Source organism: Amblyraja radiata, chromosome 8 (genome assembly GCF_010909765.2).
Source record: "Amblyraja radiata isolate CabotCenter1 chromosome 8, sAmbRad1.1.pri, whole genome shotgun sequence".
NCBI lineage: Eukaryota > Metazoa > Chordata > Chondrichthyes > Rajiformes > Rajidae > Amblyraja > Amblyraja radiata.
In genome coordinates this window covers 55,503,788-55,647,966 of record NC_045963.1, presented here as the reverse complement: position 1 = coordinate 55,647,966, position 144,179 = coordinate 55,503,788, and the positions used below count along the sequence as shown (strand labels likewise).

Here is a 144,179-nt window from a genome sequence, read left to right as displayed (position 1 = left end):
TTCAGCTGGAGCCAAATTGGAGCAATTTATTATTTACCTAACTTCACAAGTGAGAGAGAAAACCATCTGGATCCTATACGAGCTAGAAAGCATTAGAATCACTTTTTCCTTTTTAATGATAATCCACGGTTTACCACTTTGTCACCGTGCTCGAGGCGCTGTTTCTCTGATTTACTTTTTGTGAGAATAGAAAAGACAAAGACAACATCATAAAGAAGCAACTCAGAGCTTCCGGACTTCCCAGTGGCAACTTAGAAACCAATCTCTAACAGAAAGTCTTGGCTAACATGAGACATAAAGAAACCTTGGTAGATAAAACCTTGTCAATGGCTATCGGATTCTCGGACAATTTCTGCAGAATGTAACTTGACACTATATTAACATTGATGTACATAGCAACAGGCAAAGAAGCCAACCAGATGAAGCTATAAATCAAGGCCATATACCTTTCTACGTTTCTCTATAATTAACCGACCTCTCAGGCCTGTTCCACCATTTAGTATGATCATGTCTGATCTGAATTTGGCCTCAGCTCTGTCCCCTTCCATGGTCTCCAAACTCCTTGACTTCACTTTTTCCAAAACCATTTCATAGACTCATAAGTTCATAAGTTGTAGGAGCAGAATTAGGCCTGCTCCGCCATTCAATCATGGTTGATCTACCATTCCTTCTCAACCCCATTCAACTGCCTTCTCCCCATTACCCCTGACACCCGTACTACTCATGTCACCAAAAAGGACAACAGCTTCAGGCAAGTGGGACACAATCATCTGCAAATCACTCTTCATCCTGACTTGGAAATATATTGCTATTCCTCACTGTCGTATGTAAGTTTGGGTATAAATCCAGGAACTCTCTGCCCAAATAATACTGTGGGAGTGTCTTCACCAGGGGGACTGCAGTGGTTCAAGTCAAGTCGTCGAGTTTCTTGTCATATTCACAAGTACGGAGAGGTACAGGTACAATGAAAATCTGTGTTGCAGCAGCATTACAGGTACATAAACCCAGGCAGCACACAAAACATAAACTATGTATAGGTTATAGAAGACAGTGAAGAAAAAATAACTGCAAAAACAAGACATTAATGCAAAACACAACTAGTCCATGGTAGTGCAAGAGGTGGTCCACCCTTTTCATTGTTGAGGTAGGATGAGGTTTGTGCAGTTGAAGAGCCTGATGGTTTCAGGAAAATAATTGTTCCCATGAACCTGGTAACGTAGGACTTCAGGACTGTACCTCCTGTCCGATGTAGCAAGAAGAGGGCATGGTATGGATGATGGGGACCTTTAATGATAGATGCCGTCTACTTGAGGCAGCACCTCATGGATGCTTTTAATGGAGGGGAGTGCTGAACCCATAATGGATAGGGGTGGGTTCACTCTCTCTGCAGACCTTTGGATTCCAAAACGTTGAAAATGCCATAACCTGTCATGATGCAACCAGCCAGGATATTTTCTGCAATGTATCTCTAGAACTTTATTAGATTATTCAGTGACATGCCTAATCTCTTTAACCTTCTTAGAAAGTAGAGTGCTTCAAGAAGGTTACTCAGCATCATCTTTTCAAGCGGTAAATTCTGGCTTTTCCAGACACACCTTCTTCTGTCAGCGATGAATTAAAAAATAAATATCCATTGACAGGAGCTGCCAATATGACTTAGCTATATTTCAGGATTTTTTTTCAGACATGTAAAAGTTGCTGATATAAAACATAAATGAAAATGAAAAATGGATTTAAATGAAATATTTGACAGCATTGATTTTCACGAGGTGATTCCCAACAGATTCTTCAGTGGTTCAGTCGATGAGAGTAATATTTATGCTGAATATTAAAAAACAATTTCCACTGGCAGAAGTTTTATTATGTGGCCAAAACAAGTTTAAGGTCATCGGCAGGAAAACCAGAGTGGCGATGAGGTGCATTTCAATTTACGCAGCGAGCTGTTAAGTGAAATTCGCTGCTTGCTTGCATGATTGGAACAGATTGAGAGTTTAAGAGGAACTGTGTAAGTCAAGAAATAAGAACTTTTCTAGGGTTAAAAGGCAAATGTTGGAGCTATTTAATGATTTCTTTCAGAGTGGCCTGAAGAAGGGTTCCGACGCGAAATGTCACCTATTCCTTTTCTCCATAGATGCTGCCTGGCCCGCTGAGTTACTCCAACATTTGGGCCGATTTTCAGTATCAAACAGCATCTGCAGTTCCTTCCTACACATGTGTAGACGCAAGTGCATTCAGAAGACCCAGTGATTAGTGTTCATTTATATCTTTCTCGTTGATATTTCTGAAAAATTCTTCCCATACAAGTATACATGAGCTTGGTTTTCTTTTTTTTACTAGAAATAACTGAGAAAAACATTTCAAAATTCATTAGACTGTTTATTCTTTTCGTTCCTTATACAGTTAGATTTACCTGTTACCAATATATTTCACAATATTAACTGTGCGTTTTGCTTTTAGAATGTTCTTTCACAGTATGGATGGCGAGCAGATACACCAAGCGCATCTTTTTAAGGACATGTAATGGAATATGAGTGGCAGTGAAGAGATCCAGGGGTGGGCAGGGAATAGCAAATGAATGGGAATTACTGCAATACCAAATGTGTGGGTGACAATATACTGTATGTCATGGAATGAAGAAGTAATGTTATTTAGTTGCAACCTATTACAGAAATCGAAGTTGATGCACTTACACAATGTTTTGTTTACTGACTTAAGGGCTTGTCCCACTTGCCGATTTTTTCGGCGACTGCCGGCATAATTGACTGACGTATCAGGTCACTGAAAAATTTGCGACATGATGCGGCGGTGATGCAGTGGCGTGATGACGTATTGACGTGCGGTGTTTTTTCAAGTGTCCCAACATTTTTTTTGTCACCGCTCGATTTTGAAATGTTCAAAATCTTTTGGCGACACTGATATGACGCCGGTAGTCGCCGAAAGAATCGCCAAGTGGGACAGGCCCTTTAATGGTCCTTGTTTTGATTAACAATGATCAAACAAAAGCCCTAAAAAAAAACAAGAAATTCAACTCTTAACCATAGTTTATTGTAGAATTGTAGCTTTCAAAAGCACCTTCATTATCCCTAACCCTAACACAAACTCATTCCTAATCAGAGCAAAACCAATCTCAGTTCTCAATTATTCAGCATGACTGTTCTTTCATCTGTTAAACAAACTGATTTGTTTGTCAACTGCAGAATTCTGCAATGTCGTTTGGGGGCGCTGCTAGTCGGCTGCCATGCCAGCAATGTGTTTGTTATTTCAACTTTGGTATATCTGAGTGTTTGTTTTAGTGTCTCTTGGTGTGTCTTATGTGGGTGTGATGGGGAGGAAAAGGGAGAAACCGTTTTTCAGTCACTTCCTCGACGGAGAGGTGACTTTTTCCATGTCACTTCTCCGCCTCCCCTCTCATGGCCTTTGGGTTGGGGCGGCCTTTCCCGGAGTCGGGCCCAGAGCTTCAGCAGCGGGTGCAGCGTGGACTTTTCCATCACGCAGTGGGGGCGAACCCTTCCGGGGGTCGCCAGAGAGGAGTGTTCCGATCGCTGGCCTGGTGACTTTGACATCATGGGCCTGTGGTATGCGGAGCATCTAGCTGCGTGCGTGGCGTGGACTTACCAAACGGAGTCTGGGATTACTTGCCGGGGATCGCCGGAAAAGAGCTCCAACCACCGGCCCTCAACTTATAGCATCCTGTAGCTGCGGACTCCGATAGGAAAGTGGCACTCCAAGCCACGGAGTGTGTTCGACCGTCCTGACGTCGGAGCTTCAATCATCCCAACGAGAGGGCCTGTACATCCGTCCGGCCGTAGCGGTGACTACGGAGGGTTTATGGCCCCGAACACGGATGAACGAGGAGGACTGACTGAACTTTGTTACCTTTCACCACAGTGAAGAATGCTGTGGCGGATGTTTGCGTTGGATTGTATTGTGCATTGTGTGTTGTTTTTTTCAACTGTATCGCTGCATGGCAAATTCATTTCACTGTACCTTAGTTGGTGCATGTGACGAATAAATTTGACCTTGACTGACATTGATGTAAATCCAGTCTAGGTGCATAAAGGTATATGGAATTGGACTGAAGGACCAAAAATGTGGGCCAGATCAAAGTAGCAGTTAACAGTGAGGCTAATAATCTCAGATGGTGATGAAGAGGGGCAATTGCTCTACTTCCGGCAAACTGACGCTTACCCCTTACTTTGAGGTTTTCCTGTAAACCAAGCAACCCATAAGTACCTTAAAGCTAGTCTCTTGTCTCTTGATGGACGAGCCGTTAACTCCCCATGGATATTTAGCTCAAACTTGATAATCAATTAGTCTGCTTCTGATTTATTTTTATCCTGTTAAATTGGCCAGACAAAAAAATTAATGGGATAACACCAAGTCTGTCACTCCTGAGGAACTTCTGACTGCCAAAATCTTGCAAAAATAGCATGGCAAGCAGGCTTGACCTGCAAGAGAATGCAAACTTGTAAGATGCTATAAAAACTGGACTTTAATGAGTAGCTGATTGCAGAACCATTTACATATTTGTTTCTTGAAATCTGTGGCATCCATTAAGTAACCCTGAGGAGCTATAATTCGAGACAACCCTACTGAAGTTTAATCCAAAACACAGTCATTGTTATTAAACATAAATCTTATCCTTTGTTCAAGTCTGGTCCCAGGAGCAAATGTAAAAGCCAGATTGTTTGCAGGCAAATAATTCACGGGTAATTAACTCTACCCTGGATCTAAATTTTAACACGATTCCAACTTGCTTCGCTCCACATTCCCAACACTGGGCTCTACACGTGACCTATGTTTCCTGACCTCTAGTCAGCTCCTTGTGCACCTTGTTCACATTCTGGAGACAGTGCCAGACTGAAGCAGCCTGTGACCTTTGACAGTATCTTTGTATGTGTACATTCCCCATAGGATTTTTGCTGTTGTTTGCAAACTTGCAGAGACTTACAGCCAATTCTTGATATTAACCTGTGCAGAGGTAGAAATAAACAGTAAGTATAACTGATTTTTCCGAGCCCAGACCATCACACAAACCAACCTCCCTTCTATCGACCCCATTTACACGTCACGCTGCCTCAGCAAGGCCAGCAGCATAATCAAGAAAGAGTCGCAGCCAGGCCACTCCCACTTATCCCCTCTCGCATCAGGCAAAAGTTACAGAAGTGTGAAAACACACACCACCAGATTCAGGGACAGTTTTTTTCCCAACTGTTGTCAGGCAACTGAATCGTCCTACCATAACCAGAGAGCACTGAACTACTGTTTACCTCTTTGATGACCCTCGGACTATCCTTGATCACAATTTGCTGTCTTTACCTTGCACCGAACGTTATTCCCTTATCATGTATCTATACACGGTAAATGGATCGATTGTAATCATGTCTTGTCTTTCTGCTGACTGGTTAGCAAGCAACAAAAGCTTTTCACTGTACCTCGGAACACGTGATAATAAACTAAACTGAACTGAGCATTTTTCACCATTACACTGAACATTCATAACTTAAAACCTATGCTGTTGACTTCCTCTAGGGCACATTCTGTGAGCAACCCCAGCCACTGACTCCAGGGTGGTAAAGAAGGTATATGTTATTCTTGTTTTTATCAGCTGAGATATTGAGTATGAGTCAGTAAGTCATGATGCAATTTTATAAACAGTTGATTAGGCTGCATTTGGAATATTGTGTGCAGTTCTGGTTATCCCATTATAGGAAGAATGGTGAGGCTTTGAGAGGGTGCAGAAGAGGTTTACCAGGATGTTGCCTGGATTAGAGGGTAATAAGAAAGGGGTGGACAGACTTGGATTGTTTTCTCCAGAGCTGCAGAAGAGTTGGAGTGCCTAAATTTCTATGGCCCTCTGTAGGTAGAAGTTCCTAGACTCCTGATCATTGTCATGTTATCATATTTCCCATCATATCCTTTTGATGTACAAAAGTATGTTCAGCGTATTAAGTCTATGTCAGCCCTCGTAACATTCCCGTCAAACTAATTTCTCCACTGAATCGATTCTGTTTTACATTCCCATCAAGTCTCCCCTGATTTTCCTCCATGCATGGGTAATTTACAATGGCTAATTCGCCCATCAACCTGGAAGTCTTTGGAATGTGTGAGGAAACCAGACCACCTGAGGGAAACCCACAAGGTTACAGGAAGAACATGCAAACTCCACCAGGGTACCACTCAGTTAGATTTGAACCTGTGTCTCTGGAGCTGCAAAGTAGAATCTCCATTGACTGCACCACCATGTCATTAACACTTCACCCACACCATCATCTCTTTCTGTAGCTTATTTAACCTTTCCATATTATTGTTGATTTAATAATGATTGAAATCTATTACCGATGCAAAGGCAATTCAGAGGGAGAAAGAGATCCATGGGTCAAAGAGAATAGTGATGAAGAAGAAATACATTTTCTCAGACATTTTCTTTACCAGAGTTATTTCTAGTTCAGGTAACATTGCGTGCAAATATTACAGTTCTCTATGATTATTTGTGCAGCACGCAATGTTACATGGACAATGTCTAATAGAAGATTTGAAAAGGACAAAACAAAATGTTCTGTTGTTTTTACATTAGTTGGTTATAGAAGCAGGAATTGGAAAATAAATCTGAGGATTATAAATTTCTCAGCCTCCTACAAAGTCTAAGTGGGTGCAGTGGCATTTTGATAGATAGATAATTATTTTTATTGGATACATTTAGGCAATTAAGAGGATTGAAGGAAGCTGGAGGAGGGGGCAGTATTTGTGGATTATACTGCTAAATCAGTTCTAAATGCTATAAAGTAGCAATGTTACAAAATTTTGAGATTTTAAAAATCAAGTCTGTAATTTATCCCATCAGATAAAGCATAAAAATAAGTTTAACTTGACACCTAATTCACTTTCATATCTCAAGTATTAAAAAAGTTATGGCCATTTTCATACTCGGAAATTAGCATCTTGTTCCCTATTGATTTTCTATGGGCATAACAAAAAAGCTGTGATCGTGAACAGTCAAAAGCCCATAACTTTCTTAAAAATTAAGAGAACTGAATGAAATTTTCAGTTATCATAGAGTGAAGCATTCTGAAACAAATATAAAATAATCTTACTTGGATGACCTGAAATTAAAGCATATAATTAGTTAGTTACCTAATTGTAGCTAATTTTAGACTTCAATTACTAGATCTAAACATCTATCCATTTCTTAATAAATGATTAACATTTTTAAATAGCCTAAATGTCCAAATAATATTCACAAATAATTCACAATAAAACATGATTTTTAAATCTCATTTACATTAATTTATAGACCAAATGGAAGGAATTTAGTGCTCAATTGCTGTAAATAAATGCCCATTTAAATCAGCTTTCCAGTGGGTCCCTGTGGAACGCGCTGGTTTAGAACGTTCACATTGCGGTAGATTTGTGCCCCCAAATGCCCAGAAAAATACTGCGGGATATAATGGGCCCAAAATGAGCTTCTCGCAATATTAAACTTTGTATAAAGGGATCTTTAGAAGCCCTTTTTAATGTAAAAATAAGCTACATACCTTCTGTGGTTTGCTCTATGGGACCCTGCGGTTGCTGGCGGTCGCGGGTTTAGAGATTGATTTTTAAACTACTATAACTATTATACGAGGCCTTTAAAACTAATAATAGCTTTTGCGACGGGGTCTTCCAGCGATTTTTCGTTAATAATTAACTAGGCTGAACATCTTCGATTTGAACAGCCTAGAGAAAATCGCGTTTTAAACCCGCCCCCTCTAAACGGCACCAAAATCGCGCACACCCGCAGCGACAGATTTTCAACGACGCTTCAGTTAGGCTTTGCAACATACCTATATAAAGGAGGCCAGGGTGATTAGTTTTGCAGTGGTCTTGCAATTACTGCTTCCATAACCAACTAATGTAAAAGCAACAGAACACTTTGTTTTATTTCGAAGTCACGTGAGTGACTACGTGAAGAGCTCGCCAGCCGCATGTGCGTCAATACGTCGACGCATGGCGCGCGAGGTAAGTTAATTTTGTTTTCAGCGGGCCGCTGCGGGCTCCGATCGGGAGCAGGTACAGCGGGCCTGAAGTAGCTGACGGGCGTAGCCTGTGCGACTGCCGCCATTGGAGCTCCGAAAGGGAGCAGGCGGCCGAATTTGGAAGCCGCCGTGGAGGCTCCATAGGAGCTCGGATTCGATATTGCGGCTGCCGGCATTGGAGCTCCGAACGGGAGCAGGCGGCCGGATTTGAGGCCAACGTGGAAGCTCCATTAAGAGTTGGGGCTGCCGGCGCGGCTAGGCTAGCGATCGCTGCTAAGATTAGCAGCAGGCGATAGTTTAAATATAGCCGCGGCTAGGTTAACGATCGCTGTTAAAGATAACAGCAGCCGGTGCTTTTGAAAATTAGGCGCGGCCAGGGCAGCGAACGCTAGATAAGCTCAGCTGCCATAGCACCTACCAATTTTTAAACATAGATGCTGCCGGCCGAGGCAGCATACGCTGTAGACCAGCATTCAGTGTGTGCTCTATTTTTAGGGCAGTTATAAATAGAGCTGGCAGTTTTTAATAGCGGTTGCTGTTCGGTCACGTTTGTGACTATCGCAGATAGGATACAAGGGACATTTATTATCATACACCATATGGTGTAGTAAATTTTGACTTGCCATTACGGCACAGAATAGGGCTCCACTGGAGCAGGCGGCTGTTCAGAGTAATGCTCCGAAAGGGAGTCAGCTAAAGGCCTGAGGAGGCAACGCCTGGTTCAGGGTTGCGTTCTATTTAGAAACATAGAAAATAGGTGCAGGAGCAGGCCATTCGGATGACTGATTATCCAAGCTGATCATTACTCCCCTAAGAACTCCAATGAGGCTCCAGAAAGGAGCTCCTGGCTTGGGAAGCCTTTTTTCAGTTGTGCCTATTAGACACCTGTGGAGCAATACCTGGTTCAGGGTTGCGTCATGATTTCCGCTCAGTAGAGGGGGCTGTTGGAGTTTCTTTCATAAGAGACCCCAACCATGTGGATTTCGATAAAGCAGTCGAATCTTTGATCTAATGGGGCTATGCTTCCGTTTAATCATATGAACTAACTATGTTCCGTGTACCGGAGGCATTACAGATGGCTCCAGTAATTTGCCTGTGACAACACCTGGCAGGGTTGCAGTATTTCTCCCACTCTGTCTAGGGGAGTATCGGAAAGAGGTGACTCCAATAATAATGCCGGCTCATCCAAGTCATATGGGGGCCAGAGGCCTGTGGAAGCAATACCTGGTGCAGGGTTGCACTCTATTTCCTCCCTGAAATACTCCGTTGAGGCTCCAGAAGGGAGCTAAGACTCTGAGTCACTAGCAGGTGCAACCTGTCTGGCAAGTATAATAAATAATGATGATTTATACTGACAGAGCACCGATCTGCACAGCTAGTCCCGATTCGGCTCCTAGAGGGAGCAGCTTGGCAACACCGAGTCAGGGCAAAGTTAAAGCCAAGTCTGTGAGACAAGTCCTGTCGGATGATTTGGGTCAAGGGGATTCTGTCCCCACATCTATGGCAGATGTGATTGGCCGTTTGTCTCAATTGGAACATCTGATGAATCAGATGGTGGCACGAAATATGCTCCGTGTTACGGAGGCATGCACAGGCAGTTCGAGTCATACACCTGTGGCAACGCCTGGTTCAGGGTTGCACTATTTCTCCCACTCTGGGGGAGTGTCAGAGATCAGTATGGAGCTGACTCCGAACATGAGTATGTGCCTGAATCCCATGCTTTAATGCATGATGTATGAGAGTCGCATAAGGAAGAGCTGCCCAGTCAGGCAGTGAGACTGCCCACTGAGCTGTGAATCATGTCCCCTCTATGAATGCAACATGGATATCAGCCCCAACCCTTGCAAATTTGTTGCAACATACAGAAATCGAAGTTGATGCACTCACACAATGTTTTGTTTACTGACTTAATGGTCCCTGATTTGATTAACAATGATCAAACAAATGCCCTAAAAAACCCAATTCAACTCTTAACCATAGGTTATTGTGGAACTGTAGCTTTCAAAAGCACCTTCATTATCCCCATACCTAATACAAACTCATTCCCAATTAGAGCAAAACCGATCCCAGCTCCCAATTATTCAGCAGAGACCAAAACCCCCTCAACCTGAGGAGTTTGAGCCGAGAAGAACCAAATATGGTGGGGATGGATGGGGTGGTGAGTACATCCACATAATTGAATAAAGGATCCTGCTGTGCAGTGGGACAGGTTTCCAATGAATCTAAAATGAGGCATGAGCATTCTGAGATTGATTCTACCCAGTACATGGAACAGTACACACAGGTACAGGCCCTTTACACCACAATATCTGTGCTGTCCATGATGCTACTTTAAACTGCACATCTGCCTGCACATCCCTCCATTCCATGCCTGTTCATGTATCTGCCACTTAAATGGTGCTATCATATCTGCAGTAGAATGGAGTTCATGGAGGTTGGTTAAGAAAACCACCTCCATCGTGCCGGTGCCAAAACACTCCACTGCGGCGAGCCTCAACGACTTCTGCCCAGTTGCACTTACTCCCATCATCACTAAGCGCTTCGAGAGGCTGGTCCTGGCACACCTCAAAGGCTGACTACCCCCCACACCGGACCCCTATCAGTTCACCTACTGCAAGAACAAGAGTATGGAGAATGCCATCTCCACGGCACTTCACTCCGCCCTCTCCCACCTCGACAACAGAGATACCTACGTGAGAATGCTGTTCATCGACTTTAGCTCAGCATTTAACACCATTACCACCTCCAAACTGATCACCAAACTCATCGACCTGGGCATCGGCCCCTCCCTCTGCAACTGAATACTGGACTTTCTAACCAACAGACCCCCAGTCCGTTAGGTTAGACAACCACACCTCTTCAACCCTCACCCTGAACACTGGCATTCCACAGGGCTGTGTGCTGAGCCCTCTCCTCTACTCCCTCTTCAACTATGACTGCACACCTGTACATGGTACTAACACCATCATCAAGTATGTAGATGATACAACAGTGATTGGCCTCATCATCAACAACGGTGAGTCGGGCTATAGGGAGGAGGTCCAGCTCCTAGCAGCATGGTGCGCTGACAACAACCTGGCCCTTAACACCAAGAAGACCAAGGAGCTCATTGTGGACTACAGAAGGTCTAGGGGTGGCATGCACACCCCCATCCATATTAACGGGACGGAGGTGGAGCATGTTTCCAGCTTCAGGTTTCTGGCGGTCAACATCTCTGATGACCTCTCTTGGACCCACAGAACCTCAACACTGATCAAGAAGGCTCACCAGCGTCTCTTCTTCCTGAGGAGACTAAAGAAGGTCCATCTGCCTCCTCAGATTCTGGTGAACTTCTACCGCTGCGCCATCGAGAGCATCCTTACTAACTATCCAGTATGGTATGGCAACTGCTCTGTCTCCGACCGGAAAGCACTGCAGAGGGTGGGAAAACTGCCCAACGCATCTCCGGTTCCTCACTCCCCTCCATTGAGTTTGTCCAGAGCAAGCAATGTCTGCGAAGGGCGCCCAACATCGTCAAGGACTGCTCTCACCCCAACCACAGACTGTTTACCCTCCTCCCATCTGGGAGGCGCTACAGGTCTCTCCGTTGCCGGACCAGCAGGTTCAGGAACAGCTTCGTCCCTGCGGCTGTTACCCTACTTAACTCTGCACCTTGGTGATTGCTAGTCATCCCCCCCACCGGACACTCCTTCCCTCAGTGACTGATCTCCCCCCCCCCCCCCCCCCAAAATTGCACTACTGCTACTGTATATACATATATATACTTTACTGTTCCATTATTCTATGTTCGCACTTCTGGGTGAGATGCTAACTGCACTTTGTTGTCTCTGTACTTGTACACTGCACAATGACAATAAAGTTTTGAATCTTTGAATCTGAATCTGGTAGAAGGAATGGGTGACGTTTCGGGTCGAGACTCTTCATCTCGAAACACAACACCAGCTCACAAACTGTCTATCGTGGACTGGGCGCAGTGGAAGTATTAGACAATAGACAATAGACAATAGGTGCAGGAGTAGGCCATTCGGCCCTTAGAGCCAGCACCGCCATTCACTGTGATCATGGCTGATCATCCACAATCAGTACCCCGTTCATGCCTTCTCCCCATATTCCTTGACTCTGCTATCTTTAAGAGCTCTATCTAACTCTCTCTTGAAAGCATCCAGAGAATTGGCCTCCACTGCCATCTGAGGCAGAGAATTCGACAGATTGGGGGCCTTATCACCCACAATTCCAGGTGGGAGAGAAACCGCGCTATACTAACAGCACAACTGAGCCGCCCCACAGTTGGGCTCGCACCGGGTGGGGTGTTCGTGGAGCCCCGAGTGGGCTGGTCCTTAATGCAGCAGCTTCTCGGCTCAGACCCACCACTGAACATCTCCCTGCAGACTGGCAATGTGAGATTTGTGGCGCCAATCTCTTATTCAGTGAGCTGTGGAGATGTGGTTGCACCTGTTCACGGCTGAGTCTTTGGTCTATAGTGGAGTCAAGACTTATGATGAACATAAGTGAAGCTGAAGCCAAGATTATATCAAGATTATCACCTCCTCCAACCTCATCTATTGCATCCGCTGCTCTAGATGTCAGCTGATCTACATTGGTGAGACCAAGCGTAGGCTTGGCGATCGTTTCGCCAAAAACCTCCGCTCGGTCCGCATTAACCAATCTGATCTCCCTGTGGCTCAGCACTTCAACTCCCCCTCCCATTTCGAATCCGACCTTTCTGTCCTGGGCCTCCTCCATGGCCAGAGTGAGCACCACCGGAAATTGGAGGAGCAGCACCTCATATTCTGCTTGGGTAGTCTGCACCCCAGCGGCTTGAACATTAACTTCTCCAATTTCCGGTAGCCCTTGCTGTCTCCTCCCCTTCTCAGCTCTCCCTCAGTTCTCTGGCTCTCCTCTTCCATTCTTCTTCCCGACCCCTCCCCCCACCCTACATCAGTCTGAAGAAGGGTTTCGGCCCGAAACGTTGCCTATTTCCTTCGCTCCATAGATGCTGCCTCACCCGCTGAGTTTCTCCAGCACTTTTGTCTACCTTGGATTTTCCAACATCTGCAGTTCCTTTTTGAACATTTCTTCAAGATTATCACTGCTATTGGGAAGAAGGTACAGTGGCTTGAGAACCTTTTTCTCCAGCTTCAGGAGCAGCTTCTCCTGATCAGCAATCAGACTCTTGAACCATGCGGCACAACAGTAACCACAACCTTATGCTAAAGCTTTATGCTTTGGGGTTAGTTTGCTCTTAATTTCAGGAGAATTTGATCTTCATTCATTCCCTTCCTTCCTTGCACTGGCAGTGAATTCTCCAAGTACCCAGCCCTCTTTGCACCTCATTCGCCTCCAGTCCTCTGCTTCATGTGGACCAACCAGGAGATTGGGGGCTGCCTGAACCATCAGAACCCAGATCATTACAGTAAGCCCACAGCACTGATTTTCCAGGAGGTAAGTAAATAGTCAGATGAAACGTGAACTGCTTTAATTTATTTCTGTTCCCCAGTCCTTTGACCAGAGAAATGACAGGAAACAACCAGCTGCTTGAGTTACGGAGAGTTGCTGAGTCTCCATTAGAAGGACACCCACAGCCAACCCCCTCTCCCTATACACCCATCACCAGATGGCCTTTGCCATTGTTCTACAGTCTTTGTTATGCATTGGATGGAAGGAAATAAAAAAAGGTAAAAGTGGGAGAAAGAAAAAGCAAGAGGAAAGGAAAGGAAGAGAAATAGGAAAAGAGAAAGAAATATAGAGAGAACAAGAAAAAAAAGGAAAGAACATTAAGTGCTGGAGTAACTTAACAGGTCAGGCAGCATCCCTGGAGAACATGGATGGGCAATGTTTTGGGTTGAGAAGGGCGGAGCTTGGATGTGGCTTGCAACAGCGTGGAGCATTGGCGGAGGACATAGACAACATCGCCTGGCCAGGCTGACCTCTGCAACTCCGACCAAGTGCTGCCGCCAGGATATTATGACAAAATTCGGACTTGAAGGGTACATGATGGAGCCTAAAACTTGTGTAGTGAGAGTGGTTTACTACCTTACATTCCTATACTTAATATGATTGTGCCAAATGTATAGTAAGATTATCACTGAACTGTATGCAAAATAAGAATATCTCGATACTTTGGTAGATCTGCATGATTTGTTGAGTTACCCACGCACTTTGTGTTCTTTTGTGTATCAACCAGCATTTGTAGTTCTTCGGTTCTACAAGAAAAAAAGTATAATGTTTAGAAGGACATGAGTCAAATGAGAGCAAATGGGACAAGTTTAGATGGGCACTTTGGTTGGCATGTATGCGTTGGGTCGAAGGACTTGTCTCCCTGATGCATGACTCTCTGCCTAAAAAGGAATAAAGGATAGAAAATGTTCATCGTATTTGAATGCCAGGGAAGTTTGGTAAAGTGTGGGCACGCACTTCTGCTCTGTAAGCTCCTCAATGTTCTCTCTTTGTTAAATGTCCTCGTACCCTTGAGAGCACTTGGCAGGGCAGAAGAGGCCTCAGTTTAATGTGTCATCAGTAAAGCATCACTTCAGATGGTGAAGTACTGCACTGCAGTGTCAACCTGGGTTGGTGCTCAGATCCCTGGAGGGGAATAGTGAAGCCATAAACTTGAGCCTCAACAGGTGCAAGGGTCACCCACTGGGCCATGTTTTTGCCTCTCTGTGAAGGTGTATTTGCACGCTTCACGTTTACTTTGTTGGTTTCCAAATACTGTATCTTTGTTTCCTTGAAATTTTTTTCTTTCTCCATGTTTATTTATTTCTGTTTCTTCCTCTTTCTTTCTCTCTGTTTCTCGATGTATCCCAATCTCTCTTTTTCCCTTTTACCTAATGCATGAGAAAGCGTGGATTTAACCATTGGCATGGGTCTTTGTGGTGTGGGGGGAGGTGACATTGATTATCCCTTCTGTCTAGCCACGCAGAACACGGGGAGAACATACAAACTCCATACAGACAGCACCCGTAGTCAGGGTCCTACTCGGGTCTCTAGTGCTGCAAGGCAGTAGCTCTACCGCTGTGATGCCATGCCGCCCCTACACTTACCCTACGCATATAGTACAGGACAGTTCGGGTATCACTGGGATAGGATGCGTGAAATGGCGTGTTAGCAGGTCTTGCTGTAACTTGAAACCTGTACAAAAGGAAGACTTGCATTTATATAGCATGACCATGGGAGATGATGAAGTGCACTGCAGCCATTGAGGTGGAATCACTGTTGTAATTACTGGCAAGTTCCACAGAGCTGAGCATTTAAAAGGTGACTGCAGTTACCCAGGGGCAACCAGCACAAGGTAACACTATATGGCCAACCACGCCTTGAAGAAGAGTTGGAACAGATACCGTTACAGCATTCTGCTGGCACATATCATCCTGGCAGCCTTCTTTAGGGTGTCACCTTATATAATTTTACATATTCTCAGCTCTGGTCCTCTGGGCACATGGGGAGTTGCAGAAAATCAGCTACCTTCTGCCAATTGTCCTGACAAAGCATCCTTTGAAGTCAATTTGTGACAACAAACCATAGACACAGCAAATGGCTTCCCACTGGGTTGTAAATTTCGATGATTATGGATCACTACGTTAGCCCCAGAAGACAACAACACCTCAAATAAAAAGGTGCTTCTAACCGAGAAGAACCCCGCCAGCCTAGGGCCACCCCGGACAGGGACGGGACACCTGGGAGGGGACGGGGACGGGGACGGGGAAGGGGACGGTCCAGCAGCAACTCAACAGCGCCCGGAGTGCCGGAGACCCGGGACCGACCCTGACCATGGACGAAATGCAGGCCTGCACACAACACAACACCACAGCTGCCGAGAATGATTATATGACCTGGGCATGCGCAGTCGGAATACTGAACTCGCTTATTGGAATCAGCACAGTCATTTCTTTCTTTTCAACTTTCTCACTTGTGCCTTTGGAAACATTGTACTGTTTAGAAATGGTCAAACTTTAAACCCTGTTCCTTCAGATCTTTAGGAATAGAAGCTTAATTCAGATCATTCACTATGTTTTTTTCAAAAAGTAATGTATTTCATTCTATAGATCCAAAATAGACAAGAATGCTTGCCAGGAATTAAGGTGATAGTATTTTTAGATATTGTTAAATTTATTTTTTTACAGTGCTGTTTTAATCTTTTTATGCAGTATAATATAGATAAATGTGAGGTTATCCACTTTGGCGGCCAAAACAAGGGGGCAGATTATTATCTCAATGGGGTTAGGTTAGGTAAGGGGGAGGTGCAGAGAGACCTGGGCGTCCTTGTACACCGGTCACTGAAAGTTGGCTTCCAGGTACAGCAGGCAGTGAAGAAAGCTAATGGAATGTTGGCCTTCATAACAAGAGGATTTCAGTAGCAAAGTAAAGAGGTTCTTCTGCAGTTGTATAGGACTCTGGTGAGACCGCATCTGGAATATTGTGTGCAGTTTTGGTCTCCTAATTTGAGGAAGGACATCCTTGTGATTGAGGCAGTGCAGCCATGATCACAATGAATGCTGGCTCGAAGGGCCGAATGGCCTCCTCCTGCACCTATTTTCTATGTTTCTATCTTTAATTGCAATTTTCATAATTTTACAGTTTGAATAATTTTCAATAGTTTTCCAATATTTCTGGTTGTCTAGCTAGCTGTCAAAGTGTTTTCAATAGGGCCTTCACCCACACATCAAAGAAGTCCCTTTCAATCTTAATAGTATGATAATGCGTCAAAATTCACCTCATCACTGTCTTAAATGGACAGTTCCCTTATTTTTAAACAATGGTTCCCAGTTTAGATTCTTCCCCCCCCCCTCCAATGGAAAACATCCTCACCATACCCACCTTATCAAAAGTCCTCCCGTGCTTACATGCTTTGATCAAGTCCTCTGTCACGACTCTACACTCTGGTGGATTGCCAGCTGTTAAATCTGGATCTAAGAAGAGTGTTCATTGGAGCCAAGCCTTTCGGCAGTCCACTTGTCATTGTGTGCATACTTGGCGAGAGGTGTTTATAACATCCCCAGAATGTAGTCCTGGCCCTCCAGCACTAAATGTAGGCAGCGATCAATCACCAACAACAAGTGTCCTGGTTTGCGTTTGTGTTGCGCCATTGTTTGACATGCATGGGTTCTGAGCTGCCTTTGACCTGTCCAGCAAGGCCCATTGATAGGTTGAAGCCTAATGGGGAAGGTGCCAGATTTGTGACTAAGGACTTGGTGATAAATGGAGGGGGGGGGGGGGGGGGGGGGGGGGGGGGGGGGGGGGGAGGAGGGGATGTTTGGATAAAGAATGGAACTCTTTCTGCCAAAGAGCAGCCAACATGTGGCCCAGTTTTGTCTTTAAATCTGCGGTTGTCGACTTTTGTTAGCAAAGATATGAAGGGATTTTGGGGTGGGGATAGGATCATGTCATGAACAGGCCTGAGGAGCTGAATGGGCCATTCCTCCAATTACCTATCATTTTCCTTTCCTGCTGTGCTCACTAATGTACTAAGCCTGTCACATAATAAAATTTAAGAGCATTTTTTCAAAACAGAAATGATCTCCATCTGTTTTCATTCCCATCTGTTCTTTAAATTTTCACTTCCAAACCATTGTGCAACAAGGCAAAGGAATTCGTAAGGAAGGAAACAGTACATTGTACAAGTCACCGCTACAGTGAGGAACAGGTGCATGGAAACACCATCATCTCGGGGCCCCAGTGACATTACTCTTATGTCATCACTCTTTCATCATTGCTGGGTCTAGATCCTGGGACTCACTCCCCACATCATTGTGGGAGTACCTTCACCAGAGGTCTGCAGCAGTTCAAGGGCAGCAGGGGATGGATATTGAATGCGGGGCTTGCTTATGGCACAAAGGTCTTGTGGTATATGGAACAAAATCTGTACTTCAAGCAAGAGTACGGATATTGAATGGTATTAAAGAAAAGCTGAAAAAAAAAGCTTGCAGAAAGGGAGGGGTGGGGAGAAAAAAAGGATTGTCCATGAGAGGATGTAGAACAAGAGAGTCCAGTTAACACAAATGCTGTCAGTGCAGTTGAAGAGTCGGTGATGAAAGCTTGTTTATCATCGCTGATCTATTTTCTGTTTGTCTCACAAAGGTACTCCCTCTTCTCTTCATCACTCCCCACTACAACTTAAAACTTGCACGTTTCCTGCACTCAAGGTCGGTCACTAAGTTAAAAAGTCTGTAGATGTTGCTGACCTAGGTGCATCTCCAGCAATATCTGCTTTTATTTCAGATTTCTAGCCCAGTACTTGCAATTTGTTTGTTTTTTTGCTTTTTAAATGTAGACATCAGCATGGGTGAAAATTGAAGCCAACCCTGATTTAAAACACAGCCAAGGTTGTTGGAGTGAGGATTTTTGGTTAATGAACTAACATTGGAGAATTCAATGTTCATACAGTTGGGTTATAAGCTGCCCAATGAAACCTATAAATTTTTGTTACTCAATCTATCTGAATAATCACCAAGATGCCTAGCCTCTGATGATTCTGTCTTCCCAAATTTATATTAAGATGTTTGCTTCACAAGGGAGTCAAGTGTTATGGGAATTACGTCCATGTTGAGATCATCCATGAACTTATGGATCAGCCAAGGGCCTGATCTCAAGTCCTGTTCCAGTCCGTACTGCTTTTGGTCCCTTACTGCACCTCCGTTCCTTCTTTTTAAAATGCACCTTAGGCAACACTCAAGGGTGAGCAGTCAGTCGTCCACGGTAAATCTGTGATGTACCATATTTGTTGTTGAAATTCAGCTGAAATCAATGAAACCAGAGTCAATTTTACTTGAAATCAATCAAACTGAATTTCTCAAGAGGAGTACATTGTGCCCAGTTACTATATTTCACAACTAAATAAGAGGAGTAAACTCTAATCTAGCTCTGCGTGAGACCTTATTTAATCATTCTTTACGAGATTTTGAGCTGTTTTGTTCTCCAGGCATTGTGTAAAGGCAAGTTGTGTTGTTCAGGCAGCATCTTTGGATGGAATGTGCCTGTTACTCCAGCACTTTGTTTTATTTGAAATTCTAATTCTACATGCCTTTGTGCGTCCAAGTTGTTGTTGTTGACTGCTAGACTGATGTGGAACTAAGTTGCCTAACGCAACCCTGACAGCGATCGCTGAATGTGTTGGTGTCAGATTAGGAGGTGAAAAATTGTAGATCGTCATGCGGGAAAAGTAGACACAAGCCTCTTTGTAAATAACGTGCCTGTCCCACTTGGGCATCATTTGCGCGTCATTTACGCGACAGGCCGGCAGTGAATGTCGCGCGAAAATCGTCTAGCAGTACGACGGTCGCACGCCAAGTAGCGCCAGTCTCCGTGGCGAGAATTTTCCCAGTGAAAATTTTTTAAAACACGGCGCACTTTATAGCCGGGTGATCACGTGGTGCGGCGCTCAAATAGCGTGCCGACGGTTACGGACATTGACACATAATAAATTAGTATAGGCAATGTTCGTGCGTCACCGTGCGTAACCATGCATCATCGTGCATAACCATGCATCACCATGCGCTACACGTACGCCATCAGTACGTCAGCGTACATCAGCGTGCGCAAGGGATACGTCACGCAGGTGGCGCGCGAGGATTTTGAACATTTCAAAAATTGTAGATCCTCATGCGGGAAAAGTAGACACAAGCCTCTCTGTAAATAAAGTAAATTTCAAAATCCTGGGGCGATAGGAAAGCACCGCGCGTTACCGCACATCACTGCATACGCCACCACGTCTCACCACATGCCATGCGCATGTCACAATGCGCCAACCAATTTTTTTGATGTCGCGTAAATGACGGGCAAATGTCGCCCAAGTGGGACAAGCCCTTAAACATAGTTGGGAATCAAGTATTAAAAGTCAGACACATAAAGGGCTTCAATTGTGCTTCAAGTTGATGACAGCTCCCAGCTCAGGGTGGAAGGATCGCTGACAAGAGTCAGATTGAATAGCGAAATAATTACAGGTTGGGCTTGGATTGATTGTGGCTGGGTTGGGTGTTAATTTTGTACAGAAGCTAATCCCTTGGCTAATGTCAGGAACAGGAAGATCATAGGAAAATATAATACTTCTTGGAACAGTCAAGGTGTGTTTATTGAGGGTGGTCAGATGTTAGCTGTTTATATAAAATTCATCAGTGTCCTGAGTGGTTTGTATCCATTGCTATTGAACATTCACAACTCTTTCCAATGTTTCTGTGTTTTAGCCAGTGGGGCAGCTGAGAATTTGCATGATACAGAGAATGGTTTGCAATTCGTTAATGAGATACTTAAAACCAAACTGTACCTTTTTCGGTAAAATATAAAGTGCTGTCTGGTTCCTTCAGTCTGAAGAAGGATCTCGACCTAAAATATCTCCTGTCTATTCCTTCCACAGATCCTGCTTGACCTGCTGAGATACTCCAGCATGTTGTGTTTTACTCAAGATTCCAGCATTTACAGTTCCTTGTGCCTTTCTTGTATCTATTTGGACTGTTAATATGTCCTGGCCATCAGGGCAATAACTTTACTACTGATGACCATCATCCACAAAGGTTCCATGTATAAACCCACGGCTCTCCTGTGGAATTTCTCCTGGTGCCCGGTTGGATGGTTATGATGGTGAAATATCTTGAGCCTCCAACATAGCAGCTGAATGTTATCCACAACCAAGATCCCCTACTGAACCTTTACACTGTTTCCCATATCAGATGTAACACATCATGAGTAATTCCTGATTTTTGATGTTTCAACTTTATGATTTGTGAATTTTTTTGCTTAACGTTACTAGTAACTTGTTTGCCATTTGTATTGGTTTATTATTATCACGTGTACCAAGATACAGTGAAACACATTGTTTGCATGCCCTCCAATCAAGTCATAGTAAACATAAGTCTAATCAAGCTATACACAAGTACAACAGGTAGTGTACAATTAAAAATACCAGAATGTAAAATGTAGTGTTACAGTGTAATGGTGTTACAGTAGCAGAAAAAGTGCAATTCAATGACAGGTGTGTAAGACTGCCACTCTATAAAAGGGCTATAAAACCCCGGATGCCTGGATGTGAGTCAGTCACTCTGCAAGATCGCGAGGGAGAGGCTACGACTGTCATTCTAAGCTGTGAATCAACTGAACTGTAAGTCTGCAATCTACTTGCAATAAATGATTTGTTAGCCCTTAATGACAATGCCATGAGTTGTTTGTCCCACTGCCCTGCCTGTGCTTGAAACTGCAATGCTTTATGAGGTCCGACTGTGTTTGGAAGGAATAAATGCTTTATTAGGTCCGACTGTGTTTGGAAGGAATAAATGCTTTATTAGGTCCGACAGTGTTTAGTCCAAAAGTCCCGCTCATTTCGTGACTTCCGCTTAGTGGACAGGTCGCGCTGATTGCGTAATTTCCGGTGAGTGCAGAGGTCATGCTGATTGCGTTTTTCCCAGTAAGTGCAAAAGGTCACGCTGATTGCGGAAGTGTCGCTGACTGCGGAAGTCCCACAGTGGAGAGGCGGCGCTCAGCCGTGTGAGTAGATTCAAGAAAGTTTACTTTCATATATATGGTGTGTGAGTCAGTGTGTGTGAGTGTGTGTGAGTGTGTGTGAGTGTGTGTGAGTGAGTGTGTGAGTGTGAGTCTGTGAGTGTATGTGTGTGTGTGTGTGTGTGAGTGTGTGAGTGTGAGTGTATGTGTGAGTGAGTGTGTGTGTGAGTGTGTGTGTGAGTGTGTGAGTGTGAGTGTATGTGTATGTGTGAGTGTATGTGTGAGTGTATGTGTGAGTGTGTGGATGTATGTGTGTGAGTATGAGTGTGAGTCTGTGTGTGAATCTGTGTGTGAGTGAGTGTGCGAGTGAGTGTGTGAATGTGTGTGTGTGTGTATGTGAGTGTATGTGTGTGCATGAGTGAGTGTGTATGTGTGTGAGTGTATGTGTGTGTCTGAGGTGGAAGATGTGTGTGTGTGTGTGTGTGTGATTGTGTGTGTATGTGTGTATATTGGAATTGGTGGAGAGGTGGAATATTGTGTTGGGGGAACAGCCCTCACGTGTGAAGCTGGGACCCAACGGGTCCCACTTAGTCTAGTTCCTTCTATGCAGAGATGCTACCTGTCCCGCTGAGTTACTCCAGCATTTTGTGTCTATCTGAATGAGAGTTGATTTATCACTCAGGAAGCTCAATACCATCCAGGCCAAAACAGCTCACTTCATCGACATCCCATCTACCCATCCAGCTCACTTCATTCTCATCCTATCCACCTCCCTTAACACTCACTCCCTCCACAACTGACGTACAGTGGTCGCAGTGAGTTCCATTCACTAAATGCACTGATGCTTGCTTGTTTACCCAGGCTACCTCATCGGTATCTCCAAATCTACGATGTCCACACGACCATGAAAGACAACGCCCCAGATACCTGGAATGCCACCTCCCAGTTTTCCTCATACATTACTGACGTGGGAATATGTCACTGATCCTTCATTGTCACTGGGTCTAAATCCTCAAACTGCTTCTTAAACAGCATGCTGGGAGCATCTTCAAGAACGCAGCTAACCACCATCTTCTCATGGGTAATTAATGATGGGCAATGGTGGTGTTGGAAACAAACCTGCAAAATCTTGCAAAATGAAAAATAAAAAGTATTTTGCGTGACTTCAGCAGACCTAGACACTGTCAGTCTTAGTTTTTTAGTCCGAATCCCTTTCAACAGTACGCTTAAGGTTGTCAAACTCGCTAGTATCAAATATCGGCTCTAACAAATGTGGCCTGAATTTTTCAGGGAGATTTAAAAAATATCAGGTTTTGCATTACTTAGGTTTTTCCTCTTTTTGCCTTCTGTTCAAATATTTCTTTAGTCACTCTTTAATTCTTATGGTGATTGAATTCATCCTCTCAAGTTCCCCTCTGGCATTACACCAGGGAGTGTACTTCGCTGACTGCATAATGTTTCCAACATTCTGAAAGAGATGGCACATGCATCAGAGAAAGGCACGTCTTTCTTTCCATTTCCCATCCCCATGGTTATTTCCAGAGCCTTAATATCGATTGGTTGAGGGAGTGCTCTAATTATTTATTCTCAGGTCAACAGAAATGTAATCACCATTATAATTTGTCTCTGCAGAAATCAGCCAAACTAGAATATACATTTATTGGGCCTATGATTATCTAACTACCCTTAATGATTCTGGTAACTTGACTCTTTCCCGGTTTTGTATGTCTACATTTGTGCATTTTCATTTGTACCGTGGATAATTGGCCACTTTAAAGCTTGCCAGAATCGCCGATCTTTGGAATCTTGGACTTGAGAACCTGAATTGCACTCTACATCCTCAAAGTTTCATTATTCGGTGTCAAAGAAGATGGACACACAAATTGACCAAAAGCCCAGCTGCAAGTACCCTGTACCACATTTTTATAATTCTAAACCCTCACTAGCCAAACTCACTGAATCTCTTTCCTGTTAAACATTTAGCCTAATAAAGGGTATGACTCATGTCGGGAAGCTGAACGTTAAATGTAACTTTGGTAATCCAGTGCTTTTAGCAATGATTCTTATATTCCTGAGTTATGTCGAGTGCCTTCACTCATCATAGATGTGTTTGCATGACATCTGTTATTTGGAGAATATTGCAAAACTCTCCTTAAGCATCAAAGTTATTTTAAAGTTGCAGTTGCAGTGATCTCAGGAGAATAAGTATTTTAACAAGCTGTGCTTCTGATTAGTTTCAGACTAACAGTTATGGACATGGTAGCGTTTATGGTAGCAGAGTGGTTATGTTACTGGCAGTTTGGGAATTTAAATCCATGATTAAATAAATCTGCAATTAAGATCAGGAAAAGTAACCTTGAAACTGCTGGATTGTCAATACAGGATATTCTGCATATCATTCAGAATATCCTTGCTCACCCACTCTGGTTTTGATCTTACTCCAGTGCCTCCAAGTGCATGTGTTGTAACCCTCCGCAGTTCACGGTCAATTGGGATGGGCAAGAAATTGTGTGATGTCCACATCCAGTGAACGCGTAAATCACAGAAATATTAAACTCACATGTATGTGGAAATATTACCTCTTGGCAATGCTTTTTCCTTTTTTTATTATATGGGCATCACTTTGAATTACAGCATTTATTGCCCTTCCAAATTACCCTTGAGAAGATGGCGATGAGCTGCCTTTTTAAATTGCTGCAGTCCTTTCATGAAGGTGCTTCCACATTGCTGTTGGGTGTGGATTTCCATGGTATGGATCAACTGATGGTGAAGGACTTGCAAAATATTGCGAAGTGAGGATGATGGCAGTAGTGTTCCTGGGATTGGACTGTTCTTGTACTTTTCTGGTAGTAACGGTGTGTGAGGTGCTATCAAAGAGCTCTAGGCCATTGGATTTCAAAGTTTGAGGGGGGTTGCTAAGATCCTTTAGTGGGTTGTGGCATGTTAGAGATTGGGTTGCTATCTGCACTCACTTAAATAATCTGCAAAGATAGAGCTTATTGCTATTGACCCATGAGGTGAAATATTTGTTTGAAGTGTTCTCCTGTGGAAAGAAAAAGTCTGAGAAGCATTGGCTTGAACAAGTAACTCTTGCATTTTGTGGATGATGCGCATTTGAACCAAAGTTGTCTGAGGAATTAATAGTTAGGGTGGTTGACTGGGTACCAATCAACTGGCTACTTTATTTTGGATGGTGTCAAGATGCTTGAAGTTGTTTGACTGCTCTTAACCAGTCAGATGGAGAATATTTCATTATGGTTTAGATATATACCTTGAAGATGGTGAAAAGTCCTTGAGGTGTCATGATGTTAGTCACTTTGCAGGAAACCTCATCTCTGGCTTGCTTTAGTTGGCATGGTATTTCTACAGCTGGTTCAGATGGATTCCTGGTCAGTGGTGATCCTTGGGATGTGGATTGTTAAAGATTTTGTAATGGCCATGTGACTGAACATTAATGGAAGATGATTAGACTCTCTCTTATTTTAGGTAGTCTTTGTCTGGACTTTTACAGCACAATGTCACTTGCCACTTACCTACACAAGCTTGAGTCTTATCCAGATCTTGCTGAGGAGATACATATGGAATTGAACATTGTGCAATAATTACCAATCATTTTCACCTCTGATCTCATGATGGATAATAAAAGCGATGTAAAGGCTTGTGTCAAGGATTGAGAAAAGTGAACAAAGAGCCCACGACTGGACTTTTTTATTCTAATTATATTTTTGCATGAATGTTTTTTTTCAATCTTCTTTTCAAACTTTTATTTGTGATTTATGTCTTAATTTGTTTTTGTATGTTTGCGTCTATATGCTTCATATGATGTTGTAAGCAAGATTTTCATTTTACCTGCACCTTACCGTACTTGTGCATATGACAATAAACTCGACTCAACTTGATATACTTTTGGAATATCATTTATCAACACCTAACTTTGCATTCGTATCACATACCTCAACGCATCATTAACACGCACCAGACATATTTGGAGTGGAATATGTTTCGAAAACCTGTTTAAAGCTCACACCAATCAAATAGACTTAGCAGTGGAAGTTTGAACCCTGTAATCATGGAAGGGCATAAGCTAAATTTGATGTGCTCAACTAGACTGAGAGTGCAATAGTCATCTCCTGGAAGAACCATTCATCATGTTTTCCAATTGATACAGGAAAACGAGCTGTGGAGAGAAGCTGAAACTTGGTAGTGATGGAACTTCCAAAACTACATGGCCAGAGTCACAGGATTAGATGGTTGAATGTTAAAACAGAAAAATGGTTTTCTGCCTTTGGTCCTGCACAGAGGAATGAATGGCTGCCCAGAGCATTGCAACCATGATGGTTCTCTGAAAGTCCTCACTGGCTTGCTCCTTCCCTGTGGGAAATGTTTCCAGTATTTATTAAATTCTTTCAGGTGGCTGATTCCATACCCGAGCCAGTTGTCAGGGAGAAAGAAACATCTTTGCACTGAACATAATTTTCTGTAGGGAAGGACCCACCACATTGTGCAGATGGTGTTGGAGCTTCAGCTGAAATGGTCGGCAGGCGCGACTTCAAGCTCCGCTGGGTTACTGGATAAATGTGCCCTGACAAATAGCTGGACAATAAGAATGATTTATGGAAACTACCGTGCAGACTTTCCCATTTATTGCAGTTCAATTTACTTTAGAAATAGTTGGTTTAGCAAAGAGGAGCCAAGCCAGCAAATGGAAACATTTTGTAACCACATTCCTATATTATTGCAGAGTAGGTAAGAATGGAGAGCCAGTGTACAATAAACTAAGCATGTAGGCAGCCACTGGAGATGTCTGAGGTTGTGGGGGTTGAGAGCAATGGAGGAAGTACAATCTTTAATATTTGTTGATTAAAGAAAGAATATTAAGAGCACCACCACCTTGCTTATAGATATGTGGTTTTGGTAATGGGCTTAAAGTTGGCTGTTTTGTCAGCTGGTGAAGCGCTCTTGTTTCTCGAAGTTTCCATAGAGATTGTACTTGCATTGGATGTGGAGGAAAGGGACATTTCAAATAAGTCGGAAAGAGCCAAGAGGGCAATGTTCAAGAGAATGAGTTGATGGATTGTGGAAGCCAGCGAGACTGAATGCAGTGCTGTGGGAGAGGAATGATATAACAGCAACACACGATTCTTGCCATTGCTGATTATGAAGTGCTGAGGCCTTGTGAATGTTCCAAGCAAGAATACTGCCCAGTAACAGTTATCATCATATTTCTTCAAACCCCGGGGACTGTTGCGAGGTGGGGGAGGCAGAAATCAGAAGTCAAAAGCAGTAACTGTTGCACGCTCCCTGTGTCTGCTGCACACAATCATTTGGAGATGCAACAGGAGCACATGTGGTCCAACGGGGTTCATCTCTACAAATCTGTTAGCGTACGATTCCCTTGACTATTACTTAGGAAGAAGCGTACTTGACATTTCAATAGTGTGCTGATTTTTTATTTGAGGGGAGACCTATTAAAATTCCATCTGGGGAGGTGTTGATACCACACTGTGATCTGGCACTCATTTTCTCATTGGGACGGGTCATCTGTTCCCAATATAAGAGAGCTCACGATACACTCGGTCCCAAGCAACAGTCTGGCATCCAGATTTTGTCGAATCATGATTCAACCTCTGCATTCTCTTAAAGACTGCTCTGCAACCAAGCACAGTGCTTACGGGAGAGAGGGAGGGGCAGGGGGCAGAGAGCTGGAGCATCATTGATAACAAGGGCAGCCCATGTGACTCTCTTAGCTGGCAAAAAAGCCTGAAATAATTTCACACCGAAGATGAAACATCATCCCAAAAGGACACAGCATACTTCAGGATGGCTCTTAGGTTATTAATTAATGCCTGACTGCAGAAAATGCCAAGAGGCTGTTTAATGCATTGGGATTTGGATGATATGAGATGTCAAGGCATTAGGTAATGAACACAATCCTTTTTTGTTAATCTACTTAGTCCATTGTAATGCATTTAAGATGTCAATCGCAGTGGGACTGAGAGAGTAACCCCCTCCATGGAATAAAGATAGCCATCAGCTGAAACTCTGGACTCAATGAACTCTCCCTGGGGCTCCTCAATGCCAAGAAAGTAGTGGTCTCCTCCCATCCGCAGTGTGCTCAGAACCGGGCATTGAATCTATTTTACCGCCGGACTGTGAAGAACACGGCCAATTCCCGCTTTATGGTGGAGGGGGTGGGGAGGGGGGTGCATTCCATATTACAATTTCCCTCAATGGTGAAGCCGCATCAACAGAGCCTCAGGATTGTGCAAATTGAAAAAAAAATCTATTTTGCGTTTACTTATTTATCTCGTTTTTTTTGTGTACATTGTGTAAGGATGAATTTTATTCAGTATTTCAGATTTTTGGGTCGTGGTTTGTGAATCTATAAGGGTGAATTTCCGTTACCCAATCAGCCATAATTGGCATGAAAAGGCTGAGTTACTCTTTATCTAACCGAAACCTTCCATAGGTGATATGATTGCTGTAGCCCTGCTTCCCTGGCAACTAAACCAGACCAGTTGGACCAGGGGATGAGATTTGGGCCCCGCTCTGATTAGCACTACCTAGTTCCATCGCTAAAGGAGTTTCTGCCTTCACATCCTCACCTTACCTCCAACCGCTCTTCCTGCCAAAAGCCTCCTCCATTGTGTCCTTGACTTGTCCATTCTTAAGGGCCTGTCCCACCAGCATGCGATTGCATGCGTCTAGTGCGACCAAACGGAAGCGGAGTTCGCGCTGAGTTCGTGCTAAGTTCGCGGTAAGCACGCGCAAAGTTCGCGAGTGACGTAATTTACGTCAAACTCACCGATCAGCTGGGCGGGAGGCGGGCCGACTGAATATGGACGTCGCACGGCGTCGGGCCGTGACGTCATCGCGCAACGGTACGCCGGGCGGTGATGTCATCGCGCCACGCCACGCGCTAGGCATACGCCATCAAGACGCTGCGTACGACGTCAGGACGCTTCATCCGGCGTCGAGACGCTGCGTACGCCCGTCGAGACGTTGCGTACAGCCTCAATGCAGCTGCGGGCCGACAGGCCGTTGACGCGCGGAATTTTCTAACAGTGCAAGATTTTTGGAGCCCCGCGCGATGTCGGGACCAGCCCCGCACAACTCCATACGCCTCCGCCGATCGAAGTGGGACCAGCCCCGCGAGGCTGGACGCCACAAGCGACCACGTTTGGTCATGCTAGATGCATGCAATCGCATGCTGGTGGGACAGGCCCTTTATGTTTGTTGTTTGCAACAACAACTGGCATTCATATGGTGCCTTTAACATAATGGAGCAAACCAAGGAACTTCACAGGAGCAATAGCAAACATCACTGGTACCAATCTACAGAAGGGGTCACAATACCATAAAGCACAGCAATGCCACATTGACCATCATGCAATCATTTACACTAATCCTGCATTCCCATCACCTCCTTCCCAATATGGAGTAATTTACAGAGCCGATTAACCTACCAACCCGCACTTGTTTGGGATGTGAAAGGAAACCAGGGCACCCGGAGGAAACCTAGATGGTGACAGGGAGAATATGCAAACTCCATTCAGTGAGCACCCGAGATCAGGATTAAACTTGGGGTACTGGATATGTGAGGAAGCAGTGTGTAAAACGTTGCTATTCAAGCCCTTTGTTCAGCTCTGTACTCACTGTCCATACTGGCTCCTGGTAAATTAGACTTAATCATTCTCAGCATTCCCTGCATGCCATTTTGGTAACTCTGGCAATTCTGACCATCCTGTAGTTAACTGATGGCCATGACTTCAGCTGCGGCCCCTAAGCTCCATGATTCCTGCCCTAAGCCTCTCTGCCTCCCTTTAAAGTATTTCTTAGAAACAGGCTTTTTGGTCATCAGTTCTCACACCTTCCTCTGCAGCTCAGTGCTAGCTGTTGTTTGGTAATGCTTCTGTGAGGTAAATAGGGACACTCAAGGCACATATTAAATCAAATTATTATTGTAATCTGTGACACAAGAAGATAAAGCAGGAGTCAGCCCATTGACTCAATGTTGTTGGAAAATTTGAGAAATTGACAGAACAAAGATTGTTTATGGGGATTGAAGGATTATCATTCAGCTTGCTAAATAGCTGCCTTGGTCAGACAGATAATTCTGGATCCAATCTCTAGTCATGATTCAGACACTTTGTTTAGTCTGATCTGGGGAATAGATGGACATGTTAAATTTATTGAACAGGCCTCAGATCAACTGATCCGCTGTCTTTTTGGAAGGATTACTGGAAAAATGAAGCAAGACATTGGCGGAGGCAGGGGTTTGGATGTGAGTGAGAGTGGGCTGGGTTGGGGAGAGGGTAGGATGTCACATGGGGAAGGAAGTGTGGGACATCAAGGGAGAGAGGAATGGGAAAGAAGGGGTAGTATATGGAGGGAGGAGGATGGAGCTGGAATATTGGGGAATTACACAGGAACTGGGGAAAAACATGGGATATCAGGAGAGGGACACATTAGGGAAGATAGGAGGTGGGATATCAAGAAAGGGAGAGAATGGGGAAGAAAGGAGATGGGGAATAGTGAGAATGGAACCTGAGAAGGGATGGGGAAGAGAGGGAGAAGTATGAGAAAGGATTGGTAGCAGAGGGGTGAGACATGGGGTGCAGTGGAAGGGGAAGGTAAGATCTGAGCCATCAGGGGAAAGAAGGGTGGATAATGCAGGAGATAGAAAGTGGACAGAGATGGGATAGCGAAGAAAAAGGCTAGAATGTTGTGGGAGAGGACAGAAGTACTTTTGTTGTGTAGTCACTGAACCAGTATACAATAAGATGCCACAAACTGTAATGTGATAATGACAGATAACCTATGGTGTGTTGATTGCGGGATGGACATTGCTCAGAACGTAGGGTGGAGCTCACATGAATAGACTTAAGTGACATCTTTTCCCAAAGATAGCTTCCCTCTTAGTGCAGCACTGCTTCATTGCTGCAGTACGCTTTCAGCCTCTTGTATTATCTGCAAAGGTAGTGGGGATCACTGTCAATGCCTGATCTCATTGCCCATCCCTATTTCCATTGAAGCAAGTCTCACACCCATAATCTAATTAAGGGGTCTTGATTCATATATGGAGACTGGTGGGGTCAGGATAGCAGATACATCTCCATACAAGAAATAATGAACCAGTTGTTTTTGCAACTATCCAGTAGCCTCTTGGTCTCTGATCCTGATGTCAGGTTTCTCATTCAGATTTATTTAGGCAATTGGATTTAAATTACCAGCTGCCACAGAGGAATTTGAACACAGTCACTGGGGAGTAGATGTGCAGGCTTTTCCAGATTACCAGTCCAGTTACATAATCACATTCACATATTACATTCACCATCCCACTTCTGCTCTGATCTCTGTCTGTGGACTGCTACACTGTTAAGGCAGCTTAAGCAACAGCGCCTCATCTTCCGTTTGACCACTTTACAAGCTGCAGGACCCAACATTGAATTCTTCTTCAGATGCACTGTGGAAAGTATCCTGACTTGTTGCATCATGTCCTGGTACAGCAGTTCAAATGCACAGGAACACAAGGCATTGCGGAAAGTTGTAGACTCACCCCAGAATATCATGACACAGCCTTCCCCACTACCAAAAGCATCTACATGAGGTGTTGCCTCAACAAGACGGCATCTATCTTCAACGATCCTTACCATCTAGGTCATGCCCTCTTCACGCTGCTACCATCGAGGCGGAGGTAGAAAACTCTTAAGTTCCACAACTCCAGGTTCAGGAACAACTACATGCTGACAACCAACATGTTCTTGAACATAGATCACAGAAAAGTACAGCACAGTTTTAGTTGTTTAGTTTCAGTTTTGGAGATACAGCATGGAAATAGGCCCTTCGGCCCACCGAGTCCGCACCGACCAGCGATCCTGCACATTAACACTATCCTACAAATACTAAGGATAATTTTACACTTATACCAAGCCAATTAACCTACAAACCTGTACATCTTTGGAGTGTGGGAGGAAACCGAAGATCTCGGAGAAAACCCACGCGGTCACGGGGAGAACATACAAACTCCATACAGCCAGCATCCCATAATAATAATAATAATGGATGGGATTTATATAGCGCCTTTCTAGAATACTCAAGGCACTTTACATCGCATTATTCATACACTCCTCAGTCACACTCGGCGGTGGTGAGCTACTTCTGTAGCCACAGCTGCCCTGGGGCAGACTGACGGAAGCGTGGCTGCTAATCTGCGCCTACGGCCCCTCCGACCACCACCAATCACTCACACACATTCACACACAGGCAAAGGTGGGTGAAGTGTCTTGCCCAAGGACACAACGACAGTATGCACTCCAAGTGGGATTCGAACCGGCTACCTTCCGGTCGCCAGCCGAACACTTAGCCCATTATGCCATCTGTCGTCCATAGTCAGGATCAAACCCGGGTCTCTGGCGCTGCAAGAGCTGTAAGGCAGCAACTCTACCACTGCACCAACGTGCCACCCAGGAACAGGTATGTTGGCCTACAATGTGCCAAATATGATGCCAATCTTCTCGGCCTAAATGTGATCCATATTCCTCCATTCCCCTTAAATGGCTCTATCATATCTGTTTCTAACACTACTGTGGGGCGGCACAGTGGCACAGCGGTGGAATCGCTGCCTTGCACTGCCAGAGACCTGGGTTTGAACCTGACTAAGGGCGCTTATCGAAACGGAGTTGATACATTCTCCCTGTGACAGTTCTATGAAGAGGTATTCCAAGTCAGGGATGCAGAGTCAAGCTAAGAATATCACATCAATGCACCACAAAGCAATGGCCAAAAAGCAGACCCACTGTCTTTCACCGTCACAGAATCTTGCCTTTTGGATTCTTTGCAGCCCATATAACAAATGGGGGGTTTGTACAGCAGGGACAGGTGGTTTAGGGGTGAACCATGTTTCAGTGCCACAAAGAATGCAGCAGGCATTTTGAAACAGCAGCTTTGCTCTCAGCTTTTCAAGTTTGTTCCTGAGTGATTGAAAGTTAGCTGGAGGCTTGCTGGGGAAGTTGGGAGGGAGGGATAGTTTCAGCTGTACCTGAGCCCCTCCTGAAGGCCACACTTCCATGTTTTGCATGCACTCACAGCTGTGCCGCCTTTGTCAGGTTTAATAAAAATAGTTAATTCTGAGAATTCCCTCCTTAAACCGTTTTACCTCACTATTGTTTTTTCTTCCCTGAGTCCTACCACTTTGACACACTTGTCTATTTCACCTCCCCTCTAATTCTCCTGTCACCAACCAATGGCCATTTAATCTAACATTCACATAACCAGAGCACCCGTGAGTGCTCAAGGGCCAGCATACCATGTGGTTACAGAAGGAACGTGCAAACTTCACAAAGACGATATTTGAGGCCAGGATTGAACCTGGGTTTGCTGGCCCTATGTGTCGGTGACACAAATTGTTGCACCACGATGTCACTCATTTGCCCGGATATCTCCTTGTGTCCATTGTTGATGAAGAGTATTTTGGGGTATCTTCCTAGATTAAAGATTTTACACAAGTGTAAGTTACTGTTTGGGCTTGGTAAAAATGCTTGCATTGGTGAGTTTAAAGTATTTAGACTTTTAAAAAAAATCAACTGACAAATTCCTTAACTTATTCATCAGAGCAAGCAGTAATATTTTGCACGATTGCAGCATTTTTGCCTTAATCCCACATTCTGGCGGATTATTGCAAATATTTGCATTCTTTGATGAAAGGGATGCTTCCTGATATCTGTTTTAAGTTTCCTTCTCATTGATTTCCAATCACATCTCCCTGGTCAGACTGTCAGCTGACTTGTTGATTTAGGCTCAGTGGGCTGAGGCAGATTGACGGATGGAGAAAGCAGCCTTTGATCACCAGTACTAAACACATGCACAGCCATCGGCCACTGCTTGCTCTTGCCTTCCAACATGCACTTTCCATTGAAATCAGTGCCCAATAATCACACTGCTCTGGTGTTTTAAAAGATGAATTTCTCCTATGGGAGTACAAACCTCACACATGAGTTTAAGCACATAATCTAGATCAAAACTACAGCGCAGTCCTGAGGGAGCGTAGTATCGTCAGACAGACATTGTTCAGATGAGATGAGAAACAGATCCCCTTTACCAGGAAACCATTAAAGATTCATAGCAAAGTTTAATGAGTGCAGAAATCTCCAAGAATCCTGCCTAATGGACTTTCCTCAAATACTTTTTTCCCTGGTGTTAAGGAGGCTGAAGAATGTGCCGCATATAGAGGGATTTATAAAATCATGAAAGGTATGAATAAGGTGGATATTCACAGCGTTTTTCCCCACAGTAGGGAGTCAAAAATGAGTCGGCATAGGATTAAAGCGGGAGGGGAAAGATTTAATGGAAATTTAAGAGGGCAACTATTTCACACTTGTCCCTAGTGTGTTGGATAGAACTAGTGTAAGGGTGATCGCATTTCGGCATGGACTCGGTGGGCTGAAGGGTCTGTATCTCTCTAAACACCCGGGAGAAAACGATGCGATCACAAGGAGATGGGTGTACGAAACAAGTTGCCAGAGGAAGTGGGAGAGGCGAGTGAAATTATACTGTTTAAAAGTCATTTGGACCTTTTCAGTATTTGGACAAGATTTAGAGGGATCTGTATCAAATGCAGACAAATAGGACTAGCTCAGGAAGGCATCATGGTTGGGATGGACGGGTTGGATTGAAGGGCATGCTATATATATATAACTCTGTATGACTCTATGAATCTATGGCAATGGTCAGTATTCACACCTCACTGTTGGCACAATACTCCAAGCAGTTTGGCTTCACATACTGCTTATGTAAGGGATGGATTAAAATTGCTCCTGGGGAATAATAAACTGCCTGATTTTGTGGTGATAAAATATAAACTATTATTGTACTTTTTGCTCCAGAAACAAAAGAGAATATTATCCCATATGATCACATCTCCAAAGCAATTCACCGAATGGTAAGTTACCAAGAGGTTAGCATTAGTTCATATGTTAAAGGAGCAGAATTTGACCATTTAGTCTATCTCGTCCCCTCCGCCATGCAGCCATCTTTTACCTTCCTGTTCATCGCGGGGGTGAATTTCAGACAGTGCTCCCCCGCTTTCCCTTTGCGATATGTTTGTGTGTGTGTGTGTGCGCGGTCGGCCGATCCAGCTCGCGGTTTCATCGCTGACGGTCGATCCAGCTCGAGGTTTTTCAGGCGAGTGCCCTCGAGTTTGAATGTCGAAGACAGTTGTTGAAAAGTCGTGTTAGTGGGACAGGCCCTTTAGCCGCCACAGCCTTCTGTGGCGATGAATACCACAGATTCACCACCCTCTGACTAAAGAAATTCTTCCTCACCTCCTTTCCAAAGGTTCATCCTATTATTCTGAGCCTATGGCCTCTGTTCCCAGACTCTTCCACTAGTGGAAACATCCTCTCCACATCCATTTTATCCAGGCCAGGCAGGTATCCTGGAAATAGTGATGGAAAATAGTTTTCAAGAGAGTGTTAGATTTAGTTCTTAGGGCTAAAGGAATCAAGGGATTATGGGGAAAAAGCAGGAGCGGGGTACTGATTTTAGATGATAAGCCATGATCATATTGAATGGTGGTGCTGGCTCGAAGGGCCGAATGGCCTAATCCTGCACCTATTTTTATATGTTTCTAAAATGAACAGGTCTTTCCAAGAAAAATAAAAGAAAGTTGAAAAAGAGTTTGTATTTGGCACAACAAATTGGAACGGCACCAAGCAAAACGGCTAGAAAAGTTGGAACGGGAACGCAAGATCACAAGGCAACAAGTGGGGCAGCACGTTTCACCGAATAGCGCAGCTGGAAGCTGGAAGCCTAACCAGCAGAACAGCGTAGGTGTCTGCTTACCTGAAACGCTGTGCAGTGCCGTTGAGCCCACAGCCAGGTCCAGCAACCACCACCGACAATGAAGTCGAGTCTCCAAGAGCCAGCACCGGTGAAAACAAAAGGACACTTCTGTCCTGCAGCCTTTGCCATCACCCTGAGTCATACAGCCAGCCCCCGGAACACAGGCAGCCCCCGCCCGCGAGACACAGCCAGCCCCCGGCCCTGAAGCCACAAACCTGCAAGCCCAATGGCCTCTGCTCACGTAGCAAGTTGGCATATGATCCTGTCTGCCTACAGTTATACGATTGTCCATCGGGAAGGGCAAGAAACACCAGAATGCTGATGCGTTGTCACGTTTGCCAATCCACGAAGAGGACTCTTCATGGAATCACCCTGAGCTCGCGGAGCTCGATGAAGCACCAGAGGCACGCATCAACTTGCTCACCGATCTGGACACACGCCCTGTTGATGCACAGGAAGTGAAGAGAGCTACCAAGAAGGACAGAGTTCTCTCATAGGTGAAGAACCACATTATGGAAGGATGACCAAGTGCAAGGAATCTTCCAGAGGAAGTGAAGCCCTTTGTCAGCAAGAAAGAAGAGCTGTCAGTGGAGGATCAACAACAAAGAGTTGGAACAACAAGTGAGAAGTTGTCCAAGCTGTCAGCAGAGTCAACATAGTCCTGCTGCAGCCCAAATCCACCCGTGGGAGATTCCTGAGAGACCGTGGAGTAGGATTCACTGTGACTATGCCAGCCTCGATGATGAGAATTTGCTGATTGTGGTCGATGCTCACAGCAAATGGATTGAAGCCATTCAGGTGAGACACACAACAGCAGCAACAACAGTGAGGGCTCTGAGACGGTTGTATGCAACTCATGGGTTACCGGAAACGGTGGTAACAGACAACGGTACGCAGTTTGTGTCGGAGCAATTTGCCAGGTTCCTCAGCAGCAACAACATCTGCCACATTCAAACATCACCCAAACACCCATCCAGCAAATACACAACACTAATAATTTTAACCTTTAATCAATTTAATGTTGATACCAAACTATTTTCAATACTAATATTGATGACAAATACAAACTTTACATCTCCCCCTTCAACTTTGGCGTTTCATTTACATGCACGTCCACAGCATATAAATGAAAATACAGTATTATTAAAGCCATTTAGATTTGCCTTCATTTAATTCAGCACAACGTTTGTACATTTCCCATATAGTTTCCTACAATACTCTTTTGCAGTCGATTTAAATTCTGCTTATGAACTTTAATATACACATAAAGATTTACAATAGAATCAATTAAGATTACTGCTGTTTTCCACTTTAACCTCAAAACCTACAAACTCTAGGGTTCAGTCTCGTTGCCTCTCGCTGCGTCTGGGAGACGGGCTACTGTGCCTCGCTGCGTCTCAGCACATCGTGTCGTCTGGGGGACTGGCTCTTTCTGGGAGACTATTTCTTGCTTCTGTGAAACTGACTCCTCCATCTAAGCTTCTCACATCTGGGAGACTGGCTCTGTCTAGTTTTCTCGCCGCGTCTGGGCTTATGGCTGCAGGTAGCCTATCCCTGGCTACAGGAGTCTATTCCCGGCTTCAGGGGTCTATCCTGGGCTCCAGGTCTCTATCCTGGGCTACAGGGCTCTATCCTGGGCTACAGGTCTCTATCCTGGGCTCCAGGTCTTTACCTGGACTTACTCTCCGCCTCGTCTCGGAGACTTGCTCCATCTGGGAGGCGGACTCCCCCTTCAAAAAAAAACTTTTTCGCTCTTTCGATTTCTGTTGCTGGCATGTACTTCAACTTCACTTTCAAAGCAATGTTTTTACTCTTTTGTTTCCTGCATAATAACTCAGTTCCTGGAGAAATTTCGGCAAATTAAAGCGGCCTTTTCACGGGGCGACTTGACGCAAGAGTTAACCGGAGTTTAACATCGTGGGAACCTCGTGCGATAACAGTGCGGCATTCGTGGACCACCGTGGACCACCGTAGCGCTAACGGCAGGTCATCGTGTAACTTGGTCACTCGGGAGAAAATTCAAGAAAGTTTGAATTTCTCCAAGAGTGACTTGTACACTTGTGGTTGAGTATTGCAACATTATATGAACGTAGTGGCCAGTGCGATATCCGTAATAACTCTTGCGGGTACCGTGGGAACTCCTGCGAACGGTGAACCCGGAAGCTGGACAGAGGGGACAGAAGGTGAGTAAAAATTATCTTATGTGGGATTGAATTTAAAAAATAAATAAAAATAAAGATTTGCATCCGCATATGGACATCAACTTATTCATGAGTTATGTTAATGAGATTCAAGGAAATAACTATAATCTTTAAAAGGGACTTTAAAAGGGACTTTACTGAAAGGTTACGCATTTTTATGGTCCGTGAGAAATTTTTCACATGTACTTCTTTGAGAGGTACAGGTCGGAGTCCTCGGGTCCAGGGGTCCGGAACGCTACCAATCAATGTTGTACAGAGACCCGTGTAAGGAGTGAACTGCACATGCTGGTTTAAACCGAAGACAGACACAAAAAGCTGGAGTAACTCAGCGAGTCAAGCAGCATCTCTGGAGAAAAAAAGCTGATGTTTCGGGACGAGACACATCTTCAGACTCAATTCCGATTAGGCTGTCTGAAGAAGGGTTCCGGAGTTGGGGGAGTCCAGAACCAGGGTCCCAGTTTTACAGTCTACCGTGGGAACTCTTTAACTCAGTAAAGTAAAGTAGCCTTTATTGTCATATCAGCGCACAGGCAGCAGTTGACTGTTGCTCTATTCAGTTTCCCAGGGGGTCGGGACGGGACTGGAGTTGGGAGAGAAAGGTGGGGGAGTCGAGGGAGAGGAGGGGGAGACAGATGGGGGTGTCTTCATTTACTGACGGCGGGTGTCTGTCACTGAAACAGGCAGGTGAGATTTCACATCCACCTTGTGTGTGCCTCTCTCTCTCTCTCCCTCCCTCTTACACAGGCTGAGAGACTCTGCCTCTGTGAGTGTACGTCTCTTTCTCCCCCTCTCCCACACACAGTAAGACCGAGGTACTGTGCTCAGTCCATCTGTGTCTCCCACATACACAGTAAAATATGTCTCCAAATGAGCCAATTCAACCAAGGGAGGATATATATAGGGTGTGAAAAAAAAAGTTACATCATTTGTGTCACGTGTAGTTCACGATGTTCATTCAAGATTTAACGGGAAAGCTCGGGAAACGGACAAGTCAATCGCACAAATAGCAGAAATGCCGAGTACCGTGGGAACTCTTTATCTACTGCCGTTATATCGTGCGAGACTCGTGCTGGACCACGACCTCTTCACTCTGGTGACATCTTGCGTCAACTCGCCCCGTGAAAAGGCCGCTTAACTGTACTTCTTGGCTTCTTAACTTTTACTTCTTTGCATTTGTCACTTAGTGTCTATAAACAATTGCTCGGGTCGTGCTGCGTGCTCCGCAGGGCTCCTTTAATTTCTCGAACATGGCAGCAGTGGTGGCTGTTATTGCCTCGCGGACGCGGGCTCCGCTCTTTGATCTTTGGGCGCGGGTGAGGGTTCAGGGCAGCGCGGTGGTGGCCATTACTCCCTCTGGGAGAGGCCGTCTATGAAGACTTGCGATTCCTCCGTCAATCCGTCTCCCCCGCGTGACCGTCTGTCACGTGGGTGGATGGGCTTCTCCTCACGGAAGCCACGATCGGCCGGCCCTCTGAATGGGGCTTTTAGACCTGTTGGGTGAGTGTGAGGAGCTGTGGAATGTGGTGGAGGCTCGTGAGGCTGATCGGCTTTGGGCCCTCCTCTGCCTTCAAGGCGAGGCGAGGCCGTGTGCTTAAGACCCTGTCCCACTTAGGAGACCTAAACAGCAACCTCTGGTGACCTTGCCCGCCACCCAAAAAAAAATCAAGGTTGAGATGACCTGTAACCTCCTACCACCTCCCACACATATGTTGAAAACCTTCCTCGACTATGAAGAAAACCGGCTTCGACTAGACCTTTGACTAAAAAATTATCGAATTTTAAAACGGCAACCTATTTTTAAATCGAGGCCGGTTTTAATCATGATGAAAAAATAGCAGCTACCTAGATAAAGCCTCGACCCGGAAACCACTTTCGACCATTGGGGAGAGTGACCAAAAGCTCCGGTGACCTCATGGAAACCGTGGGTGGTGGGCAAGGTCACCAGAGGTTGCTGTTTAGGTCCCCTAAGTGGGACAGGGGCTTTACTCTTCGGGCTGCGAAGGAGATTGCCTACGGCTGCCCTCGACTGCCTGTAACTACATAGAGACCCCACTCCACTGCACTACGGTTTCAAAAGAACCATGCCGACCATTTTTTACTTGCGGAAAATTTTTAAACAAACTAAGGCCGCGAGTATGCGGGAACTTCCCTCGAGCATGAAGGAGAGTTCCAGTGACCTCATAGGACATCGGGAGCCTGGGAGCTCCAAACCGGCGCGGCCTTGTCGGCTTCGGCAGCCGCGGGCTCCAACCAGGAAGCGGCCGTTCCAGGTGGCCCAGCCGCCGAAAGGACTCTCCCGACGCCGGGGCAAGACCACCCGGTGAGAACGGCCAGGGACATCGGGCCTCCGTAGAGGCAATTGCGGTGGCCTCAATAGGCCTGACTTTGGGGTGAACATGGGGTGGGGACTGGACATTGTGTCTTCCTCCACAGTGCTACCCACTGTGGGGGGATGATTTTTTTTGTCTAATTGTAGTCTTGTAGGTCTGTGTCCAAGATGGCTGCCGTGAAGAGAGAGTGAACGCTGGCGCGCTTTGGCTGCCGCTGCTCCCTCTTCACACTGTGTTTTTGATTTTCTGTTTTTGGATTGAATCCTGTTTTTTTAAATTTGTGTCTCTGTGATGTCTTTATTACTTGTTTTATTCCGATTATATGTTATTCCGATATACTATGTAAGGTGTCCTTGAGATGTTTGAAAGGCGCCCATTAAATAAAATTTATTATTATTATTATTATAGGACCTCTTCGGACCACGTGTCAACCATGCTGCGAGTTTGAGTCGAGGGCATACTCTTCTAAACTCGCAGATTAGGTCGCCGCAGTGGGAGAGCCCCTTAACCATCAAATCCCCACACACTGATCCAAAGGGCTTGTCCCTCTGCGGGGACCTAATTGGCGATTTTAGAAGAGTCTGTCCTCGACGCGTCCTCGCAGCATGGTCAACACGAGGCCCTAGGAGGTCCTATGAGGTCGTTGGAACTCTCCTTCATGCTCGAGGGAAGTTCCCGAATACTCGTGGCCTCAGCTAGGTCGCGGAAAATTTTTCAGCATGTTGAAAATTTTTCTGCAAATAAAACTTGGTTGGCATGGTTCTTTTGAACTCGTAGTGCAGTGGAGTGGGATCGCTATTTATTTACAGGCAGTCGAGGGCAGCAATAGGCAATCTCCTTCGCTGACCGGGCATTTTGATTTGCTCATTGGAGTTTTCAGGGCCAAGAAAAACCTACCGGTAGGTAAAATGCCCGCTAAACTTTATTATACTTCTTAAAAGTGTCTCCACTCCCTCTCCCCCCCTTCTACCCCACCCCCTTCTCCCCCTCTCCCCCCCTCTCTCCCCCTCTCTCCCCCTCTCTCCCCCTCTCTCCCCCTCTCTCCCCCCCCCCCCTCCGCACTCTCTAAAGGACTTACCGTTACTGTGCAGCCGTTTTACCTTCCTCTTCATCGCCGGTGTAAATTTCAGGCAGTGCTCCCCTGCTTTCCCTGGCCCCCACCTTTGCGATGTATTTGTGTGTGTGTGTGCGGTCGGTCGATCCAGCTCGCGGTTTCAACGTGGACGGTCGATCCTGCTCGAGGCTTTCCAGGCGAGTGCCCTCGAGCTTGAAGGTCGAAGACACTCTTCTTAACCCGCGGATTAAGTCGCCCAAGTGGGACAGCCCCTTAACTCTCCTTCATGCTCGAGAGAAGTCCCCGCGTACTCGAGGCCTCAGTTAAGGGGCTGTCCTAACTCGGCGACCTAATTGGTGAGTTTAGAAGAGTTTTTAGGGGCTGTCCCACTTGGGCGACCTGATCTGTGAGTTTAGAAGAGTGTCTTCGACATTCAAACTCGCAGCATGGTCGATATGTGATCCTATAAGGTCCTATGAGGTTGCTGGAACTCTCCTTCATGCTCGAGAGAAGTTCCCAAATACTCGTGGCCTCAGCTAGGTCGCGGAAAAATTTTCAGCATGTTGAAAATTTTTCCACGAGTAAAATTTGGTGGACATGGTTCTTTTGAGTGGGGTCGCTATTGAGTTACAGGCAGTCGAGGGCAGCCGTAGACAATCTCCTTTGCTGACTGCCATTTTGATTGGCTCATTGGAGTTTTCAGGACCAAGGAAAATCTACCGGTAGGTAAAATGCCAGCTAAACTTTATTATATTTCTTAAATGTTTCTCCACTCCTTCTCCCCCCCTTCTCCCCACCCTCTCCTCCCTCCTTCTCTTTCTTTCTCTCCCCTTCTCTCCCCTTCTCTCCCCCTCTCTCCCCTTCTCTCCCACCCTTTCTCTCTTCCCCCCCCGCGCTCTCTAAAGGATTTACCGTTACTGTGCAGCCGTTTTACCTTCCTCTTCATCGCGGGTGTGAATTTCAGACAGCGCTCCCCTGCTTTCCCTGGCCCCCGACTTTGCGATGTGTTTGTGTGTGTGTTTGTGTGCAGTCGGTCGATCCAGCTCGCGGTTTCAATGTGGACGGTCGATCCAGCTCGAGGCTTTCCAGGCTAGTGCCCTTTGAGCTTGAAGGTCGAAGACACTCTTCTTAACTCGCAGATTAGGTCGCCCAAGTGGAACAGCCCCTTTTACCCTCGACTCATACTTGCAGCATAGTCGACATGAGGTCCTAGGAGGTCTTTGTAACTCTCCTTAATGCTCGAGAGTAGTCCCCGCGTGCTCGAGGCCTCAGCTAGGTCGCGGCGTATTTTTCAACATGCTGAAAAATGCCTGCGAGTAAAAAAAGGTCGCCATGGAAAAAATCAATATTTTTTTTACTCGTAGGTTTAGGCGAAGTAGGTCGTCATAGGTCGTAGGTAATCGAGGGTAGTCAAAGGTAATCGAAGGTAGTCGAAGGTAGTCGTCGATAGTCTTCAACATAGTCGAAGGGAGGTCGAAGGAGATCAAAGGAGGTCGTCTTCACTCTCCACTATTCCTTGTCCAATTTTCCCGAAGCTAGTCGAAGCTGGTCTTCTACATAGTCGAGGGAGGTCTTCAACATGACACTTTTTCAAACTCTCCTAAACTCTTTTAAACTCATCAATCAGGTCGCCACAGTGGGACAGACCATTAAGGTTGCGGCATTTTTTCAGCATGCTGAAAAATGCCCGCGAGTAAAAAAAGGTCGCCATGGATCTTTATATTATTTAAATCTATATGTTTTTTATTCGTAGGTTTAGTCAAAGTAGGTCGTAGTAGGTCGGCATGTTATTCATAGGTAAACAAAGGCAATCGAGGGTAATCAAAGGTAGTCGTAGATATTCTTCAACATAGTCGAAGGAGGTCGAAGGAGATCGAAGAAGGTCATCCTAACTCTCCACTATTTGGTGTCCAATTTTCCCAAAGCTAGTCGAAGCTAGTCTTCTACATAGTTGAAGGAGGTCGAAGGAGGTCTTCTACATAGTCGAAGGAGGTCTTCAACATGACACTTTTTCATGCTCTCCTAAATTCTTCTACGCTCGCAAATTAGGTCCCCGCAGTGGGATAGGCCCTTTATTTAATCCCATTTCTTATTCTTTCCACATTCCCATCAATGCTCTTGGAATATACCACCCACCCGCACACTAGGGGGAACTTACAACAGCCAATGAACCTACCAAACTGTACATTTTGGAAGTGTGAATAGAAACCAGAGCACTTGGAGGAAACCCACGCAGTCATAGGTAGAACACGCAAACGCCCCACAAATCGAATGCAGGTCACTGATGCTGTGAGGCAGTAGTTTGATCTGCCGTGCCAATTCTGTCTTAAATCTTAAACTATTTCACAAGAGGCAGGATAATTGAACCCTAGCCAGGTCACCATAGCTCTCAGCTTCAGTTAGAACCTTTCACCTCTGGCTCAGCAATGCAGTCATTTTTAATGGGAACATTTTGGTTTTATAGTGCATGAGTTTTCCAGTAACTGCGACAAGCTGGAGATGCCGAACAGCTCTGCTGCTTGTTAAGTTGACTCAACAAATAAAATCCCTGGTTCCCTTCCAAATTTCTCAACAAACCATAACTATACTAATCCATCGGGCTATTGTTTGTTAGGAGTGCTGAGTAAATGGGGCTCCCACAATAAGTAAGTAATGTCTCACGGATAATTATGGAATCTGTATACGTGGCACCATTCATATCACAGGAAAAATGATCATTGATTTTTATGTCATTAAAGTTACTTCTTTTAGGAAAGCAATATATTTTTGATTATATATGAAACTTTTGTGAGGTTGTAATTGGAATTCCCAAACCATAAAATTGAAGAACAGTTAGTTTCTCTCACTGGATAACATAAAACAAAAGCTTTTCACTGTACCTCGGTACACGTGACAATAAACTAAACTGAACTAACACTTACCAATCAGGTTCTGCATTCTACAGATATGATGACATTTTTGCTATATTCGCCAACTTCTGATAAAGGAAGGGCTAACAATAGCCATATGAGGCTGGGGCTCAAGGTAAAAATGGCTCGTTTAAGGCAAGGATGGGGAGGAATTTTTTTCAGGTGAAATGTTTGTAATTCTCTACATCCGGAAAGCTCAGTTGTTTAGCTGGAGGGAATCAGGAAATATGTGTCAGGCAGGAAAGTACAGATGTAGAAAGGAATGGTGGACAGGTGTGAAGAACACAAGGGTTTTCTCCGGCTCCTATTTCCAATGCTACTATAGCCATGAGCGCAATGCAGAAGCAGGGATTTGCAAAACATTGTTGGCTGAATTTGATCTGCATTGTGCAGGCTCAACTAGGAGCCAATTGAACATTTTGATGTACTGTCTGAAATCTAATTAGAGGGCCACAGGTCAGTAAGATGACTGGTACAATAAAATTGAACTCGTTAACAGGAAATGGAAACAGAATTAATCTTTGATGTTTGGGGAAATGATTTAACTTCTGAAACTGACTGCAGTTCAGTGAAGTTCTAATTCACTGCTTCCTACACTTTGTTCTTTGTTCTTTTCCCAGTTCCTGACATCACATTTTCTTCCAAGGCTTATCTCCCAAGAGCAGCTCCCCGACAGCTTAAACTAGGCAATCCATCTCAAATGTGAATTCCAGAGCAGTCTGTTTCACCAACTGACTTAAGTGATAACATTTCAAGGCAAATTGGCAACTATTTTGGGAAACCTTTTGAGAAGTCAACCCAGGGTAGGACTTTCAGAGTGAATGGCAGGGTCCTGGTGTGTGCTGTCAAACAAAGGAATCTAGGATCACAAGTACATGAAAGGGGCATCACAGGTAGGCAGAATGGTGAAAAAGGCTTTAGGATAGATATATACTGTAGATAGGAGGGGTTTTGAGGGTAATGGGCCAAGTGATGGCAAATGGGATCAGCCCAGTATGCCACCATGGTTGTTATGGACAAGGTGGGCTGAGGGCCTGTTTCCATGAAATGCGACGGGAAGATATTTATCTGGTCGGTGGAAATATGTGAGTAGCATGTGTGAAAATGGGAAGGCTGTGGCCTAGCGTTTGGAAGAAGATACAAATTAAGGAGATTAAAAGAAAGCCAACACAACCCTGGTACACACAGATACGAGAGCAAAGGGAAGAGTTTAAGTATATGCACCACTTTTAGCCATGGGTGAGATGTCAGATAACTGGGTGGTGGCTAATGCTGTGCCTTAATTTAAGAAAGGTTACAAAGTAAAACCTGGGAACCAGAGACAGGTAGGCCCAACATCGAAGGTACAAGGAATGGTTCATAAGTTTGCAGATGATTCCAAAATATTGTCGACATTGAAGAACGTCAAGAATTACAGCAGAATTTTTATCAGCTGGGTAAGTGGGCCTAGGCATGGCAAATGGAGTTCAGTTCAGATAAGTGCAAAGTGGGTGTCCTGGGCTAAATGGCCTTCTCTTGTGCTAACCGTAAAATCCTGAGATATTGGTGTTCTTGCACCTGTAAGTTGGAACAGTTGGCTAGGCCGAGGGCACACTGTAAATGCAAGTTAATGTTGTGAAGTTCAACGTATGAACCTGCACTGTTGTGGATTGAAGGCCAAAGCAGTACAACCAAAAAAGCAAAAGAGAAATAATGTCTTGCCTTTTTTAATTGTTAAGAAAAGCTGCTTTCAACGTGCAGAAGTATAAGTGCACTTCAATCGATCTCAAGGTTTAGGGGCAATTAACTGTAGACAAAAAGGCTGGAGAAACTCAGCGACTGAAGAAGGGTCTCGACCCGAAACATCAACCATTCCTTCGCTCCATAATGCTGCCTCACCCGCTGAGTTTCTCCAGCTTTTTGTCTACCTTCGATTTTTCCAGCATCTGCAGTTCTTTCTTAAACAGGAGCAATTAACACATCTTTAATCAAGCTCCAACAGTAATTCAGACTGCTAAAGCAGGCAGGCAAGGCTAGACATGTCCTATCAGCATATAGAGCGCACATCTACTGTTGCAATACTTAAGTGGAGAGATGAATGATGGTTCAGGAGCTCTGGCAATACTGTGTCCAGTTGTGTATCTGACCTTTAGATACTGAATCCAGCCTTAAATTGAACAAACTTGTTGATGCAACTGAATCTAGAAGTTTAATTTTGCAGCCACACCTATTGTACGAACAACTCTAGCCAAGAAGTGAAGTGTACCCCAGAAAAGGCAAAAGTCAAGTTCGTGGGCAAAAGTCCAGCACTTACACACAAGCCGTCTTTGAAGTTCTACTTGATCAGTAACAGGTGGATGAATACTGATTTAATACTGATATTTTTGTGAACCAGCATCTGCAGTTCCTTGAATTTCTTAAATTAGTGACCCATTATTTCTGAGTCGAGGGTACAAGGCTCACAGTAGGGGTTGAAGATAGAATGTAGCTTAATATTTCAGAGGATACTAAAGGAACCCTACATTGTTTGAGGATGTCGTCTTTCAGCTGTCGCTCTGTTTTGGGTACAAGGTCACATCGCTCTAGTTGGGAAATGTAAGCAATATTTATATCAATATCACCAAATTTTGGTTTAAATTCATTCTTTCATGGAATGTAGGGGCTCCTGGCAAATCCAGCATTTATTGACCATCTGGGGGACTAGGTCACTTCAGAGAGCAGTGGCGGGTCTACTATGTTACCATTGGACTAGAGCCACATAAAAGGTAGGGTACAGCTGGCATTCTCTGTTACCTTTCAATGAAGCAGCTGGGGTTATATCAGTCTAGTAGTTTTAATGTTACCTTTAAATATGCTAGTTTTTTTTAAATTCTAGATTTATTTAAATAGTTAAACTTAAATGTCTATGGTGGGCTGTGAACTTGTATTGCTAGATCACTAGACCAGGCTATTGGGTCACTAGTCCAGAAAATTAGCCATGACATTACCATGCCAATATATTCAGATGGAACTTGCCATGAAACTATTCATGCATAATATCAATATAAAATACAAATAGTACCACAATAACAATGAGCATATTGCATGGGAGTCATTAAGGATACTGAAACAAAGGTTCATTATATAAATTAGATCTGCATTTAGAAAGTGGAGTTACAAAACAGCCAAAGTGCATCATGTGATCACTGCTAAAAAATCCAACATGGGTAACATGCTTTTTTACTAGTCAGTGAAAGTAAGCAATGCAAAACACAAAGGGTGGTTTGTAAATTTTCATATTTTCTTAAGATATAGCAAACCGTTCAGTTCTGTAAGTCTCTGTCACACCCTGAGTGTTCATATTGGGGCCATAACCCCAGTTATTTCCCTATAGCGCACGCTCCTTCACAAGTAAAATCATTTGTGGAATTCCCTGCCACAGAGGGCAGTGGAAGCCATTTAAGCCACTGGATGGATTTAAGAGAGAGTTAGATAGAGCTCTGGGGGATATTGGGAGAAGGCAGGCACGGGTTATTGATTGGGGACGATCAGCCATGATCGCAATGAATGGCGGTGCTGGCTCGAAGGGCCGAATGGCCTCCTCATGCACCTATTTTCTATGTAACTCCAACCCCCACTCCTTGATTATTCTACCACCTACTTACAGGAGGGGAACTTACATTTATCAATTAATCTACCATGTCTTTTGGATGCTGGAGGAAACCGAAGAACCCAGGCTTACTGAGACAGTCACAGGGAGAACGTACAAGCTCCACGCAGGTCAGGATTAAGCCTGCGTCATTGGAGTTGTGAGGGAGCAGCTCTACCCGCTGTACCGCAAGATGTCAATAATGTTATATTCATGGAAAAATGGAAAAATCCCAACAAATCTCAATTCTTCAATTACCAAAGAACATACAGCATGGGAACAGGGCCTTCTGCCCACAACGTCTATGCCAAACATGATGATAAGTTAAATTACTGTCCTCTGCTTGCACAAGATCCATATCCTCCATTCCCCAAATAGCCACGTGCTTATCTAAAAAACCTTTAAATCCCACTAGTGCATTCTATCTGCTTCTACCACCACAGCTGGCAGTGCATACCAGGCACTCACCACTCTCTGTGTAAAAAACCTGTCCTGCACATTTCCTTTATACTTTGCCCCTGTGATCTGAAAACTATGCCCATTAGTCTTTGACACCTTCACCCAGGGAAAAAGGTTCTGACTGTCTACCCTATCTATGCATCTCATAATTGTATATACTTTTATCAGGTCGACCCTCTCCCTCCAATGCCTCTGAGAAACTAATCCAAGTTTCCATAGCGCATTCTTTTGTTTTTTGTACAAAAATCCAAAATCCAAAATCCAAATATTTGATATTTTTTCAAAATTAATTAAAATAAAACTGGTACCAAAACCAGAATTGATCATTTTTGGAATATCGGAAGGTATCCCTGAATTAAACGTGTATCAGAAGAATTTATTCAATTACGGGCTAATAATGGGAAAAAAGCTCATACTTAAATTCTGGAAAAATGCGCCCACACCAACAATAAAAATGTGGACATCAAATATGTTTGAAACATTACATCTGGAAGAGATGAGATTCCTCTTAGCAGGTAAAGCAGACCAATTCCAAAAGACGTGGTCTACGTTTATGGACCTATTACAAGCATGAGGTGCAATAGTAATTTTAAAAATAAATAAATAAATAAATGGTATCAGGACCTGGCAATGGGAGGTAAAACAACAAAAACAGACTTGGTTGGTAGTCCCCTTTCTGCGGAGTTTAATGTTATAATAGAGCGATTGTCCCTACTTTCTTTTTCTTTCTTTTCTAGCGTCTACTTTCTTACTTTACTTCCTTCTCTAACTTCTTTTCTAAGGGGCTTTCTTTTCCCAACACTCTCTTGCACTTCACGACTCTTGCGCACTTTCTTTACTTTCCTTACTTCTATCTTTTTCTTAAAGCTCAAAAAAATGAAGCGGTACAAAAAATGTATTAAGATATATGTGTTGTGTATTATTGTAATTTACCGTACTTCTAATTAAAAAAAAAAATTTGAAACTAATCCAAGTTTGTCCAACATCTCCTTATAGCTAAAACCCTCTAATCCACGCAGTATTCTGGTAAACCTCATGCATTAATTGCACAACGTGCATTAATTGATTCAATTTATTAAAGACTTTTTGTCAATTTGTGTTAATTGAATAGTGTCAGGTGAAATCAATATTTACTGACACTGGGCAATAAAAACAAAGTCTGTCAACCCTACTTAAAACAATGTGTTGAATAGAAATCTCTTTTGTCTGCTTTCCATTTTGTTTTACCGTAAAGAAACAAGATTGTCCACTTTTTAAAAATAGTCCTCACTTTTTTTTCCACAGTTGAAATTCTGGCACAGGACCTTTGAAGGAGGAGAATAAATCTTTCAGGAAAATAATGTTTTCTAGTCCGAGGCATCATTCTAGAGCCCCCTCCAGTACAGTTAATCGTTTCTGAAATAGATTTGTGGAGATTTAGTAGTGATGGATCGGTGGCCAAATCCCAAATAATTCACTGAACAAGGCAGGAGACCCCCACAGTGCACCACAGGATGTATGCTATTGAAGAAGCAGTCACTTTTTCCATTGAGGTTCATTGACTATAAACAGCCACAAGTATCTGCACAAACAAGTCAAGGTGCCATCAAATACACGCCATGAATGTTATATGTACTGAATTTCCACTCAAAATGGAGGCGTGGAAGGAAATGCATTGAAACCACAGAGGGAGTCTACTCGCAAGAGTGAGAAGAGGAAGCTGGCATAGGTTGTTGTTGGCGATGATGTTCTCCGGGTCTCTGCCTTGAAGAGCGGACTCTCTGAAGGCACTGGAGCTGTTGGTAGACCGGTGGAGACAATTGGACGGGTCAACCCTGTTCACTGGCACCACACATGGAGCCATAAACGCATACAGCATAGAAACAGGCCTTATAGCCCACTGAGTCCATCCAACCATTATGAAACCATCTTTACATTAATAACCCAACCCATTTTATTCTCCTCACATTTCCATCAACTCCTCATAGACTCTACCACTCATTTACCCACTCATGCAATTTACAGACACCGTTTACCCTACGAAACTGCACATTTTTGGAATGTGGGGGGAAACTGGCCCAACAGGAGGAAACCCACACTGTTACAGTGAGAACGTGTAAACTCCATCCCGACAGCACCTTACGTCAGGATCAAAGCTGGTTTGCTGAACCTTTGAGCACTACTAACTCGCAATTGTGCATAGTTGCAAGAGATTTGGGGTACTCCAAACCTGATTATCATCAAGGAACCAAAACTCAAGGGAAGCACAATGTCAGTTGATGTTCCCTGATCTACAGTGTCCTTGTTTGCAGGGCTTATAACTAAAGTCAAACCTCCACCCCAAAGTCTTCGGAAAGGAAGGGGAAAATTTGGATGATCATATTTACCAGTGGGGTTGGAGAATAATCACCTAGGCAGGCCCAACAGTCACCCAATGACTGATCTTCACTCCATCTTGCTGCTGTGCTCTTTCATCTAATGTATTGGAAGAACGCTACAACCTTTAAAAGACATTTGAACAGGTATATGGATAGGATAGGTTTTAGAAGGATATAGCCCAAACATAGATAAGCTGCGGTAGGTTTCCTTGGAATAGAGGGGGCTGAGGAGAAACGTAATTGAGGTTATACAATGATAAGTGAGCTAAATAAAGAGGAAACCATTACCCTTAGCAGAAGATCCCTAGTGTGAAGGATGAAGGGTGATCTGATAACGATTTATAAAATCTCATGGGGCGCAGTGAAGGTGGATGGTCACACTCTTTTTTCCCAAGGAAGAAGGGTGTAAAACCTGAGTGCATAGGTTTAAGTGAGAGGGGAAAGATTTAAAGAGGTAGGTATTTCACACAGTGGGTGGTGGGTATATGGAAAGTGGTCGAGGCAAGTTTAATTACATCATTTAAAAGACTTTTGGATAGGTTTAGACAGATAGGGGCCAAATGCAGGAAAATGGGTCTAACTCAGGAAAGTACCTTGGTTGGCATGGAGGAGCTTGGCCCCAAGGGCCTACTGTATTTCTGTGCCTTATGATTCCATTACTCTACAGACCGTGACTGTGCATTCCAGATCTTAGCCACTCATTGAGCAAAGGAATTTCTTCATTGTGCAGTGGTTTGGAAGTATGTGCGCTGGAAAGGTGCAAAAGAGACTTAAAAATATATAACTTTAAAACTGAGCTTATGCCAAATCTAGAAATATTAAGCTGACTGCAGCTCTTTTTTTAGTTAAGTTTAGTTTAGAAATACAGCGCGGAATTTTGGCCCACCGGATGAGATTAGTGGTGGTGTTATGGTAACGATGTTTAGAAGAGCATCACTACTAAATCTAGGATGAAATTATTTACCCCTAGAGGGATTAAAATCATCAAAGAATCATAGAAAATGTACAACGCAGAATGAAGTCATTCAGCCCATCAAACTTTGTTGGTCACAAAATTGGCATCACTCCTGAACACACACCTAGCATGAAGTCCCCGGTGCTACATGTCATGGATCAAGTAAACATCTGAGTATTGCTTAAATGTAACGAGGGTTCCTACTTCTTTCACTCCACCTTTTCATGCAGCAAAACCTGACCGTCCCACCTTCCTGTGTGTAGAAAATGCTATTCTCCACAGCTGTACTTTAAATAAAAGCCCCCTGTTTGTTTGACCACACTGCTAAAGAAAGCATCCTCCCTGTACCAAGGACCCTCATTAACTTATAACAAAATAGCATCACACAGCACAGAAAGCGGTCTTCCGCCCCAAATCGTCCACGCCAACCAAGATGTCTCATTTAAACGAGTCCCGTTTCCCCATATTTGGCCCATTCCCCTTTAGACCTTTGGTATCCCTGTAACAGTCTAAATGTCCTTAAATGTTGTCATTGTACCTGTCGCAACTACTTCTGGCTGCTCATTCCTTATAAATACCATCCTCTGAGTGAAAAAGTTGCCAAGGAATAATGTTCAAGCCTGCCCATCCTCCCCCAATAGCCCTTGGTCTAGGCAACATCCTCGTAAATCTTCTCTGCAGTCTTCCGAGTTTAATGGCATCTTTCCTGCAACAGGGTGACCAAAACTGAACACTATCTTGTGTGGCCTCGCCGAAATCTTGTACAACTGTAACATAATGTCCAAACCTGACTGATGAAGACCAGATTGCCAAAAGTTTTGTTCACCACCATATCTATCTGTGACGCCACTTTCAGGGAACTTTGTACCTGTACTCCTTGATCCCTCTGCTCTACCAAGAGCCCTACCATTCACCGTTAAATTTCTTACCTGGTTCAACTTTCCAAAAGGCAATACCTCATATTTACCTGAATTAAACACTATTTGTTATTCCTTGGCCTGCATGCCCAGCTTGGTTTAGCTTGGAGATATAGCGAGAGAACAGGCCCTTTGGCCTACCGAATTCGGGGTGACCAGCGATCACCCTGTAAACTAGCACTATCCTACACACTACGGACAATTTACTTTATTTTGAACCAAAGCCAATTAACCTACAAACCTGCAAGTCGTTGGAGTGTGGGAGGAAATCAGAGCACCTGGAGAAAACCCACGCGGTCACGGGGAGAATGTATAAATTCCGTTCAGATAGCACCCGTGGTCAGGATCTAATGCAGGCCTCTGGTGCTATAAGGCAGCAAATCCGCCGCCCTCATCTTCACTTTCTACGATACCATTGTAGCCGGTTCGAATCCCGCTTGGAGTGCATACTGTCGTTGTGTCCTTGGGCAAGACACTTCACCCACCTTTGCCTGTGTGTGAATGTGTGTGAATGTGTGTGAATGATTGGTGGTGGTCGGAGGGGCCGTAGGCGCAGATTGGCAGCCACGCTTCCGTCAGTCTGCCCCAGGGCAGCTGTGGCTACAGAAGTAGCTTACCACCACCGAGTGTGACTGAGGAGTGAATGAATAATGCGATGTAAAGCGCCTTGAGTATTAGAAAGGCGCTATATAAATCCCATCCATTATTATTATTATTATCCATTTTAGTGTCATCTGTAAGCTTACCAGCGGTTTTATCCAAGTTGTTGATATAGAGTCCAGCCTACCATGAAGCCAAGTCTGTATCTAGTTACCTAGCTCTCCCTGGATCCCTGTGATCTAACCTTCCAGAACAGCCTAGCATGCGGAACCTTATCCAAGACCTTGCCGGTCTATAGAGGCTATATCTATGGCACAGCCTTCATCAACTTTCTTGGTCACATTTTATAAAACTCATGAGACATGATTTCCCACACACAAATCACACTGACTATCCCTAATCAACTCTAGTCTTTCCAAATACATGTAAATCTAAGATCAGACATGCTAGTCTGTAGGCTTTTCTTAAGTAGAGTTATTACATTGGCCACCCTCCAGTCTGCTAGCACCTCATCCGTGGCTAACTATAATTCAGATGTCTCAGCCAGGATTCCTGCAATTTCTTCTTTTGTTTCCCAGTGTTCTTAGAAAAACCTGATAAGGCCCTGGAGATGTATCTACTGTCATTCATTTTAGGACATCTAGTATGTCTTTGACTGTCCTCAAGATATTGCAATTAACTTTCCAAAGTTTTCTAATCTTCATATTTTTCTCCATGATAAAAGCAGAGGAACCATTTTCATTGAAGACCTCTCCCATTGTCTGCGGCTGCACTTTGGTTTCTGACGGGTTCTATTCTCACTTAACTTTTCTTTTACCTTTAATATGCATAAAATCTCCTTGGATTTTCCTTAATGTTACCTGCCAGGGCTACCTCATGCCCTCTTTTTGCTCTCCTGATTTTCTTCTTAAATATGCTCCTCAATCCCTCCAGAGATACTCTTCATCCCAACTGCCTATTCCTGGCCCATACCTTCCTTTTTCCAGACCAGAATCTCAATTTCTTTCATCATCCAGGGTTCCTTATTACTGCCTGCCTTGCCATTTACTCTTCTCGAACAAGCATACCTCGAGCTCTCAATATCACAGTTTCAAGAGGCTTCCCACTTTCTGGATATCCCTTTGCCCGCAAACAGCCTGCTCTAATCAAATTTTTGCAAGTTTCTATCCAATACCATCAAATTTGACCTTGCCCAAATTTAAACATCATAGCTCTTTTAAAACTAATAGAACTATGGCCGCTGGTTCCAAAGTGCTAACCTACTGACACCTCAGTCACTTGCCCTGTACTATTTCCTAAGAGTAGGTAAAGCTCTCAAGTATATCAGAGAGTACTCTCTTAAACTTCTACAGGTGCACCGCAGAGAGCATATTACATCACGGCCTGGTTCTACAAATTGAATGCCCAGGAACCCCTGTCCATCATGGGTACTGACCTCTCCACCATCGTAGGGATTCACAGGAGTTGCTGCATCAAGAGGGCAGCCAGCATCATCACTTCACCTCTGCCATCGGGAAGAAGATAAAGGAGCCGGAAAACATTAATGTCCAGGTTCAGGAATAGCTACTTCCCTTTAGCCATCAGGCTATTAAAAACTACAACCTCCAAATAAGCTCTGAACTACATAGACTGAGGGGGATTGGTTTTGTCTTTTTGCACTAGTATTTTTTGTTTGATTGTTTTTATGTGCATGTATGTATGTAAGGATGCATGAATGAATGTGTGTGTGTAAATAAAAAAATATATATACACACACACACACACACACATACATATAAATACGCACACACACACACACATATATATACATATACACACATACATATTGATATAGATATATAGAGATAGATATATGCTGAACTTTTTTTCGCTTATGATATTCTTTACAGAGTACTATATTTACACATTCTGTTAAGGCCCTGTCCCACTTACGTATCCTTGGCGCGCAAATTACGCGACCTCGCCGTTGCGTTGAGGTGCACGGGCATCGTGTGGCCGCGTGGGGCTGGTCCCACTGAGAAGTGCGGAGGGGTATGGAGTTGTGCGTGATATCGCGCGGCGCTCCGGGATTTTGTAGCGAACAAAAACTTTGTGCGCCACCGGCCTGCCGCATAACTGACGCAACGTCTCACCTCCAACAGCAGCAGAAGCAGGCAAGCAATCGCCGAACTCGGCCTGGGGCTCACCGCAGTTGCGGATCCGCCCCCACTTTTTCAGACTGAAGAAGCGTCTCGACCCGAAACATCACCCATTACTTCTCTCCAGAGACGCTGCCGGTCCCGCTGAGTTACTCCTGCATTTTGTGTCCATCTTCAAATGACGTCACGTGCTCCAGAAGTCGCGTGCGACCTTCATGCGACCGTCGCGCCTCAACACGTAAGTGGGACAGGGGCTTTAGTTTGTTGCAAGTAAGAATTTCATTTTTCTGTTTGGGACATATGACAATAAAATATTCTTGACTCTTGAGCTTTTCCCTCACCTTCTAAGAATTGCTCAATCAATCAATCAATCAATCAATCAATCAATCAATCAATCAATCAATCAATCAATCAATCAATCAATCAATCAATCAATCAATCAATCAATCAATCAATCAATCAATCAATCGATCGGTTTTATTTGTCACTTGCACATAAAGTGCAAGTGAAATGAATTTGCCAGCAGCGGTACAATGAAAAAGAACACACAAAAACACACCAAAAATTCAACACAAACATCCACCACAGCATTCATAATTGTGTTGGAAGGCACAAAACTTGGCCAGTCCTCCGCCATCTTCCCCCATGGTCGGGACCTCAACCCTCCACAACCATCACTGGCATCCAGATGTGCAGACAAGACAATAAGTCCAGGTAAATCCTGAATCGGTGCCTCCCGACCAGAGACCGCGGCTTCAGGCTGGTGTAGGCCGCAGGCTGGCGGTCCGAGATCTAAAGTTCCTGTTGCGCCGCAGCCAGAAGCACCGCAGACTGCAGGGCCGGCGGTTGAAGCTCCCCTCCAGGGATCCCCGGCGAGAGACCCCGCTCCTGATGGCAAGTCCACGCCGCGCCCGTCCTAGAAGTTGGCCGCGGGCCGGCAGTCGGAGCTTCTTCTCCTCCCGGGTCCCCCACGAGGGATCCCAGGCTGCAGACGACGCACCTTCCGCGGGCCAGCGAACGGAGCGCTCCCCTCCGATGAGCCCGGGCGAGGGCTCGCCTGCTCCATGCCGAGAGTCCACGCTGCCCCCCGCTGCTGAAGCCCCGGGCACGTCCCCGGAAAAGGCCGCACTGATCCTTGCTGTTAGGCCACGGGGGAGGCGACATGAAAAAAGTCGCCTCTCTGTGGAGGAGGCGACCAAAGCGGTTTCCCCCTTACTCCCCCCCCCCCACACCACCCCCCACACAAGACACACAGAGGAACATTAAAAACCCACAATATGACAGACTAAAAAAACAAAAAAAGTAGAAAGAACTGACACGCTGCTGGCAGGGCTGCCGGCTTGCAGCGCCCCCACCGACCACACACATTTGACAAATTCCACCCCATCTATGGGCTCCATGGAGTCCCTGCATATATTCAGAAAGTTAAAATCCCCTATTAGAACAACCCTTTTATTCTTGTAGCAGTCTGCAATCTCCTGACATGCTTGTTCCTCTGATTCCCACTGACTCTTTGGTGGCCTGTCGTTCACTTCCAACAAGGTGACCACTCTCTTTTTATTTCTCAGCTCCACCATATAGTTTTACTGGACAATCCCTCGGGAATGCCATCTTGGACTACTGCCATGATGTTCTCCTTCATCATATAGCTATTAACGACTATGATATAGTTGGGATCACGGAGACATGGCTCCAGGGTGACCAAGGCTGGGAGCTCAACATCCAGGGATATTCAATATTCAGGAGGGATAGACAGAAAGGGAAAGGAGGTGGGGTAGCGTTGCTGGTTAGAGAGCAGATTAACTCAATAGAAAGGAAGGACATTAGCTTTGAGGATGTGGAATCGATATGGGTAGAGCTGCGAAACACTAAGGGGCAGAAAACGCTAGTGGGAGTTGTGTACAGGCCACCTAACAGTAGTAGTGGAGTTGGGGATGGCATCAAACATGAAATTAGAAATGCGTGCAACAAAGGTAAAACAGTTATAATGGGTGACTTCAATCTACATATAGATTGGGTGAATCAAATTGGCAAGGGTGCTGAGGAAGAGGATTTCTTGGAATGTATGCGGGATAGTTTTCTAAACCAACATGTAGAGGAACCAACGAGAGAGCAGGCTATTCTAGACTGGGTATTGAGTAATGAGGAAGGGTTAGTTAGCAGTCTTGTTGTGCATGGCCCCTTGGGCCAGAGTGACCATAATATGGTTGAGTTCTTCATTAGGATGGAGAGTGACATCGTTAATTCAGAAACAAGGGTCCTGAACTTAAAGAAAGGTAACTTTGAGGGTATGAGACGTGAATTAGCCAAGATAGACTGGCGATTGATTCTTAATGGGTTGACGGTGGATATGCAATGGAAGGCATTTAAAGACTGCATGGATGAACTACAACAATTGTTCATCCCAGTTTGGCAAAAAAAAAATCAGGAAAGGTAGTGCATCCATGGATAACAAGGGAAATCAGGGATAGTATCAAAACAAAAGATGAAGCGTACAAATTAGCCAGAAAAAGCAGCCTACCAGAGGACTGGGAGAAATTCAGAGACCAGCAGAGGAGGACAAAGGGCTTAATTAGGAAAGGGAAAATAATTATGAAAGAAAACTGGCAGGGAACATAAAAACTGACTGCAAAAGCTTTTATAGATATGTGAAGAGAAAAAGATTAGTTAAAACAAATGTAGGTCCCTTGCAGTCAGAAACGGGTGAATTGATCATGGGGAACAAGGACATGGCAGACCAATTGAATAACTACTTTGGTTCTGTCTTCACTAAGGAAGACATAAATAATCTGCCGGAAATAGCAGGGGACCGGGGGTCAAATGAGATGGAGGAACTGAGTGAAATCCAGGTTAGCCTGGAAGTGGTGTTAGGTAAATTGAATGGATTAAAGGCCGATAAATCCCCAGGGCCAGATTGGCTGCATCCTAGAGTACTTAAGGAAGTAGCCCCAGAAATAGTGGATGCATTAGTGATAATTTTTCAAAACTCTTTAGATTCTGGAGTAGTTCCTGAGGATTGGAGGGTAGCTAATGTAACACCACTTTTTAAAAAGGGAGGGAGAGAGAAAACGGGGAATTACAGACCAGTTAGTCTAACGTCGGTAGTGGGGAAACTGCTAGAATCAGTTATTAAAGATGGGATAGCAGCACATTTGGAAAGTGGTGAAATCATTGGACAAAGTCAGCATGGATTTATGAAGGGTAAATCATGTCTGACGAATCTTATAGAATTTTTCGAGGATGTAACTAGTAGAGTGGATAAGGGAGAACCAGTGGATGTGTTATATCTGGACTTTCAGAAGGCTTTCGACAAGGTCCCACATAAGAGATTAGTATACAAACTTAAAGTATACGGTATTGGGGGTTCAGTATTGATGTGGATAGAGAACTGGCTGGCAGACAGGAAGCAAAGAGTAGGAGTAAACGGGTCCTTTTCACAATGGCAGGCAGTGACTAGTGGGGTGCCGCAAGGCTCAGTTCTGGGACCCCAGCTATTTACGATATATATTAATGATTTGGATGAGGGAATTGAATGCAACATCTCCAAGTTTGCGGATGACACGAAGCTGGGGGGCAGTGTTAGCTGTGAGGAGGATGCTAGGAGGCTGCAAGGTGACTTGGATAGGCTGGGTGAGTTGGCAAATGCATGGCAGATGCAGTATAATGTGGATACATGTGAGGTTATCCACTTTGGTGGCAAAAACAGGAAAGTAGATTATTATCTGAATGGTGGCCGATTAGGAAAGGGGGAGATGCAACGAGACCTGGGTGTCATGGTACACCAGTCATTAAAAGTAGGCGTGCAGGTGCAGCAGGCAGTGAAGAAGGCGAATGGTATGTTAGCATTCATAGCAAAAGGATTTGAGTATAGGAGCAGGGAGGTTCTACTACAGTTGTACAGGGTCTTGGTGAGACCACACCTGGAGTATTGCGTACAGTTTTGGTCTCCTAATCTGAGGAAAGACATTCCTGCCATAGAGGGAGTACAGAGAAGGTTCACCAGACAGATTCCTGGGATGTCAGGACTTTCATATGAAGAAAGACTGGATAGACTCGGTTTGTACTCGCTAGAATTTAGAAGATTGAGGGGGGATCTTATAGAAACGTACAAAATTCTTAAGGGGTTGGACAGGCTAGATGCAGGAAGATTATTCCCGATGTTGGGGAAGTCCAGAACAAGGGGTCACAGTTTAAGGATAAAGGGGAAATCTTTTAGGACCGAGATGAGGAAAACATTTTTCACACAGAGAGTGGTGAATCTGTGGAATTCTCTCCCGCAGAAGGTAGTTGAGGCCAGTTCATTGGCTATATTTAAGAGCGAGTTAGATGTGGCCTTTGTGGCTAAAGGGATCAGGGGGTATGGAGAGAAGGCAGGTACAGGATACTGAGTTGGATGATCAGCCATGATCACATTGAATGGCGGTGCAGGCTCGAAGGGCCGAATGGCCTACTCCTGCACCTATTTTCTATGTTTCTATGTTTCTATCAACAAAGCATGTACACCTCATGTTGCTTCGGCAAGGCCACCAGCATAATCAAGGACGAGTCGAATTCGGGCCACTACCTCTTCTCCCCTCTCCCATCGCGCAAAAGGTGTAGAAGTGTGAAAACGCACACCTCCAAATTCAGGGACAGTTTCTTCCCAGCTATCATCTGGCAATTGAACCATCCCACCAACACCTAGAGAGCAGTCCTGAACTACTATCTACCTCATTAGAGACCCTCAGAATACCTTTGATCAGACTTTACAGGCTTTATCTTGCACTGAACACTTATTAACTTTATCTGTACACTATGGATGGCTAGATTGTAATCATGTATTGTCTTTCCGTTGACTGGTTAGCATGCAACAAAAGCTGTGCCTCGGTACACGTGACAATAAACTAAACTCAAACTCAACGTATCTCTGCACCCTTCCCCAGTCTACCACCCACTCTGGCTATTGATGGACCTCTCACTTCCTTTGCCCTGCCCATGGTACCTGTGACAGCTGCCCCCCATGTCATAGAATACCCTTATGCCCCTGTCCCACTTAGGAAACCTGAACGGAAACCTCTGGAGACTTTGCGCCCCACCCAAGGTTTCCATGCGGTTCCCGCAGGTGGTTGCCGGATGTTGCAGGTAGTGGAAGCAGGTAGGGAGACTGACAAAAACCTCCGGGAACTGCACGGAAACCTTGGATGGGGCACAAAGTCTCCAGAGGTTTCCGTTCAAGTTTCCTAAGTGGGACAGGGGCATAACTAAACCTCACCTTCTTGTGAAACCTTCAGTAAGTGAAAGCCACTGCTTGCATCTCCCCCAACCAGTAGTTATCAATAGATTTCTGATGCCCTCCAGTACAGTGGATTGGTGATATCCCTGTTTCAATGTGATGTGGCCACATATGGAAGGGGATGTTCTTCAAAAATTGGAAAGTTCTTGCAGGGTTCAACACACTAGATGTTTCATCCGACTGAGGAGTGCAGGACCAAGGGTCTTGGAATCTAAATAAGGAGGAGGCCAGTTGACATTGAGATGCAGAGAATATTTTTTTCATTCAGAGGATGGTTAATCTTTCGAATACTCAATCCCAGAAGGTTGTGGATGCTTAGCCACTGAGATACAAATCACAGATTCCTGGATATTATGGGAATCAAGGGATATGGGAACAGTTCAAAAACTAGAGCAGAGGTAAAGGATCAGCCATGATAACGATGGTGGAACAGCTCTAGGCTTTGCATGTCCTACTCCGGCTCCTAATTGTGTACCTATTCCGGGCACCCCCAATAGCCATGTAACCAAATTAATGTACCATTGCTTTCCCCTCTTTGTCCAACAACTCAAGAAGAAATGCAAGAACACATGTTTTCTGGAGCAGGGTATTTTTCCTCTTGCCATAAAAAGAGACTACAGGGTACAAAATTAAAATCATAAAAATGCTGAAAAGCTGGAAAGGTGAAATAAAAGCTTAAAATGTGGACCAGAAATATTAGCTCTTGTTCTCTCTCCACAGATGCTGCCCCAAGTTCCAAGTCTTTATCTGCTTTTATATCAGGCTGAATAGACAATAGACAATAGGGGCAGGAGTAGGCCATTCGGCCCTTCGAGCCAGCACCACCATTCAATGTGATCATGGCTGATCATCCCCAATCAGTACCCCGTTCCTGCCTTCTCCCCATATCCCCTGACTGCTATTTTTAAGAGCCCTTTTTGAGGACACCACAGCTTCAGGTTACCCACAAAACGCTGCAGGGTGCATTAGACATGCAAAGTTGTATGTCAAACAGGTAAAGGAGGTATCAATATATTAACTTACACTGGGTCTGAGGGCGTCAACAGGTTCCCAATTACAGTATGTTCAAGAAGCTTGTCAGAAGAGTCTCAATCTAAAATCTAACAAAGGTTCAAAAGCCTCAATCTAAACTTGTTTGGGACAGGACATGCAATCTTTTGGAGATGGGGTGGGCAAGAAAATATCATGGTAGCAGGAGTCTCAAGCTCCCAAGTGAAGGGGAGATATTTGCTTTCCGAGTTGTGTGGTATTCAGTGAAATTTATACTTTATTATCATAGACACAATTAAATGAAAAGTAGGATAGTTAGGCTAATTCAGTCTAATTCAGCAGTACGAGCTGGTGGCATTCCTCCTCAATCTCTACAAGTGCAATCTCTACTAGTGCCAGGTCCTGGGGCAGCTACAGGCTGTTTTTTTCTTTGCCCTATGATGGAATTACTGCCGACCTTACCCAATGCCGATGTTCCTTTCATTCTGCATCTTCTGATCAGAATCGGCACGGCCACTCTTCAGATCCAAGGAGGAATTTCCCCACTTTGATTGAGACTGTCTGAAATTAGTCCTTGGACTTTGCATGCGGTGGTTTTTGAATACACTCTCTTCCAAACCAACTTCAATTTTCGTAAATGCACAAATATTGCCTTCCTTTCGCCATTGTAGAAATGCTCCCTCTGAGTTTCCTTCCAGGGACTTTATACTGTAGGATTAATTTTGTAGAATCATTAAATCAGCCCATTTTGCCCACCTTTTCTGTGATGGCTCTTTGGAAGAATTAGCGAATAGTCGCAATCTCTCCGCTCTCTTGCCCCAGCCATGAAATATTTGTTTTCCAACTACTTATCCCATTGTTTCCATCATATTTGTTTCCACCGCTCTTCCACATCACAACTATTTGGTGTATTAACAAAAAAATCTCAGTTCCCCCTACTGAATGTGTTGCCTACAGAATGTGACTCAATTTCATAGCACAGCATACACTTTTTATGCATTTAGATACTGGTATCTCCCACAGGATGTAATTATTTTACATGGGTTTCAAAATTCCTGCCCATGGTGAATTTTCTGAAGTAAAACAATTATTGCAATTGACTATTAATATGGTCATTCACTGTGCAATTGTGATGGTTGATATTATTAATAGGATGTATGGCTCAGAAAGGGTTTTCTCCCGACCCCTCTTCATTCAATACAATCAGGAGTCAAGTAATCAGAGAATACGACACTGAATAAGGACTCTACACATTGCAGCGGAAGCTTTATTTCTTTAAAAGCAGCAAGATTGTGGAGTGAATTAGCACAGAAGTAGACATGATTTCAAGAAACAACAGGAGATGGATTACTGGATAGAGAAAGGATTAAGGGAGAGTGTGAGTTGCTGTGTTGCTCTCTGAATGATTTGCATTTTTGAGCTTCAAAATCAAATCTTTTTCCAATTAAAAAGGTTTAGAGTTAGAATCAGTTTTGTTATTGTCATGTGTACTGAGGTGGAGTGAAAAGTTTTGTTTTGCATGCTATTCAACCAGATCAGATAATACTATACATACTGTAAATACAATCAAGTCAAATTCAAGTACAATAGATAGAGCAAAGGAGAAGATACAAAGTGCAGAATATAGTTCTCAGCATTGTAACACATAGACCAAGTCCAATGTCCGCAATGGGGTAGAAGAGAATCGCACAGAACTCCAGCTTATGGAAATTCTGAAGCCTGATAACAAAGGGGTAGAAGCTGTTCCTGAGTCTGATGGTGCGCACTTTCAAGCTTCTGTACCTTCTGCCCGATTGGAGCAGGGAGAAGAAGGAATGTCCAGTGTGGGACAATAAGTAACCAAGGATAGAAGACATTGCACTCAGCAGTTTTTCCTTGTCTTTTACTTGTGTAGAAGCATCTTGTGTCTTCTTATTGTACCTTTCACAGCCTCAGGACATAGATTAATACAGCACAGGAAAAGATCTACCATGTCCGTGCTGATGTACTGTACCTATCTGTACTAATTCCTTTCACCAGCACTTGGTCTGTAGCCTCCTATGCCATGTCCAAATGGTTCTTAAATGTTGTGAGAATACCTGCCTCCGGCACCTCCTCAGTCAGTGCGTTCCATATTGCAACCACCTAAAATAACTCAAGGCATGTTACAAACTATGAATTGGCTGGCATGTAGTTGTCCTTGTAACGTGGCAAATAATTCTGTCCACTGTGGTGATGGATGAGTGTTGATTAGGATACCAGAAAGAAGCCGCTTAAGATACATCCAGGGAATCTATAACTGACTTGCTAGAGAGTGGGTAGAGCATTGGTTTAATGTTTCCTTGAAAAGACCGTGCCTTTGGTTACAGTGCTCTCTGCAGCGGGACTTGAATACACAAGTCGTGGGCTCAAGAGCAAGGCATAGCGAGCGCACTGAGTCATGACAAGGACAACATTTAAACAAAATGAGCACGTTGCTGGCTTTGCTGGAAAGGAATGTCACGCTCAACAGAAATGGACAACAAATAAAGCCGCAGATTCTGGAATCTGAAACAAAAATAGAAAGGCTGGAAGAATTCAGCAGTCAGTCATCGAAAGAGAAACCAGTTAATGTTTTGGGTTAAGGGAGTCTTTCCTCAGAACTGGTTCTGAGGAAGTGTCCTTGATCTGAAAACTTTGCTGGCTTCTCTTTTCACTAATGCTTCTTGACTAGCTGAATTCTTTCAGCATTTCCATGTTTGCTTTCACGACACACTCAGTCGTGCCACAGTAAGAGAAGGAGGCAACATCATTGAAGGGATCTGCTGCAACTCAGAGGGAAAGCTTGTAGTTCTGAGTCAGCTGACTTTGAGGTTAAATGCTTCTCATGTTGAACACTCAAATGCAATACTCAGAAATTGGAACATCCACTTAAGTCATAAGATTTTAGGGTGCTGGAATAATGGGATGTGAGGTTATCCATTTTGGTGGCAAAAACAGGAAAGTAGACTATTATCTGAATGGTGGCCGATTAGGAAAAGGGGAGATGCAACGAGACCTGGGTGTCATGGTACACCAGTCATTGAAAGTAGGAATGCAGGTGCAGCAGGCAGTGAAGAAAGCAAATGGTAAGTTAGCATTCATAGCAAAAGGATTTGAATATAAGAGCAGGGAGGTTTTACTGCAGTTGTACAGGGTCTTGGTGAGACCACACCTGGAGTATTGCGTACAGTTTTGGTCTCCTAATCTGAGGAAAGACATTCTTGCTATAGAGGGAGTACAGAGAAGGTTCACCAGACTGATTCCTGGGATGGCAGGACTTTCATATGAAGAAAGACTGGATAGACTCGGCTTGTACACGCTAGAATTTAGAAGATTGAGGGGGGATCTTATAGAAACTTACAAAATTCTTAAGGGGTTGGACAGGCTAGATGCAGGAAGATTATTCCCGATGTTGGGGAAGTCCAGAAATAGGGAGTCACAGTTTAAGGATAAGAGGGAAGTCTTTTAGGACCGAGATGAGAAAATCATTTTTTACACAGAGAGTGGTGAATCTGTGGAATTCTCTGCCACATAAGGTAGTTGAGGCCAGTTCATTGGCTATATTTAAGAGGTAGTTAGATGTGGCCCTTGTGGCTAAAGGGATCAGGGGGTATGGAGAGAAGGCAGGGATGGGATACTGAGTTGGATGATCAGCCATGATCATATCGAATGGCGGTGCAGGCTCGAAGGGCCGAATGGCCTACTCCTGCACCTATTTTCTATGTTTCTATGTTTCTCCTGATATCCTGCTAATCAACCTCGCCAATGGATCTGTTTGTTGTTATCACATTGCCGGCCGTGGGATTATTCTGTGAATGAGCCGATTACCAACATTTGAGAAGCCCTGTACTATACTCCCAATGGCTGCCATGAGGTTATTGGGAATGCAAGCTCATTCTTTACTCTTAGCGTCACTACTGGCCACTGGTGGCTCAGGGCGGTCCACAGATCTTTGCACACTGTATCCTTGAACAGAGTAACAGTGCGTATGCAAAGGTGTTGGTCAGAAGAAGAGAACAATGTCAAATGGTCACTTATCAAAAGCACTACTACATAGCAGAAAGCCTTGGAAAATCATTTCTGGTAGACGGGAGCTCCAACTCCAATACAAGAATACTTTATTATATGCTTCGTTACAATCTGCACCCTTTGGCTATATACAGTTAATAACTTTATGAGCGCGATATATATCAAAGAGAAACCAAAAACTTGACAAGTTTTAATAACCTGATGCAAGGAACCAAATTATCCTGGAACAATACAAAGTGAAGTCATGCACTGATATAAGCAGAATGCCAAGAGAGAGAGGCAATGGAAAACATGAGAGTTGGCAGTCAGTGGCAGGGATTTGGTGGGATAGTGGGTTGTCGAGGGGAACGTTCTCCAAACCACAACCTCCAGATTGCAGGCTGCCAGGGAAAGTTATCTGATCTAATTAAGTTCCTTCTAGTTACTGGCTGAAGCCAAAAGAGACTGCAGATGCTGGAATCCGGGATATAAAAACAGAAGCAAGAAACAAACTGCCAGAGGAACTCAAACTGAAGAAGGTCCAGACGCAAAATGTCATCTGCCCAATTTCCTCCACAAATACTACATGACCTGTTGAGTTTCTCCAGCAGTTTGTTTTTCACTCAAGATTCCAGCATTTGTAGACATATGTGTCTCCATATAAAGACAGAACACTGGAAGATCCAGGCAGGTCAATTGGAATCTGCAGACGCAAAAGATGTTTCAGGTCAAGATTATGCCTCAGGAGTCTTAATGCAGGCTCTTAACCCGAAATGTTGACTTGCGTTTTTTGCGTCCTCAGATGCTGATTAACCTGCAGAGTTCTACCATTGTTCTGCTTTTATTTACAGGCTAATTTGTTTAGCAAAGGGGATAGGGAGCTGCTTCTAAGACTGGATAAGATTTGTTCTGATATTGAATCGGAGATGCCAAAACTCTAGTGTCAACCTCTTGAGCAGATTAATGGGGATGTCAATACACTGCTAGATGTGGCTTGCGCAACCTCCATAAAAGGGTCACCTAACCAACAAATAGAAGTTTGCTTTACACTACACCACTGCTATTTACAGCCTACAGCAAACAAAATTCGGCAAATGTATTTACCTAAGGAAGATGAACACAGATTGGTTGAACTCACAGAACACTGTTTGAGCCTTTTTGATAGTTTATTTGCCTAACATTAAACAAAAAAATAAAGACTAGGGTTTGTTCGGCCAAGTTTCGCATTCAAATTTCGATATTACTTCAGTGTAAACAAATAAATAAATTATTTACAGTCTTTGGCAAAATTCACTGCTTCCCACAAACATTTTTTAAAGAAAGAGAGAGAGAGAGAGAGAGAGAGAGAGAGAGAGAGAGAGAGAGAGAGAGAGAGAGAGAGAGAGAGAGAGAGAGAGAGAGAGAGAGAGAGAGAGAGAGAGAGAGAGAGAGGGAGAGGGAGAGGGAGAGAGAGACAGAAACAGAGGCAGAGAGAAAGAGATAAAACCATAAATAAATTAAATAGGAAAATATGTTACAATCTAAATATTCACATCTTTTCCCCTCCCCAACTGCAAATACCATTTCTTTTATCCTCGAACGACATTCGCTCTAAGTTGACCTGTTGAACTGTTGGGACTATCTTCATCCAGAATTAGGTGGTGGGGGAAAGGAATGTATCAGGAGAGAGGGAGAGGGGTAGGTGACAGGAATTAATCAGTTGCTTCTTGTCTGACAGTTACTCGACAGACATTGGTAAACACTGAAAGAGCCCGCAATGTGTGCAATATCCAGAATAGTAATTTTCAAAAATGATATGCAATATGTAGAATATATCTCTGTGTGTGTATATATTCAGAATAAGCAGATACATTATTAGTTGTTGCTTGCTTTGCCCCTATCCCCTTAATACCAGTCATACCTTTTACTCAGTTACTGCTAGCCACATGAAGAAGCAACTAACATGCCAGTGAAGGATTAAATGGTAAAGAGAGAGCACCTGCTGAATACCATCACTTGCAATAGTTGTAATGCCAAAATACCTGGAAGCTTCTATGTACAGACAGTGAAATGTGATAGAAAAAGTTATAAACAAAGTGGTTTTAAAACTTTTTTTTTGTAATTCATTCTTGTTTCCCAAAAAAAATGTCATTTTAAACATCGTTCAATCAGATTCTTTTCTTTAAAATAGAAACAGTCTGCTAATCGATTTCAATGACATCAGAAAACAAATGGGGCAGACTCATATCTTAGCAGTATAAGTTTGTTAAATGTTCACTAATCCCGCTATCTAGGTATAGTGATGGTGTGAGATTCATTGAGATCCAGTCAGCTTCCAGCCGGTGTGGTCTCAGTTGCTGCATTTGGTGGGGCCATCCATAGAGGCAATGTGCACGGAGCGAGGTGGTGTCACCACAGTCAACTGAAGGGGCGGTGGAGTGGAGGTGAGGGGCCATCAGGGAGAGAGAGAGCAGTGAAAGAGTGGGCGGGAGTCGAGACGGCAGTCTGATTGGGGTGACGAGGCTGTGCAGCATGTTCGAGGATCCATGATGTGTGTTGCAGGCACTTCTCAGTTATCTGTGGACACAGAACATCACATCACTTACACACTGCACTTCCTGCAACAGAAGAGGCCATTCAGCCTCATTAAGTATTGAACATTCCCACCTGTCCCATTCTTCCACTTGCTTCCTAATAACATTTTCTTTCCCTAGACCATTACCTTCCTACACTCCCTCTCCCCCTACATTCTCATGCCACCCACCAACACTAGGGGCAATTTAAGATGGCCGATTAGCCTACCATCTGCAATGCCTTTGGGATGTGGGATAAACTGGAGCACGCAGAGGAACCTCAAATTCTACACAGACAGCACCGGAGGTCAGGATGCACCTGGTTTGCTGGAGCTGTGAGATTGCAGCACTACCTGCTGCACTCTGAAATATTACCCTGTCCGCAGACATTATCTGACCTGTTGAATATTTCCAGTGTTCCCTGCTTGGTGACAAGGAACACATTTGGCCTTGGTCACTAATGCCAGAAGCATAAGAGGGCTTTCTTAAATTTAGCTGCTTGACTTCAGTGGAATCAAGTTGAAAAGCAGGGAACATTGTCTGACCTCTACCTAATGCAAGAAACCTGGACAGAACTCCTAACATGCTTGCTTTCGTTTCTCAGGGGGCATCAGCCCATTTTAGTTTAGTTTAGTTTACAGATACAGAATGGAAGCAGTCTCTTCGGCCCACCGAGTCCGCACCGATCAGCGGACATTAACACTATCCTACACACTCTAGGGACAATTTACACTTATACCAAGCCAATTAACCTACAAACCAGTACATCTTGGGAGTGTGGGAGGAAACTGAAGATAGAAACATAGAAACATAGAAAATAGGTGCAGGAGTAGGCCATTCGGCCCTTCGAGCCTGCACCGCCATTCGATATGATCATGGCTGATCATCCATATAACCATATAACAATTACAGCACGGAAACAGGCCATCTCGACCCTTCTAGTCCGTGCCGAACACATTCTCCCCTAGTCCCATATACCTGCGCTCAGACCATAACCCTCCATTCCTTTCCCGTCCATATAACTATCCAATTTATTTTTAAATGATAAAAACGAACCTGCCTCCACCACCTTCACTGGAAGCTCATTCCACACAACCACCACTCTCTGAGTAAAGAAGTTCCCCCTCATGTTACCCCTAAACTTCTGTCCCTTAATTCTCAAGTCATGTCCCCTTGTTTGAATCTTCCCTACTCTCAGTGGGAAAAGCTTATCCACGTCAACTCTGTCTATCCCTCTCATCATTTTAAAGACCTCTATCAAGTTCCCCCTTAACCTTCTGCGCTCCAAAGAATAAAGCCCTAATTTGTTCAACCTTTCTCTGTAACTTAGTTGCTGAAACCCAGGCAACATTCTAGTAAATCTCCTCTGTACTCTCTCTATTTTGTTGACATCCTTCCTATAATTAGGCGACCAAAATTGTACACCATACTCCAGAATTGGCCTCACCAATGCCTTGTACAATTTTAACATTACATCCCAACTTCTATACTCAATGCTCTGATTTATAAAGGCCAGCACACCAAAAGCTTTCTTTACCACCCTATCTACATGAGATTCCACTTTCAGGGAACTGTGCACAGTTATTCCTAGATCGCCTGTTCACCTGCATTCTTCAATTCCCTACCATTTACCATGTACGTCCTATTTTGATTTGTCCTGCCAAGATGTAGCACCTCACACTTATCAGCATTAAACTCCATCTGCCATCTTTCAGCCCACTCTTCCAACTGGCATAAATCTCTCTGTAGACTTTGAAAATCTATTTCATTATCCACAACCCCACCTATCTTAGTATCATCTGCATACTTACTAATCCAATTTACCACACCATCATCCAGATCCAACTCAGTATCCCATCCCTGCCTTCTCTCCATACCCCCTGATCCCTTTAGCCACAAGGGCCACATCTAACTCCCTCTTAAATATAGCCAATGAACTGGCTTCAACTACCTTCTGTGGCAGAGAATTCCACAGATTCACCACTCTCTGTGTAAAAAATGATTTTCTCATCTCGGTCCTAAAATACTTCCCTCTTATCCTTAAACTGTGACCCCTAGTTCTGGACTTCCACAACATCGGGAATAATCTTCCTGCATCCAGCCTGTCCAACCCCTTAAGAATTTTGTAAGTTTCTATAAGATCCCCCCTCAATCTTCTGAATTCCAGCGTGTACAAGCCGAGTCTATCCAGTCTTTCTTCATATGAAAGTCCTGCCATCCCAGGAATCAGTCTGGTGAACCTTCTCTGTACTCCCTCTATGGCAAGAATGTCTTTCCTCAGATTAGGAGACCAAAACTGTACGCAATACTCCAGGTGTGGTCTCGCCAAGACCCTGTACAACTGTAGTAGAACCTCCCTGCTCTTATACTCAAATCCTTTTGCTATGAATCTCGAAGAAAGCCCACGCATTCACGGGGAGAACGTATGAACTTCACACAAACAGCACCCGTTGTTGAGATCAAACCCGGGTCTCTGGCGCTGCAAGCGTTATAAGCCAGCATCTCTACCGCTGCGCCACCGTCCCGTACCGTGACATTTTGCGTGATGTATGAGCTCGATAACTGCAGGTGTTTCCAAAGACAAGGCGTGATTTGCTGGGCGCTCCCTCATGCTTGCCGATGTGCACAGAAAGGCAGCTCTCGAAACTGACTCCGGTGAAGCCAGCAAACAATTGGACATGTTTCCAGAGAGCAGAAGTGGAAATGGGACTGAAAAATATTACAGCTCCTGCATTTGTTCAAGGCTAACGGGCTCCTAGGACTTTCCCATCTTATAGAATATATACAGTATAATGACAGCCCAGAGGGCATTCGACTCAAGGTACCCATGCTGTCAACATTATTGTAGTACCCTAGTTCCACTTTGTCGGGTTTTGTTGTGGTAATTAATGTGATGAGGGTTTCTGCTTCACCTACTCTTTCAAACACTTGAGTTCTGGACCCCTGGCATCATCTGAGTGAATATATTTCCCAACTTTAGAATAATAATAAGGTGGGTTTAACTGCTGGGATGAATAATGGAAGTGAGAGAGAGTCGGGTATGTAACTTAAAGTGAACGCTGAGAGAGTTGCAGTGATTTGTGAACCACGGAATCACTGGGACCATAAAGCTTGTGTTCATACAAGGTCTGTCTAGGGTAGACTTACCTCGACACTCATATTTGAGATCAGAGAAGTAAAGGGCCTCTTGGGAGAAAACAAAAAGACCTAGTCGTCCACCAGCTAATGTCTTATCATAGATGGGACCAGAGTCGGACATGAGTTGTTTCCCTTCATGGACCACCACCCTGTGGAAGCAGAGACATCTTTATATGGCAAATGACAGAGGTATAATTACCGATAAAACATTATATAGAGTTACTCTCAACTCGCAGCAGTGACTGGTACAGCAATGTTTTAAAGGTCACAGCTTATAGCACATTCAATTCTTAACAGTACATTTACACCCTTAAATCAGATCCCTCTTAATATATCTGCACTGACCTTACTTAAAGTATTCACAAGGCGGATATCAGATATTAACTCCAGATATTGACAGTATTAGAACAGACATAGGTCAGAACTTCTTTCGTATAGAACTGTGCGACACGGAACTGTTATGTGAAATTCAATATTGATTTTAAAGAACTCAACGAATAACTCAAAGAATACATAGAATAATATAATAAATGTGCTGTGTGTGTGTTTATTTCCCAAAATATACAGGCGGAATACATGCACAGCTAACTTTTTGTATAAATATAACGTGCACAAATTTAATGTGTGTGTATTTGTGTGTCTGTGTGAGTGAGTGAACAGTCAGGGGAGTTTGGTGTGATTGGTTCACCTCATTATATCTTGTTAATAATCATCATGTTCAATTAACTTTTCCTCTTGCACAACAGTGGCTGATCTGTGTGTTCTGAATTGATTTGTTGGGCTCATTTGCAATGGTAGTAGAACCACAGCACAGCAGGAGGCTATTTGGCCCACAAAGCCTGTTCCAATGCTCTGAAAATGCTGTTGGCTAATCCCATTCCCCACACTTTTGTCCACTATGCATTTCTGTACATAATGCCTGGTCTTATTTCTTTTTCATGTGTTCTGTTCAAAATATTAATCCTGACTAAGGGGATTTTTGGACCATTCTGACTCATCGGGTCAGTCATAGAAGGAGGCCCTTCGGCCCAACTCATCCATGCTGACCAACATGCCCATCTAAGCTAGTCCCATTTGTATGTGTTTGACCCATATCCTTTTAAATCTTTCCTATCCATATCCCAGTTGAAGTGTCTTGTAAATGTTATTATTGCACCTGCCTCAACCATGTCCTCTGGCACCTTGTCCGCTGTCTGAGTGGATCCTGTTCCCTTTTGTTCTAATGAGAGAGAACAAGATCGGACTGTTCCTTGCTATTCCCAGGCCAGAATAGCATAACTTCACAATCTGGAATTCTCACCCCTCACTGCTGAGTGATTCCCTCAAAGAACAACATCATCAGATTGTGGATGGACATTAGTCTTAACTGCTGGCTGCGGTGAGCAGCTTCTCCCCTGCACCCAGGCCCAGTTACCTGATGAAGCCTGTTTTGGGTCGATGGATCAGGTGCCACCTGTAGGCGGTGTAATCTTTCCAGCCGATATTCTTGGGGTCGTGCCATAAAGTTCGCACCTAAAACAGATGCAGATCCACATTCACCTTTGGGGATTCTATGAGGTATACACTAGCAGCAAACAATGTGAGAGTGTTAGGTAGATACAGGAGCCCATTCAGCCCTTCCAACCTATTCCACCCTTCAATTACACCATGGCTAAGGTCTGGACCTTCATTTACACATGTTTTTTTCATATCCCAAATGCTCTCCAAACTGATCTCCAGCCTCCAGCCTTATTTAAGTTATTAAGTTATTTGTAAGACTTGATTACCCGGTAATTGAACTGTTAGGAAACCAAACTTCATTTGTACTTGGCTGTAGCCACTGAGCAGGCCAAGGGGTAGGCCATTTAGGACTGAGATGAGGAATAATCTTTTCACCCAGAGAGTTGTGAATCTATGGAATTCGCTGCCACAGAAGAGAGTGGAGGCCAATTCACTGAATGTTTTCAAGGTGTGTTAGATTTAGCTCTTAGGGCTCACGGAATCAAGGGATATGGGGAAAAAGCAGGAACGGGGTACTGATTTTGGATGATCAGCCATGATTAGATTGAATGGCGGTGCTGATTCGAAAGGCCGAATAGCCTACTCCTGCACCTATTTTCTATGTTTCTCAACAAATTATGTCAGAGGGATTTCTCGGTTAGTTCCATGAAGAGAATGAATTGCAGACTAAAGGCAATGGACTAAACCTGTATAAATCTATGCCCAGCCCTGAGAATTGCATCCAGATCTAGGTATCCCCCTTTAGGTACAAGGCCAAACTCTTGATGTGGTTGTAGGGCAGAGGCTGTGGGTGACGGACAGTAAATATCCGGGACTGTGTAGAGAGCAGAGGTAGGATTTGACAGAGATGCTCTAAATGATGATAGTGTGCTCTGACAGGTAGAAAGTGGTTTTAGTGGCAGACGGGATGGGAAGCAGAGGTCCCAGCTCTGTTCTCTTCCCCCAACAAGTTATTTCCAGTGTAGGAAGGAAATGCAGATGCTGGTTTACACCGAAGATAGACACAAAATGCTGGAGTAACTCAGGAGGACAGGCAGCAACTCTGCATAGAAGGAATGGGTGACGTTTCGGGTCAAGACCTTTCTTCAGACTGAGTCAGGGGAGAGAGAAACTAGAGATATAGACGAGTACAAAGTGAATTTAACGTGAAAATTTACCTTACCCTCAGCCAACAATGAGCCATTCTACATTTCCTGATCAGCACCAACTTTGATCTGCCCTTCCCACACATTAAATTCACTTAGTATTTATTTTTTATTTATTTAAGTTAAAGTTACTTTTAAGACTTGATTCATTGGACTGTTTGGAAACCAAACTTTGCTTGTACTTAGCTGTAACCACTGAGCAGGCCAAGGATCTATCCTCATGAAAAACATATGGCTGACGACCTCCATGCAGCTGCAGATAGTTAGATGGAGAAAATAGGCCTCTACCGCTGAGGAAGTTAAATATGAGAGCTACATCGAGTACAAAGTGGTCAGGAGAATATTCTAGCCAGGGAGAAAACATGGTTTAGTTGGGGTGATCTACAGGTATGGATTACGGGGGATGGGAATCGAAAGGAACAGCAATGGGGACAAATGAACCCATGTGTGAGCAAAGTTGTGTGCAGTTTGAACACAGCGATGTTAATTTTGCCCGAGGGTGGAATTAATGCCATGAGACGTTCGGACTAAATAGAACATAAGGATTTAGATCCTCTGGTAGAGGAGGTTAAAGAGGCAAAGTCAAGGTAATCGGTGGAAAGATCAGAGAGGAACTTCTTTTCACATGAAGAGCAGTAGAGCTGGAACTCAGTTTGACAGGGTGGCACAAGAGGAAACAGCTCAAGTCCTTAAAGCGCACCTGGACAAACACTTGGAGCTGAAACCTTTAAGACCATGGACCAAGAGTAGGGAAGTGGGATTACCCTAAGTTTTTGGTTATCATTCATAGGATGCGTGAACTGCTGACAAACCCAGGTGCATAGTAATTTATTCCCACAGAGTATAATGAACCTCTGGAGTTCTTTACTCTGGAGCATTGTGGATGCTGGATCAATAGAAGTATTTAAAGAGGTAGTGAGTACATTTTTGAGAGAAGGGAAATTGAAGGCTATATGAAACTGGTGGAGAAAGGAGATGAGGTTTTGGGCAAATCAGCCATAATCATGCTCAATAACAGGGCAGGCTTTAGGAGTTGAATGGCCTTCTCCTGTTCCTGTTTCCTTGTGTTCTTGTGGCAATGGCAGCATGTATTTTCCCTCTTGAACTATGGCTTGCTGAACCCTTTCAGATACATCATCCACACCGGTCTGCTCAGTCACATATACGCAGACATTTCCTGAAGGACAACAGCTTTCTTTGTGGCCAATGCAGACACAATGGGCTAACTGGCCTTCTTCCCTCCACCGATTTCTATAGTGTCTCAACCAGTTGGGCCGAGAGGTCTATTTCCTTCGTGGTCATCCATTTGTACAGCAGACTAGGTTGGGGTGATGGGGGGTTAGGTGACAGATAGGGTTCGGGGTTGTACCTGATTACCATAGCTCAGTCCTACCTGTCCAAGGGTGTTGCCAGTGTGCCAGAGAGCGTTACGCAGGTGCTCCCCCCGGCCCGTGGTTGAGTTCACCACCTTGAGCGAGACACCGGCGTATCCATGGGCTTTGGACGGCTTCTCCTCCCAGTAGGTTTGGGTGACCTGCTTCCACATCACCACGTAGAAGCGGCTGCTGGACTGGAAGCCAAAAACAAAGCCGGCATAGTCGTCATCGCGGTCTGTGTTGACGTAGAAGGTGCCACTGAAGTCGATGGCGTTGAACTCATCGAAACCTGTGGATTAACAACACAATACTTTTCCTCTCAGGGAAGTCTCACCATATCGTGATGTCAATTTCAGGAAAGGTGAAGCATCGTTATCGATGAAGATAATGCCCACCTTTGATGTCTAGGCAATTTCAGAGCAGACCATGTGGCCAAACATTCTAGACCAGGTAAGGATGTCAGATCTCCCTTTCCACCACAGAACACCAACAATACAGATGGGCTTTTACAATTCAGCACATTTTTGTGCCTCCATCTCTCTGAATTAAATACATCAAATTTCCCAATTGCTATGTGGGATTTTGGCCAAAAGCTCCAGATCAATAGGCCAAACCTTTTGATTGCTAGAGCAGTGACATACCCATTATGCTACTCCATCCAGTGATCTATCTCCATCAACCATGTGGTGAAGATGCTCATCACAGTGTAGTGCTGTGAGATTGGTAATGGTGTACAGGCAAGGGGATGATGGTGGGACTTCATCCTATCCGTAAAGAACTGGCACTATGACCAACAATCGGTTGTCCAGTAGGCCAGGTGCCCACTAACACGGGGAAAGGGCCTCTCACATACCCTATAGTGTCCCCATTATTACCTACCGACAGCAAGGCCAGGGTCAGAGTTGGCGGTCTGCAGCAACTCCCTGCCCTGGTTGCGCACTACCCAGTTAGGATCGATTTGCGTCGTCCCCTGTGGATCCAGGTGGACCATTTGGAACTTCCTCAGGTCGGTCTCGCTGATGGCACTGTTCTCGGGACACACATCATAGATGTCTGGGATGCTGTCATTGTCAAAGTCGTCCTTGCAGATGTCTCCTCTGCCGTCACCTGCATGGCAAAATCCAACGTGGTTAAATCCCCCCACATCCTCAGCATCAGGCGTTGGGGTGGAAGATTCAACACAGGAACAACAATTGTAATACAATATAACATATCACTGATAATCCAGTCATTCCAGAATAAAAATACACATGCCAGGGGTTTATCACACCATCAATATTCATATTGTTGGTTATGAATGTAGGAGGTAAATTAATAAGACTGCAGAGGACAGGAAAGTCAGCAGGTCAGTATCTGTGGAGGAAATGGGTAGGCGATGTTTTGGGCTGAGACACTTCTGATTGTGTTAGGGGGGAGAAAGTGGGAAAAGATGTGGGGGAGAGACAACCTGGCAAGTGATAGGTAGCTAGAAGTGGGGGTTCCATTGACAGATGGGTGGACAAAGGCTAGTGATAAAAAGGAGAAAAAAGGCTGTCAGATAAGATTGATCATAGTAGAGGGGGGAGAAGGGGAGGGAGAGTCCAGACTATTTTTCGCAAACAACTTGATCATTTTGCAAACTCAATATTCAGCAATAAACGATTATCTTTAAACACAAAGTATTTAGCAGGTGAGTGCAGGCCTAATGCTTGGATTCATCTCCAGGGCTTTTCTGAAACTGCAGCAGGATCCTGGTGAATTGTTCACCAAATGTTGCTCACCATCGGCATCGATCTGGTCAGGGTTAGGGACAAGACGGCAATTGTCCTTCTCATCAGGAACGCCATCATTGTCATCATCGGGGTCGCAAGCATCTCCCCTCCCATCCTTGTCGTGGTCGGCCTGGTTGGAGTTGGCAATGTAAGGGCAGTTGTCCAGGTTGTTCTGGTGGCCATCCTCATCAATGTCCTGATTGTCATCACACTGATCACCCACCAGGTCTGAGTCATTGTCTTCCTGCAGGATGAGAGAACACCATGAGCTGAATCTTTATTGCCCAAAGACATCTTGCAATATGTGGCAAAACAATGCGCTTTAATTTTCATTGAATAATTTTGCGTTTGGTCACTGTTAGAAACTGGAAGTTGCATGGCAATTCCCTCAAACCGCATGTGATAAAAAGCAGATTACTCTTTCTTTAGTGATGCCACCAGAGGAATGAATACTGGCCAAGACTTTGGGAAAAACTCACCCTGATACAGTGTCACACAGTCTTTCTCTTTCACATCCATCTGAACAGTACAACTGAGAGAGCTGCCACCTGACATGTCCAGGGACCCAATTCAATCCTGACTTCAGGTGCCGTGCGTGTGCAGATTGTTTTCTCCCTGTGATTGCGTGCGTTTGCCCTGGATGTTTGGGCCTCAAATCCCAAAGACATGCAGACTGGCCACTGTAAATCACCCCTAACTTAACCGGGATGTATTATCTGGCAGAAGCTGTGAGAACGCAGGATTACTGTAGGATTACTGTAAATAGGCAGTTGATGGGTGATGTGCACTCAATGGACTGAAGAGCCTGTGTCTGTATCTATTACTTTGACTCTGAAAGGAAGGTAGGCTTCTTTTGACCTTTCATCTGTGATCGATCCCATCAAAAGAGCAGCACTCCTTTAAGGCCAAACAGAGAAAAGCCTTGGGTGTGGCCTTGGGTGTCTTGAGAGTGGGGACTTGAACCCACAGCCATGAGGTGTCGGGCAACCAGTGCTGGTTTGATGAAGTCCACTGCACTAGATGGAACTTTTCTTCAGGAAAACACAAACTGCAGGAGGAACTCAGGGGGCCAGTTATCATCTGTGGAGGCATACAGACATATGTGGGAAGTATGGACCAATCTGACTAATCAGAGTTGGAAATACACCTGAGATGAGAGGAACTGCCAATGTGATACAGGAAGTCACTTTGGGTCAAGACCTTACATTCAGTCCTGAGTTCCTCTGACAAATTTTTTTTTTGCTCAAATTTACAACATCTGCAGTCTCTTCAGTCTATAGAACCTTCCAGGAGCTCAACTCACAGCCAGGCAGAGTGCTTAAGGAAATGGAGTTACTGTTGTAATCTAGGGAAATACAAGCAACTGTTTCAACACAGCAATGTCTGAACCTGGACATATATCTCCATGGAGAAAAGCAGAACCTGGAATGGTGAGGAGAGACAGGTTTTTGGGCCTTGCTCACAACTTTGGCAGTTTTTGGTTCATTCGTTTGTGTATTATAGGCAATTATGGGAATGGTCAACATTTATTGCTTGGGCCCAACTGACCCTTGAGAAGGTGGTGTTGTGCTGCCTTGTTGAACTGCTGCATCTTTCTTGCCGTGCACCAGTAAAGCAGCAGAAAAGCATTTCCAATTTTGGGATGGTTTGTGTTTGGGTGGTCCCATCAGACTGGTTGAACCATTTTTGGTCGAGTAGCAGCAGATGTTGTCCTTACCTGGTCAGGGTTATGCATAAGTGGACAGTTATCACACATGTCTCCAACTCCATCTTGGTCAGTGTCCCTCTGGTCAGTGTTATAAACATAAGGACAGTTGTCAGCCTCATTCAGGATGTCTATTTGACACGGGAATAAGATTGTTACAATAACATTGGTATTAAGATTAAACCAAGAAGCTTTATATTAACTTTAGACCAGATCAAGAAACCATATCAACATCTCTACTTCCTCATAAAACTAAGGAAATGCAACATGTCTCCATTATAGCAATGTCCACAGATACACCATAGAAAGCATCCTATTGAGATGCATCACAGCTTGATGCGGCAACTGCCCAAGACCACATGAATTTGTAGAGGGTTGCAGACGCAGCCCTGTCCATCATACAAACTCCACCCATCAACTCCATCTATACTTCACATTACCTCAAGAGAGAAGCCAATATAATGAAGGACCACTCACACCCTGGTCATTCTCTCTTCTCCCCACTCCCATCAGGCAGAAGTTACAAAAGTGTGAAAGCACGAGTCAAGAACAGTTTCTTCCCTCCTGTTATCAGACTACAGGACTTCTCATCTGCTGAGTACGGATTCCCATTCTTGTAAACGACTTTGTTGCCACATTTACACTTTTTTTAATCTGCACTCTCTATAGCTGCAGCACTATACTGCAACACTCTGATTCCTTTCTTTTTTTGCACTACGTTGTACTCATGTATGTTATCATTTGCGTGGAAGGCATGCAAAACAAAAAAAATCATGGTGGAGTCTGAAGTAGGGTCTCGACCCGAAACGTCACCCATTCTTCCTTCTCTCCAAAGACGCTGCCTGACCCACTGAGTTACTCCAGTAGTTTGTGTCTACCAAAGATTTTCATGGTACACGTGACAATAATAACTGAATACCAATATGATTGAGGAGAGATGAGACCATGGCCCTTGCTGCCACATCCATTCCAACCACACCCTCCTACGCTATGCAAATGTACATGAAAGAAGTTGCCACCTGCTCTACTCCCTCTGGCTGTCCAGTCCAGTGGGGATTGCTCCCAACAAGGTGAGGAATTAGTCTAGTAGTGATGCAGGTGGAGGAACTTTACACAGTAGGGAACGCAGAACACTAATGGAGGTGGTGAGAACATTTGTACGCATGCCGTCTCAGAGCCAGACACCAGTGAACTGAACCAGACACCAGTGGGAATGTGCCCCACTCCCTATCCTTTCTTGTATGGAGCACCACATATAGATACAGTGTTCAACTGCTCCTGACCTTATCCAATCACTGTGTCCTATCCTTCCCATACGCCAGCCATGCTTCCCCTTAAGTGCTCTTCACTCCGACAGCTCTTTGTCTCCACTTTCTAACCTTTGTCAGAATGTTAAACTCTCTTGAATATTTTGTTGGATGAAAATTATTTTGTGGCTTAAAATGAAAAAGAATAGGAAATGCAGGAAATGCTCAGCACTTTTTGAAGAGAAACAGAATTAAAGCTTCAGGTCAACCTTCCTTCAGAATGCAGGGTTGAGGACTGAAACCTTAACTCTGCGGCCTACTGGATCTCCCGGCTGCCATCCTCCTCCTCCCATTCCCATATTGACCTTTCTGTTTTTGGGCCACCTCCATTGCCGGAGTGAGGCCACATGCCCTCTAGAGGAACAGCACCTCATATTCCACTTGGGTAGCTTAAAACCTATGGTATGTACATCAGGTTTTATTTTAGGTAACACCTCACCCCATTCTTTTTCTCCTTCCCCCCACTTCTATCCTGACCCCAGTGTGCACGCATTCTCCCACTGTCTCACTACCATCCAGGCAAAGGCTGCAGACCACCTGGGCTTGAGCTTAAGGGGGGGGGGGTCCCTGTCATGCTCACCATCCCCATCAATGTCAACTGAGCAGTCGTCGCCTTCACCATTCCCGTCCGTGTCAATCTGCGCAGGATTGTGGTCATATGGGCAGTTGTCGCATCGGTCGCCCACGCCGTCCTTGTCATAGTCAAACTGCTGGGGATTGTAGAGCAGAGGGCAGTTGTCCTGGAAGAGAAATACATGCCCTGTATTACTCCTGTCCATGGGGTGCATTGGGTGCAACACGCAGCAAAGCTTCTGGAATCCTGATGGTTCAGCATCTGGTTCTCCAGGCCTCATTTCCCACACCTCCTTCAAAGCCACCGGTACTCCGCTTCCCATTCGCCCTTTAAACTCACTAGAACGCCATTTCCCACACTCTTTAAACTTGCTGGGGACCCATTCCCACTCTCCCTTAAATTCACTGGGTTCCCACCTCACTCTCCCTTGGATCTCACTGGAGCCCCATTCCCAACTCACTAGGATCCCATTCCTAAACTAATTTTAAACTCATCAGGGGCCCAAACCTTTAACGTTACTGGGGCCCCATTTCCCACATTCTCATTAAATTCATTCTCCAAACTCTCTGCAAACTCACCAGGGTTCTATTTCTTGCAGTCTCTTTCAACTCCTAGTCCCCATTTCCTGCATTCTCTTGAAATTCACTAGTCCCCTGTACTATCTTCAATATCAACCAGATCCTAGTTCCCCACACTCCCTTCAAACCCATTGTGTTTACAGGAACTCATAACAAGTGAATTTGGTGTGTGTGAGGGTAATAGTTAGAAAATCTACAAGTCCAGCACCACTAAAGGGTGGCAGAATATCGAGTTTCACCATGCTTTTTATTGTCTGAGGGAAGAATCCCAGAGGAAGGTTCCAGAACTCACTTGGTCGTCGTTCCTCCCATCGTTGTCATCGTCCTTGTCGCAGGCGTCTCCCACTCCATCCCGGTCGAAGTCCTCTTGTCCGGAATTGGGCAGATGTGGGCAGTTATCCTAATGGAAGAGCAATGGAATTGTTGCGGGACAGAATGATATGCACACCTCACCCACCCTGCCTGCTCTGGGCACATTGACATTCCACTATCCCATCACCTCCCACATTTGACCTTCCCGCTGTTGCACCAATTCCCCAGATCCTATTTCCTTTCCCTGTAATAACCACAGTGGGAGGCAGATTTTGGCCTTTAGCTGCTTGTGCTGTGAGCGTTGTAGAGTATCAACAGGAGCAGTTGGCCCCAAGCACAAATCGCAGCCTCGGTCAGTTCATTATGGATTACGCTGAAGCAGGTCTCCCACGCGCACAAATGAAGCGGCTTGCAAGCAAACCCTACACACCGAAGAAAGGCACAAAATGCTGGAGTAACTCAGCGGATCAGGCAGCATCTCTGGAGATAAGGAATAGGTGATATTTCGGGTCGAGACTCTTGTACACACCACTGGATACCGATGTGCCTGTTTCAATAACTCAGCGTGCCTACATGCCACACATAGGATGCAATTCTGCAAAGTTCATAATTGGAACAGCTCAAGCAAAATTCTGACACAAGTCTATCGCGCAGTTACGCCACGTAATAGAAATTCTGGACCATAATCATTAACAGGAGTTTAAAACAAAGTGGGGAGGATTTTGAAAAATCGTGCCAGTTACAGCCTTTTGCTTTCCCTGATGCAAGTAGTGGGTGTCTGATTACTGCCTGGAGGAGGCCTTCGAGTTCATAGAGATTATGAATGAGGTCAAAGCTCTGCATTCAAATTAGGAACATATTTAAAACCCATTCCTGCCTCCTGAAATAACAAAATGGTTAACGACTCTCCTATCATTTTTCAAGCAGCGAAGTAAACATTTTTCATTAGTATCAAACCAGTTATGTGTTATTTTAGTTTTATTAATGACCTTCTTTGGAATTCCATCAATTGCTTTAAGGTCAGGGTTACGCTGTGTGTGAGTATGTGTGTGTGAATGGGTGTGCAAGCGAAGATGTGAGTGTGTGTGTTTCAGTGTGCCTTGTGTGCGGGTGATATTATGTTGGAAAGTGTGTGTGGCTGCAAATGAGTGTGTGAGAGTCTATTTGCACCAGCGTATAAATATGTGCATATGGCACAGCACCTTGCCATCCAGTTCACCTGGCTTGCTTGGAATAAATCCTCCACCCTGCGCTCCCCACTGTGGGACCCTCTTTTAGCGTCCTGCATTACCAACCCCTCCTCCTTACCTTCTTGCAGTGGTAGGTGGCGTTGGCTGTGCAGGCCAGCTGCTCGTTAGGCCAGCCATCCAGGTCGGAATCCTCTCCGCAGATGACACCGTCACCGGCATATCCGATCCGGCAGTCACACTTGTACATGGGCTCGCTGAAGACGCCCAGGTAGATGCACCTGGCATACCTATGGCAGTTGTGGGAGCCGTCTTTGCATGGGTTGTGGGGCTCACACACCTGTAGGGTGGAAAGGATGGAGGGTCACAACACAAGCGCAAGCCGTAGCATGTAAACATTCGACAGGAGAACGGGAAATACTGGGACATATGATGAAAGGTTCAGTCCAAAGGAAACCGCCGGGCATGTTCAAGGAACAGAATTAGGCCATTCGGCCCATCATATCTACCCTGCCATTCAATCATGGCTGTTCTATCTTTTCCTCTCAACCCCATTCTCCTGCCTTTAACCCATATCTCAACACCCTGACTAATCAAGAATCTGTCAATCTCTGCCTTAAAAATATCCATTGACTTGGCTTCCACAGATTCACCATCCTCTGACAAAATAAATTCCTCCTCATCTCAGGAACTCTCTCGCTAGTGGCAATTGATTCTTAGAGGAACAGGGAGAGAATTACTGAGGGAATTTGAGGCTTTTAGCCCTGGACAAGTGAAGGCACAGCTGGATCAATGGGAGGCTCTGGAGCTGCACAAGATTCGAGAGACAGGGGAGAGGCACCAACACACGTCAATGACTGAGCAGTCTGGAGGGGCTGAGTGGCCTACACTCATCTTGCTTTTAATCTATTTGTGTTGTAGATGCAGGCACCACTGTTGCAATGTGATGGGACACATGCTCTGTAGGCAGCCCCCCACAATATAACCACGTGAACCCCCCACAATATAACATTGAGGATCGTCTCAAGCTTAAGCATCTCAAGTTAAGTGGTCCTTACTTGCTTGTCTGTCTTGGCGGCTTGAACTCCAAGACCAAAGGGTTGGTTGCCCCTGTAGCGTGGAGGGCAGGGAAGGCAGTGGAATCCTGGCTCAGTGTTCTCACATCTCTGAACACCATTCACCTGGTAGCAGACATCAGGGACCTCCTCACACTGCAAGAAAATCAAAGAGGTCGGCAAGTGGCCACGACGTGTAGGATCTGAACTGCGGCGCAGTGCTCGGGTTGCAAATCCCATACCTCGTTGATGTCCTTGCAGAAGGTGCCGTTGCCCCGATAGCCAGCAGGACATGGGCCGCACTCCCAGGACCCATCAGAAGAGCTGCTGCACTCCACCCCAGCGAAGCAGGGGCTGGACAGACATCCATCTGGCAAAGTGTGGAGGAAGAGGTGTTAAACACAGCATCAAGGGTAAACGAATATGATTTGGACAGAGCATCAAGGGTAGAGTGTTAGTGTGAGACTTCAAACACAGCTTCAAGGAAATGGGAGAGGCACCAAGCAGAGCATCACAGGTAGAGGAAGTATTTTATTCAAAACATCAAGGGTAGACGGTGAGACTTCAGACACCGCTTCAAGGAGAGAGGGAGAGGCATCAACCAGAGCATCACGGATCGAGGAAGACATTTTAGACAGAGCATCAAGGGTAGAACGAGAGACTTAAGACACAGCACTGTGATGAGAATAAACCGAGAAGGAGCCAGGTGTACAAATCTCACCAAAGGTCACTATTCCATTTCTCCTCATCTACCCAAGTTGGTGGACATTTCATGAGGATCCAAGCAGTGGTGACCTGGCCTATTTGTGACCCCAGTCTCACACCAGAGTATTTGGCTCAGGGGCAACAGTGAGGAGATTGCAATGAAGGCTATGCAAAGGATGATCTTGAATGCACCATAAACAATGGCTAAAGACGGCATATACAGAAGTGCAGGCTTGAAGTAAATTGTGTAGATTTTAAACATAATTAGACATTAAACTGTTCTACAATTGCTGTTTTTGTTTCAAATGAAACTACTGGCAAAAGGTGCAATTAGATTGCAGGTTTATCTTGCATAAACACTGGATATAAAATTGTCATAATCACAACCATTTCATGACACAGAGCGCATGGTGATATGCTGCAACCTACCTATGGGACAGGGCTCTTTGTTGCACAGTTTACTGTCCCTGGTGTCACCCAGGCACTTCTTGCCACCGTACTTGGGCACGGGGTTGTTGCAGTTCCTCTTGCGTTCGTGCAGTCCGCCGCCACACGTGGCCGTGCAAGGTGACCAGGGCGACCAGGGGCTCCAGCTGCCGTCAACTGAGGAGGAGCAGAGAGTGGGTCAGGTAGCAGGAAGGAGGACCTGCCCTTGGTGGTAGTAGTGTACAGGGGGGGGGGGGGGGGGGGCTAGTGAGGACAAACTGGTGCCAACACTTGGTCTGTAGCCTTCTAAGCCTAGATGATTCAAGAGCTTGTCAAGATACTTCTTAAATATTGTGAGAGTGTCTTCCTTCATCACCTTTGCATCCCAGAGGTTAACCATCCTCTGGGTGAAAAGTTCCTCCACGGATCCCAGTAAATTTCTTACCCCTTCTGCTAAACCTATGTGTTTGTACTTCCACGTTTGTACTTTTGCCCAGTTGCCTGGTTTTTCAGCCACCCATTAACTGGAACAGCTTCCCCTGTCAAACCCACCAAACCCAGTTGTGATCTGTACATCCATCATAGAAGCATGGAAACATAGAAAATAGGTGCAGGAGTAGGCCATTCTGCCCTTCAAGCCAGCACCGCCATTCAATATGATCATGGCTGATCATCCAAAATCAGTACTCCATTCCGGCCTTTTCCCTATATCCCTTGATTCCCATAGCCCTAAGAGCTAAATCTAACTCTCTCTTAAACACATCCAATGAATTGGCCTCCACTGCTTGCTGTGACAGAGAATTTCAGATTCACAACTATCTGGGTGAAAAAGTTATTCCTCATCCCAGCCCTCCTCCTCAGATCTCCTCTCAGCTTTCTTTACCACTAGCCTCTCTAGTTTAACTTTGCAGTCCATCAATCCTTAGAAAAACGTGCCTCAACAAGCTCCCCTCCCATTCCTTCTCTCCAATGAGTATGGGACAATCTACTCAGCCTCCCCTTTTTGGAAAGCCCTCGTTCCACACATCCCTCGTGCATGGAAAGATCTATGGCCTGTTATTTGAACTCTTGTCCACTCCATTTTTATGCATGAGGATTAATTGCAGGCCATGGCACAAACCAGACTGAAGGTGCAAACAGAGTAGTGCCAGTCACAGTGTGGAGTCACGAGTTGTGACAAGCCCTGGGGCAAGGAGACTTACTGGCGCATGGGGCCTTCGTGCATTGCTTTGTCTCCCGACCGTTCCCCTGGCAGTCCTCGCCATCCAGCTGTGGCACAGGTGAGTTGCAGAGACGGATGCGGGTGGTTATGCCATCTCCGCAGTTAACCGAGCAGGGTGACCATGGTGACCAGTGGCTCCATCCACCATCCTGACGAACTGAAGGCACAGGAAGATCAGAGGCACATCAGCGCACCAGTGGAAAGAGATCCAACACAGGACAGCAAGCACAATCAACAACTTCCATTTCTTTAGCACCTTTGACAGTGCAAAACATTGCAAGGTACTCAACAATAAAAATTAGTTAAACAGAAAGTCAATGTCAGGAGACACCCAGACAAATAATCAACCAGCTGTTAAAGGGGTAGGGACATTAAGGTAGAGAGTTTTAAAGCAAGAAGTTTAGAGGTGATCGTTCTTGCAACCGAGGGCACAGCACCATTGGAGCAAGTCAATTCAAGTATGAGCAAGGGCACAGATAGACGACTGCAGAGATTTCAGTGGTTTATACAACGGTGACATTGCAGAGGTAGATGTGGCAGTGATTGGAACATAAATGGGAATTTTAAACTTGAGGATTTCAATCCAGACCACAACAGAACAGGGAAAGGTGGGCTTAGGATGGAGAGCAGGTGCTGCCTGACCCGTTCAGTTACTCCAGCCATTTATGTCTTTTTTTTTGGATGCCTTCACTATTCACTACTGCAATTCAAGAAGGTGATCGATCCACTATCACTCCCTCAAGGGCAATCAGTGATGGACAATTGATTACAACAGGTACATTCTAAGAATTATTACATTTCAAAGGAAGCTGATTTAAATCTTCCTTGTGCCATGTTCTCTAGGAAAAGTCCTTTGTGTAAAAATGAAATTGAATCTGACAGCCTTCACCCAGGTTTTAGTGTAAGAGGTGGACTCACTGCAATGTCCAAACCTTTTCGGATTGTCAGGTCAGTGGTTTGTTTGGAACCAGGGGATCCTCGCAAGGTAAGCAGTCAGCTGTTGAGGCCTGATGAGGAGAAATCTCTTCATTCAGTTAATCTCTGGAATTCTCTCCTCCAGAGGGGTATGGGATGTACCATGGAGTATAAACATTGATGGGACCAGTAGATCTTTGGAAACTATTAGAATCAAGGGATATGGTGATCTGGTGAGAAAGTGGATGAGACTTGGCCTTATTGAATAGTAGGGCTGGGAATGGGGCTAGCAATTGGCCTGCTTTTTATTTTTGGCTGGAAGCAGGGTCTAGTGGGTTGGAAGATTAATTGTCCACCATAAATTGCAATGATGGTCCAAATGGCCTTTTTCTTATGTCGTGGGGAAATATGGAATTCTGAGCTGTCCTCTGCACCACTCCCACAGGAGAATGGACTGGAACATCGGGGTGCAGATCTAATTTCTTGTTTGTGCCCAAATGATTATTTGCCCCCATTCCTCACCTTGGGTTACATCCTGGTAAAATTCAAATGATGGAAAGAAGCAGGTTCAAAGAGTAAATTTCTGGCTCCTGCCCTTTTTGCAGCTTCCAGGGAAAATTTGCTGCACTTTTTTTAATGGGCATTGTTAAACAGGCTGCTCTCCAATACAAATATATTAGGGTTAGAGCAACCGTACAGACATGCTTTACGGGCAGACATCAACGAAGGAGAGAGGAGCTCGAGGAGGGGTTGGACGTGTTCCAGATCAGGGTTTTCTCACGAATTCTGCTCAGCAGCAGCTGTTCAGCCAGACAGTGGCTTCAGGCTCCCCGTACATATTGCAAATTCAGGGCTACACTGCTTGTCAGATTCCCTGATTAAATTTGACAGGGAATTACAGGAGACAGGGAGGGCCCTGGACTACGCAAGTTGAAGGAAAGCAGGCAATACTGGGTCAGCAGCTTCATAAGTTTGACAGAATCTTGATTAGTACGGGTGTCTGGGATTATGGGGAGAAGGCAAGAGAATGGGGTTGAGAGGGAATGATAGATCAGCCATGATTGAATGGCGGAGAGACGATGGGCCGAATGGCTTAATGCTGCTCTTATAACTTATGAAAATAAACTTTTACATGAATAGAAACAGGAATTGTGAGAGAGAGGCACAGAACAATGCCTGGCTCTCCATAACCTGCTCTATACTGCCACACCCTAATTGCATGGTGTATTCCCTCTTAGTTTTTTAGTTCATCCTTTGGATGTTAACATCAACGACAAAGCCTGGTGTTTATTGTCCAGACCTAATTGCCCCTGAGTGAACTAGATGGGTTTATGGGCAATTCAGTGATTTCAAGGCCACCGCCACTGAGACAGCCGAGATCTTTCACCCTCAGCGAGACTTACTCCGCTTGTCGCATTCCGCTGGCTGGCAGGACTTTGTTTGGATCGAGGGGCCCTCACACCGGCTGCTGGTGGGATCACATGACCTTCCCCGCTGTTGCGTTCCGATGCCGCACGAGACAGAGCATTCGGTCCATTCTGACCACGGCGACCAACCTTCACTGTCTTTAACTGGAGGCAAAAAAACAAAATCACTGAGTGCTGGACAACACATGTCCTCCCTCCATCGATAGCAGAGTTTAAAGGTCAAAGGTCACCACCCCAGCTAAATAGAATCAATGAGTAGGCACAAATAGGGGGTTAAGCCTGTTCACTGGGAATATTCTGCCCTTTCTCTAAATCTCTGTAAATTATATTCTCTGTACCCATCCAATTATTTCTGAAAGCCGATTTCCAAGCAATGAGTTCCAGCTGGTCACCCCACTCTCGTTAATCAGACTTTCCACATGTCACCCCATCCACAATATATTTTACAATTCACGAACGGGAACAGCGTCTCCCTATTTACAATCCATGATCTTATCCATCCCTATCACATCTCCCCTTGACCTCGTGTGCTCCAGTGAGAACATTCTCACCCATCTCCAGTCTGAACTTGAAGCTGAAATCCCTCTTCTCTGGAACCATTCCACATCTCCCTCATTCACTTTCAGAAGTGTGGTGACAAGGCTTGGATACGGTATTGTAGCTGAGATCAGAAATGGTGGAAGAGGGTGACGGGAAGAAACAGTAAGTTCAACAACACAGAGTAAAGTGAGAGAAGTGGCCAGATCATTTCACTCTCGGTAACTTTTTCAAAGATTTGGTCTTGAACTGTTTTCTTGAACACAGCATTTGGCCAACTCACAACCCCTTAGCAACAAATTGCCAAGGCATAAAAGCCTAAGGACTCTTGGGTAAATGGGATTAGTGTAGATTGATGCAATAGTTGGCGTGGACATGGTGGGCTGAAGGATGGTTTCCTATGCTGTACGATTCCATTGCACTCAGTACGAAACTCACATGCACTAATGGGGATTTGATGTGTAGCTAAACTGAAATCATAAATTACGAGACAATCCAGTTTGAATCGGGAGCATTTACAGTTATGAAGACTTATCACAGTGGTCAACGGTCCCAAAGATAGGATCTGCAATTGTAACACTCATAGGTCGGGCTTGCAATTGGACACACAGTATAGAATATAAGCTCTATATACAGCATAGGAACAGGCCCTTCGGCCCAATACGTCCATGCCAAAGACAGTGCCAAGTTAAACTAATCTCCTCTGCTCAATCGCTCATCTCCTGTTGATAATTTGGAATTTGGATGAACCCTCATAAGCTTTTCAGATTTTTTTGGCTTCTCTTTCAAGTCAGTTCCTCATAGTATTGGGCAGCTCATAGTATAGTTTCCTCTCCAAGTTTCTCAGACAGTAATTAATGACTCCCTTCCTATAGGTCATGTGTTGAAGTAGGAGGCAGTTCACACACTAATCAGAATGATTCTATAATCACAGATTTATTCCTGGAATAGACAATAGACAATAGGTGCAGGAGTAGGCCATTTGGCCCTTCGAGCCAGCACCGTCATTCAATGTGATCATGGCTGATCATCCCCAATCAGTACCCCGTTCCTGCCTTCTCCCCATATCCCCTGACTCCGCTATTTTTAAGAGCCCTATCTAGCTCTCTCTTGAAAGCATCCAGATAACCTGCCTCCACCGCCCTCTGAGGCAGAGAATTCCACAGACTCACCACTCTATGTGAGAAAAAGTGTTTCCTTGTCTCCGTTCTAAATGGATTACTCCTTATTCTTAAACTGTGGCCCTTGGTTCTGGACTCCCCCAACATCGGGAACATGTTTCCTGCCTCTAGCGTGTCCAAACCCTTAACAATCTTATATATTTCAATGAGATCCCCTCTCATCCTTCTAAACTCCAGAGTGTACAAGCCCAGCTGCTCCATTCTCTCAGCATATGACAGTCCCGCCATCCTGGGAATTAACCTTGTAAACCTACGCTACACTCCCTCAATAGCAAGAATGTCCTTCCTCAAATTAGGGGACCAAAACTGCACACAATACTCCAGGTATGGTCTCACTAGGGCTCTGGCAGAAGGACCTCTTTGCTCCTATATTCGATTCCTCTTGTTATAAAGGCCAACATGCCATTCGCTTTCTTCACTGCCTGCTGTACCTGCATGCTTACTTTCATAGACTGATGTACAAGGACCCCCCAGATCCCGTTGTAGTTCCCCTTTTCCCAACTTGACGCCATTTAGATAGTAATCTGCCTTCCTGTTTTTGCTACCAAAGTGGATAACCTCACATTTATCCGCATTAAACTTCATCTGCCATGCATCGGCCCATGCCCCCAACCTGTCCAAGTCACCCTGCATTCTCATAGCATCCTCCTCACAGTTCACACTGCCACCCAGCTTTGTGTCATCTGCAAATTTGCTAATGTTACTTTGAATCCCTTCATCCAAATCATTGATGTATATTGTAAATAGCTGCGGTCCCAGCACCAAGCCTTGTGGTACCCCACTAGTCACTACCTGCCATTCTGAAAGCGACCCGTTAATCCCTACTCTTTGTTTCCTGTCTGCCAACCACTTCTCTATCCATGTCAGCACTCTACCCCCAATACCATGTGCCCTAATTTTGCCCACTAATCTCCCATGTGGGAACTTATCAAATGCTTTCTGAATGCTTGCTCCCTGCTCCAGCCCCTCAGCCACGCATTCAGATCCCCCATCTCCCTGTTCCTCTCCTCACTAACACGAGGTACGGGAAGCAATCCAGAGATAACCACCCTAGAAGTCCGGCCTTTCAGTCTTTTTCCCAACTCTCTGAACTCATGTTGGAGAACCTCCTTCCTCTTCTTCCCGATGTCGTTTGTGCCTACGTGCACAACTACTGCCGGCTGTTCACCTTCTCTCTCTCTCTCGAATGTTCAGAATTCGGCTCGTGACATCCTGAACCTTGGCACCAAGGAGGCAACAGACCATCCTCGCATCTCGTCTGCTGCCACAGAATCTCCTGTCCGCTCCTCGGACAATGGAGTCACCCACCACTAGGGCTCTGCCCGACGTCGGTCTCGCCGGTCGAATCCCATCTCCAGGATTGGAGCCACCGACGTGTCTGCCGCTCGGACTGGAAATATTGTCTCCCCGGACAGTTCCCAAGAGGGCGTACCTGTTTTCATTAGGCACAGCCACCTGAGTCTTCTGCACTCCACGATTTCCACCCTTTCTCTCCGTCACACACCTTGGTTCTTCCCGTATTCTCGGCGTGACTACCTCACTGTAGGTCCTGTCCAGGAAACTCTCGTTTTCCCGGATGGCCCTGAGGTCATCCAGCTGCTTCTCCAGTGCCCCAACACGGTCCTTTAGGAGCTGAAGCTGGATGCACTTGCCACAGTCGTAGCAGCCAGAGGCTCCATCCGTGTCCCTGGGCTCCCACATTCTGCAAGCCTCACACTGTCTCATCTGCCCCGACATGTGTTCACCGCGTTCAGTCCTCTCGCACTTTATGTGTAGCCTCCTCTCCTAAGACTCTCGAGCCAAAGACTCACACTTCCCTCACAAGGCCGCTCCCTCACTGCCGCTCCCCAAGAGCCGTCTTGCTTATATTGACTGATAAATTGCCTAATTTACCAATTTACCAATTTACCATGACTCTATTACCCAACTCTATGATCTCACTGAAACACAATTAGTTTTGAAGGGGTTAAATAGGATATGTGCAGAGATCATATTTCCCCCAATGAGTGGGTCTAAAGTCAGGGGGCAGGGGGAGGTACAAACTCCACACAGACATCACCTGAGGTCAGGATTGAACCCGGGTCTCTGGGCACTACTAACAGCACCACTTAGACTGCCATTAATGGATATTTGGATCTGAGGATTAATTATGGGATTTGAGGTGGAAGACCAGTAGGATTTGCAATGAATGGTGGAACAGGGGCTCTAAACTCACCACCTTTTGCATTCTTTGTTTTCCGCCTCCTGTAGATGATGCCTGAACCAGTTGAGCTCTTCCACTGATTCCAATCTTTATGTCAGATTAGTAACATCTGCAGGATTCATCCATTCTATTTTGCTCTCCCTGTGCTTTTATGTCCAGCTTGAACTCTTGGTCTCTGCTGAACTATTTACCGAGTTATGGCACTTACTGCCTTTCACTGATTACATACACATTCCCTCCCAGCCTTCCCTTGGATTCCTCTTTTCCTTCTCCAATCCAACCTCCTTTCTTCAGCTTCCCTCTTGGCCCAAGTCTATCATGAGCTGATAGAGGGAATGGTTCCAGCACAACCTCGACTACCCCCTCAAAGATTTCACCTCCAAACATAAACTTCTCAGCGGTCCTGCAACATTCCCCATGGAATGACAGCACTCGCACCGCTTCACCTCCCCACGATCCATTATTAACACAGTGAAAATAAATCCCAGAGAAAACTCTGCTTCGGTGGCCAGAATCTAATCGAAAAAAGGAGTGAACAGCATTTCTCAAATTGTAACTGTGCTCCAATTTGGAACAAGTTTCTGTGAAGGAATACAAACTCATTGCCAAAATACTCAGGAATATCTCACAGTCTGGAGCATATGGGAATTTCAGAGAGCAGAGAGGATAGAAATCTCAGGGCAGAGAATATATGGCTTTTGGAATGTCGAGGGTAAGGTAATCTCGGGGAGAATAGTCGGAATCTCAGTGGGCCAAAGTTCAGAAATCTTAAATGGGGGAGGACATTGGAATCTCAGCAAGAATGGGTATCGGAATCTCAGGGAAAGGGTATGGGAATATTGGTGACGTTTTGGGAATCTTAGGAGAAGATGGTACGGGTATATTAGTGAGATGGTACAGATATCTTAGGGATAGGGAACACAAATCTTATGAGAGGGAACAGGAATCTCAGGGTGGAGTGGGTTTAGGAATCTCAGGGTGGAGAGGATCTGGGAATCAGGGAGAGAGTAGGGGAATTTCAGAAGGGAGAGGGTTTGGGAATTTTAGGGGGAGTGTACAGGAATCTCAGGCTGACAACCTGAGGTCACCCTGTAAGTATAGGACATTTGGCACAATGGATATTACTTTCAAGCTATGGTTTTGACACTGCAACCAAAAGGGCTTTTCGTTTCTGATCCCCACCTGAAACTGGTCACACACCGGGAGCAAGTCACTCCACCCGAGGCAGGTCACTCCAACCGAGGCAGGTCGCCCCACCCGAGGCAGGTCATTCCACCTGAGGCAGGTCACTCCACCTAAGGCAGCTTACATGGCACCATTTACATTACTGCCGTTTCCTCCCTGCCACCGTAAGGGGTTATTGCTTCTGATCCCCACTGGGAAACCCTGCAAATACACTTTATCCATTACAGAACTTCGGCCTGGAAACACGGTGTGTACTCACGAAGACAGGAGGGGCAGCACTCGCCCTCGGTGAAGGAGGGGCTCGCACATGACACGGGGGGGCAGGTGATCCGGCGGCAGATGATGCTGAAATCCTGCACAGAGTAATTAAGAAGATTATTGAGAAGTAATTAAAAAGAGTAGTTCCCTTCCAGGGAAGGAATTTCCAGGAAATGCCTGCGAACTGCACGGAGATGTTATCCTAACCGGTCACACAATAAGCCTGTCCCTCTCCGGATGGGTTCCAGTCTTGCATTCAGTCCTCACATTGCAGGGAAATGGGGAACGGAATCTCAGAGGAAGAAGGAACCTCAGGTAAATAGGGAATCGGTGGGAGGGGAATCTCAGGGGATGAGGGATCCTCAGGGGAAGAAGGAATTTCAGGGGTGAAGGAGTGTTGGATGAATAGGGAATCTCAAAGGGAAGAGGACACGTTCAGTTCTGCTACTTGGATGATCATATCCTAACTCACACGGTGTCTCATTTTCTTTCTGACTGCCTGTGAATTTAAACATTTTTCCATTAACTAACTCACCCACATCCCTGAAAACCAAACCTACCCTCCCCCATCTTTGCATTCCGTTAATTCGGCTCCCTTAATGGCTAGTCCGCCATTCATGCCAATGCCATCCATTCTGGAGCATACATCTCTCTGCTTCTCCTTAAGATTCTACCTAACATCAATATCTCTGAGTAAGCTCTTGGTGTGTTATCCTGATATGACCTCAGGTAACATTTCTGGAAAAAAAAACCTGCTCCATTTTGTTGGGTTAAAAGCTATATGTAACCAGCTAAAACAGAATATCCTTCAAATACTCAGCAGGTCAGGCAATGATCTTTCATCAGAACTGTAATGGAAAGTTGTTGACCTGAAATCAATCAATCAATCAATCAATCTCTCTCTCTGTCTCTCTTAAACAAAAAATGGTTGATATGTGGAGGTTGCTGCCAGAGGAGGTAGTTGAGACAGAGACTCGTATGAGACATTTAGACAGGCAATTAAATAGGCAATGCACAGGAAGATACAGAGCTAATGCAGGCAAATTGAACTACTATTGCTGAGCAATGTGGACTTGGTGGGCTGTAGAGCCCATTTCTGTGCTGTGCGACTCTATGATGTTACTTCGTTGAATATTTAGCTCCTTCAACACTGAAATCATTACAATCTCTGAAATGAGTCATGGAGAGTTCATTTTGTCGACGTGCACGTCCTTTGTATTGCCAATGAAATCAACTATCTGCACAGCTGCCCTGACTTAGTGTCTGAAGAAGGGTCTCGACCTCAAACATCACCCATTCCTTCTTTGAGAGATGCTGCCTGTCCTAGAGTTACTCCAGCATTTTGTGTCGATATGTAATTACAACTGCGGCAGATCACAGGCCGCTAATGCATACATTCAATGAGGCAAACATCTCCTTAACCTCTTATGACATCTCTCACTCCCTCCACCCAAAAAGTATCCCCGCCCAAAATAAAACTGGCTCCATCCCCAAACTGTAGACTTCCCTTACAAGTTTCCCGTGACTGTGTCAGCTCAAAGGCTCCCTTCAAAGCCATTGACAGAATCCCAGGCTCAGCAGCTAGGATTGTTTTACAGCAATTGTTTGTTTTTTCCTTAAACTTAGTCTGCTGCCAATTATCTGTTTCTCTGAATGAAATTTGATGGCATCAATCTGAGTCACATTAAACATTGAAGAGCTTCCCTAATTATTAACATGTGGAGTTGAATAATTATGAGCAATAGTTAAAGGAATACTTAAAGACAAAAATAATTTGAGTTTGGGACGTTCATTACTTACACCTATTTGCACCCAATTTTATGCGTGGATGTATGCTAATTGGATCGACAATGTGCTCAGGAAATGGAAATTAAGGGTGGGAAAGGATGCAATTTCAAACTAACTTCTGAAATGAATCAAAAGCTTGCTCTGTCGATCTCTAGGGTAGTTGATGTACAATTATCACCCCATGCTAAGAGGATTCATACTCTCCGTCAAGCCGGTGAACCGTGGCTAGGGTAGTTGATGTAAGAAAATAATTTCACTGTGCGTTTGCATTTTGTACATGTGACAATAAAGTACCATTGAACCATTAAACTCTAGCATCTTCCACTCTGCATTATGGTTTAAGGAAGTCATTGTCAATCCCAATGGACTAAATAGAAGAGGACCTCAGAGTGGTGCATTGAAGCTGGAACTGATTGCTGGAAAAACTGGGATCTCTGCTCCTCTCCCTACCATGGGGATCAGGGGTGAGAATCCCACATGGAGGTGCAAAGGTGCCTTATTAGATAATTGAGTCTCCCAGTTTTCTCCGCAAAAGATGCACTAACACTCAGCTCAGAGGTGGATACGAGTGCAATGCAAGTCTACGTGGTATACTTGGGCACTGATTTAGGTCAGGCAGAAGGAGCAAGGGTCATGGGTTATACCTCAGGGTGAGTCCTTACCTCTGGAATCTTGGACAGGAAACAGGAACCTGAAGTTGGAAAATCTGAATGTTATAAGGGTTCTGAATAAGAGTCAGGCCAGTCACTTACCATTTTACTCCCCTTTCCATTCCCACAGCAACCTTTCAGTCCTGGGCCTCCTGCATTGCCAGAGTGAGGCATGCACAAACTGAAGAAACAACACCTCATATTCCACTTGCGTAGCTTACAACCCAATGGTATGTACATTGAATTGTCCAATTTTAGGTAACTAACCAACAACATCTCCCCTCTTCTTTCTCCCCAATCCCACCTCACTTCCCTGTGCCTCACCTGGATGCACACCCATTTCTCCCACTATTTCCCCATCCCCAATTCCACTTCACCTATATCCCTGTCTCTGTACTCACAATTCACGCTCCCCTTAATTCTTCTCTCCTTATCTAATAATCTTTTGACTCCTTTAATTCTCCGGACTTTTTCCAGTCCATCTGCCAAACAACTCCCCTTACCTAGATCCACCTATCACTCGCCTTTGTTTTGTTCAGCCTTACATCTCTTCCACCTTTCTCTCCCAACTAAAATCAGTCTAAGAAGGGTCGCAACCAGGGATGCAGCCTGACCCACTGAGTTACTCCAGCACTTTGTTTTTTAGGCCAAATGCAATTATGGCTTCCTACTCACGCAGAGGTCAAACACCAAACAGGTTAGTTGGGCTGAAGGGCTTATTTTATGCGCTATTCCTTCAGTGCATTTCTATATATAAATGCACAGAGACCAGCCCAATGGGAGAGTTTAAGCTGGGGACGATGCCTGTGTTCTCCATTCACAAGGAAGCAGCACATAGAGAAGGGTGCTTACAGCCTGCCATGTTCTGCCTGAAAGGATAATTCATTAGTAATTATCAGAAGGGAATGGGATAAGTATTTTACAAAGAGACATTTGCAGAAGAGGGGTGGTAGGAGTGGAAGAACTCTTTCAAAGATGTGTGACAGGAGAAAATGGAAGAAGGATCACCCATCTGGTTGGGTTCTATATGGTTCTATAAACCCTGATAGCAGGGTGGGCTTCTACAACTTTTGAAGATTATTTCCATGGTGAAATCTTACAAGGACCTAGGAAATATTCCACGTGGAGCAACGGCAGAGAACAGGTGGTCACTTTGGCTTCTCTACAGAACCCTCCAGAGGTGCGAATGTAGGGTGAGAGGCTTGATCTACAGGGGGTGTAATGAGGTAAACCCTGTCATTCATGACCCTTCTTGATTTTGTAACGTCCGAAAGTGCCTTTACAGTCCAACGGGTGCAATAGTTGGAAACTTGCCGGGTGATCTGTGTGCTGCAAACTCCCATAAACGTTAGTAAGGTACATGACCAGATTATCAGGCAGTTTCAGCGATGTCAGCTGAGAGATAAATACTGGCCTGGCAATTCGGGATCAGAAGAGTTTAATGCATTCAGAGTTCCACCCCAGTAATAATAAAAAACACGTTCAAGTGGTTCCTGCCTCTGCCAGACGCGTGGAAATGCTTTCACTGATTGGAACCATTGAGGAGTAAAGCATTTCACAGATGACGATTACATCTGTAAAAAATCTGATTTTAAAAGCCATTATTCACTCTTTGCTGCGGTTTCTCTCCAGCCTGGGAGCAGGGCTGTGTATGCATTACACCGCCTCTCCACTATGCCTTCCAGCTTCAGGTTCCCAAGTTCCATGGAGTCGAGCTCGCACTCAGACGAAAGCAATTACTGCCTATTCATTGAGCTCATAACTGGGCATGGGGACCAGTGGATTAAAGATCATTGGGCAGGGGGGTGAAGTGGAAGGGTCTGGGAAGCAAGGAGGATGGTTGCAGAATGTCCCACTGAACAAAAAACAGGCCAGCCTGCTCATGATGCTGAACCTGCTCCACAAGAGCCTCGCACTGCTCCTCACCTCCCGTGTTGATCCAGTTTCATCTAAAGTGCATCTGTATTTTACAGTCTAGTTGAAGAATTTCCTCCTGAATTCATAACAAGAAACACAAGCTAAAGAAGGCATTCGATCCCTCAGGTCTGTTCCACCATTAAATAAGATCAATGCTGCTCTTTCACCACACCGGGACTTTTCTGTACAAACCCTGTGTCCTCTAATTCCTAGAATTTCCAAACATCTCTTGTTTCTGTGATGAATATACTCAGCCACTGAGTATATTTTATAACCCTCTTGAGTAAGGAATTCCTGGATGGTTGACCCCTTATTCTGAGAATCTCATCCCTGCTTCTAGACACCCCTGTCTTTGGAAAACTTGGCCTAAAGTATACCCTACCCATCCCAGAAGGATTGTGTACATTTTAATGCCATCGTCTCTCATCCTTATCTGTCTTCTTCGGGAGAAGCGTCACAGTGAACACTGGTGCAGGAATGGGCCAATAGGTCCTTCCAGCTTCCTCTGCCATTCATCAAGTTCATGATTAATCTTCCATGTCACTGCCATTATCCTGCTACATTCCCGTGAGTCTGCTGAAATTTTCCCACTGAATCTCTGGGAGGGAGCTGAATTCAGAGCTCATGTGTTTGATCTGGCCATGGTTTGGTTCAGGTTTAACATGACTTCTCACTCAAAGGAAGAGATCCTTAGATAGAGGATATGGAACTGTGTGGATGACAGCTGAGTGCAGAAAGGAGAGTAGGAAATGACCCAAGTGGCTGTGATCAGGTAAGAGAAGATTCATACAACACAAAAAGCCAGTAGGCCAATAAAAGCTGTTCGACCATTGACTCCTCAACCACTTCTCTCAAAATGAATCCTATTTATTTTCCTTTCATTTCAAACACCTGTGCAATGCCCTTCTACAGTGCCCTCCATAATATTTGAGACAAAGACCATCATTTATTTATTTGCCTCTGTACTCCACATTTTGAAATTTGTAATAGAAAAAATCACATGTAGTTAAAGTGCACATTGTCAGATTTTATTAAAGGCCATTTTATACATTTTGGTTTCACCATATACAAATTACAGCGGTGTTTATACATAGTCCCCCCCCCCCCCCCCCCCCCCCCCCATTTCAGGGCACCATAATATTTAGGACACAGCAATGTCATGTAAATTAAAGTAGTAATGTTTAGTATTTTGTTGCATATCCTTTACATGCAATGACTGCTTGAAGTCTGCGATTCATGGACATCACCAGTTGCTGGGTGTCTTCTCTGGTGATGCTCTGCCAGACCTGTACTGCAGCTATCTTTAGCTTATGCTTGTTTTGGGGGCTAGTCCCCTTCAGTTGTCTCTTCATCATATAAAACAGAGTTGACGTGGAAAAGCTTTTCCCACTGAGAGTAGGGAAGATTCAAACAAGGGGACATGACTTGAGAATTAAGGGACTGAAGTTTAGGGGTAACATGAGGGGGAACTTCTTTACTCAGAGTGGTAGCTGTGTGGAATGAGCTTCCAGTGAAGGTGGTGGAGGCAGGTTCGTTTTTATCATTTAAAAATAAATTGGATAGTTATATGGATGGGAAAGGAATGGAGGGTTATGGTCTGAGCGCAGGTATATGGGACTAGGGGAGATTATGTGTTCGGCACGGACTAGAGGGGTCGAGATGGCCTGTTTCCGTGCTGTAATTGTTATATGGTTTATATGGTTATTATTATATGGTTAAAAGGCATGCTCAATTGGGTTCAGATCGGGTGATTGACTTGGCCACTAAAGAATTGACAATTTTTTAGCTTTGAAAAACTCCTTTGTTGCTTTAGCAGTATGTTTGGGATCATTGTCTTGCTGTAGAATGAATCACCGGCCAATGAGTTTTGAGGCATTTGTTTGAACTTGAGCAGATAGGATGTGTCTATACAATTCAGAATTCATTATGCTACTACCATAGAAACATAGAAAGGAGTGCAGGAGGAGGCCATTCGGCCCTTCGAGCCTGTACAGCCATTCAATATGATCATGGCTGATTATCCAACTCAGTATCCCGTACCTGCCTTCTCTCCATACCCCCTGATCCCTTTAGCCACAAGGGCCACATCTAACTCCCTCTTAAATATAGTCAATGAACTGGCCTCAACTACCTTCTGTGGAAGAGAGTTCCAGAGATTCACCACTCTCTGTGTGACTCTACCATCCGCAGTTGTATCATCAATGAAGATAAGTGAGCCAGTACCTTCAGCAGCCGTGTTTCACAGATGAGGTGGTATGCTTTGGATCTTGGGCAGTTCCTTCTCCATACTTTGCTCTTGCAATCACACTGAAATAAGTTAATCTTCGTCTCATCTGTCCACAAGACCTTTTTTCCAGAACTGTGGTTCCTATTTAAAGTACTTCTTGGCAAACTGTAACTTGGCCATTCTATTTTTGCGGCTAACCAGTGATTTGCATCTTGCAGTGTAGTCTCTGTATTTCTGTTCATGAAGTCTTCTGCGGACAGTGATCATTGACAAATCAACACCTGACTCCTGAAAAGTGTTTCTGATCTGTCAGACAGGTATTTGGGGATTTTTCTTTATTATAGAGAGAATTCTTCTGTCATCAGCTGTGGAGGCATTCCTTGGCCTGCCAGTCCCTTTGCGATTAGTAAGCTCACCAGTGCTTCAAACAGTTGATTTTGGTAAGCCTAAGGTTTTGCTGATGTCCGCCTATCACTCGCCTTTGTTTTGTTCAGCCTTACATCTCTTCCACCTTCCTCTCCCAACTAAAATCAGTCTAATAACAGTTTTATTCTTGTTTCTCAGTCTCATAATGGCTTCTTTGACTTTCATTGGCATAACTTTGCTCCTCATGTTTCCAAAGGTGATGGAAAGACAGGAGGAAAGACTAGGTGCTGAGAGCTCTCTTATACCTGCATTAAGGAGGCATTTAAACACACCTGAACATTTACAAATGCCTGTGAAGCTCTGTCCCAAACATTATGGTGCCCTTAAATGGGGGGGACTATGTATAAACACAACTGTAATTTCTACATGGTGAAACCAAAATGTATAAAAATACCCTTTAACAAAATCTGACAATGTGCACTTGTGATTTTTTCTATTACAAATCTCAAATTGTGGAGTACAGAGGCAAATAAGTAGATGAGAGGTCTTTGTCCCAAACATTATGGAGGGCACTGTATATGAATTATGTGTGTACAATGTTGTGGTGTGGTTTGGTTTCAGAAGCAGGGTGCAATGGGTATGGTTAGAGGTGCCTTGGTCATGGTAAATAGGGCACAGTGGAGCCAGTGGAATGGACATTGATGCACAGTGTGCAAGTTCAAATCCCACCACAGCATGTGGGGAATTCAATTTCAAATTATTAAATTAAAACTGGGAATACAAGAAACATATCTGAGCTAATCATGGTAATGTTGATCATGAAACTATTGTTGTTGTTTATAAACCCTTTTCACTCACCAATACCTCTCTGGGAAAAAAACTTACCATCCTTACCATAACGAGCATATATGTGACTCTAGACCAACCATTAGGGTTGTCTATTAATTATATCATGGTATGGCCAACTACTGTCATGGAAGGTACAGACAACTACTCTCTGTAACATCTGCATTCTGTGAAGAACTAAATATTAAAGTCGTCCCCATGCTGTGCTTGAAGTAATCGCTCAAGGTTGAATTTTTACATCGTAAGTTTGTTGTTGATGCTAACATCCAAAGGATGAACTAAAACATTGAGAGGGAATACACCATGCAATTGAGGTTCTACAGTATAGAGCAGCTATGGTGAACCAGGGATTGTTCTGTGCCTCTCACAATTCCTGTTTCTATTGAGGTCAAAGTTCATAAGTTCATAAGTTATAGTAGCAGAATTAGGCCAATCGGGCCATCAAATCTACTCCACTATTTAATCATGGCTGATCCATCTTTCCTTCTCAACACCATTCTCCTGCCTTCTCCCCATTACCCCTGACACCCATACTGATCAATTTGTCTTTGTTTCAATGACTACATGGTTGTTGTGTTCTGAGAGGAATAAATCGGGTAGATGCACAGAATATCTTGCCCAGAGTAGGATAGGTTCAAGGTGAAGGGGAAAAGATTTAATAGGAATCTGAGGGATGACTTTTTCATACAAAGGGTGGTGGGTGTGTGGAACAAGCTGCCAGAGGAGGTAGTTGAGACAGGAACTATCCCAACGTTTAAGAAACAGTTAGACATGGATAGGACAAGTTTGGGCGGATATGGACTAAATGCAGGCAGGTGGGACTAGTGTAGCTGGGACATGTTGGCCGGTGTGGGCAAGTTGGGCCGAAGGGTCTGTTTCAACACTGTATCACTCTATGACTCTATGATGATCCAAAGTGTGTGGAAAATGAAAGATTCAGATGATGTTGGTTTCCACTCAAATGGAAATGAATCTCAGGTGCAGTGGAGAAAGAACAAGCACGACCACTCTGCAAAGAGGCACCAGGTGACTAAGGGGGGTATTTCATTTCCCACATTTCTAAATAGCAGAGGAGCAGAGGGAAATGGCGAGTGGTTAGACACACCAGTAAAAGTAGCCAACATGGGCTGATAATGTTATAAAACAGCAAGCAAAGCTCTTTTCTTTCTGAAGGAATAGAATTAATAGGCAACAAATTTAATTTGTTTAAATTTAACCTTGGTTGGACTGTACTAAAAGTTTTAACGTACTTCTGGTTGCTATATTATTACAAGGATATTGAGACACTAGAGAAGGTGCAAGAACGATTTACTGGAGTGAAGCCAAAATTGAAATAGTACTTAAATCAAGAAAGAGTGGACAGGCTGTCTTGAGAAGAGGTGTAATTATGAGAAGAGGAGCTGCTCCTTCCCATTCTCTCTGGCTGGCTGGCTGCAAAACCCAAAGATTTCTCATGTTATCTTTAAACACATATAGCGGCATAAAGGAATACAGCATGGAAACAGGCCCTTTGGCCCAACTCGTTCATGCCTGCCAAGATGTCTTTCCAAGATGTCTGAAGAAGGGTCTCGACCCGAAACGTCACCCATTCCTTCTCTCCAGAGATGCTGCCTGTCCCGCTGAGTTACTCCAGCATTTTGTGACTACCTTTGAATTAAACCAGCATCTGAGGTTCTTTCATACACAAGATATCTATCCAAGCTAGGCACAAAATATAGTAGTAACTCAGCGGAAATGTCTATCCAAGCTAATCCACTTTACTTTCTTTTAGCCCTTATCCCTCTCAATCTTTTCTATCCATGAAGCTGTCCAAATGTCTTTTAAACATTGTAATTGAACCTGCCCCTACCATTTCCTCTGGCAACTTGTTCCATTTATCCACCACCATCAGTTTGGAAAAGTTGCCCTCGGGCCCGTGGGCTGAAGGGCTTGTTTCTGTGCTATATCTCTAAACTAAATTAACCTAAAGTTATCATCTGGGCATTGAGCGAGGCACCAGCTGCTCCCACTGCTGTGCATGGATGGTGTTTAAGGCCCAGATTTGAGCCCAGCTCACCTGGCAGGTACACTTGGTGCAGCTGTCCACAGTCCACTCCTCCTTGTTGTCGAAGAGCCGCCCGCTGTGCCAGCATTGGCCCGGACGCACCTTCTTCAACGAATCCTCCAGGATGTCACGAATTATTACGTTTTCTTCTGTCTGCAAAAGATTTTCCATGTGCAACAGGAGTTACTCTTGCATCTGCATTTTGGAACACATGCTGAGATACATCCCCGTGTTTATTTTCTCCTTTCCTGCTTACCTGTTTTCTCCCATATATACAATCTACCCATGTGTACCCTGCGTACACAATGTAAGGTACATTTATGCATTACCCCATGTACACAATGAAATGTTCATACCAGTGGATCTGTGCTTCCTTATGTACTCCATACGGTATATTCCTGTCTGCCTGTGTGCCCCCATGCATATATTCCTCCATACCAGTGTTTCCCTGTGTACACAATATGAGGTATATTCCTGTGTATCTGTGCTTCCCCATGTACGGAGGGTCATTATATTTGATAAAGTGGTGTCCCTATGATATGAAACATATGGTACCTACCACTTTAACCAGTCCATCAGCCAGATTGCTGACAAGAACCCTTAGTCCATGAAGTTCCTTAAACATGTTCCCAATATCAGAGCAGGAATGGTCACAGAAATCCACGACTTTGTTGGTTTTGTGGGCAATTAAATCGTTCTTGATAGCAGGGACGACACCTGAATACTCTTGGCTCTCATGGCTGCTTGTGACTTCAGCTGTGCGGTGGGAATGAAAGAACAGGAGCTGTAATTCAAGTGTTGGGAAGATGGAGAGTGTCGAGATTTCAAAATGGCTGCCGCATCAAGTGCTGCCAACATTCGAACTAGGCAATCGCTTTGACGGAAAACATCCAAAAACTGAATCAGCAGAAATCTATCCACTTAATGTGATGAAACTGTTTCGACAGTCTTGCTGGTGATCCAAACCTCTAACTTTGCATATAAAATTCTCGCATTAGAAGCAGTACAATGAGGGAACGGATTCCAGGATCAACATGTGGCCAAGATAATCATTGCTGAGGACTGGGGAGCGTAATAATGACGGAAAATCGTTGGCAAAAGCTTTTTCAGAAGCACGGCCCAGATGTGAATGCTGCTGTCTTGCCAACCACTGGAAACCCAACACACACCATCCTTTCAACACCTCAGATCACTTATAAAATAATACTGCTGACATAGTGATATTGAATTGCAGCTGAACCCCCTCAGAGAGTTCGAGAAGCTACCACCTATCGCAGAATTTTGCTAAAACAATAAATTTTTTCAGACAATTTCCATTGCTTTCATTCTGTATTTCTGCTAAGTGTGCAACGATGGGCTTCCTAATTTCATCCACGAACAGGTCGGTTCCAGTGCTGTGCCCTTTGAACTGAGGTTGTCCACCAGGGAAAGTGCAGCCCCACAACTCCCTCAATAAATCCTCAATTAAATGACTTGTTAATCTTCAATGCAGTACCGAGCCAGGATTGGGTTGCAAGATCAACCTCATGCTCACACAAGCAAAGCAGTGAAAATGCTAGTGACACTGTACCTGTGGCAAGAAGAACAGCCGTCAAAGTACAAAAGTGGATCCCAAAGGGGATTCTATTCATTTCAACAAGAAAGGTACATGATCATCCCTTTATTGTGTTCAGTTCTCTCCCATAACATTTCTCAGTCCATGTACAAGTCACTGTTTATCCTTTAGTGGCTAGCTTTTATCCCGTTTATTACATTGTCTGGGCCTGTGTACCTTTGTTGGATCATCCACACTTTCCTCTGCCTCGCCTGTTAATAATCACATCAACCTTTTTAGGCATAAAATGCTGGAGTAACTCAGTGATTAAGGCAGCATCTCTGGAGAAAAGGAATAGGTGACGTTTCGGGTCCAGACCCTTCTTCCCGAAGAGTTTTGACCCGAAACATCATCTATTCCATTTCTCAAGAGATGTTACCTTACCCGCTGAGTTGCTCCGGTATAAACCAGCAACTGCAATTCCTTCCTATCCACACCAACTTTTTTGTTCTCTGCTAGTTTCAAGATCACTTCCTTCCATCGGTGATCATCAGCCCTTCATCAGTGAATTCTCTGCTGCCTTCTACTGAACCACAGACCACTCTCCCTGTCGCCATCCAGCCCTCACCTCAACGGCAGGAGGCCCTTTATGGTGGTCCTGGCACATTGAGGTTACTCCCCTGTTCTCTGACCAGAGTTTTCTTATTTTCACAATTCCAGTATTTATCCAATGTCCCATTTGAAGGTAAAGGAAGGAGGTGCAAGTCTCGAGAGAAGATGCAAAAGAGATCCACAAGAGTGGTTGCAGGGATAAGGGCCAGTTTCAGCTGTAGATAGACGAGGCAAGTTTTTTCCCCTTCCGTGGAGACATCCAACACCAGAGGGCATAGGTTGAAGAGTAAAAGGCTTAGATCTGAGGAAAACACAGTGGATACAAACTGGAAAGCACTGTCTGTGTAAAATGTATCTGGATAAGCACTTGAATTGTGGAGGCATATACACTCATGGACTATTTACTAGTAAATGGGACTAGATGGATGGTACTTAATGGTCGGCATGGACACGGTGGCCTAAAGGGCCCATTTCTGTGCTGTATAACACTACGACTCAAAGCTGGAGTTATTCTCCTCAGAAGAATGAATTTGGTGGATATGTACAAAAACATGACTGGTTTCAACTGAGTTGGCAGTTAAAACACCAGGCGCATAGATTTTGGCAAAATATACAAGGATGATCTGAGAAAAAGCATTTTAATGCAGTTAGTTGCAACCCACTGGCAGAAGAAGAAATGGAAACAGTGTCCTCTCAAGGGAACAACCACATGAGAGAGAACAATTAATGGGATTATGGGGGAAGATCAGGTGAAATGGGATTGACGTGATTGATCTACTAGCAGACATCAAGAAATCAACCGAAACGTCACCTGTCCATGTTCTCCAGAGATGGTGCTTGATGTGCTGAGGTACTTCAGCACTGTGTCCTTTTACTGATTATGAGAGCACTGAGTTGACCTTATAAATCAGCTCACACAACATAAATTAGCAATGATACAAAATCTTGAGATTTAAAAAATCAAGTCTGCAATTTATCCCTTCAGATAAAGCATAAAAATAAGTTTAATTTGGCACCTAATTCACTTTTATACTTTCAGTATTAAAAAAGTTACGACCATTGTCATACTCGGAAATTAGCATCTTGTTGCCTATTGCTTTTCCATTGACAACACAAAAGCTGTGATCGAGGACGGTCAAAAGCCCATAACCTTCTTAAAAATCATGAGAACTGAATGAAATGTTCAGTTATTATAGATTGAAACATTCTGAAACAAATATAAAACATCTTACTTGGATGAACTGAAATTAAAGCATATAATTAGTTAATTACTTAATTGTAGTTAATAACAAATTGACCGTTGTGACGGAAATAGTAATAAACACCCAGACTGCCTTGAAAATTCAAAAATGTGATATTCTCAAGATCAGAACTTTAATATTATTGTATTATATGCTGTAAATCCGTAACAGGTAGGTAAATAAATTACAATTTCTAGCAATAGACCAAGTCTTTATGGAAAAGATCAGTTGCTAGCTGGTACATTGGCATATCATAATCAGTAGCATCATCATACTCCTCAGATTGTAACCAATAAGCAACTCTAAACCTTGTTTTTCCTCAACTTTTTAACTTTGGCATTGTAAACTACATGATTTTGATCTTCAAACCACATATGACATACCTTTCTGCCCACTATTTTTCCATAAAGAATGTCCTGTAGATTCCATTTCTTAAGAAAAGGATTTTTTTTTAAATAGCCTAAGTATCCAAATAACAAACGAATCCCATTCACACAAGAATTTACAATATAACATGATTTTTAAATCTCACTGTCATGAATTTATATGCCAGATGGAAGGAATTTAATGTTTAATTCCCATAAATTAATCTAGAAACATCCACTCAATATAATTAAAATTATTGGTACACAAAAATGCTGGAGAAACTCAGCGGGTGCAGCAGCATCTATGGATCAAAGGAAATAGACAATGTTTCGGGCCGAAACCCTTCTTCAGACGTTTCGGCCCGAAACGTTGCCTATTTCCTTTGCTCCATAGATGCTCCTGCACCCGCTGAGTTTCTCCAGCATTTTTGAGTACCTTCCATTTTCCAGCATCTGCAGTTCCTTCTTAAATAATTAAAATTATTTTTTTTTTGCACAATACAGGGGACTAAAACTGATATTTAGTCTAAAAATATTTACCATGGATAGACAATAACACAAAATATAGATGATTTAGATGCTCTTATGACATGATCGTCCAAAAAAAAGAGCATTAAAATCATCTTGAATTTAGGAGATTGAGGGGGGATCTTATAGAAACTTACAAAATTCTTAAGGGGTTGGACAGGCTAGATGCAGGAAGATTGCTCCCGATGTTGGGGAAGTCCAGGACAAGGGGTCACAGCTTAAGGATAAGGGGGAAATCCTTTAAAACCGAGATGAGAAGAACTTTTTTCACACAGAGAGTGGTGAATCTCTGGAACTCCCTGCCACAGAGGGTAGTCGAGGCCAGTTCATTGGCTATATTTAAGAGGGAGTTAGATGTGGCCCTTGTGGCTAAGGGGATCAGAGGGTATGGAGAGAAGGCAGGTACGGGATACTGAGTTGGATGATCAGCCATGATCATATTGAATGGCGGTGCAGGCTCGAAGGGCCGAATGGCCTACTCCTGCACCTAATTTCTATGTTTCTATGTTTCTATGTTTCTATCTTGCGAGTGGGTTTTTCTGGAACGCGATCGATTGGAACGTTGCAATTGCAATTAATTTGAACCCCATATCGACAGGAAAAACACTGCCGGTTTGTATGGGGCCCAAATCACATTTTCGCAAATGAAAATTAGATTAAAGCCATCCCGAGAAACAAGTTAAATGTAAAATACACGACTTACATTATGTTTTGTCCCCTTCATGCGATCCGTCCCGTTGTAGGCATTGAGGGCATTAGAAGTCACTTTTTATTTTATTGAATTATTGAATTGTCTCGCGCTTAAATAAATTAAAAAATCGGGAACGGAAGTCCGATCGATTGTTCTTCAGCTCAGCAGCCAGAGGAAAGATGCCTCCGATAAGCAGGAGAAAACGGCATTTTAATCCCGCCCCCCCCCCCCAAAGGCGCCAAAGTCGAGCACACGGCCAGTGGCAGAACTGCAGCGCCGCTGAAGGTAAGTTTTGTAACATTGCTACATAAAGTTTTATGCATATGTTCTTTATCTCTCGATATCATTGTATTCCCTCTCATAGAAACATAGAAAATAGGTGCGGGAGTAGGCCATTCGGCCCTTCGAGCCTGCACCGCCATTCAATATGATCATGTCTGATCATCCAACTCAGTATCCTGTACCTGCCTTCTCTCCATACCCCCTGATCCCTTTAGCCACAAGGGCCACATCTATCTCCCTCTTAAATATAGCCAATGGACTGGCCTCAACTACCTTCTGTGGCAGAGAGTTCCAGAGATTCACCACTCTCTGTGTGAAAAATGTTTTTCTCATCTCGGTCCTAAAGGATTTCCCCTCTATCCTCAAACTGTGACCCCTTGTCCTGGACTTCCCCAACATCGGGAACAATCGTCCTGCATCTAGCCTGTCCAACCCCTCTCGTTTCCCTTTCCCACTGACTCTAGGTCTGAAGAAGGGTCTCAACCCGAAACGTTTCCTGTTCTTTTTCTCCAGAGAGGATGCTTGACCCGCTGAGTTACTCCAGCTTTTTGTGTCTACAGTATCTACAGGGTTTTCTGTGATGATGTGCTGAACATTGCTGATCTTACGGAGTTGTTGAAGATTACTGAAGGATTTAATGAGGGAGAAGGTGAGACTCCATTTCTCCTCATGAACATCCACAAAACAGAAGCCAAATCTTTCACATTAGAACCAGGCCAGAAAACAAATAACATTGCAGATGATGCAACCTGAAATTAAAACAGAAAATGCTGGAAGAACTCAGCCAGTCAAGCAGCATCTGCGGAAAGAGATACCAGTTAATGGTCCGGGTCAGTAACTGTTGCTTTTAACTGGGGGAATAATGAAATAATCAGTTTCCGAAACTGACCTGGGGCCAGGAATAAGGTGAAAGAAAAAAGACTAAATTGAGATTGCTTTGGAGCCAAGGCATTCAGAAGTAATCTCAGGAAGCCCTTCTTCACCCAATAGCGGAAATATGAATTCTTGTTGCAAAATGTAATGCTGAGACTAAGGGGCCAAGTTAAAATGACAAACTTTAAGATGGATTGATTTTGTGCCTACATGAAGGGTTACAATGATCAAGTTAAAATACAAACATCATGATCTAAGGAAATAATGGAATACGCTTGAATATTCTCCTCCTATTCATGTCCCTAACTGAACTTGAAAGAAAAATGATGTGTAATGCAGTGTACTGACTGCTGGAGTTCCCAATACAAACCTCCACTTGAATCTTTCAGCTGCAGGCCATTCCTAATATTCCTATCAGAAGCATTCCTTCACTGGCTCAAAAACACTTAAGTTGTAGACGATTCTCCTAAATTACTGTCTCTTATAATTTGTTAGGGATGAGACAGCTTGTTGCTTCTTAATAGACTGTGATCCTCATCTCTGATTAAACTGTGAACTTAACAGGCTAAATGGAATAAACATGCAGTCAAAGTTGGTGCGTTATCATCCATGAGCGAATTCCACCAATCTCATGTGAGCAGACAGCTTGGCAAGCCTATAGAACTAGACAAATGATCAGGCTGCAACTGTGAATGTAAACCTCACTGGTGCTCCTCAATAACTGTTATAAGGCAGCAAATCACCCGGTTTATCAACAGTAAAAAATAATTTGACAAAGGGAAAAACCGTGCATAAACAAAACCATGACATGCCAATCATCATGAATGCATTTTCATTGCTTATGCTTGTGTTTCATAGTTATATCCTGTAAAAATTATAATAACAGTATCCCGTATTTAAAGTATATTCTAATCTAGCAAGTTTCCTCAACACCTTCTAAATCTGTGACCTCTACTATCGAGAAAGGCATGGGAGCAACCCACGGGAATACAACCATCTACAGGGTCCTCTCCAAGTCACACACCATACTGACTTGGAAATGTGTTGCAGGTCCTTTAGTGCAACTGTATGCAAATCTTGGAACACCTTTCCCATCAGCACCGTGGGAGGACCACAGCAGTTCATGATGGCAGCCCACCACCATCTTCTCAAGAGCAGTTAAGGATTGCCAGTTAATGCTGGCCCTGGCAGCAATATGCACATGAGTGAACAAGTAAACCAATATAACTGGGAGGCAAAATAAAATCTTGCAGATGCTGGAAATCTGAAGTAAAAACAGACAATGTAGGGAAGCTCAGGTAGTATTTGTGGGACAAGCAAACAAGTTAATATTTCACAGGTGAATGACCTTTTAAGAAAATGTTTCATCAGATCTTCTTTGATGCTTTGTTATCATGCTTTGATGTTTAAATCCACCTCTGCATCGAGTTCTGATGAAATGCCGTCAACTTTAACTCTCTTTCCCAGATGCTCCACAGATGCTTCCTGACTTGCTGCATATCTTCGTCACTTTTTGTTTTTATTCCAGACTGGGGGATGTTCCTGTCCAAGTAATACTCTGGGAAATAATGTATGCCTCAATGGCAGCCTAGAGTCATACAGCATGGAAACATCTTCAGCCTTGCAGACAAAGGTGTCCATTGTATTGGATGATGAAATCATAACGATGCCCCAGGAAATAATAATACATGATAATGTTGTTGGGACTTGATCTGGGCTTTAATAACATGAAAGCAAAGCAGGGAATATTGGTCATAATATTCTATGTAGATGATGGCAACACAATGATCATCTGCATTTTAATATTACCATGATGGGAAGTTGTTAATACAGATGCTACACTTCATAATGTCCTATTTCCAACAGTAATTGCTGTTATCTAATGAAAATAATATCCATTGCAAAATTGACAGAACAGTGTCTTCTAAAGTCCATGACAGTCAGACACAATTGTGCTTTCTTATTAACATGCACCTTGTTCCTATTTCATTTGTTAAATCCGTCCCCGCTTCCACCCCTCATCTGATGCACCTTGTGGAGTGTTGCACATGTTGTTCTCTGACCTACAAGACCCATGGATTTTCCTAAAGCATTTATTCTGCTGAGTTAGACAAAAATGCTGGAGTAAATCAGTGGGTGGTCAGGCAGCATCTCCGGAGAAAAGGAATAGGTTTCGGGTCGGGACCCTTCTTCAGACTTTGCTGGGATGCTGGCTTTAAATAGGTCTGTTTAATAATTCCATTGCCGGAATGGAATGATTGCAATTGAAAACTGGAGACCACTGCAGTGAGACAATATATGAAGAGTTTATTTTTTCTCAGTCTCGAAGTTCAGTGCCAGATGTAGATCCCCCATTTCCAGACGCTGCAATGGGAGATCAAATATCAGCAAACAGCTTCTGTGCGCGTGACAATGAACAGTGAAGCAGAAAGATCAACTTCATATAAAGTGATACTCCAGGAAATTCGATAATGATGCAAAGATACTAAGGGAACTGAAACTAAAAAAAAACTATTAAATGTTACTGGGACAATTGGTATTAACACAATGACACAGGGCCATATTATATTTGCATATTGATACTGGGGGAATTGGTATTAACATAAATATACTGGGGCAATTGATACTAATACAGTGATAATGGGAAATCGATACTAACACAATGACTACTGGTAACTTCCCCATAATCTATTCTGCCTATGCATTCCTCAGAAAACGCTTAATAAATCTATGAAGTAATTTCCATTTTATGAATTCATGCAGAAAAGCATACATATTGATGGTTCCTAAGTGCCTTGTTATCAATTCCATAACAACAGATCCCCACTGCCTACCTGCCCTGCTGCACCACACTACCCACTGACATTAAACGTTCACCGCAAAGCACTTGAAGCCTTGGACCACCTTCCAGTCTCGGGATGCAGCTGGACGTAGATCAGCTGGAGTTGGGCGGATAGAATTTAATCCAGATAAGTATGAGGTAATGCTCTTTGGGAGGTCAGATTCTGGTAGTACATACAAAATAAATGGCAGAAGCCTTAAAAGTGTTGATATAGAGACGGCATGCATGAGTTGATCAAGCTCCCCATGTTAATAATATTAGCTGTTACATGCACTTTATATTCCATTCCTTTTTGGAGGCCCATTGACAACTCCCCCCAATGTGTTCAGCCCCCTTGTTATTTCCAAGTTCCACCCAGACTGATTCTAGTCCTGATTACAGATATTTTTATCTCGTTCTTTATTATCAGGGCTGTCCCTCACCCTTTTTTATTCTCTGCAAATTTTCATCAATAATTTAGAAATTAATTCCCAGTCCTCATCACGATTCAACCACATTTCTGTCATTAGATTGTATTGATTTATTATGTGCCGTTAATTTATCTTTATTGTATCATGCATTCAGATAGCGCCTGTAATGTTGCCTTTTTCAGTTGCATTCTGCTCTGAGTCTACTTGGAAGTAAATTCTTATGTTTTACATTTATTCCCTTCCTGACCGAATGGTCTCCTCCTGCACCTATTTTTCTATGTTTCTGACAAAACTTTGATTCCCATTATCATTTTAATTAAAGTATGCTCACATCTTGTACTTTAGCTTTAACTTTTCAAATTTTTTCCCATTAAACTCGCTTATTCCACTCCCTGTCCTCCACCTCTGAAATAGTTTAAATCTTTATTTACAGAGCTATCGCAGTTGCTGCCTCAAAAAGGCTAGGAGTATCATCAAGGCCCCACACCATCCTGGCCACACACTCATCTCCCTGCTAACTTCAGGTAGAAGGTACAGGAGCCTAAAGACTGCAACAACCAGGTTCAGGAATAGCTACTTCCCCACAGCCATCAGGCCATTAAACTTGGCTCGGACAAAACTCTGAACATTAATAGCCTATTATCTGTTATTTGCACTGCTATGATACTCCAAAGCATGAATTTTCATACCCGCGAATTAGGAATTAGCAAAATAAAGAGACAAATGTAACACAATGAAATGGAGATAACACATTGATAGGGGAGTAATTGATACAAAAACAATAATATTGGCGGAAATGTCAATCACAATGTGGCACTGATGATAATTCATAATTCAGTGGCACAGCTGGTAGAGCTGCTGTATCAAAGCACCATAGACCCAAGTTTGATCCTGACCTCGGGTGCTGTCTGCGTGGAGTTTGCATGGGAGACAGCGTGGATTTCTCAGGGTGCTCTGGTTTCCTCCTACATCCCAAAGAAGTGCAGGTTCATAGGTAAATTGGCCTCTATAAATTGCCACTGGTGTGTAGACAATGAATGAGAAAGTGGGATAACATAGAACTGGTGTGAACAGGTTGACATGGACTTGGTGGGAAGAAGGACCTGTTTCCATGCTGTATTTCTAAACTAAACTAAATTAATAATAACCCATCCTGAGGTCCCACCCACTGCACCAACCTGTCGAGTATTTATAATTTAATTATATTTTAATGTCTCACAATTATATTTTAATGTCTCACATAAGTGGCATTATTTTTAAAAAGTTTAGATTAATTTTAATAAATTTAAATTATTATAATTTAAACATGATGCATTTGACGTTAAATTAATGTTAATTAATAACATAAATATAAAGAAAGGAAAACAAAAAATATTTCACCTAACATATCTTTCTATCTATCTATATATACTATTAAAACTGTGTGTGTGTGTGTGTGTGTGTGTGTGTGTGTGTGTGTGTGTGTGTGTGTGTGTGTGTGTGTGTGTGTGTGTGTGTGTGTGTGTGTGTGTGTGTGTGTGTGTGTGTGTGTGTGTGTGTGTGTGTGTGTGTGTGTGTGTGTGTGTGTGTGTGTGTGTGTGTGTGTGTGTGTGTGTGCGTGTGTGCCAGATTTGGCCTTTGATTCCTTGGTCTGCCAGCACCACACACTGAATCTCCATAAATTTTTCCATTTCGCTAGCTAATTCACTTTTACATTCACTCATGCACTCCTCAAAACATTTGGACATTTGGACATTTGGACTGAAGTTAGCAGGGAGATGTGTCTGAAGCACGTTCGGGGACCAGACCCAACGGGTCTGCACTTGGTCTAGTATACTTTTAAAACTGTATGTGTGTGTGTGTGTGTGCATGTCTTTTTTTGCCCTTTGTCATTTTTTTGCCCTTTGATTCGTTACTCCGCCAAAACCACACGCAAAAACGCCGAGATTTTTACCATTTCGCTAGCGATTTCAATTTTACATACGCTCATCCACTCCTCATCAAATTTCGTCATTTTTCTGTACACATTTTTAATAAAATCCTCCCCCCCCCCACTCACTCATTTTTTCGCCTCCTGCTGGCCAGCGACCATAACGGCTGCTGCCGCCCAGCTCTCCTCCAAAAACGTCGAAATTTTTCCCATTTCGCTAGCGAGTTCACTTCCTCCACTTACCCCCCCCGGCCCGGCTCTGTCACGCTGGCCGAAGCCAAAGATCGCCTGCTCCCCCCGTTGCTTTTCGCCGTCCTCGCTGGCTTGCGCTCTCCGAAAATCCCGCGCGTCAACGGCCTGTCAGCCCGCAGGCTCATTGAGGGCGTATGCTGCGACTCGACGGGCGTACGCAGCGTCTCGACGTTGTACGCGTCTCAGCATCATACGCAGCGACTCAACGTCGTACGCAGCGTCTTGACGGTGTACGCAGCTTCTTGACAGCATACGTCTAGCGCGTGGCGTTGCGCCATGATGTCAGGCCGCCCTACCTTGCAACCCCGTATTGCGGGAACAGACCCAACGGGTCTGCACTTGATCTAGTATTAATTGAAATCACCATTCAAATGGGTGTGACTGTGTTCAATGCCTCAGTGATATAAACGAGGACACATATATCGTCTAGCTCAACCCCTTAGCTCCATCAGTTAAGAAACAACCCTAAATTTAATGTAAAAATAGCCCACTTCCAACATGTATTGTTACCTATTGTTCGAGATAAATTATTTTGTTTTTCACTGAGCAATATCTTCCCCACCACCTCTCACCTCCACAGTGGCTGAGTTGATAAACACTGTAGACTTGGCCATAGCAGATTTATTGCTGAAGGTTACCGATGTCGGCAAGCCATGCAAATCAGCAAGGCTATGGAAATTCCATCTTCTGAATCCTAGTTCCGTTCTCTTCCTCCAAATTAAGTAACATGCTAATTTCTAAATCATCCCTTTATGGAAAGCTTTAGTTAAATGTACATGGATTAATTTCTGGGACAAAGGGATCACAAACACTAGTGGGTAAAATAAAACTTTCATAACCCGTACTTGGTAGTGAATCAGAGGCAGAGTGGGAGGTCAGGTGCATTGCAACCAGCAGAAGGTTCTCTCTGGTACAGTTGGGTAACTACAGTTTTAAGGGCCTGTCCCACTTTGGCGATTTTTTGGGCGACCACAGGCAACTGCCACAAAATATTCAACATGTTGAAAATTTTTGCCGACAGTGGCAACATTTTTTGCTCGTAGGTGCTGTCATAGGTTGTCGCCAGGTGTCATGGGTGAATTCCATTAAAACCAGTCCCTGGCAGTCGCTAAGTGGGACAGGCCTTTTAGAGTGCAGCCCGAATAATCCACTAATATCCTGGATAGCTCATATAAATTAATAGTATTCTAGGAAATTATTATATCGGTATGACTCTAGGAACAATTTGTAACACATAATGATACTTCTAGGAATTGTTTATGGCAGAGTAGACATTAGCAATGGGAGTGAATTATAACAAGTCTATGATATTCCTGGGTGATGATCATAGTACAATAATTTCCCGACGGAATAAAATTACCACAATATCATTCTGTTCAAAGAGTTCAGACAACGCACTGCAAATATTTATGACAACAGATAACTCAGTGGTAACGCTGCAACCACAAACCACAATGCAACAATACGCAGAAGTATGGCAATCTTGATCTATGATCTAATACCCACTGAGTTACTCCAGCATTTTGTGTCTGTAATACTTCAGAACCTTATCTCTTGTCTTGTTTAAAATTAAATCAGTTTGTAAAGGACTTATTTTATGGAAACCGCTTTCTCAATCACAAATAAGCCTAACCTGATCTTAGAACCAGCCTTCATTTGAAGTTCAATTTGAGATAACTGCAGTGTTCTGAGTGTGCTCCAAGTAAAAAACAACTTGCATTTACATAGCAGTTCACCCAAGTCCACTTTACAGTGGAAGAGAATTGCAGAGATGCGTTCACTCATGTGATGGAAAATGCAATAGCCAATTTATATGTGACATATTCCCACAAACAGCAGTGATTAAGACAGATAATTGATTTCTGACCTTAGATGAGGAATACAAATGACACAGGACACTAACGATAGCTCAACTGCCCATCTTTGAAGGAATTTAATTTACTTCTGGCTGAGAGAGTTGACAGCTCCTTGGTTTCACCTCCCATCCAAAAGATAAGGGCACCTCCAACAAAGCAGTACTGCCCTTGACCCCAAGTCTCCTGGGTGGCATTCAAACCTCCTGGGCCAGTGTTGTGCTATTACCAACACTTGGCTTTGGACTATGAATAGGGTACCCCTCTCAAATGCTCCCACACACACATTTCCACTCCACCATGGAGGCTCACAAAGCTGCCTGATGCTCATACTTAACTGGTAGAATAGTTTGTCAGAACCTCTCCATGGAAAAGCAGCAATGAAGCAAGTTATTTTCAAATTAATTCAAGGAAATAGGACTACTCATTGTAATGCAACATATTAATTAATAATAATAATAATAAATTTTATTTAATGGGCGCCTTTCAGACATCTCAAGGACACCTTACATAGTAATCGGAATAAAAACATATAATCGGAATATAACAAGTAATAAAGACATCACAGAGACACAAATTAAAAACAGAATTCAATCCAAAAACAGAAAATCAAAAACACAGTGTGAAGAGAGAGCAGCGGCAGCCAAAGCGCGCCAGCGTCCACTCTCTTTTCACGGCAGCCATCTTGGACACAGATGTTTGCATAATTACATAATTGGTTGCATAATGGCCTGGTTCAGTAACCCATATGCCTAAGAACAAAGGAGGCTACAGAAAGAAGAGGACATTGCCCATAATTGACCTCCCCACCATCGAAGGGATCTACAGGAAGCACTGCGTCAATAAGGCAACTAATATCATCAAAGTGCCACACTACCCTGGCTATATTCTCATCTCGCTGCTACCATCAGGAAGAAGGTAGAGGAATCTGAGAACTCTGGTCTCCAGGCTCAAGAACAACTTCTTCCCGTCAACCATCGGGCTCTTGACATATAATAATAATAATATAATATAATATATTATTATATATTATATATATATAATATAATATATTATTATATATACGTGGCTAGTTAGGATCCCTGAAGGTTTCCTCAGACTACATATAATTTATGGAATGAGATAGTATGAACAATAAGAGCCTTTTCACAATAGCACAGGTTTAACACAAGGGATAAGATGTTTAGATCTAAGGAAAATAACTTTAACCCAAAGGGTGGTTGGAATCTGGAAAGCATTGCCAGAGAGAATGGTACAGAGACTCTCATAATATTAAGATGAATATTTAAATCATCAGGGCATAGAAGGCTACAGGCCAAATGCAGGTAAATGGGAATTGTACAGGTGGGTGTGCATTCATTGTTGCAAGTCATGGAACCTGTCTCTGCACTTTCCAAGTCTATAATTCTTCACATTAAGAAAGATACAAACATCGGGTACATGGATCTGAAAGTTTTAGAAGGGTACGGATCAGCGCAGGCAAATGGAACTAGCTTAGGTAGGTACCTTGGTCTGCATGGACAAGTGGGCTGAAGGGCCTGTTTCTGTGTTGAATGACTCTTTTCACCCGGGAAAGAAAGTGTTGATTATATACGAGGACATCATCCTACATTCACAAAACATTGCAATGGGTTCAAACCCAGGGTGTTAACGAGTTCAGAGACGAGTCAGGCCACTTCACAAGATGATGTGACAAGTGTAAAACCAACCAGACAATGTACACATTGCCACCATCAGGACCAAATGGCGCATGAATGAAAATCATCTCCTAATAATCCAGTCATAACCATATTAGTCAGCATTTGAGGTGATGCTCTTCTTGACATCAAAATTAAATTTCCTCTAATCTGTTTTTTTTTTTTTTTTAATATTTTATTTTATTAGAAGTAAGTACAGTCATATGGCACCAAAGTGCCTAATATATATTTTCATAATACATTTTATGTACAACTTCTTTTTTTTTTTTTTGTTACACTGAAAAAAGATTAGAATAAGAAAAAGAAGTTAGATAGTAAAGGATAGAAAGATGTGAAATATATAGTGTGTGAAAAAAGAAAACGAGTAAATGAAGAAAGTTGAGAGAGAGAATAGAGAGAAGAAAAGAAAAAAAGAGGAGATCATTATTTATAGTCTTGACCAACCCTCGTCCAGTCCTGAAACAGTTATTTTTTACAATTGTGTTGCACCATATGATTCCAAAAAAACGACGAATGGAGACCAACTCGTTATGAATTGGTCTGATTTATCCATTAGGAGGAATCGCATTTCCTCAAGATGAGCGGTGTCCAACATACTTGCAATCCACATTTTAAGCGTTGGTATTGATGTACCCTTCCAAAATTTAAGAATTAATTTTTTTGCTATTATTAAACCATAGTTAAGGAATAGATTTTGAGATGTGTTCAATTTATTCCCATCTTCCATTACGCCAAATATAATCATTTCAGTATTAGGTTCCATTCTTGTCTTGAATAATTTTGTAAATATTTCAAAAATATCATTCCAAAATCTATAAAGTTTTATGCAGGAGACTAAGGAGTGTGTTATAGTTGCCTTTTGGGCTAGACATTTATCACAAGTGGCGGATATATTTGGATAAAATTTGTTCAATCTTGTTTTTGAGTAATATAATCTATGTACAATTTTAAATTGAATTAAATTATGTCTTACATTAATTGAGCATTTGTGAATATATATCAGGTATTTTTCCCATTTAACCTTCGTAATTTTTATCATTAGTTCCCGTTCCCACTCTTCTCTAAGTACCTCTGTCGATGGTAGGTCTATATTTAGAATACAATTATATAAATATGATATTAATTTTTGTGAGTCAGCTTCAATATTCATTGCCTCTTCCAATAAGTCAGGAGTTACTTTTTGATATCCTTGTATATATTTTTTCACGAAATCGCAAATCTGAAGATATTTAAAATATTGGTTGTTTTTCAATTTAAATTTTAATTGTAATTGTTGGAATGATAGTAAGTTTCCCATTTCATACATATCCCCGATCCTTCTAATTCCGAGACTTTCCCATTGGTTATATGTCTTATCAATAAGAGATGGTTTAAATAAAGGGTTATTCGCTATTGGCATTAACAGTGATAGATTTCTTAATTTTAAAGATAATTTTATTTGTTTCCAAATTCTTATTGTACCATATATAATTGGGTTCTTCTTATATATTGTGTTATTCAGTTTTTTTGGGGAGAAGAGGATTGTTTCTATATTACTAGGATGGCAATCCTCCTTCTCCATTTTTATCCATTCTGTCTGTTGGGTAGAACTATCCAACCAATAAATCATATTCTTAATATGCACTGCCCAGTAATAATACATAAAATTCGGAAGTGAAAGTCCCCCGACCTCTTTTGGTTTACATAAGTGTTTTTTTTGTGATTCTATGTGATCTATAGTCCCAAATATAATTAGTAATATTAGAGTCTAATTTTTTTTTAAAGTATTTTGGTATATATACCGGTATAGATTGAAATAGGTATAGTAATTGTGGTAGGAAGATCATTTTTATTGCATTTATTCTACCTAATAATGATAAGGGAAGTGTTTTCCAAAATTTAATCAACGTATTAAGTTTATTTAATAAAGGCATGAAATTAGCATTGAATAATGCTTTATATTTTCTAGTAATCTGAATACCCAAATATTTAAATTTTTCTGTTGCGATTTTAAAGGGGAACTTCAGTAAGTGTGTAGGTTCTTGAGGTTTTAATGTCATGATTTCACTTTTATTCCAGTTTATTCTATATCCAGAAAAAGACCCAAATTCCTCTATTAAGTTTAATAAATTTGGTATGCTCGTTTGTGACTTTGTAATATATAAAAGTATATCGTCTGCATATAATGAGATTTTATTCTTTGAGTCTCTGGTATTATAGCCCTGAATATTCGGATGAATTCTTATACTTTCAGCCAGGGGTTCTATCATAAGGGCAAATAGCAGGGGTGATAGTGCACATCCCTGCCTATTACCCCTTGATAGTTGAAATTTTTGAGATAACATGTTATTAGTTAAAATTCTTGCCATCGGTTTATCATATAATAATTTTACCCATCTTATAAAATTCTCTCCCATATTAAATTTTTGTAGTACTTTATATAAGTATTGCCACTCTACCTGATCAAATGCTTTCTCTGCATCCAAAGAAATAATTGATATATCTTCTTCCTCTACTTTATGCGAGTACATTATATTAAACAGACGTCTCAGATTATTAAATGAGTATCTTTTAGGTATAAACCCCGTTTGATCAGGGTTTATCAATTTACTAATATATTTGCTTAATCTTCTTGATAAAATCTTTGCTAAAATTTTCTGATCTGTATTTAAAAGTGATATAGCTCTGTACGAGCCCGGATCTTCTAAATCTTTATCTTTTTTTGGAATAAGTGTAATAGTTGATTCTGTTAGTGTTTCAGGTAGTTTGTTTTCTTTAAAAGCATGGGAGTATAAATTAAATAAATAAGGGGTTGTTATCTCCTGAAATTTTTTATAAAATTCATTATTAAAACCATCTGGTCCCGGTGTCTTACCATTTTTCAGCGATTTTATTGTTTCACCTATTTCTTTGATTGTAATTTGAGCTCCTAATTCCTCTTGTTCCAAAAGGTCCAGTATTGGAAGATTACAATTATCTAGAAATTTTTTTATTTTACTATCTTCTCTTTTAATTTTAGATGTATATAAGTTTTGATAAAATTGGGCAAATCTATTATTAATATCTTTAGGTAGTATTAGTAATTCACCTTTCTCTGATTTAATTTTGGTTATAGTATTTTCCTTTTCTTGTTTTTTCAATTGGCGAGCTAAAAGCTTATGTGGTTTGTCACCAAACTCAAAATGTTCCTGTTTTGTCATTTGGAATAGTCTTATTACCCTTGCCGATAAAATTCGATTAAGTTTAAATTTCAGTAATATTAGTCAGCATTTGAGGTGATGCTCTTCTTGACATCAAAATTAAATTTCCTCTAATCTGTTTTTAAATCCAGATTACCAGCACTACAACATCATTCAGTTGACTTAAAGACCGAGTCCAATATTCTGATCTCAAAACTTGATTTGGGCTGATGTATACACTACTTAGCTGCAATAAATTCAAAGAAGTGGATGTGGAGAGCCAGGCATTGGCATCACGGTATTGTACGCTCAGCATGGCTGAAAGATAAGTTTCCAGACGTACTTTCTTCATCATTCAGAGAGTTCTTGCAGGGAAGTTGCCAGAATCTAGTCGAGAGTTGCTGTGTATTGTACAAGTATGAGGCATCACATGGATCTGTAAAAGGTACTTGGTGTTTTGCTAAGCCCAATCTTGAACTGGTCTACTCACACTCCAAAGACGTATAGGCTGGGAGTTAACTGGCCACTAAAAATTGATGCTACTGTGGGGGCGAGTGGTAGAACCTGGGAGGTCAATGAGAATAAAAAGGGATTTTTGCAGAATTAATGAAAATGGATGCTTGATGGTCAGCCTGAATCAGTGGGCCGAAGGGCCCGTTCCCATGCTGGGTATCTCTTATGATGTTTTGCTGGATAGTAGTTTAGTTTAGTTTAGAGATACAGGGCAGAAACAGACCCTTCCACCCACCGAGTCTGCACCGACTAGCGATCCCGGCATATTAGAAACTTAGAAACATAGAAAATAGGTGCAGGAGTAGGCCATTCGGCCCTTCGAGCCTGCACCGCCATTCAATATGATCATGGCTGATCATCCAACTCAGTATCCCATCCCTGCCTTCTCTCCATACCCCCTGATCCCTTTAGCCACAAGGGCCACATCTAACACTCTTAAATATAGCCAATGAACTGGCCTCAACTACCTTCCTGTGGCAGAGAATTCCACAGATTCACCACTCTCTGTGTAAAAAATGATTTTCTCATCTCGGTCCTAAAAGACCTCCCTCTTATCCTTAAACTGTGACCCCTTGTTCTGGACTTCCCCAACATCGGGAATCTTCCTGCATCTAGCCTGTCCAACCCCTTAAGAATTTTGTAAGTTTCTATAAGATCCCCCCTCAATCTTTTAAATTCTAGCGTGTACAAGCCGAGTCTATCCAGTACAAGCCGAGTCTATCCAGAACGCTATCCTACACACTGGGGAGAATTTACACTTATACCAAGCCCATTAACCTACAAACCTGTATGTCTTTGGTGTGTGGGAGGAAACCGAAGATCAGAGAGAAAACCCATGTAGTCACGGGAAGAACGTACAAACTCCGTACAGACAGCACCCATAGTTGGGATCAAACTCGGGTCTCCAGCGATGCAATGCTGTAAGGCAGCAACTCCACCGCTGCGCCACCGTGCCCTATAGATGGTTTCCATAAGAGATAACTATCATAAACAAAGGCGCTGGGAATTAATTGCTGTGAATTTCAGAGTAGAGCCAGAAACCATTTCACAGACATGACGTTTATAAAAGGACTGGACAAGCTAGATGCAGGAAAAATTTTCCCAATGTTTGGGGAGTCCAGAACCAGGGGCCCCAGTCTAAGAATAAAAGGGAGGCCATTTAAAACTGAGATGAGAAAAAGCTTTTTCACCCAGAGAATTGTGAATTTGTGGAATTCTCTGCCACAGAAGGCAGTAGAGGCCTATTCACTGTATGAATTTAAAAGAGAGTTAGATAGAGCTCTATGGGGCTAGCGGAATCAAGGGATATGGGGAGAAGGCAGGCACGGGTTACTGATTGTGGATGAATGGCAGTGTTTCTATGTTTTATTCAACACCTTCCCTGAATAAGACCGATTTCAATTTAATTCCTTCACGGGATCTTGTCCTAATCCCCCACACTCGCAAAATAGTTCATAGAATAGTTCAGATTAGTTCAAGTTCTACAGAGCTCATGGTCCAATTTGTAGTCTATTGTGCCCGGGATACCGCAGCTGGGACACAAACTGAAAACAAACTACTGCTAACATCCAAAGAGAACAACACTGAGTAATTGTTGGCAACACATGGTGTCTGCTCCTCTTGCTCGTGTGCCTGATGAAATTCTGGCAATAACACTCAGGCAGAACACGGGTGATGGCCAGGAGTCTGCTTCCCAAAGTCCTGTCCCCTGTCACCTACATAATAAGGGCAGCGTGGAGGCGCTGGCACCAGCAACATCAGCATGAGTCACGGAGATTCATTACTTAAAAATGTGTCATTATTTTCATCATTGTTGCTTAATAGCACCGTGGGAGAAAATGCAAGATGATTGTGGTGGTTCAGGAAAGTAGCTCAACACCAGCCTCTCAAAGGTAATTCCAGGTAGATGTTCAACATTGGCCAGAGGAGAGATGGCCACAGCTTATGAATGTTTTTTTTTGTTTTTGGCACATTCTAACAGTTTTAGCAATTGTTCCTCATTTAAAAACAAATGGAAACCTACAGACTACAAAGTCCCCTGTTTCGACCTACAGGAAATCACTGATCTCAGGTAAGTTAGAGCCTACCAGGTTAAGTGATACAATGTCCTAATAGCTGGTGCTCTACTTCAAAGGACCTAGAGTCAATTTTGACCTTGGTTGCTGTTTATGCAGTGTTTGCATGTTTTCAGTGTCTATGTAGGTTCCCCCCCCCCCCGTATAATAAATGTCACCGTCTTCCAAAGGGAGAGAAAGAGCAACTATAAATGAGTAGGAACTGCAGACAGACACACTTGTGAAGTCGCTGTGAACAAAATCCCAAAAGATAGAGGAGTCAGATTCCACATAAAGAGGGCAACATCCAGTCTGCTCAACACCCGACCACTGCACACAAGAGTGCAGGAGGAAGAGGTGCGGTCATCACCAAAGGAGATTGTAACCTGCTGTAAGGTGGACAGTGAAGCTGTTATCAGTCGGGAGAGGCTGGGTGCACCGCTTTGGCGCACCTCATCCATGCTCACCATGATTGTGAGGAACTTCAGTCCTGTTTGCCCTTATTTAACGCAGATCCCTCTAAAACTTTCCTCTCCATGTACCTGTCCAAATGTCCCTTAAGTGTTATTGCGCCTGCTCAACCACTTTCTCTGGCAACAATTGTATCATCCTTGGCACCACAATGAAGTGCATGTCCATCAGATCTACAATGATTCAACAGAACAATCTTCTCCACTTGTTCAATTCTCCTGACACTTGTCAAAAGTTGACAGAGATTGCGTTGGCTAACTTGGGGAAACACAGAGAGGATCAGAGCCAATGAGCTTACATGTGTCTATACACAAATTCCAAGGTGCCTGACATTTCCGATGTGGTTTCAGATCACGCGCCCTCAGAACAAGGAGAGTCTCAGTGAATTGTGAATGACTCAATGGCCTTCTTTAGAAGCTATGTGAGAAACAGTTCAGTTCCACATAATAGAGCCTGGTGTGATCTAGGGTCGGGCTTGCTCTTGGACATGAAGGGAATTGGTTCAGGAATTTGTGGAGAATCATGGAAAGGATTTTGAAGCAAAGATATGGCCCAGAATGTCCTCGAAAGTTCTTTTCTCTCTGCAGTCTGGACGACACCAGAAACCTGTGATGATATTTTATTCGGGCAGAGTTACACAATGTTACACAAAGAGAACATTCAGAGCCTCAATGCTCCTCTGGATGGGATGCAGCCGGGACACTAGATGGGATGCAGCCAGGGCACTGAATCAGGTGTATCAGAGCTGGGGGTGGGGTGCAGCCATTTCTCTGTATGGATCCTGGTCAAAGCTCTGGATGGATTGTAGTCAAAGCTTTACATAGGGTGCAGCCAATCTCTGGATGGGAGTATATGGGAGTTTCGATGGGTTGTAGCTGGTGCTCTGGGTGGAGTTTGTCCAGTGCTCTGGATGAGGAGTGACCAATGTCTGGACGGGTACCTAGCAATTTTGATGGCTATAGCCAGCTGTCTGATTCGCTGTAGCCCGCATTCTATTCAAGTTGTTATGGAGAATAGGTGATGGAAAGAGGTTATCCAAAGCTTGTTGTGCATTGAGTGGATTCAGATGTGATTCTAGATATCTTTGAAACCTCTTCTAGGTTTCCTGTTCTCCCGGTAGACCCTTGAAATCCATCCATGAATATTAAGAGCACTTTACACCAGTCAAGGACTTTGAATGTTTCTGTTTGTTCCATACTGCACGTGACATTTCAGTCATTAGTTTAAGTCTGCAATTATAACGTATCCTTAAGTGTATGAATAGAAGACCATTCTTAATGCCATGACCAGAGGATAAATGAATGTAATTAAAATCATAGAATTGTTACAGCACAGAAGGCACGCATTTGGCCCGCCGTGTCCTTGAGGAGTGATCTCATCATAGCCATTTCCTGACCTTACCCTGCAGTTGCCCAAATTATTCTCTCTCAAATGTCTATCTAATACCCTTTTGAAAGTACTCACTGTTCCTGTTTGCTCCAAACTTTACAGCAAACAGGACCAATGAGTGCCTGTAAAAGACTAGGACAGTTCTTGGTGGAGGGGACCCTCAACAAAAGTTTAGCTCCTTCAAAATAAATGTTAAGAGTTGTGGATGAAGAGCAGAGGAGTGGTGTAAATTGCAGAGTAGTACTGGCTGATTGGCCTTCTGCGCACATCATTCCAGGAAAACATGGACGTAACACAACATTGAAAGAAGGAAATCCCTGACAGGAAACACGATCAAAGCTTGTGAAAAGATAATCATGCAGCTAAGCAACAGGACTTCATTGGGATGAGAGAACTAACTGTCCCTAAGATTAAGCCTATCCACTTTACATTAGGATTTGTTATTGGAATAAAGACAGTAAAAACTGGAAACATTCGGAAGTGCATCAGACAGTATTGGTGGAGAGAGAAAAACAGAGGATAAGGCAGGAAAGATTAACCTTTCCTCAGGCTCCCCGCAGATGTTGCCTGCCTCTTATTCCAGACTTCCAGCATCTGAACATGTTGCTGAGCCCACGGAGTCATCTGCCCCCTAGTGCACCGAATCATTAAACCAGCTGAAAAATGACTAAGGCACAAGTTATGTCGATGCTAATAATCCACAGCAAAACCCAAAGGTGCTCAGCAGTTTGAGCAGCATTTATGGACAGATAGGCAGGTTCTGCAGAAAATGTTTATGACTGAAACATTAGCTCTGAATCTCCAGCTGGTGATGACAAGTGGTCTTCTAAGCAAGTTGACCGTTTTTTGCTCTCATTCCAATAAATACTTCAATTCATAAGCCCATGGAAATACTGAACTCCTCGCCATTTGTCAGACACAGACAAAATAAATCTGGGTTGGATGCAGCTCTGTGCGAGCTGAGTGAATCAAATGCCAATTTATCTCTTATCTTCCCCCCTAGGAATAATCATCCTGCCATACTTGACTTCAAATATTTTCCAAATGGATTCATTGTCTGGCCATGGTGCCCATGGAAATTGTTTCTGAAGTTGTACGGCAGTTGTAACAGCTGCAGTTCTCCACAACATATGCATTATATTTTGCTGACAGCTACTGCTCTTTAGACTGCCCTAATATTATGACGTACCTTTCACAACTTCTGATATAAATGGCAACCATATTTTATAACAATCAGCATGTTTTATTTTTGAAGCAACCAGCCCATGACAGGTCTCTTAAACGCAAGTCTTTTGCATTAAGGTAACAACTCTGAAATCAATCAATCAATTTCCTCTTACAATTGGGCTCTCTTTTCAAGTAACTTAATCCTGTCAATGGCATCCATCCTTCCCAACTTTAACACTGCAGTTTCCCTTCCTTTGGTCTCGCAATGCTTTGTAAAATAACCCACAACAAAAGTATTCTCCAAATCCCCTTCTTTGTGAATTAGGAAAAAATCTTTGCATTTAAGTAACATAATTCATAATGCCTTAATGCTCTTTACAAGAAATGAAGTACTTGTTTAAGTATTTCTGCATCAAAGAACAGTAGCAGCTAGTACATGCAGTGAGTACCAGCATACAGCAATGTGATAATGACCAAGCAAGCCACTCTTTTTAAATGGTGTTGGCGCTAACAGATTGATATTGGCAAGGACTCCGGGAGAACTCCCCTGCACTTTTCACAACAATTTCTTGGGATCACATGAGAGCAGACAGGGGAGGGGGTTCATAACATCTCATCCAAGCCTCCACACCAGAGCTTCAGCACAGACTTTAATACTCAAGTGCCCATTATAGGATGTTGACCCACAACATTCTGCTTCAAGTCACAAGAGTGCAACTTGTTGAGCCACGACTGAGACTTAATATTGTTGTTACATGATATGAGTGCTTAACTCTGTGGGTGTGATCAAGCCAGGAAGCTCCACTCAACATGACAACAGTCTATGCAGCCTTTAACACATAGAGAAAACCTCATTAAGGACACCAAAGATAAATACGTGACGTCATTCTGTGATTATCTGTTCTTTCTGGTGTTATTTAATAACAGAACAAAACGGAACCACAAATCAACTAAAAGCATCTTCACCAAACACAGCCGGTCTGAGAATTAAACCTTACCTGGCTGGAGGCAGCCTTTACTCTGGAGAATATCCACCATGGGACTGCCAAAAATAAACTGGACGTTCTGCAGGAAACCCTATGGGCAAGACAGCAACACCATTAATTCCTCACAGTCAGCACTGGGCAAACACTCACAAAATCAGCATGTCATTTTAACAGAGTCAGGTTTATGGGATTATTGAAGAATAGAGGCATTTAGTCTGGAAGGCAATTAGTATTTCAGGATGGTTGTGAATTCCAAGAGTCTGATTGCTGGATGCAACAGATCCCAATACATACCTTGAAGTTCTTGCCTGGTGTGAGTCCTTTGGCCACGTACAGCTTGCTGTTGGTTGAGGTCAGCTGTTCATAAAAAGGGTCATCGAGGATGAAGCTATCAGCAAGCTCACAGCCCACATACAGGTATGCATTCTCTCCATTCACGTGGATGGTGATATTCTTCCACTGGGAATCAGCGATGTCCACATCCTGGAATGAGACCAGGTTCTGGGACCTCTCCGCGGAGTACTGGAAATCCAGGGTGTTTGCCAGTCCATTGGAGATGATCTCCAGCTGGCGTTTGTAACCTGGGCCCTCGATAGCCAGCAGCGTCCCTTGGCTCTTCCTGTCCTGCCTCAGACTGGCCACCAAGATGAAGCCCTCCTGATACTGCATCAGCCTCACGATCTCCTGGAGCTTCTCGCTGGAAGCTGCTGGGATCTGGTCGAATCTGCTGAACCTGAAGGCAGGAGTGTTGCGGTCCGGTCCTCGAAACAACTTCACTCCAGCAGTTTGCCGATTAACATTGCTGATCGCAAACAGATCGAAGGTGACCTCCTCTTCGGGAGGAACATCTGAGGAGCAAGTTAAAAAAGAAATAGAGTGACCCAACAGCGGCCATTTCAAACCCAATCCAAACGCTTGAGATGGATTGTGTTTAAAAATGCAAAGACTGGAACTTGTTAACTTACCGACAGACTGACTCCTGGTCCCTAACACCAGCATCAGAGGCAGGAGCCATCGTAGATCTTCGTTCCGCACCATCAGCCCTACAACAGAGGACAGCAGATTTTGAAAGAGCGTCCCAAACTCGACACCCAAACCCTGTCCACCCACTTTCCCATCCCACACTCCAGCTCTTTGCAATGAAGTGAGGCGAAACCCCGACAAACACGGGGACTTACAAAGACTGTGAACAATTTACCCAAAGAGTCCCAACAAAGGAAACTCGTTTTTTTAAACTTAGCAATGATAAATGGGAATGTTCAAGTCATATCAACAGGCTTTGCAAATACTGCATGTTATTTTTTTATGCATTAAAATTATAAGGATTTTGTTTTTTAAAAAAAGGTCTCACCCGGTGTTTGGTGTCTGTACTCGATGTGGCAAAGTGATCTTGTAAGTCTGTAGCCGGGGAGTGTGTGTGCGTGTGTGTGTGTTTGGTAGGGGCTCGCCGGCTTGTCTGACACACTGGGTCTGTGCCCAGCAGCTGAAAGTAGCCGGGATTCACTCTGCTCCGCTCTTTATATACCCTCCCGTCAGCGCCGTCAATCAGCCGAGGGGAAGTGGTGTACATTCATGCCTCCAGAGAAGTTAGATCATTCTCCGACCCGCCTCGTCCCGCAAACTGCTTTCGCTTGCAAGTCCGGTGGTGGGACCTGACCCTCTCTCGCGTCGCCCCGGGACAGGAGGAGCCCGTCTCCGGCCCCCGCGGGTGAAGGGGTCGGGCAGCAAACTGACCATTGCAAATTAATAACTAAACGCAACGGCTTGCGCGGAATTCATAGACTCTCACCACGTGGAGAAAGTACAGAGGATCAAAGGGTGAAGGGAAAACCCGCCCATTCACCCAGCTAATGTCAACATTTCATGGACATATTACATTAGAACGAAGGTAGACATAAAATGCGGGAGTGACTCAGCGGGACAAGCAGCATCTCTGGAGAGAAGGAACGGGTGACGTTTCGGGTCGAGACCCTTCGCCCTCCGACTCTACGACCACGTCTTAACCCCTTTATATTAGAACGAGCTGCATTTGTAGGGATTCGTGGCAGTTTTCATGCAGAAATCACCCCCAACTAGAAGGATTTCCAAGTTTACTTTTGTGCAAGGTTACAGTTGTTGCGAGTTTAAAGCGCACCCGTGGCTTATCAAAAAATATTAAATCAAAATATTAAATCAGCCGCCCGCCACTCTACAGGCTTTAGATGTGAGGAGGAGTACAGGGGAAAGTTTTTCCCGAGTGCGTCCTGGAGAGGGTACGCGACGGAAGGCGCCGTGTAACCTTGCACGGGATCTCCAATCTCTGCAGTATTTTAACCTATCTTTTCAAACCCTGCCATTAGCAACGTGTCCGGTGTGCAGTTCAAGTGCAGCGAGTGTTAAAATGGGAGGTAGCTGGTAGAGGTGATAAATAGTTCATCCTTCATCAGTGTCCCTCCTCCGTCCCGACTACCGTGCGCTCCCCTCTGATGCTGGTGAGTCTAACATCGCTGCCCAATGAACTCCTGCCCTGGACCGGATTAATATACACTGGTGTAGGAAGGAACTGCAGATGCTGGTTTAAACCGAACCCCGTTACTGGAATAATACGTGTGGAGTTAGCCATTGAATTAACAGAATGGATTAAAATCTCTGCAGGGTATTTAAAACTATTTTTAGACTAAAACCTACTGTGTTAACATCCACCAGATTAACACATATCGGTTAATTTTGCTGCTGAATTAATTTCCACTGGATTATCATAAGTGATAGGGGTAGAATTAGGCCATTCGGCCCATCAAGCACACCCAGCCATTCAATCATGGGTTGATTCATCCACTGGATTAATAACTCCACTGGACCAACAGTACAACTGGATCCCCATCACTGAATTAATCCACCAGATGAACCACTACTCTAGATGAACATCACAATTGTTCACCGTCAGCACTAGACTAGCATCCACTGATTTAGTATCTCCATCACATTGATGTCTCCACTGAATTAACCATCACTGAATTCACACATACCTGTATATTGGAATAATGTCCACTGGAGTAATTAATACACTAGTTTTATGCATTAACTGGATTAACATCTCTAATGTGTAAACATCTTTACTGGGAGGGATAACACTATATTGTTACCTCCAGTAGATTGATTCATGTGTTGGATCAGCATCTCCACTGGGTTCACACCTTCAGTGGATTAACACCTACTGGACTGGCATCTCCATGGACACACAAAGAACCGTTACACTTTTCCACATCCTTTTCTCATTGTCTCACTCTCCGCCCTGGAGTAACCCAGTGGGCCAGGCAGCATCTCTGGAGAAAAGGAATAGGTGACGCTTTGGGTCAAAACCCTTCATCAGATTCTCACAATCAAGCTCCCTGTCGCACTCCACCTGCCATCTTTCAGGTAACTTTAATCATTTGGCTTCATAAACAAACTATGAGGAATAATTTTAATTGGAACATCCCGATGATACTTGCTGTGCAATGAGCAATCTATAAAATAGGAAAATGGAAGCAATTCCATTTGCAGATCCCATTCTTGCCTTAGTTCTCTGTTTTCCGATCAACTCAAAGATGATTTATTCTGGGTTGTCTGAAATATGTTGCAACAAAATAACTTATCTGTTCCAGTCAATTGTGGCTGCTTTTAAGAACATTCTTCAGGAAACCTCATGAGTCACACTATCTGAGATGTATTCATAATTCTTAAAGCCTCTGGTTCAGTTTCTCAATCACTAACATCTACGTGTGTGTGCCGTAAAGCTGTCTGTGTAGCTATTTGGCTGTGAAGACCAGGACCATTAATCTTTCTTGCAATATCGATAAATTAAGAATACTGTGTGCAAATATTTGTAGCAAAAAAAACTTCAAAAACCAGCGTAGAAATTAATCTGCACATAAGGTTTGGAACTGACAGCCGTCTAGTCCCCTATTTCCTTGAAAAACAGGAGACCAATTCTGTCCAGCAAGTCAATGCCGGCTCACAGAGAAATACCGATTCTCAAAAGCATTTTACTGAGGCCAATTAACCTACCAACCCCAGATGTTTGGGATGCCAAAGGGAAACCCATATGGTCACAGGGAGAACCGGAGATCAGGTTTGAACCTAGGTCCCTAGAGCTGTCAAGCTACCACCTGTGCCACTGTGCCGCCCTGGATGGGAGGAGTTAGGCTTCAGTGAAGGTCATTGTTACACTGGAGGCTCTACAATCACATGGAATGGTTGAGGGGAATGTAACATATGGGGAGATTGAATAAATAGAAGCCGGGGTTATTATTTGGATGGGGTTGGAGTGATTTGAACCTGAAGCCCATTTTTAGTTGGCATGGACAGAATGTGCTGAGTAAACTCCTCTATGCCATAAATTTCAACAACATGCGAGCTGCCAGAGCAAGTGGCAGAAGCAGGAATAATGACATAATTTAAAAGGCACTTGGACACATAAATGGAAGGGAAAAGTTTGGGGGGATATGGGCCAGGCATAGGCAATTTCATCAGCAGGACGAGTTAGGCTGAAGGGCCTGTTTCTGTGCTGTATAGCTCTATGACACTATGACAATAATTTCATACTTCTATGAGAAATAGAGTGGGAGGAAACTCATGGAACACATTCACTGGCATAGACTGACAAATGGCCTATCATGAAATGCTCTGTAATTCCAAGTGTTATAGGTGAAATTAACTGCAGCCTGAACAGCTTCTCTAAGGCATCTGTACAGTTTCAGGACTTCCCAGCATGGCCTGTACATTTCTTCCCTCTAAACATGAACACTTTAACGCTTCCTCACTTCAAATTATCCTCAGGATCCATTTTCCAGATTGGTTGCAGCTGCTGCATAGGTGTACCCTGTTACTCAATGAGTATTCACGGGCCTGGATCAGTTCTAGAGTTCAAGCCTTTTACAACGGCTAAGAATTCTAGTAACTGTGAAAGTTTTAAATTAAATGCTACTATCAATAAATATGAGCACGCAACAATTGGAACAAAGCCCAGCTACTTCAGTATAGTTCACTGTAAGAAATATCTCTTGCCTTTAGACAATCCATCCCATATGTGACTCAAACACTATTTCTGAAACTACCACCTTATTTACAAAGATATAAAGGACATTTATTATCACATGCACCAATTGGTGTAGTGAAATTTGACTTGCCATTGCAGCACACAAATAACCATAAGACACAACCTTAAAGAATTTAACAATAAACATAAAAACATCCCCCCACAATGGTTCCCACTGTGGGGGAAGGCATCAAAAGTCCAGTCCCGTCCCCTGATCACCCATAGTCGGGCCTATTGACGCCTCCGCAGTCGCCGCTACAGCAGCCTGATGCTTCAGGCCCTCTCGCCGGATGATGAAGCTCTGGCATCAGGTGAACACTCTCAGAGGCTCGGAGTGTCTGGAGCGGCCAGTTCCTCCCCGGAAACCGCGGCTCCCGAAGTCCACGGGCCGCGCTGGTCGGAACTCCGACACTGGCGACCTCGGCGTGAGATCCCAGGCTCCGCGGTGTTTAAAGCTCAGCGCCGCCCTGCGGCTGGAAGCTCCACAGACCGCAGCTCCGCGATGTTGGAGTCGGCGGTCACAGCACTGCGGAGCTTACCACACAGCGACCCAGGTAAGGCATCGCCCGCTCCACAATGGTGCCTCAGCGCTGTGCCACCAACGAAGCTGAAGTCCTGGCCAGTCCCGGCAGGAAACGCTGCTCCAGACTGTTGGTAGGCCGCGAGGAAGGGGCGAAAACACGGCTCGGAGAAAAGCCGCATCTCCGACCAGGTAGGGACTGAGAAAAATAGTTTCCCCCTCCCCCCCCCCCACATAAAAAGACTAGAAGACCTCCAAAACAAAAACTTTTAACTCACTAAAAATTTAAAAAAGGGTGAAAGGACTAACAGCTGCTGGCAGGGCAGCGATACTTGACGGCTTTGAGGGGCAATGGAGAATGGTGAATAAATGTGAGCCGTGCCAGTAATGCCCACATGTTATATGCAACACTTTAAAGATAAAGATGCTCCTCCTGTCTCTTCCTCATTGTTGTCTGTCATTCCTTGAGTTCTTGGGTAAGTGCATGATATCCAGTCTACAGTATTGAGATACATATGGAGATGGCGGATTAAATTATTCTGGGACTCGAAGCTTCCTTCCACAGGTGACAGAGGTGTAGAGATGTTTTAGCATCCATGCTTCTTAATTTTTTGAGATTCTCTTTTGCTCTGGCTTCCTCACATAAACAAACAGCACTTTTAATGCCAGATAGGACAATCCAATGCTGTTGTTCCTAGTGGTGTGTGCCATTTCTGAAACTCTAAGAGAGTTTTTGGATTTATTTTCGTGTTTTCGTTTGCCCTCATAATATCAAAGAAGCTCTCCCTAAAGTGGTTGCTTTGATATGTGTAAGAAGGAACTGCAGATGCTGGTTTAGACCGAAGATAGACACAAAATGCTGGAATAACTGAGCGGCATCTCTGGAGAGAAGGAATGGGTGAGGTTTCGGGTTGAGACCTTTCTTCAGACTCTGCTTTCATATTATGTCATGTGCACTGATGTGTCCTGCCTGGAACTGTCTCAACCTAGACTTGCTAAAGTCATTATATCTTCTGAGTCTAATTCTGAGACTCCCTCCACATTATAATAGCTTTCAAAGGAACATGTGCAGTCGTTATCCTTATATTTTCTGCTTTCATAGGTTGCTGCATAAAGTCCAACACAACTTAGGATGTGATTTCTGATAAACTACAGAGGTGAAATCATCTTGTACCAATTAAATGCAACATTGCATTCAAAAAGTTCCCAAGTGGTCTACCTGTACCCCTTGGAAAGTGTTAAGTATGATTAAGGACGTGCTACTCATGGCACGCATGGGGTAAGGAATGAAAGCCCTTGTTATATCAAGCAGCCTTCTCTAAAATGGACAACCTCGGATTCCTATTCATATCACTACAGCTATCTATTTCAAATCTTAGGTTATGGATGTGTCCCTCCATTCCTCAGTGGACAGAATTTGTGTTATAAATAACACAATATTGAAAACATCTTTCTTAGTTAGTGTAATGAGCCGACTCGAACACACATCAAGATATAACACATGTTTATTAAATCTACTTACAGCAAGGATCTGCAGACATTACATCTCCGAGCTGCTACTCATAATAACTAGCGTAGGCAAGCTCTAGATAATATAAAGCACATAATAGGCGGAGTCACTACTAACAAGCACTATAATTGGCTAGTATGAAATAGCCAATCTACATCTTTCCTTGTAAAAACAAAAGAAGCATCAGTGGCCAAGCAAAATAGGTGGAATGTTGTTAATACATTTGCAAAATTACACAAAATCGCCATATTTAACGGGTGGCCTGCAAACCCGTCCGGCCTGTGTGCGGTATGAGTCCGCCTCACCTCCTTTCTCTGGAGAAGATACTGGGGAGGGAAATGGGGAAACAACCGGAAGGGTGACGAGATAGGCGAGCTAGTTGCCAAATGCCGCGGGGAGACCGCGGTGGAAACGTTAGGTGGCAGTGGGGACGCGGGACCGAATGTGGGAGGGTATATGAAATGCGAGACATCAGGATTTGGAGTCGCAGGACGCGGTTCCTTCACTGGTAGGATATGTTGACAGTTGCATCTGTAGATGACTCCGTCCGCTTCAACCAGAAAAGAGCGCGGCTCTTTGGCAGGGTCGTGGATGTGTCACAGACATGCATAGCCCTTGTTTGTCTGGAGACGGACCACTTGTCCACGTGCGAGAGGTGGCTTGCTGGATTTGTCGAAGAAGCGTTTCTACGTGTCACGTTTGAATTGTAGTTGCTTCTGTACTGCAGGCGGGGAACGAACTTATGGCTGCAAAAGCTGCTGGGGCACAGGCAGAGGAGCACGGGTTTGGCGAGGCATCAGTCGTTGAGCTGGAGAACCCAGTATGGGATCCTGTGCAATATTCCTTAGGTTGAGCAAGTCCAGGCACACGTCTCATTTGGCAATGTATAACCGCTCCATGAATTGTTTTGCACTCCGGACAGCGCGAGTCCGTTGGACTGTGGGAACTCAGGGCTGCTGGTAATATGATGAAAGTCCCATCGTTTTGCAAAGTTTTTAAAAGCTTGGCTGGTGAACTGTCTTCCGTTGTCGGATACGTGCAGGGAGCCGTGCACGGAGAGGTGATGCTGCAACTTCTCGATAACTGCTTCAGAAGTAGAGGTTTGAAATAAATCGATTTCGAACCAGCCCGAGTAAGAGTCAACAAGAACCAGATAGTGTTTCCCACGCCACTCGAAGATGTCGGTGGCTAACGTGGACCACTGGAGAGGAGGGACCGAATACGGCAGTAAAGACTGCTTTTGCTGATGTGGTGTCAGGCTTTTGCAGATGGTGCAAACTTCTTGTTTTTCTCGTATGTATTTGGTCATTCCGGGCCAGTAAAACATGCTTTGCGCTCTTTGGAGGGTTGCCTCCACGCCGGGGTGGCCCCTGTGGATGTCATCAAAGTATTTGTCCCGGAGTGCAGCTGGGACCACTGCCTTGTGGCCCTTGACTATAATTCCGTCCTGTAGTACTAGTCTGTCATGAACCAGGAAGTATGGGCAGATTTTGAGCGGGGTGTTGTGTTGTTTATCTGGCCAGTCACGCCGATGACTGCAGACAGCAATTGTAAAGTCTCATCAGCAGCCGTGTGTTCTGCTAGGCTGCTCAAACGATCAGTTGCCACAAACGAAACCTTCATTACTGAGAATTGGTCCTGTTCAGAGAGTTGTTGTTCGTTAGTTTTGCGCGGGGCTCTGGATAGCGTGTCTGCTATGTGCATGTATTTGCCTTTCTTATAGATGATGTTGAAATCAAATCGCTGCAGTTGCATCATCATTCGCTGTAGTCAGTGCTGGGGCAGTGTGGATGGGTTTGTTCAAAATAGTGACCAGCGGCTGGTGGTCAGTCTCGATAATCACAGACTTACCAAAGATAAAGTCCTTGAATTTAGTGCAGGTGAAAACCACTGCAAGCAGTTCCTTTTCTATCTGGGCGTAACGCTGTTCAGTGTCAGTTAGCGTACGGGGGGCATACGAAACGGGCTTGAAATCGCCGTCATTAGCGGTCTGCAGGCACGCAGTGCCTAGTCTGTACTGGGACGCATCGCAGGTGAGTGTTACTGGTAACTCCAAAGCAAAGTAGGCAAGAGTTGGCTACTAGCCAGCTGCAATTTGAGAGTGTCAAAAGTTCTTTGGTGCTGCAGATACCAGGACCATGCAGCACCCTTGTGTGTCAGTTCTCGCAAGAGGGCAGATATGTCGCTGAGGTTGGGAATAAATTTTCCCAGGTAGTTGACCATTCCAAGGAACCTTTGTAAACTCACGATATCAGTAGGAACCGGCACTTCGTTGATAGCTGCAGCTTTCGACGGGTCTGGTCGGAGACCATCACTTGTGAAAACATGTCCAATGGAACTCGAAACCTGCACTTCAGGGAATTGAGTTTGAACTGAATGTCTTTGACACGGTCAAGTACTTTCTTCAGATTGGCGTCATGTTCAGCCAGATTGCGTTCGTAGACGAGAATATCATCAACAATGATGGTGCATAGGTACTCTGCACACAATTGTTCCATAGTGTGCTGGAAAACTTCGCTGGCGGAGTTGATGCCAAAGAGCATTCTCAGAAATTTGTATCGGCCAAAGGGGGTGCCGAACGTAGTGAGGTTGGACGAGTTTGGGTCCAGTGGAATCTGCCACTGAGAGCGGAGCGGGGGATGGCAAGTCAGGCTCTTGGAAGTCATTATCAGTAAGCTCATGTTGAAGCAGGTGCAGGCTCGTCCTTGAAGCTACAGGAGTCACACGGGAACAGCAGCACCGGTTTAAGTGGTTTAATTTCTTGCAGAAATTTCAGGCTTTCCCATAGGCAACAGAATTGACGACCCGTACCATGGAAATAGTTACAATTTTGCCAACGAACAGCAGACCTGGTGTGAGGGTTGCGAAAGGAGAAGTCTGTAAGATTGAGACTATGCTGCGAACGGTGACCGAAGTGCACAGAGTCAGTGGGGGGAGACGTTATCTCAGAAATCCGACAGGCATGCTCTGCTTGTTCAAGGGTTAAGTCAGTATTATGAAGAAGCTCACCTCGCAGCTTACTATGAAGCATTCCTCCAACAAGTTTGGCTCGGGTGAGCTCATCGCATAAATCACGAAATCGACAGCGTGCAGCCATGTGCTTCAACACACTGATAAAACGTTCAATTTGTTCATCGACCTGCTGTAAACGAGCATAAAACTTGGTCCTCTCAATAATGTCATTTGAGGACAGGTCACACAGCTCTCTGAAGTTTCTGAGCAAAACCACAGGGTCGTCGATTGCCTCAGCAGGCACTTGGACATGACAGTTATCATCCAAAACAGCAGGTGCAAAAGTGAAATTGTCCGCACGATTCATTGCTTCAGGTCCCGCCAAATTAAGCAATACAGAGGCACACACATGGGGGGGGGGGGGGGGTGGGGGTCATTGCGATGAACGATGCGAGCATAATGAGTGTAGTCATGCTCAAAAAGACAGCAACATTCAGCAATGTCACAACCAAAGATCAGAGGATTTGGATGGCAACATGAATTTGCCATGATGGAGATAATAAACACATAAAATAATCAAAAGAAAATATAAACCGATAAACATGAGCGGATGGGCAAGATACACTCTCTGACACCATGTAATGAGGCGACTCGAACACACATCAAGATACAACACATGTTTATTAAATCTACTTACAGCAAGGATCTGCAGACATTACATCTCCGAGCTGCTACTTATACTAACTAGCGTAGGCAAGCTCTTGATAATATAAAGCACATAATAGGTGGAGTCACTACTAACAAGCACTATAATTGGCTAGTATGAAATGACCAATCTACGGTAAGGTTACCAAAACCCACCAAGAATGGAAGTGTGAAGATCTCATCATCAAATTTGCAAAAATATAAAGTTGGACTCATCATTAAAATGGACTCAAGGGTATCAAAATCTAATATTTTTGTTTCCTTGTGTTCCTCTGAATGCTTTATCAATCTAAGAAGGGATCATGTGATCTCACAGGGGAGCCAGGGTGATCAGGAGCCTGGGTTGAAGGTTATCGTATTGTAGTACCGGTACTGGGGAAGAGTGGCCTCACTTCTGGATATGTTTGCCATTCAATCAGTACTGGCACCTTGTGGTTGAGCATCAATACTACAGAAATCTTTATTTTGATAATGTCGCAGAGAATCCACAAGTATGACCAACCGGGAAGATAAATCTGAATCTGACACATGAAAGCTGGTAACAACCTGGTCCTATCTAAGAGTCCAAGTTATGTTCCAGGTGAAGCCTTCTTTGCCTCTAGAGGATTCACTGCACTCACCCAAATAATACGTTTTCTATTATTTTCTGCTTCAGTGCGCTTGCATTGTGATAACAATGGATGACTAGAAAGGTAAAGTGCCCTTAACATTTTAACAGCTGTAACTAAGTGTCCCACTTGGCATTTTGGCTCCTTTCTGAGGAGTTTAAATCGGAACACAAGCTGTCATTTTGAATTGGGTTATAATGAACACATGGTCACACATTTAATTGCAAAAAGTTAATGCCATCCAATGGATTCAAGATACACATGCTTATTATGCCTATTACTCTAATCACGGTACCGCAGGGATCTTGCAAGTCCACATTTAAAGAAAGACTGTTTCCAATTGCAAAGTATTATGCAGTTAAGCCATTAGATTTCTCTAGTTGTTAAAATTAGAATTCAAAGAAACTCTTTTTATTGCAGATATTGTCCTTGTGAAACTTTGGTGTATCTTGAAAGCTACAAAAAATATTTTAGGTATCCAGGAATGACTTAATAAACCTTTTTTAAATATTCCAGGATGCAAAGTCTGACTGGTAAATTATTTCTCAATATTTGTGGTAAGTTTATTGCCAAGATGAAATACATGCTTCACTCTGATGACCACAAGCCGATTCAGCATGCCAACCTTATATCCAAAAGACCTTTTTACTTTTCTCACTTTCCATAGTAAGAGGACTCAAAGGGAACACAATAAGGTCATGGAGACCTCATCAGAGAGCTTCTGACAGTGTCCCATTATGTGTGGCAAAACTGACTCATTCTTTGCATGAAGTAAATATCATTTGAATTTATGTGGGTTAGTGGTTAACCAGGCCAGACCGTATGCTGGTAAATGGGATTGCTGTGGTGGTCTATACTAGTTGGCATGAATGTGAAAGGCCAAAGGGCTGTGTAATTTCATAACTGTGTTTAATTTTGGTCATCATAGAAACATAGAAACATAGAAAATAGCAAGAGGAGGCCATTCGGCCCTTCGAGCCAGCACCGCCATTCATGGTGATCATGGCTGATCGTCCCCTATCAATAACCCGTGCCTGCCTTCTCCCCATATCCCTTGACTCCACGAGCCCCTAGAGCTCTATCTAACTCTCTCTTAAATCCATCCAATGATTTGGCCTCCACTGCCCTCTGCGGCAGGAAATTCCATAAATTCACAACTCTCTGGGTGAAAAAGTTTTTTCTCACCTCAGTCTTAAATGACCTCCCCTTTATTCTGTGACTGTGGCCCTTGGTTCTGGACTCGCCCAACATTGGGAACATTTTTCCTGCATCTAGCTTGTCGAGTTATTTTACAATTTTATACGTTTCTATAAGAACCCCCTCATCCTTCTAAACTCCAGTGAACACAAGCCTAGTCTTTTCAATCTTTCCTCATATGACAGTCCCGCCATCCCAGGGATCAATCTCGTCCTGCTATAAGAAAGATGCCAATAAGCTGGAAAGAGTGCAGTAAAGATTCACAAGGAATATTTGTCAAGACTCGAGGGACAGATGCAGGCAATTGAGATTAGCTTAGAATGGGCATCTTGGTTGGCATGAAGGGCCTTTTTCCGTGCTGTATGCCTCTATGACTGAGTTATAGGGAGAGGTTGGGCAGGCTATGACTCTATTTCTTGGAGCATAGAGGACAGAAGGGTGCTCTTACAGGGGTGTATAAATCATGAGTGCCATAGACAGCATCCATGTACTTAGTCTTTTCCCCAGGGTAGGGGGATGAAGAACTTGAGGGCTTAGGGTTAAGGTGAGAGGAGATAGATATAATAGGAACCCGAGGGGCAACTTTTTCACATAGGATGGCGCATATATGGAACAAGCTGCCAGAGAAAGTAGTTGAGCAGGCACAATAACAACATTTCAAAGACATTTGAACAATTACCTGGATGAGGAAGGTTCAGATAGATATGGACCAAATGCAGGCAAGTGGGCTAAGCATTGATGGGTATCTTGGTTAGCATGGACAAGATGGGCCAAAGGCCATGTTTCCCTGCTATACTCCATGATTATCTGATTCTGTAATTGAATTGAATATTGAATTGAATATTTATTACATGTCATTTGAACCTCAGTGAGGCTCAAACGAAACTTAGTTTCCACAGCCATACTAACAGAGACAATTCCTACAAGACACACACACAATTCAAGTTACACAAACATCCATCACAGTGAATCTCCTCCTCACTGTGATGGAAGGCAAAGTCTTTCTCTCCCCTGCACCATTTCTCTCCCGATGTTGAAGCCCCAGGCGGGCGATGGTAAGTTCCACGGCCATTTTAGGCCGCGCCGGGCGATGTACGGCCCCGCTCCAGGCCCAAAAGTCACAAGTTGGAGCCCCCGGCGGGCGCTGGAATGTCCCGTGGCCATTAATGCCTCGCCGGTGCGCAGTCATGAGTGTAGAGTGAGTACAGCAGGGGGCTGAGCACGCAGCCTTGAGGTGCTCCCGTGCTGATTGTTATCGAGGCTGATACATTTCCACCAATACGAACAGACTGTGGTCTGTGAATGAGGAAGTCGAGGATCCAATTGCAGAGGGATGCGCAGAGACCCATTTCTGCGAGTTTGGTAACCAGCTTGGAGGGGATGATTGTGCATGGCTGATCATCCAAAATCAGTACCCTGTTCCTGCTTTTTCCCCATATCCCTTGATTTTGTTAACCTTAAGAGTTAAATCTAACTCTTTCTATACTATACTCTATACTATACTCCCTCTACACTCATGACTGTGCAGCCAATTACCAATCCAACTCAGTTTGCAAGTTCATAGATTATACCATCGTTATGGGCCACATATCAAATAATGACAAGACAGAATGAAGAAGGAAATTCAGAACCTTGTAACCTGGTGCTAAGACTACAACCTCTCAATGTCAGTAAGACAAAGGAGATTGTGATGAAACAGTACACACACAGTATACACTGTTGGTGCCAAAGTAAAGATGATCAAAAGATTCAAGTTCCTAGGAATAAATATCACCGGCAATTTGTTCTGGACCAGCCACATTGAAGCTCTGGCCAAGAAAGCACACTAACACCTCTACTTCCTTTGAAAGCTTAAGAATTTTGGCATGCCCCCAACAATCCTCACCAACGTCTACAGATGCAGTGTAGAAAGCATTTTCTTGGGATGCATCGAAGCATGTTTGGCCATCCAGGGCCGCAGGAAATTGCAGAGAGTGTTGTGGACGTAGCCCAGACCATTACGCAAACTAAGCTCCCTTCCATTGACTCCATCTACACTTCACGTCCCATTGCCAAAGCCACCAAAATAATCAAAGACCAGTCTCACCTGATCACTCCCTCTTCTCCTCTCTCCCATTGGGCCAGAGATACAGAAGCACGAAAATGTATACCTCCAGATTTAGGGACAATTTCTTACAAGCTGTTATCAAGCAGGTAAACGGTCCTGTCATCAGCTAGAGTGTGGTCCTGACTTCCCATCTTCCCATCATGGTGAACTATCTTTAATCGGACTTTATAAGATTTTATCTTGCACTGAATGTTGTATTCTTTATCCTTTATCTGTGCACTGTGGATGGCTTGATTGTAATAATGTATAGTCTATTCTTTCACTGCATAGCTTGCAAACAAAAGCTTTTCACTGTACCTCAGTACACGTGACAATAATAAACTTAACAAAATAAACTAAACTAGACTCCTTGTGCTGGCAACCATTGTGCTTTACAAACACTTCAGATCAAATCCAAGGTATGGCCAAGTATATGTATGCAGGTGAAAGCAAACCATGGCAAAACTCCTTCAACCTTTAAGGTGCTTTCTTCTGCTACAAGCACATAGAGTCATTCAGCATGGAAACAGGTCCATCCCCCACGATGTCCATGCCAGCCAGCAAGTACCTATCTGTGCTAATCTTATTCTCCAGAACTCTGCCCTGAGCCTGCTTTGCCAAGGCATTTGAAGTGCTTATCTAAATACGTCTGAAATATTGTAAGAGTCCCTGGCTCCTCCATTCCCTCAGGCAGTTCATTCCAGATTTTAAAGTGCGATGGCAGCACCTGTGGAGGGAATAGATAGTGGATGTTTCCAGTTGGGACTCTTCTTCTGATTGATAGAGGGTCCTGACCCAAAACATCGTCTGTCTATTCCCTCCACAGATGCTGCCTGAGCTGCTGAGTCCCCCCAGACCTTTAGTTTTTACTCAAGGTTCCGGCATATGCAGTTTCATATGTCTCCATTCCAGATTTTACGCCATCTCCAGGTATAAAGAATTCTTCCATAAATTCCCTCAAAGCCTCAAACTCCTTTATCCTGTGACACCCATGGTGAAATACGACACAGAAATGTCCTTTGTGCCACTAAATTCATGGCAACCATCAACCCACCATTTACACTAGTGATACATTAGTTTCCACTTTATATCATTCTCCTCACATTCTCATCACCTCCTCCCAGATTCTACTACTCACTCCTAAACACCTGGAGTAATCTGCAATAGTCAAATCATCTACCAATCTGCTTGTCTATGGGATATGGGAGGAAACCAGAGCACCCAGAGGAATCACACGCAGTCACAGGGAGAAAGTGCAAACATCACACTATCAACACCGGAGGTCTGGATTGAAACCAGGTCCTCACACTGCACCACTGTGCTGCCCTATTTGATCCATGCATAAATTCTCTGCTTAGGAATACATATGCAAATTCATTACAGATGTAACACTCCAGGATTGGAGAGGTTTTTGTTTTTTAAAGGGTAGTGAACAGGCCAATAGCACACTGAAAATAAGATCCCATGTTCTTGGAAATTCTCAGCAGGCAAGTAGTATCTGTGGAGTTCCTTTTTCAAAAACTACCAGACCGTTCATCAGAACTGTGGCAAAGGGTGGC

General features: G+C 43.9%; 1 protein-coding gene and 1 long non-coding RNA gene across 2 annotated transcripts; both read right to left on the bottom strand.

The window, feature by feature from the left end:
- Positions 1 to 36,865: 36,865 nt before the first annotated feature.
- Positions 36,866 to 46,929, bottom strand: LOC116975766. The gene is made up of 3 exons (XR_004412758.1): positions 46,916 to 46,929; positions 36,958 to 37,028; positions 36,866 to 36,918 (listed from the first exon to the last, which is right to left on the bottom strand). It is a non-coding gene; the product is annotated as an uncharacterized LOC116975766 (long non-coding RNA).
- Positions 46,930 to 65,169: 18,240 nt separating this feature from the next.
- Positions 65,170 to 129,587, bottom strand: thbs2 (thrombospondin 2). Its single transcript, XM_033025932.1, has 22 exons — positions 129,338 to 129,587; positions 128,952 to 129,029; positions 128,281 to 128,834; positions 127,999 to 128,077; positions 103,719 to 103,915; positions 103,172 to 103,312; positions 93,323 to 93,416; positions 87,934 to 88,101; positions 85,596 to 85,772; positions 84,397 to 84,570; positions 83,505 to 83,632; positions 83,266 to 83,418; positions 82,329 to 82,547; positions 81,001 to 81,108; positions 80,137 to 80,296; positions 78,262 to 78,380; positions 76,554 to 76,788; positions 75,673 to 75,900; positions 74,811 to 75,082; positions 72,187 to 72,284; positions 70,782 to 70,921; positions 65,170 to 67,638 (listed from the first exon to the last, which is right to left on the bottom strand). Exons 2-22 carry the CDS (start codon positions 129,022 to 129,024, stop codon positions 67,631 to 67,633), a joined length of 3,525 nt encoding a protein of 1,174 aa, XP_032881823.1. The 5' UTR covers positions 129,025 to 129,029; positions 129,338 to 129,587; the 3' UTR covers positions 65,170 to 67,630.
- Positions 129,588 to 144,179: the final 14,592 nt, after the last annotated feature.

Coding starts and splice junctions, on each gene's coding strand:
- thbs2 (XM_033025932.1), bottom strand. CDS start 129,024: ATGGTGCGGAACGAAGATCTACGATGGCTCCTGCCTCTGATGCTGGTG. Junction 85,773..87,933: donor AGCGGAATGCGACAAGCGGA/GTAAGTCTCGCT, acceptor CTGTGCCTTCAG/TTCGTCAGGATGGTGGATGG. Junction 70,922..72,186: donor CCCAAAACAGGCTTCATCAG/GTAACTGGGCCT, acceptor CTGCTTCCACAG/GGTGGTGGTCCATGAAGGGA.